The 144,179-nt window shown below is 47.4% G+C and overlaps 1 protein-coding gene across 2 annotated transcripts; it reads right to left on the bottom strand.

Moving 5' to 3' along the window:
• Positions 1–68,840: 68,840 nt before the first annotated feature.
• Positions 68,841–143,761, bottom strand: CCNT1 (cyclin T1). 2 transcript variants are annotated; one of them, XM_086963750.1, is made up of 10 exons: positions 143,573–143,761; positions 133,814–133,895; positions 132,378–132,506; positions 126,334–126,394; positions 123,845–123,907; positions 117,615–117,665; positions 107,845–107,890; positions 104,499–104,662; positions 82,953–83,023; positions 68,841–70,162 (listed from the first exon to the last, which is right to left on the bottom strand). In XM_086963750.1, exons 1-10 carry the CDS (start codon positions 143,713–143,715, stop codon positions 68,858–68,860), a joined length of 2,115 nt encoding a protein of 704 aa, XP_086819876.1. In that variant the 5' UTR covers positions 143,716–143,761; the 3' UTR covers positions 68,841–68,857. The 2 variants fall into 2 exon arrangements, with proteins under 2 accessions (XP_086819876.1, XP_086819878.1); XM_086963752.1 differs by lacking the exon at positions 117,615–117,665.
• Positions 143,762–144,179: the final 418 nt, after the last annotated feature.

Below are 144,179 nucleotides of genomic sequence, written 5' to 3'. Positions count from 1 at the left end.
CCGGTCCAGGGAAGACATGGCTTGGCAGTTCGGGCTGGACTGTTCCCATGAGGCACAGGGTCAGACTGATTTGCATATAGCCATGTCTGAACTGGGGTGGCAGAGTGGGCTAAAGAACGGTGATGGATTAAACTCAGATCTTTTGACTGGGTGTGAGTGTTTGATGGATTCAGATGCTCCTTCTATCACCACCCCCTTTTGTACCGTTTTTGACCACCATAAGTGTGGCAGTGTATGCTCAGACGTGAGTCCCTTGCTCACTTTGCCACTGGATTCAAGCAAGCCGGGCTGAAGTCGGCTGGAATGCCAGAAACCGGCCCTCGGAAGCTTGTTTCCGGTCCAGGGAAGACATGGCTTGGCAGTTCGGGCTGGACTGTTCCCATGAGGCACAGGGTCAGACTGATTTGCATATAGCCATGTCTCAACTGGGGTGGCAGAGTGGGCTAAAGAACGGTGATGGATTAAACCCAGATCTTTTGACTGGGTGTGAGTGTTTGATTGATTCAGATGCTCCGTCCATCACCATCCCCTTTTGTACCGCTTTTGGCCGCCATAAGTGTGGCAGGGTACGCTCGGACGTGAGTCCCTTGCTCACTTTGCCACTGGATTCAAGCACGCCGGGCTGAAGACAGCTGGAATGCCAGAAACCGGTCCTCGGAAGCTTGTTTCCGGTCCAGGGAAGACATGGCTTGGCAGTTCGGGCTGGACTGTTCCCATTAGGCACAGGGTCAGACTGATTTGCATTTAGCCATGTCTGAACTGGGGTGGCAGAGTGGGCTAAAGAACGGTGATGGATTAAACCCAGATCTTTTGACTGGGTGTGAGTGTTTGATTGATTCAGATGCTCTGTCCATCACCACCCCCTTTTGTACCGCTTTTGGCCGCCATAAGTGTGGCAGGGTATGCTCGGACGGGAGTCCCTTGCTCACTTTGCCACTGGATTCAAGCAAGCTGGGCTGAAGACGGCTGGAATGCCAGAAACCGGTCCTCGGAAGCTTGTTTCCGGTCCAGGGAAGACATGGCTTGGCAGTTCGGGCTGGACTGTTCACATGAGGCACAGGGTCAGACTGATTTGCATATAGCCATGTCTGAACTGGGGTGGCAGAGTGGGCTAAAGAACGGTGATGGATTAAACCCAGATCTTTTGACTGGGTGTGAGTGTTTGATTGATTCAGATGCTCCGTCCATCACCACCCCCATTTGTACCGTTTTGACCGCCATAAGTGTGGCAGGGTATGCTCAGACGTGAGTCCCTTGCTCACTTTGCCACTGGATTCAAGCAAGCCGGGCTGAAGACGGCGGGAATGCCAGAAACCGGTCCTTGGAAGCTTGTTTCCGGTCCAGGGAAGACATGGCTTGGCAGTTCGGGCTGGACTGTTCCCATGAGGCACAGGGTCAGACTGATTTGCATATAGCCATGTCTGAACTGGGGTGGCAGAGTGGGCTAAAGAACGGTGATGGATTAAACCCAGATCTTTTGACTGGGTGTGAGTGTTTGATTGATTCAGATGCTCCGTCCATCACCACCCTCTTTTGTACCGCTTTTGGCCGCCATAAGTGTGGCAGGGTATGCTCAGACGTGAGTCCCTTGCTCACTTTGCCACTGGATTCAAGCAAGCCGGGCTGATTACGGCTGGAATGCCAGAAACCGGTCCTCGGAAGCTTGTTTCCGGTCCAGGGAAGACATGGCTTAGCAGTTCGGGCTGGACTGTTCCCATGAGGCCCAGGGTCAGACTGATTTGCATATAGCCATGGATCATGGAGCCGTGGGTCAGTATCCCCACCTGTTGACGGCGCTCGACCCCGAGATAATCCGCCCCCACCTCTGCAGCAACATACTCCTCCTCCCGTTCCAACCCTTCCGCCCATTCCTCCACTCCTTCCTGCACCTATTCTCCCTACCTTACACCCAACAAATCCTTTTGGACCTGGCACCTCAGCAGGTGGCACAGGAGGTTTTCAAACCCCACCACCAACAAATCGATTGACTTTTAGGGATTTAGCACACCAACGTACACCCCAAACAGCGAATTACGACATACTTAATGAGCCTCTTACAGACTGTAGATATGATCCAGTACCCGGTAAAGACGACAGAATGATGCTATCATCAGTACGCCTACGACGAGTTGCGAACTATTTAATGATACTACCAAGAATGACTGATCATCTAGACAAAATATATCACTTTGTCCAAACAGGGCAAGGTCCTGAAAGCATTGGCGAGGCCATGGCATACCAGAAAGTTGACACTCAAAAACTATTGTTACGTTTCTTTATAAACTGCTTGATAAGAAACAGAGATAGGCCTGGTGCAGACCAGGAAGAAATGAAAGCACTTAACAAATGGGGTCAGAATATAGCAGACGGAAAACATGATAAACAGAGTAGTATAGAAAATATGTACCGAAGGATCCGAAAAGTAGTAGAAGAGATACATGAAAGAGAACAGCCTGAAAGAGAAAGAGATGCAGATAAGACTGAATCCTCGGAGGAGGAGGAACAACAAGAAACGACAACAGGACAATTACAATTACCAGCTAGAGAAACGATAGCTTATGTAGGTAAGGGAAGACCCTTTAATAATTCAATGCGTCCGATACGTCCAGAAAGTAAGAGACTCTTTCAAGCTGCCATGTCAAATCCAAAGACGCCTGAACACTTATTTCAGGCTACTGATAAAATACTTCGAGAACGAATGGGGTACTATGTACTCGATTCTATGGATGAACAAGAATTAGCCAGGTCAGCAGTGCAATGGGCTGACAGTTCTGATAAATATAGTGATGATGCGTTAGCACACACGTTTTTAAATCTTTCACCAGACGAACAGTGTTTAGCTGGTATGTACATGATACAACATCTCCTTATATTATATAAAAGCCAACGCTCTGATCCAGGTCCCCTACCTGATATATTGATAGAATTACTCATGAATAAATGGAGAAGTCTAGGTACCGACTTAATAAAAATAATTCTAGAACATCGGCACAGATATAGTGCCTTCCTGTGTCCACAGCTTGATCTAGCTCCCACCATGGAAAGAAAAATGTATTACATAGACAGACAGAATCCCTTATGAGAAGTGCATCCAGTCAAGAATGATGATGATACTTTCAGACGCATGTTTGTGTACACGCCCATAACTAAAATAGAACTATTGGAAATGAAAAAGTTAGTGCCCAGCCATGACAAAGATCCAGCAGGTTTCCACCGTGAAATAAAAGACATGTTACTCATGGGTGATTATACCTATCCTGACATTATGAAAATATTAAAAGTATTATTGCCTGCCGGTATTTACGAGAAACTCAAGGAAAAAGAATGGGAGGTGGGAGAGCAAAAGATTGATTGGGCTGCCTTAGAAAATGAAGAAAATACCCGAACTCCAGGCCTAGGGCTTGGGGACAAAACTAAAGCATTACCAGGATTGTTAGTGCAAGTATTGCCACAATTATTGTCAACTAAAAAGGAAGACTGGGGTGCAATCTCAGCCTGCAAACAGAAACCCGATGAAGACACTAGTGATTTTTATTCCCGATTTGAAAAATGTTTTGGTATTAATAGTGGCCTGAAAGCAAGTAGCGAGTCGTATCCACATCTTTTTGTAACAAAATTAGTCGAGAATTCCCTACCCCAAGTTAAGAATCGTGTTCTGAAAGTTGAGAGCACTTGGCAAGCTAATACCCCTTCACAAATGTTACAAATGTTACAGTACCACCAGAATAGAATCAGAGAAGAACAAGAACACGAACAAAGACGTATGAAAGACACGAAAATGAAAATGTTAGTTGCTCAGTCAGTTCCAGCTGACGGTCATAAAAAGGGTACGACACAGTCTAGTAATTCGACGGCTCCTGTTAAAGGGACATGCAACTATTGTAAACAGCCAGGTCATTATATAAACGATTGTGCAGTTCTGAAACACAATATCTCCACGGGTAAAACCAAAGAGAGACCGCGGCCGCCCAGACAAGATCAGGTCCAACAACAAGTACCCCAGAATGTACAGCCTATGCAAGCCTCACAACAGTCGGTGCAGACCGTAGCAGTACCACAGCCACAGCCTATTGCCGCAACACAAAACACAACACAACAGATGTACCAGTATGCACAAAATGACTACCCCGACTATCAACGTTACACATGAAACAGCCTAGAGAGGGAGGTTGGCTTGCCTCTTATTGAGGGTCCTGTAGATCAAGAGGGTCCTTATGTACATAGTCAAGTATTAGGGAAAGACAGAAAGTTTTTAATTGATACAGGGGCAAGCAGAACAACTATAAGTCACAATGAGGTTCCAGGGGCACCCCTCTCAGGCTCACAGAATGTTTCCCTTGGATTTTCAGGAAAGCCTATTATTAACGAAGTATCACAACCGCTTCCTCTTGCAGTTGGTCCATTGACACGTACTACAGATTTATTGTTAACAAAATCGTGCCCAGAAAACCTGTTAGGTATAAAGACACTGAAAGCTCTAGGAGCTGTAATATGCTGTTCTCCGGAAGGAGTACGACTATTTTTGCGTGACTTTAAAGGTCACTATGTATTGAGAGATATGGATCACCGGTTACAGAATGTCCCTGCACATTTATGGGCACAGGGCCCCACTGATGTAGGTTGTATGCACATTACACCGTATCGAGTCACACTCAAAGCAGGAGTGGTATTACCACGAATTCGACAATACAAGTTACCCCCAGATGCTGTAGTGGCTTTACTGCAAATCATTGACGAGCTCATTGCACAAGGAGTGGTCGTGGAAACCGACTCCAATGTATGTAATTCTCCTATCATTCCAATTCTTAAACGTACTGATCCAAATGCACCTCCAGTTTATCGATTAGTTATTGATCTGCGCGAATTGAATAAATGCATTGTGCCACAGTATCCCGTGGTTCCAGATATCTCTTCATTGTTGACAGCTATTGATTCAGAAGCAACGTTCTTTACTGTAATTGACCTCAAGAACGCCTTCTTTAGTGTCCCAATCGATCCGGAAAGCCAATACCTTTTCGGATTCTGTTTAAATGGACGAAGCTTCAAATTTGCACGCGCACCTCAAGGATTCACAGAAAGCCCCAGCATCTATAGCCAAGCACTGAAAAGACAACTTGACAGTATTCACATGCCTGATAACACTGCCCTGCTTCAGTATGTCGATGATCTGTTGATCACCGCCCGAAGCGAACCCGAATGTGAAAAAGCATCACTGACGGTTTTACATTTTCTGGCCGACAAGGGGCACAAGGTGTCCCCTTCGAAGCTGCAATTCTGTGTTCAGCAAGTTGTTTACCTTGGGCACTTGCTGTCCAAAGGGGGGAGACAGCTCACACCTGATCGCATCCAGTTAATTGTAAAAATGTCACGACCCAAGACACAAAAGGAGGTGCGGGCCTTCATAGGCCTCACTTCGTACTGCAGACAATGGATTCCCCAATATGCATTTCTAGCGAAGCCACTCATTCAGTTGACAACCCAGGAGGCAGCGTCTTCGACTGTCCTTCCTTGGACTCAGGAACATACACAAGCCTTTGAAGACTTAAAGAAAGCTTTATGTCAAGCACCAGTTCTAGCAACACCATGTTACAGTAAGTCTTTTACACTTTTTGTCACAGAACGCGAAGGTACTGCCTTGTCAGTACTCACTCAGGAACAAGCAGGTTCACACAAACCGTGTGCTTACTTTTCTAGCACATTAGATCCAGTAGCCCAGGCTCTGCCTGCGTGCTTGAAATCAGTTGCAGCGACAGCTCCAGCAATCAGACAAAGTGATTCTATAGTGTTAGGACATCAATTGACAGTGCAAGTTCCACATTCCGTGGAAGTTCTTTTAAACCGTACACAGACCCAGCACTTGACTATAGCATGACTGACAGGTTATGAATTGACATTGTTTCAGCCACACATAGAAATCAGACGCTGTAGTACATTAAATCCTGCCACACTTTTGCCATTAAGTGGAACAGACCCATTGGCACATGATTGTATTGAAGTCATTACTATTACGACGAAGCCTAGACAAGACTTGACAGACACTCCATTACCAGATCCAGACCTGACACTTTATGTGGATGGTTCATGCATGAGAACAAGTACAGGAGAGTTAGTGGCCGCCTACGCAGTCACGACAGATACCGAAGTTATTGAAACAAATTGTATCGACACCTTGTCAGCTCAAGCGGCAGAGCTCATCGCTCTGACACAAGCCTGTATTCAAGCCAAAAATAAGAGAGTTAACATATACACAGATTCACGTTATGCATTCGGAGTCGTACACGAGTTCGGAGTCCTCTGGCGAGAGAGAGGTTATTTAACTTCTCACGGTGCCAACATTCAACACGGTCCCCTCATTCAAGCTCTGTTAGATGCAATACATCTGCCTACTGCTATATCCATCATGAAGTGCAAGGCACATACAAAAGTCACCGATATTGTTTCCCAGGGTAACGACCTGGCAGATCGAACAGCTAAACAAACAGCCCAGAATCAGACTCATGCAACTGACTTGACAAAGACAATAGTTCCGACACCGACACACTGCATGACAGTTAGGGATCCCGCCCATGATGTAATTGACATACACAATAAACCAAAGGAGAGAGTGAGGGAATTTGTTCACAAAGGTGAACGGAGAGTACTCCTGATCCCCTAGGTATCAATAATAAACAAAACAAGAGAGGAGTACCATCAGAAGTAGCTTAGTTAAAGCGCTCTGAATGGAATGAATGGGATGAAAAAAGAAGAGAGTCCTTCCTTTCTAAGAAACCCCTCACTCACCGACCTGGTCGGTGACATGCTTCATCATCGGGGTCCACCCTGACAGCCGAATGCCATCAGGGTGTGCTGCGACACCTGGACTACAGTGGAGCGGGTATTTTGTGTGTGAAGTGAAAAAAATGTTAAAAATTGTCCTGGTATACTTGTGTAGAGAGTTTTTATTATCAAGAACTGGACAATATTAAAATATGTGTGTGGATACGTTTAGGTGTTATGACCGTGTGTATCTCTTATGTGTGAGGTCTACATGTTTCAACCCGTACGTTGGAAAAGTTCCGGGTTTTCGTCAGGACCAAAAGGGGAAATGGGTGGTCAGGACACACTAACGCCCTGCCGGTCCCTATTTCCCTGTGCACAACTGACAAAATTAGGTCAGAGTGAAAAGCTCTTAAACAACAATGGTTGAGCTGAAAAGCAAAAAGACTCCTATTTAGGATCTTTTAGGCATCACGGGGTGGAGGGAAGGTAAAACCATGCTGCCATATTAGTTCAGCTGGTCACAAAGTTCTAGGTACCTACTCGCCTCTCCGTGCCTCCCAGAGGCACGGAGAGGCGAGTAGGTACCTAGAACTTTGTGACCAGCTGAACTAATATGGCAGCATGGTTTTACCTTCCCTCCACCCCGTGATGCCTAAAAGATCCTAAATAGGAGTCTTTTTGCTTTTCAGCTCAACCATTGTTGTTTAAGAGCTTTTCACTCTGACCTAATTTTGTCAGTTGTGCACAGGGAAATAGGGACCGGCAGGGCGTTAGTGTGTCCTGACCACCCATTTCCCCTTTTGGTCCTGACGAAAACCCGGAACTTTTCCAACGTACGGGTTGAAACATGTAGACCTCAAACATAAGAGATACACACGGTCATAACACCTAAACGTATCCACACACATATTTTAATATTGTCCAGTTCTTGATAATAAAAACTCTCTACACAAGTATACCAGGACAATTTTTAACATTTTTTTCACTTCACACACAAAATACCCGCTCCACTGTAGTCCAGGTGTCGCAGCACACCCTGATGGCATTCGGCTGTCAGGGTGGACCCCGATGATGAAGCATGTCACCGACCAGGTCGGTGAGTGAGGGGTTTCTTAGAAAGGAAGGACTCTCTTCTTTTTTCATCCCATTCATTCCATTCAGAGCGCTTTAACTAAGCTACTTCTGATGGTACTCCTCTCTTGTTTTGTTTGTAATTGACATACAGACACATGCTACACCAGATGAAATCAAGAAATGGACTGAACTAGGAGGGATCCAAACAGATCAGGGATGGATGACGAAGGGAAAATCTACATGGTTTCTCCCCGACTCTATGGTTCAAGTTATCATTAACACAATACATAGTCCAGCGCATCTAGGAGAGAAAGCTATGCTAGACAGTATTCAAAACATATGGTTCAATAAACACTTACGAGCAGCAGCCAAACAGAAAAGTGCGTACTTGCATGATTTGTTGTCAGTTCAACCCAGGTAAAAGCATTCCTGTAGAGCAAGGTGGATTTCAACCTCCCGATCACCCTTTTGAAGTCCTCCAGATGGATTATATTCAGATGGAACGTTGTCGAGGATTCAAATATGTCCTCGTAGTTGTATGCGCACTTTCCCGATGGACAGAAACATATCCAGTCCCAGATTACACTGCTCCGACCACTGCCAAGCAGCTGGTTCGCAAATTCTTCCCACGGTATGGTTTGCCCCGTATTGTGTACTCAGATAACGGTCAACCGTTCTCATCCGAGCTTGTGAAACACATTACACTCCTGTTAGGCTATCAGTCGAAATTCCACTGTGTCCGGCATCCCGAGGCAGCAGGTCTCGTGGAGCGCCATAATTAGACTCTGAAAATTCGACTTTCTAAAATCTGTAGAGAGAAATGCGTTGACTGGATAGTAGCCTTACCAGTTGCGCTCTTCTACATGAGAATGATAGCGCATTCTAGAACAGGGCTATCCCCGTATGAGGTGGTCTTCGGTAGGCCACCAAATATGTGGGGGACGCCTATACCTCGTAAAATAACTGATGTTGACTGTAATATGCTGACAGATTACCTTGCCTCCTTGATGTCTGCACTACAATCTTGTCGTTCACAGGTAGCTGCAGCCTTTCCCAACAACACCGAGGTGAAGCCCCATGAAGTGGTTCCTGGTGATTATGTGTTTGTAAGAAATTTCGACAGGAGGAGCCCGCTGGAGCCCCGCTGGCAAACACCGAAATTAGTGCTTCTGACTACGAGGACAGCAGTGAAGATTGAGGGCCGAAAGGGGTGGCTGCACTCGAGCCACATCAAGAAATTTCACGGACTGCCTTCTGATTTGAACTCTCAGCCCTGCCCTCCTCCACAGACTGACTCAAAACTCCCCCTGGTCGAGAAAACCGCTTCCCAAGAATACAAACTGAAACTAAGGTCTAGCAAGTCAGACAGTTTAATTGTTTAAGTCCTCCCCTAGGTGAATCGGTTAAATTAGTTTCTGACATGTATCCCCTAGACCGAAATAGAGAGAGAGATAGACAGAAACAGCTCAAGAAACGTGCATATTGTAAATCACTTCGTAGTCACTGTATAGTGACATTATTGATTATGTTTTTTCTAAGTCTACTGATTATTGCTGCGAGTATACTATTGCACATCTACTACCCTATTTTCAAGCATGTACATTCTGCTTTCAACGTCACTGCCAAACACTCTTTTAGTGAATTACCTCCGCATGAGTTGTCCTACAGACTTGCGCTGCGCAACAACACATTCATTAGTATGTTACATCACTCCCATCAGACCAACAACGCTACAAATTGTTGGATATGTGGCCGACTCCCTCCCTACCAGAAATACAAGGGAGTTCTGCCCCTCTTTCCGTACCCGTTCACACACAATGGTTCCTGTGGCGCATGGTTTAGTTTGATTAATTCTTTAGATTCAGATACCGTAGTTTACCAGGGCAACTGGGTATGAGGAAACCTGAACACAGTTCTGCATAAGGTATGCTTTCCTGACAAGGAGGGTTTACCGAAAAGGACAGGAACTGATCTAGAAAATGAAGTATATGGTTTAGGTAATTTTACACTTAACCTCATGATTCTGAATGTTGAATCCGAAGCTGCACCAGTCTTGCCTGCTATGTCCGTATTACCAGTAAAAGGTGAATTATGTGTTAGAAAGAATGGTTCAGTACACCTGGGTCATAGTAAATGTACTACTGTGATCGAATTCAGTGATCAAGGCAAGTCTACATTTAGAGATTCCTACTTCATTTGTGGTCATACCGCATATATCCGTTTACCTCTAGATTGGGATGGTACCTGTTACATTGCATTCCTTCTGCCACCTGTTTTCCTAGCCCCTCCTGATTATCATAGGAATACCCATCTAGTACACAATAGACTCCAGAGAGATCTCCCGATTGTCGACTACACTGAAACGGCATGGGAACAATACACAGACTTTAATAAAGGTTTCTTTCCCTACTTAGGTGCTGTTTTTAATAGTAAACTAATACGCAAGTTAACCAGAACCCTCGAGGCTGTAGTGAATGAAACTACTTCTGCCCTAGGCAACTTAACAGAGGAGCAGTCTGCTATGCGGATTGTTGTTCTTCAAAACCGTCTTGTCCTTGACGTCATCCTGGCCGATAGGGGCGGAGCCTGTAGAGTCATCGGATCGAGCTGCTGTGTTTTCATTCCAGAAAACGCGCCATCAGTATATAGAGCCATAACCCGTCTTCATAAGATTGCAAGTTTGATACATCAGAATCCAGGCACCTGGACTTGGTCCGGTTGGTTCTGGACCATGTTGACAGCCTGGGGATGGAAGGTCCTATCCTTCCTAGGTATTGCCCTTCTCATAGTATTCAGTTGCTGCCTATGTTTACAATGTGGGCCAGCGATATGTGGCTTGTGCGCTACATCACGTATTCCTCATTCAAGTTCTCATTCAAAACGCCATAAGAAGAAAGAAGAGCAAATGATGTTACGTGAACAGATCGATAGATTCATGAGGATCGATATATCATGAAGGGTCCGTAGGGGACAAGGAGGGAATGAGGAAATATGAATTTTTATGATCAATTGTGTCCCCTATCTTAGACCCCAACGACTCCATGTACGTGCTACAAGTACATGTATGTTCCCTCCACTTCCAGCTATGAAGACGCAAATACATTAGCGTCCAACGTTAACATGTCCTCTTTCAGATCCACCATGAATGGGTCAGATATTCCGTTCCTAAGTGTGCCTTGCCAACGTCTTTACATGGTGCACTTTCATGTATTTCTAGCTCTGGCGAGTTAGGCCCTGAATTCTGCCATCGAGCCTTTTCCTGCCTTCTGCCTCTGAATGCTCCAGCCTAGCCCTGCATCTGTATCCATGACCTTTGTCTTACTCCCTGCGCGGCTAACGGTGCTTGGCTCGGCCTGTTGCCTGCCAAGACTGTATTCAGCCTTCAAGTTATCTGCTCTGCTCCTCGAAAAATACATTCCTGTCTAGTAGTTTAGGTAAACATCCTTCCAGCTGCAGAGCAAAGGGCCCGGCCTCACTGTCTCCATGCAAGTAATTCATAGCTCCTGTTACCATGGTAGGCCCATGGCCCCTCGCATCTCATGCAGACACGTAGACGCTTATACACGCACTAGCAGTCAGTATAGAATAGCCTCTGCCCGAGAGACCTTTTCTTCCAGATAAAACAGTTCCTTAAACACAAGATATTAGATACGATTTGGGATTAGGTTGTTCTGACATCCCAGATTTCTGTCTCCTCATGTAGGGCTAAATGTCAAGTCCCCTTCACCCTCCAGTCACACGTCAATCACACGTCATGCTGCTGCGCGCGCATCTCTGCCATGTATTTCTGCTGACACTGCAGGATTCTCTTATGGATCCACCCACCTGTGACATCCTCATAATGACGTTTCTAGTACATGCCCTCATGCACGCCTGTTGTAACGCCTTTTTCATTACGTATGTGTACTCTTATCTCTCCTCTCAGCTGTTACGCCTTCTGCATCTGCCTTTACTGTAGTGCATTGACTATATATATGATAATCTGTCAATAAAGTATTGTCTATCCCTTCCCGAACCTTCGTGGTGACGGAATGCGATCTGCCTGGTTCGAACCAATTCCTTTTTTTAAGGAATAAATACCCCTTTTAAAACCTCGAATACCACGGATTCTGCCTCTTATTTTTGACTGAGTTATTCCTATTGAACTTTACCGCATAAATTAAGTATAGGTAATTTAAATTTACCACACATGTCTGAACTGGGGTGGCAGAGTTGGCTAAAGAACGGTGATGGATTAAACCCAGATCTTTTGACTGGGTGTGAGTGTTTGATTGATTCAGATGCTCTGTCCATCACCACCCCCTTTTGTACCGCTTTTGGCCGCCATAAGTGTGGCAGGGTATGCTCGGACGGGAGTCCCTTGCTCACTTTGCCACTGGATTCAAGCAAGCTGGGCTGAAGACGGCTGGAATGCCAGAAACCGGTCCTCGGAAGCTTGTTTCCGGTCCAGGGAAGACATGGCTTGGCAGATCGGGCTGGACTGTTCACATGAGGCACAGGGTCAGACTGATTTGCATATAGCCATGTCTGAACTGGGGTGGCAGAGTGGGCTAAAGAACGGTGATGGATTAAACCCAGATCTTTTGACTGGGTGTGAGTGTTTGATTGATTCAGATGCTCCGTCCATCACCACCCCCATTTGTACCGTTTTGACCGCCATAAGTGTGGCAGGGTATGCTCAGACGTGAGTCCCTTGCTCACTTTGCCACTGGATTCAAGCAAGCCGGGCTGAAGACGGCGGGAATGCCAGAAACCGGTCCTTGGAAGCTTGTTTCCGGTCCAGGGAAGACATGGCTTGGCAGTTCGGGCTGGACTGTTCCCATGAGGCACAGGGTCAGACTGATTTGCATATAGCCATGTCTGAACTGGGGTGGCAGAGTGGGCTAAAGAACGGTGATGGATTAAACACAGATCTTTTGACTGGGTGTGAGTGTTTGATTGATTCAGATGCTCCGTCCATCACCACCCTCTTTTGTACCGCTTTTGGCCGCCATAAGTGTGGCAGGGTATGCTCAGACGTGAGTCCCTTGCTCACTTTGCCACTGGATTCAAGCAAGCCGGGCTGATTACGGCTGGAATGCCAGAAACCGGTCCTCGGAAGCTTGTTTCCGGTCCAGGGAAGACATGGCTTGGCAGTTCGGGCTGGACTGTTCCCATGAGGCCCAGGGTCAGACTGATTTGCATATAGCCATGTCTGAACTGGGGTGGCAGAGTGGGCTAAAGAACGGTGATGGATTAAACCCAGATCTTTTGACTGGGTGTGAGTGTTTTATTGATTCAGATGCTCCGTCCATCACCACCCCCTTTTGTACCGCTTTTGGCCACCATAAGTTTGGCAGGGTATGCTCAGACGTGAGTCCCTTGCTCACTTTGCCACTGAATTCAAGCAAGCCGGGCTGAAGACAGCTGGAATGCCAGAAACCGGTCCTCGGAAGCTTGTTTCCGGTCCAGGAAAGACATGGCTTGGCAGTTCGGGCTGGACTGTTCCCATGAGGCACAGGGTCATACTGATTTGCACATAGCCATGCCTCAACTGGGGTGGCAGAGTGGGCTAAAGAACGGTGATGTATTAAACCCAGATCTTTTGACTGGGTGTGAGTGTTTGATTGATTCAGATGCTCCGTCCATCACCACCCTCTTTTGTACCGCTTTTGGCCGCCATAAGTGTGGCAGGGTATGCTCAGACGTGAGTCCCTTGCTCACTTTGCCACTGGATTCAAGCAAGCCGGGCTGATTACGGCTGGAATGCCAGAAACCGGTCCTCGGAAGCTTGTTTCCGGTCCAGGGAAGACATGGCTTGGCAGTTCGGGCTGGACTGTTCCCATGAGGCCCAGGGTCAGACTGATTTGCATATAGCCATGTCTGAACTGGGGTGGCAGAGTGGGCTAAAGAACGGTGATGGATTAAACCCAGATCTTTTGACTGGGTGTGAGTGTTTTATTGATTCAGAAGCTCCGTCCATCACCACCCCCTTTTGTACCGCTTTTGGCCACCATAAGTTTGGCAGGGTATGCTCAGACGTGAGTCCCTTGCTCACTTTGCCACTGAATTCAAGCAAGCTCGGCTGAAGACAGCTGGAATGCCAGAAAACGGTCCTCGGAAGCTTGTTTCCGGTCCAGGAAAGACATGGCTTGGCAGTTCGGGCTGGACTGTTCCCATGAGGCACAGGGTCATACTGATTTGCATATAGCCATGCCTCAACTGGGGTGGCAGAGTGGGCTAAAGAACGGTGATGTATTAAACCCAGATCTTTTGACTGGGTGTGAGTGTTTGATTGATTCAGATGCTCTGTCCATCACCACCCCCTTTTGTACCGCTTTTGGCCGCCATAAGTGTGGCAGGGTATGCTCGGACGTGAGTCCCTTGCTCACTTTGCCACTGGATTCAAGCACGCCGGGCTGAAGACAGCTGGAATGCCAGAAACCGGTCTTCGGAAGCTTGTTTCCGGTCCAGGGAAGACATGGCTTGGCAGTTCGGGCTGGACTGTTCCCATGAGGCACAGTGTCAGACTGATTTGCATTTAGCCATGTCTGAACTGGAGTGGCAGAGTGGGCTAAAGAACGGTGATGGATTAAACCCAGATCTTTTGACTGGGTGTGAGTGTTTGATTGATTCAGATGCTCTGTCCATCACCACCCCCTTTTTTACCGCTTTTGGCCGCCATAAGTGTGGCAGGGTATGCTCGGACGGGAGTCCCTTGCTCACTTTGCCACTGGATTCAAGCAAGCTGGGCTGAAGACGGCTGGAATGCCAGAAACCGATCCTCGGAAGCTTGTTTCCGGTCCAGGGAAGACATGGCTTGGCAGTTCGGGCTGGACTGTTCACATGAGGCACAGGGTCAGACTGATTTGCATATAGCCATGTCTGAACTGGGGTGGCAGAGTGGGCTAAAGAACGGTGATGGATTAAACCCAGATCTTTTGACTGGGTGTGAGTGTTTGATTGATTCAGATGCTCCGTCCATCACCACCCCCATTTGTACCGTTTTGACCGCCATAAGTGTGGCAGGGTATGCTCAGAAGTGAGTCCCTTGCTCACTTTGCCACTGGATTCAAGCAAGCCGGGCTGAAGACGGCGGGAATGCCAGAAACCGGTCCTTGGAAGCTTGTTTCCGGTCCAGGGAAGACATGGCTTGGCAGTTCGGGCTGGACTGTTCCCATGAGGCACAGGGTCAGACTGATTTGCATATAGCCATGTCTGAACTGGGGTGGCAGAGTGGGCTAAAGAACGGTGATGGATTAAACCCAGATCTTTTGACTGGGTGTGAGTGTTTGATTGATTCAGATGCTCCGTCCATCACCACCCTCTTTTGTACCGCTTTTGGCCGCCATAAGTGTGGCAGGGTATGCTCAGACGTGAGTCCCTTGCTCACTTTGCCACTGGATTCAAGCAAGCCGGGCTGATTACGGCTGGAATGCCAGAAACCGGTCCTCGGAAGCTTGTTTCCGGTCCAGGGAAGACATGGCTTGGCAGTTCGGGCTGGACTGTTCCCATGAGGCACAGGGTCAGACTGATTTGCATATAGCCATGTCTGAACTGGGGTGGCAGAGTGGGCTAAAGAACGGTGATGGATTAAACCCAGATCTTTTGACTGGGTGTGAGTGTTTTATTGATTCAGATGCTCCGTCCATCACCACCCCCTTTTGTACCGCTTTTGGCCACCATAAGTTTGGCAGGGTATGCTCAGACGGGAGTCCCTTGCTCACTTTGCCACTGAATTCAAGCAAGCCGGGCTGAAGACAGCTGGAATGCCAGAAACCGGTCCTCGGAAGCTTGTTTCCGGTCCAGGAAAGACATGGCTTGGCAGTTCGGGCTGGACTGTTCCCATGAGGCACAGGGTCATACTGATTTGCACATAGCCATGCCTCAACTGGGGTGGCAGAGTGGGCTAAAGAACGGTGATGTATTAAACCCAGATCTTTTGACTGGGTGTGAGTGTTTGATTGATTCAGATGCTCCGTCCATCACCACCCCCTTTTGTACCTCTTTTGTCCGCAATAAGTGTGGCAGGGTATGCTCAGACGTGAGTCCCTTTCTCACTTTGCCACTGGATTCAAGCAAGCCGGGCTGAAGACGGCTGGAATGCCAGAAACCGGTCCTCGGAAGCTTGTTTCCGGTCCAGGGAAGACATGGCTTGGCAGTTCGGGCTGGACTGTTCCCATGAGGCACAGGGTCAGACTGATTTGCATATAGCCATGTCTGAACTGGGGTGGCAGAGTGGGCTAAGGAACGGTGATGGATTAAACCCAGATCTTTTGACTGGGTGTGAGTGTTTGATTGATTCAGATGCTCCGTCCATCACCACCCCCTTTTGTACCGCTTTTGGCCACCATAAGTGTGGCAGGGTATGCTCAGACGTGAGTCCCTTGCTCACTTTGCCACTGGATTCAAGCAAGCCGGGCTGAAGACGGCGGGAATGCCAGAAACCGGTCCTTGGAAGCTTGTTTCCGGTCCAGGGAAGACATGGCTTGGCAGTTCGGGCTGGACTGTTCCCATGAGGCACAGGGTCAGACTGATTTGCATATAGCCATGTCTGAACTGGGGTGGCAGAGTGGGCTAAAGAACGGTGATGTATTAAACCCAGATCTTTTGACTGGGTGTGAGTGTTTGATTAATTCAGATGGTCCGTCCATCACCACCCTCTTTTGTACCGCTTTTGGCCGCCATAAGTGTGGCAGGGTATGCTCAGACGTGAGTCCCTTTCTCACTTTGCCACTGGATTCAAGCAAGCCGGGCTGAAGACGGCTGGAATGCCAGAAACCGGTCCTCGGAAGCTTGTTTCCGGTCCAGGGAAGACATGGCTTGGCAGTTCGGGCTGAACTGTTCCCATGAGGCACAGGGTCAGACTGATTTGCATATAGCCATGTCTGAACTGGGGTGGCAGAGTGGGCTAAGGAACGGTGATGGATTAAACCCAGATCTTTTGACTGGGTGTGAGTGTTTGATTGATTCAGATGCTCTGTCCATCACCACCCCCTTTTGTACCGCTTTTGGCTGCCATAAGTGTGGCAGGGTATGCTCGGACGGGAGTCCCTTGCTCACTTTGCCACTGGATTCAAGCAAGCTGGGCTGAAGACGGCTGGAATGCCAGAAACCGGTCCTCGGAAGCTTGTTTCCGGTCCAGGGAAGACATGGCTTGGCAGTTCGGGCTGGACTGTTCCCATGAGGCACAGGGTCAGACTGATTTGCATATAGCCATGTCTGAACTGGGGTGGCAGAGTGGGCTAAAGAACGGTGATGGATTAAACCCAGATCTTTTGACTGGGTGTGAGTGTTTTTTTTTTTTTAAATTTTTTTAAAACCTTTATTGTATCAAAGCACACAGCTATTCAGCCTAACATCCCGGAGGCAAGGCAGCATGGTATCAGGAGGAGTAGAGTGCAAAACGATTCATATCAGGACAATGCAGGTTGTTTTTTATTTTATATAGGAACAAGAACCAATACAGAGGCGCCAAAGGGCGCAAAAGAGAGGCAATGGAAGAAAAGAAATGCGTATGAGTCAGTAGGAGGTGTCAGAGGCCAGGTAAAAATTTAGAGAAGAACGTAAGTAGGATGTAAGAAGGGGGGAGAGGAAGGAACAGGAGAATTACAACATGAGTAATATAGCTGGTGTCGTCGGCTACGGCGACAGGTGTTCATCACGGGGAATAGGCTCCGGAGGTAGGCACAGGTCACCCCTGTAAGCATTCCATGCCCCCCACACCTTATTCTATGTCTGAGGCCTCCCCCTGGCAACGTACACCGTCTTCTCCCGTAGCATACACCAATCCATATTGGCCTTCCATTGCACCACCAGGGGGGCCGTGTTAGCGCCCCATTTCTGCGCTATATCCCTCTTAGCAACCATGTTGCCCAGTGTAGCCCAACGAGTCTGCGCCGTGTTGTAGTCGTTCGGCTCCCAGACATTGAGGAGGCACCTACGCGCCTCCGCTGCCAACTCGACTCCAGTCACCTCCCTCATCACTCTGTGTACTCTCTCCCAGTAAGGGGCAATAACGGGGCACTCCCACAAGATATGCATGAAAGTAGCTAGGGCTCCGCAGCCACGACGGCAAAAGCCATTAGGCGAGAAGCCCATGCGTACAAGCCGGGGGCCGGTAACATACACCCGGTGGAGGATTTTAAACTGTACCAGCCGCAGACGCGAGGAAATGGCGACCTCCTTAGGGGAAGACACAGCACTCTGCCAGTCCTCGTCGTCCAGTTCCAGGCCGTCGGCTACCCACTGTTCTCGCAGGCGCTGGAGGAGGTCGACTCTAACATTGATCAGCTTCTTGTAGGACAGAGAAATGGCGCTATCAGGCATATGTCCGTCCAAAATTCTGTCCTCCAAGGGGGAGCTCTCGGGGATTTCGCCCTCCTCTGGCCTAGCGGCAGTTAGCGCGTGCTTCAGTTGGGCATAACGGAAGAACTCCGATCCACCCAGGTGGTATTCAGCCTGTAGTTGTGGAAATGACTTGACCTCCCCCTTAACTAACATGTCTTCCACCCTAGAGATACCTATAAGGTCCCATTTGTCAAAACCCTTGGTGTGCCAGAGCTTGCCTAGGATATCGGAATCATACAGAGGGGTAAGTCTCGTCAGTCTGCCCTGCCAGCCCTGTATCTTGGTGATCGTCCGCCACGTGTGGACCGCCGCCTTGGTCGGGCCTGTGAGGTACCGATCGAAGGATCTGGAATACAGGGCGCGGTAATAGTTGCCTCCTTGCAAAAGGCACCTATCCATAGCGTAGCCCGGGCTGTCCACAGGGCCATACAGGCCGTGGTTAATAGCAGTAAGTTGAGAGGCCCAGTAGTACCTCCGCACATCTGGTAGCGCGATGCCCCCGTCATACCACGGCAATGTAAGCTTCTGGACAGCGACGCGGGGCCGACCCTCCCAAAGCAGGGCACGCTGCAGGCTCTCGATCTCTCTAAAATAGCGAGCCGGAACTAGGTCCTGGGTATTCTGCAAGGCATACAAGAACCTGGGCAGAGACATCATTTTGAACAATGCCGCCCGGCCCAGAAGGGAGAGCGGAAGCTTGCGCCAACTATCCACATCCCTCCGCAGTCGTTGGAGAGGCGGGAGTAAGTTGCAGTCATACCTCGCCTTAGGATTACTCGATATATAGATTCCTAGGTACTTGAAACCTTGTCCGGCCAGCTGTATATTGCAGCCCCTAGGGAGGCGCGGCGTGTCACCCTTAAGAATGTAAAGGGAGGATTTGGCCCAGTTGATAACCAGGCCAGAGTAGCGCCCGAACAGCCGGAGCACGTCGCACGCCACAATGAGCGACTTACAGGGAGAGGTAAGGTAGAGCAGGATGTCGTCCGCATACAGGGAGACCCTATCCTCAAAGCCCGGGGACCAGGTGATTCCATGCAAGTCAGGGTGTGAGCGTAACATAGCCGCAAGTGGCGCCAGAGCCAGGGCAAACAGGAGCGGAGACAAGGGGCAACCCTGTCTAGTACCACGGTGAAGCGCAAAAGAAGCAGACATGCGACCGTTAACCGTGACAGCAGCCAGTGGGCATGCATAAAGAAGTTGCACCCAGCCCAGGAAGCTCGGTCCAAACCCAAGCTTTGCTAGTACTGCCCATAAATAGCTCCACTCCAGGGAATCAAAGGCCATCGTGGCATCAAGGGAAGCAAGTACCGCCGGTTCCTTCAGAGCGTAAGCCCTGGCCATGACCCCATGCAATCGTCTCAGGTTGAGGGCAGTGTTGCGGCGGGGAATAAAACCTGATTGGTCCGGGTGTACCAGGTCACTGATAACACCGACCAGCCGATTAGCAAGTAGCTTAGCCAGGATCTTGGGCTCCGCGTTGAGGAGAGAAATGGGGCGGTAGGATCTGCAAACGTCCCGCGGCTTGCCGTCCTTGTGAATGACCACTATGGTGGCCAGTCGCTGATCTAAGGGAAGGACTCCCTCTTCACGGGCCTGGAGGAACATATCTCTCAGATAAGGAGAGATCACATCCGGCCGGATCTTGTATAACTCAACCGGTATGCCATTGGGGCCAGTAGCTTTACCCGACCGCAAGGCGCGGATCGCCAAAGCAATCTCGTCCGCGGTTATATCTCGATCCATATCGGCACGGTCCCCTTCAGAAAGACAGGGGAGGTCAATCGCTGAGAGGAACTCAGCTGAATCGGTCTCGGAGCGGTCTGAACTGGCTGTATAGACACCCCGGAAATAGTCCGCAAAAGACTCGGCAATAGCGCTCGGGTCTGTGACCGCCACTCCGTCCTCACCCAGGATTTCCGGAACCACCCGGCTTGCCATCTCCCGCCTGTCCAACCAGGCCAGCAACTTGCCGGCCTTGTCACCGACGTCATAAATGCGGCCCTGCTGCTCCTTGGCCAAAACCAGGGCAGCATTCTGAGCGAGATCATGGTACTCCGACTGTTTCAGGGAGAGTTCGTGTAGGAGAGAAGGGTCCGGCTCAGGCCCCAAACGGGACTCGAGATCCAAGACTTCTTCTTCCACATGCAGAAGGTTGTCATCACGAGCTCGCTTAGCCTCCGCGATGAGAGCTAGGGCTTCACCCCGCAATACAGTCTTGAAAGCCTCCCACAAGGTGACCGCCGAGCCAACGGAGCCCGCATTTTCAGTGAAATATAAGGCGATGGCCTTAGTCAGGAGCGCACGTGTCTTATGGTTGCGGAAATACCAGGGGTTCACCGCCACCAGACGGCTGGACAGGACAATACCAAAATCGAATGAGACCCACAACGGAGAGTGATCAGAGACGCCCCTTGCCAGATAGCGGGCCTCGAACACGGCAGGTGAATGCGCCGCCAGGGTGAGAACATAATCTATACGGGACAGGCTCCCATGGGCACCGGAAAGGAACGAAAATTGGCGGAGCGCAGGATGCAGTAGCCGCCAGGAATCCACTAGACCCATGGAGTCAAGGAAGGACGGCAGCCACTTTTGGGAACCCCGAAGGTCCCTCGGCGGCTGGCGATCAAGGGTGCCAGAGCAGACGGAGTTGAGATCGCCCCCTAGGATCAGCAAGCCCGAAGGCAGGGACAAGATGGCGCCACCAAGGTCTTGAAAGGTGCTAGATTGGAGGCCTGGGGGAACATAAACCGAAAGCAGCGCTAAAGATCGCCCCTCCCATCTTCCTGCCACAGCTGCGTAGCGTCCCCTCTCATCAAGCAACGTGACGTCTATTTCAAGGGGAAGGGACGCACGCACAAGGATGCCCGCCCCCCGGGAACCCGAGGAGAACCCAGAGTGGGCAACCATTTTGTAACCCTTACGATTCAGGGCCCTACAGGAGTTCCCCACCAAGTGCGTCTCTTGCAGAAGCACAACATCAGGCATGTGCCTCTTTATCAGTTGAATTACCACCCCTCTCTTAACTCGGTCACCTAGTCCATTGACATTCCAGCTAAGCACTTTTAATTTCCTACCGCCCATCATCCAACAGCCCGCCCCACCCGACTCCAACCAACTCAATCATAAAGGTTACAGTAAAAAACACATTCCATTGCCTTAAGAAAGAGAAAGAGAAAGAACAAACGAACAATGAAACTTGCATAGTTGCACCCCCCACCCTGCACCCCTGCATATGACTAAAAAGCCCCCCCAACCAGCAGTGTGCCTGTCGCCCCATAACTACTCTACAAGAAGACACCCAGAGGAGTGAGGAATCTCCGCGAACACCCCCCGCCACCCTCCATGTACAGACAGGAAAGTTAATACGGTATCATAAAGCAACATCCGATAGTCGTGTGAGGTAAAAATAACAGTCGATGAATCACCCACTATAGAGCCAAGTCTCATAGGTCCGGGCCACCAGCAGCACCACCTTCATGTTCATCCTGAGCGTCTCGGCGCGGTGATAAAGTGTCCAGCCAGTCACTTACATTTTCAGCAAAGTCAAAGAAGAGGGCACGGCCCTCGTGTTCGATCCGGAGCTTGGCGGGGAATATCATGGAATATTTGAGACCCAGGTCCCGTAGTCTTCGCTTCACCCCGGCGTAGCTCTGGCGCTGTCTCTGCACCGTCCTGGTAAAGTCCGGATAGAAATGGACGTCGGCATTCTGGAACTTAAGCGGTCCCTGCCGTCTGGAAGCCTGCAGGACCGCGTCTCTGTCTCGGAAATTGAGCAGCCGGGCTACGATGGGTCTGGGTGCCACGCCCGACTTCGGCGGGCCACCCGGCACTCGGTGGGCTCGCTCCACCGAGAAAAAGTTGCTAAGGCCAGGCGGTGCCAGATGGGTCTTGATCAGGTCTTCCACGAGGAGGTCCGTCGCCGCCTCCTCTGACCCCTCCGGTACTCCGACAATGCGAACGTTCTGCCGCCTGGCATGGCTCTCAAAGTCCTCCAGCCGCCTTGCGAATTGCTCCGCAGTCCTCTGTAGGTTCCGGACCTCCGTTTGTAGGTCCGAGACGTCTCCCGTCAGACTGGATGTCTTGATGTCCAAATTCTTGACTCTATCATTAGTTTTTCCCAAGTCGGCTCTAATGAGAGTCAGGTCGACGGCCATAGTGTCCACTTTATGCGTAAGGACCTCATGCTGTTGCTGCATGTCCGCCCTGAAACTTGTGATGGCTCCCATAATATCGCTCAGGGTGGGCTCAGAGCCGTCCGGCGAGCCCGAGTGCGGGATGTTCCTGGCAGAGGGACCAGTAACAGGCGGCGTCTTCAGTTGGGTATAGCGATCAATCCTGTTCTGTTGTTGCTGTGTTTTGCCGCGGACGCCTCTGTTCGATGTCTTATCGGGGTCCCCTTTGCCCGCCATGTTAGGTCCGAGAGAACAAAGGGTTATGCCAGGCAAGCCCGAGCCCAATGAGCCGGAGATTTGTACGGGCTGGACCGTAGGAGGCCGTCTCAGGAACGCTCCGCTATCCAAAACACCTCGTCGTTGGTGAAGGCAGGCAGGCACTCCGCGGAGCGGCAGTGTGTAGTGGCGGAGTCCGGAGAGACAATGGCACTGCACTGGCACGGAGTCCCACTCGACGTAGCTCAGCGTAGGAAACACCGATTCGTGATCTGAAAACGGTTCTCGCCTCAGTGGACCATCAGCAACAAGCATCCACCCTCGTGGATCAGGATTGCAGGCAGGATGATTGCGGAGGATCGGAAGGTCCGCGGAGCTCCGAGCTTACGCGGCCATCTTGGTTGCCCGCGAAGCTCCTCCCCCTGGGTGTGAGTGTTTGATTGATTCAGATGCTCCGTCCATCACCACCCCCTTTTGTACCGCTTTTGGCCGCCATAAGTGTGGCAGGGTATGCTCGGACGTGAGTCCCTTGCTCACTTTGCCACTGGATTCAAGCACGCCGGGCTGAAGACAGCTGGAATGCCAGAAACCGGTCCTCGGAAGCTTGTTTCCGGTCCAGGGAAGACATGGCTTGGCAGTTCGGGCTGGACTGTTCCCATGAGGCACAGGGTCAGACTGATTTGCATTTAGCCATGTCTGAACTGGGGTGGCAGAGTGGGCTAAAGAACGGTGATGGATTAAACCCAGATCTTTTGACTGGGTGTGAGTGTTTGATTGATTCAGATGCTCTGTCCATCACCACCCCCTTTTGTACCGCTTTTGGCCGCCATAAGTGTGGCAGGGTATGCTCGGACGGGAGTCCCTTGCTCACTTTGCCACTGGATTCAAGCAAGCTGGGCTGAAGACGGCTGGAATGCCAGAAACCGTTTCGGTCCAGGGAAGACATGGCTTGGCAGTTCGGGCTGGACTGTTCACATGAGGCACAGGGTCAGACTGATTTGCATATAGCCATGTCTGAACTGGGGTGGCAGAGTGGGCTAAAGAACGGTGATGGATTAAACCCAGATCTTTTGACTGGGTGTGAGTGTTTGATTGATTCAGATGCTCCGTCCATCACCACCCCCATTTGTACCGTTTTGACCGCCATAAGTGTGGCAGGGTATGCTCAGACGTGAGTCCCTTGCTCACTTTGCCACTGGATTCAAGCAAGCCGGGCTGAAGACGGCGGGAATGCCAGAAACCGGTCCTTGGAAGCTTGTTTCCGGTCCAGGGAAGACATGGCTTGGCAGTTCGGGCTGGACTGTTCCCATGAGGCACAGGGTCAGACTGATTTGCATATAGCCATGTCTGAACTGGGGTAGCAGAGTGGGCTAAAGAACGGTGATGGATTAAACCCAGATCTTTTGACTGGGTGTGAGTGTTTGATTGATTCAGATGCTCCGTCCATCACCACCCTCTTTTGTACCGCTTTTGGCCGCCATAAGTGTGGCAGGGTATGCTCAGACGTGAGTCCCTTGCTCACTTTGCCACTGGATTCAAGCAAGCCGGGCTGATTACGGCTGGAATGCCAGAAACCGGTCCTCGGAAGCTTGTTTCCGGTCCAGGGAAGACATGGCTTGGGAGTTCGGGCTGGACTGTTCCCATGAGGCACAGGGTCAGACTGATTTGCATATAGCCATGTCTGAACTGGGGTGGCAGAGTGGGCTAAAGAACGGTGATGGATTAAACCCAGATCTTTTGACTGGGTGTGAGTGTTTTATTGATTCAGATGCTCCGTCCATCACCACCCCCCTTTGTACCGCTTTTGGCCACCATAAGTTTGGCAGGGTATGCTCAGACGTGAGTCCCTTGCTCACTTTGCCACTGAATTCAAGCAAGCCGGGCTGAAGACAGCTGGAATGCCAGAAACCGGTCCTCGGAAGCTTGTTTCCGGTCCAGGAAAGACATGGCTTGGCAGTTCGGGCTGGACTGTTCCCATGAGGCACAGGGTCATACTGATTTGCATATAGCCATGCCTCAACTGGGGTGGCAGAGTGGGCTAAAGAACGGTGATGTATTAAACCCAGATCTTTTGACTGGGTGTGAGTGTTTGATTGATTCAGATGCTCCGTCCATCACCACCCCCTTTTGTACCGCTTTTGTCCGCCATAAGTGTGGCAGGGTATGCTCAGACGTGAGTCCCTTTCTCACTTTGCCACTGGATTCAAGCAAGCCGGGCTGAAGACGGCTGGAATGCCAGAAACCGGTCCTCGGAAGCTTGTTTCCGGTCCAGGGAAGACATGGCTTGGCAGTTCGGGCTGGACTGTTCCCATGAGGCACAGGGTCAGACTGATTTGCATATAGCCATGTCTGAACTGGGGTGGTAGAGTGGGCTAAGGAACGGTGATGGATTAAACCCAGATCTTTTGACTGGGTGTGAGTGTTTGATTGATTCAGATGCTCCGTCCATCACCACCCCCTTTTGTACCGCTTTTGGCCGCCATAAGTGTGGCAGGGTATGCTCAGACGTGAGTACCTTGCTCACTTTGCCACTGGATTCAAGCAAGCCGGGCTGAAGACGGCTGGAATGCCAGAAACCGGTCCTCAAAAGCTTGTTTCCGGTCCAGGGAAGACATGGCTTGGCAGTTCGGACTGGACTGTTCCCATGAGGCACAGGGTCAGACTGATTTGCATATAGCCATGTCTGAACTGGGGTGGCAGAGTGGGCTAAAGAACGGTGATGGATTAAACCCAGATCTTTTGACTGGGTGTGAGTGTTTGATTGATTCAGATGCTCTGTCCATCACCACCCCCTTTTGTACCGCTTTTGTCCGCCATAAGTTTGGCAGGGTATGCTCAGACGTGAGTCCCTTGCTCACTTTGCCACTGGATTCAGGCAAGCCGGGCTGAAGACGGCTGGAATGCCAGAAACCGGTCCTCGGAAGCTTGTTTCCGGTCCAGGGAAGACATGGCTTGGCAGTTCGGGCTGGACTGTTCCCATGAGGCACAGGGTCAGACTGATTTGCATATAGCCATGTCTGAACTGGGGTGGCAGAGTGGGCTAAAGAACGGTGATGGATTAAACCCAGATGTTTTGACTGGGTGTGAGTGTTTGATTGATTCAGATGCTCCGTCCATCACCACCCCTTTTGTACCGCTCTAATCATTGAGCCACACTTCTCCACCAGCGAAGCACCACATCCATGTACGTAGTGAGGTCACAGGCTGAACGTTGGCATGATGTTAGGCAGGAAGTGCTAGAGATCTGCTTCTGCTGAAGAACTTGAGCAATGGTCTAAAGAGGGAACGTTGGATGATGAGGGCACATGTTGGAACTTCCTCGATAATGAAATTGCTCACGCAAGTTTGAGAGCATCCAGAATTTGCCGGCACAGGTAAAAAGACAGTACAGTCTTGCTTGATTTGTCTCCAGTACAATCCTGGTAAAGGGACACAAACTCCTACAGGGGGGTTTGCTATACCAACTACACCTTCTGAAGTTTTGAAAATAGACTGCATTCAGCATGAACGATGCAATATTCTGAAGTATGTTCTAGTACTGGTATGTGCCTACGAAGGATAATACAGCTCTTACTACAGCAAAGGTGCTTCTGAAAGAATTCTTTCCCAGATTTGGTGTTTGCAAACTTTTATGGAGTGATAACGGACCCCATTTTATTGGGCAAGTTGTTGAATATGTCCTGAAAGGATTAGGGATTAAGCAGAAGTTTCATGCTGCCTTCCGTCCACAATTAGCAGGGCTAGTGGAGAGATACAATGCTACTCTCAAGCTGAAGCTAGCTAAAATTCAGGCTTCCACATCCTTGAAATGGCCTGATGCACTACCTTTGGCCTTGTTGTCCATTAGATCAGTGCCACAATCACGATCTGGTCTTATACCATATGAGGTGGTATTTGGAAGGCCTATGAATATTTGGGGAATTCCTAAGCCACGCCCCATACATGATGTACCATGTGTTTTGATGAGTGACTACCTATCACAGTTAACTGACAGTCTGATTTCTATTCATCAACAGGTTCAAGAAGCTCTTCCTGACAGGTCTGTAGGTGAGAGCCATGGACTCCGGCCTGGGGACCATGTAATGGTCTGAACCTTCCAGAGGTCGAGCAGATTGGAGCCCAAGTGGCGCAGCTCAGAGCAAGTACTCCTCGCAACAAGAACTGCAGTTCGAGTGACGAACAGGAGGAACTGGGTGCATTCTACTCACTGCAAGAAGGTGCCGTCTACCCTGGTGGAACCTGCTGCCCTGATCGACCATTGAGACATCTTGGATACGGAGAAAGGCCAAGTCATATCACCTGGGGAAGTCTTCCCGGACCACACGATTCCTGGTGTATCCCGATACTAACTGCTATCCCGGAAAGAAACTTAATTGTCGAAAAAGACTGGTTGAGAAACCGTCCTGGGTTAGTGAGAGACTGAGCTGCAAGGGGGGGGGGGGTATTTTGGGGTAGTGACACACATCTTAACCCTCAGTGAAGAAACCAACGGCTGCCCAGGACTTTAGAGCTCCAACGATTTCTTGTTACTTCGACAATGAGATGAATATGCCTAAGGAGAAAACAACAACTGTTGCAAGAATCTATGATAAGAAGAGAATGTGCATTGTAGGGTTTATTGTCACTGTGGTTGCTATAGCAGTGATAACTTGGGTTGTAGAGGAAGTGGCTCTTGCTCGACAAGTTCTGACTACCACTAATTCAGCACCCATTGAACACCACTATTTTACTCTCCCTTATCATGAGCAGAAGCATAGACAATCTTATCTGAACAACACGTTCATCCAGATGTTGCACCACACGCACAATGCTACGAACATTACTGACTGTTGGGTGTGTGGAATTATGCCAGCTCCTCAGAAAAAGGGAGGACCACCTTTCATTCCTCTTTCCTTTTCCCATAATGGTTCTTGTCAAGCCTGGTTTGCACACCTATTTGCTTCTCCAAATATTACTGATATGGCTGTTGGGAGACTAAACTATTATCTTAATAAAGCATGTTATCCTGATGAAGAAGGTGATCCGCAAGCTAATGGGACTAAGTGGGAGATGGAGGAGTACCGACGAGGAAATGCTTCTACACATTATGTTTATCCAAATACACGAATGGACCATTTTTTATACCTGACATCATAGAGCCCAAGCAGATTTGTGTGTGAGCAGTGTTGGTAAAATTCCAGTAGAAAGAAGAGAATGTACTCAGATTTTGACCATTGAGGGTAGTAACAAAAGCAGCTTTACCTCGTTCCATAATACCTTTTTTATATGTGGGAACAAGGTATACTACCAGCTACCTGTTGGATTGTCTGGAGTCTGCTATGTGTCCTTTTTGTTACCTCCTGTGTTTTTGGCACCTGCATCATACCATAAGGACTATCGATTGTTTAATGACATTTCTAAGAACAGATACAAAAGAACTAGAAGTAATGGTTAGGTGGACCAGACTGACACTGCACTACAGCAATACGTTGATTTTAATTTGGGACTGTTCTTCTTTGTTGGTGCTGCCTTGAACAGTAGGAAAATCAGACGTTTGACTTGTGTCGTAGAAGCTATAACCAACCAGACAGCTATGGCACTTGGAAACATCACAGAGGAACTGCAAATTGCAGGGATTGTGGCGCTCCAAAATCGTATGGTTCTAGATGTGGTTTTGGCTGATCGAGGTGGTGCATGTCGCATCATCAGAAGCAGCTGCTGTATATACATTCCATATCGTGCCCCTTCAGTTTTTGATGTGATCTCCAAACTCTACAAAATTGCTGCTGAGATCCATCCTAATACTGGCACACAGACTTTTGCCAGCTGGTTTTGGACACTGCTTGTTACCTGGTGATGGAAACTGTTGACAGTCCTGTGTGTACTGTTTCCAATTCTGCTGACATGCTGCATATATATATATACAATGTGGTCAAATGCTTTGCTCCATCTGTATTACTGCCTGTACACCTGCTAAACATAATGTTGCACAAATGAATGCCCAGCACATATTAGACAGAGAAATTGATCAATTGATGCAAATCGATGTACACAATATATATTTAGACTCCTCTAGAGTATGAATGTCTTCAGCTAATGCTAAAAGGGTCGTCTGTGGAAATTTGGCAGAGATTGATGTTAGCATTTATCTTGTTTCCGGCAGTCATTTTGTCTGCTATGTGCTCGCATGTGCTCTTTCCTTCTTTTCTGTCGTTTGCCCTTGTGCCTTGCTCAAATAACTGGCTATACTTAGCCTCTGCTACTCTGCACATGTACAGAGAAGTCTGTAGCTGCCCATGCACCTGTTTAGGTTTGTTACTGTCAGGATGTTTCTACTAAAGTCAGCAATTGTTAGCTCCTCCTTCTCTGTTGACTGTGCATTTCTGTATGACCATTTATGTATGTAACTCTCCTATTGTGCTAGTACCGCCTTCTTTTGAGCCCCTGTGTGGGTATAAAAGACCCATGGTTCTTCTACTCCTTGTGCTACTTCATACTCTACCGAAGGGTGTTGTGTGAATGTAGTTCCACCTCATGAGGTTTAATAAATATCTCTTTTGACATTTCAGTTTCCGTGCCAACTTCTATTTACTGGTCTGAGGACTTGTGTGCAGAGAAGGGCGAAACCCTAGCACTGGTAGGCCTGGCTGAGGCCCACCTCTACACCTCTGCCTTTTCTTCCTCCAGAAAGCAGTCTATCACACCAACAGCAGGAATGACTCCAGATCAGATAGCCCACACAGCACAGGCCATGAGGTCACACCTGGATGTCAGCCACAGTGGTAAGTGTAGCAAAAAGTTTGCCCAGGGCCCCAGCCCTACTCTTTATAATTCTCTTATCAGCCCCATCTCCTTCCTGAGATGTGCCCAGGCCCCTCCTTATGCTCTCTCTCTAAATCAAAGAGCACCCTTTGAACTGTAACGGGGAAGCCTGTCTCTCTCTTCTCCAGCGTGTCTCGCGCAGCATACAGGAATGCATGAAAACACAAATCTGTGAGGGGGGATTCCTCTACCTCATCTCCTCATGTTTCACCATGCAGCCTGGGTCTCCCAAAATGGAGGCCACTGTCTGCCATATATTGTACTTTTCACAGGCACACATACACCCAGTACATGCACAACGCATATTCTCACTGCACAGCATTAGCTTCTTTATGTATTTTACCACTCACAGGCACAAATACACCCAGCACATGCATTTAATATGCATGCACTGCACAAAATTACATCCATCATGTACTGTACCACTGACAGGCACACATATACCCAGGTCATGCATTTAACATGCATACAATTTAGAGTACTGCACCTTTCACATACTGTACCACCCACACCCCCCCAGGACATGCATTCAACATGCACACACTTCCCAGTACTACATTATCACAGTATTGTACCGTTCCCAGGCACACATATACTGGGCACAGATACACCAATTATGAGCTGCTGTCAGAACGTACCTTCTCCATTGGTCTTGCTCAGGAACAGAAGATGATAATTCCCATCACCCCCTACAGGGTTCCACAGAGCCTGTTTTAAAACTTGACTCCAGAAAACCCCACAGGGGGAAAGGGAAGTGGATAAAATAATAAAGAAGAATGCACAGAAGAGACTGCACTGGAACTGTTCTACTGCACCTCTTGTTAAGCCTGCCTGCAGACCATATTCTGAGGAACCTATTATGCCCACAAGGAACTAGGGAACATTATCACATTACCTAGCTACTCTATCTTCTAACTATGACCTTGGGTTTGTTATTTCTTTACCTATTCTTCCAGTGATCGTGCTTCTCTTCCTTTGTCGCTATTGGGTCTTTATTTCTTTACCTGAAGAGTACCTAAGAAAACAAGCTCTTTACTATTGGTTTATCTTTTTAGTTCTGCATGTAGCTTTTATTTACTTTCTAAGGGTCTTACCTAATTTAGACACCTGGTACGCTGTTTATTTTCGTTCTTCTCTGTAATGCCAAGTCCTAATTTTCACTTCCTCACCTAGCTACCTTCTACACTACCTATAAGAGCTCTTAACTACATAAATGCTGTATAACTAGTGTTAATTAATTCTCTGGCTTCTTCTCTCCTCTAGGTTTCAGCGTGGAAAACTGCTCATCTGGTTCTGTGGTCAGTTCATTAGTATTTCACAACATTTGATGTACTGCATCAATAAATATTCATACTTCAAGTCAAAACATTGCCTGCTCTTATTTGTCACTTATCTCTTCCCTTGTGCTTGCAGGAGAATCACCAATACTGCTGACTGGAATGTAGCTTCTACGAAGGGTACGTCTTCCACTACAGCTCTGCTAATTCTTGAATTGAGTCTCTACACGCGCATTAATTCATACACGGTAGCGCTGTGGTAAAAATGACAGAAAAAGGCTTTACACGCGTTCCTCTCCTTACGCAATATGCCGCTCCGGATACATCAAAGAAAGGCTCCACACACGTATTTACTTCATATGCTGTGGAAAGCTGCTACCTTTATCTCACTGACTCACTAACTCTGGTAAACACGTCCGGTCAGGGATTCGACTTCAGTGAAGTGCGCAGATAATTTCGCCTGCGCGATTCACGTGAATACAGAACACCTGTGAACAGTTTGAAGACTAGAACGCGTCCTCTTGCACCGCAACGGCGGCCATGCTGGAATACCGTTCTTTTAGCAGCACAGTCCACTCATTGCTCTTTGGGCATCTCTTAAAGCAGGACAAGGTTTTTCTGCTAACACAAGCGGCAATGTTATTTTTAAAGTGCAAAGGAGTTCTGACAGCTGCGCAGCACTTCATATCAATCTGATGTTGGCCAAGGGGTGAGTTAAGCACACAGCAGCAGAACTTTGAATAAGTGAGCCAGTAGGCCCCACTCCAGGACACAGGTAAAAGAGGACCTGTTCACTCCCACTGGTCACTACACGGTATGCTGCTATCACTGCAGTCGTTCTGCTTAACGCCTGGTAAAGTCAGTAGCCTTTCACCGTTATGAGGGTAGCGCTTTGGGCGCCCCTTCAGTTCCAACAAGGCTGCAATCTGTGACACTAAAAGCATGGGGATTGCCGAGTAAATTACTGGACGCAATAATTGCCTTACACAGTGAAACCTGGGCAAGAGTGAAATTGGACGATGGGTGCAGTGCAACCTCGAGCATTCACACACAGCAAGGCCTAAAACAAGACAGCGTCCTGGCGCCAAGCCTATTTGACTTGTTTCTCTCTGATATTAGTAAATACATGCAAGCAGCTGATTGTCACCCACCAAACTTGGCCAATGAGCCAATTTCCTTTTTACAGTACGCAGATGACATTGTGGTGTTGAGCCAAAGTCTGTTTAGATTACAAAGAGCGCGAAATAACCTAGCAACCTATTTGGCCAGGAAAACTTGGAACTAAACAAAGAGAAAAACAAAGTTGGTCGCCTAGTGGACACTAAACAAATTAAGTTTAAATGGCTTGTAAAAGGGGCTACGGTGGAAGAGCAAGTGCCCTACAAATACCTTGGCATAAAAGTAGGGCGGGGTACAACACATAAGGAGCACAAATTGGTCCTAAAAGCCAAAGGGCAGTCGTTAAGCTTTGCTTATAGATTACTGTATAAAAAACTAGACTGCCTGAACCATAACCACCTCTTAAAAGTGATGGCAGCGCAAATCCCGCCCACACTGTCATACGGTCTAGTTACTTGGTGCAGCAAGGAGGCTGATTTATTAAACAAACTTCAGACGAAAGTTTATAAGTCAGTTTTCAGTTTGCCTTCCCAGCTCAGGTTCGGCTGGAATTTGGCCTCCAGAATCTGAAATTCCAGGGTATGAGCGGCTTTGTGAAGCTATGTCATAAATTCCGCCCCTCCGACCTAGGCACAGTGAATAGTTTATGTTGGGAAGAAATTAAGTTTCAGATGGATCAAGAAACACCAAATTCATGGGGAAGTTACTTGAGAACATCACTGGCTGAGCTGGAAACACAAATAGCATGGGATAACACGGCAGACGGAGCAAGCATTAGTAAATCAGTCTTCATCTTCTTCAATCCAATTTATTCGATTATTTAAAATCATAAAAGTACAATATGCAAAATTAAAAAAACACATTGCAAAAAAGCATTTGAGCGATATATATAATACAATAGCTTGTTTCTATTTAAAAGGAACCAAATATCTCAAGGTTTAAAAATAAATTCCATGGAATAATAACAATAAAATATATACACTGTTTAACCGAAGGCATCTGTTTTTCTTGATTCGTACAGCAGCAACAAGAAAACAAGCAATATTAAAAATATCCCAGGGGTTACTCAACATTTGGAGATAAAGTAACACAGGTCTAACTTGTGGAAAGCCCTTTCCAATCAATAAAGGGATTAAAAACTTCCTGCGGATATCATTATAAAAATCACAGAACATCATAAAATGTTAAGTGTCCTGTGCAGAATAATTATCGCATTGGCATGGATCCGCATCCTCTGGTTTACACCACCCCGGAAGATCACCCAATGAGAAGTGAATCAGATTAAAACGGAACCTAGTCAGGAGCCAGCGATGGAAAGGCTAGGTCAATTTTCAGGTAGGGTTCAATTAACAAAGTAGTTTTAGTCAGGAAATGAACCCTAACTGAAGGTTTCTGTGGCTCCAGCTCTTCCCGTTCCATCATCAATGTGTTCATAAAATTAGTTTTGACCCACTTCACGTCTTCCTTACAGATCCTTTCCGGGGTTTCAAATAATTCTGGCCGCCCTATTTTAAAAAGCATATGCTTGACATACGACAAACACTTGATTTTACTAGCTTTGTCCAGTTTGACACAATCCCGAAGGATCTGATGGTTCAATGTCAATTCTGGATTAAGCCAGGTTTTAAGCCAACACAATAGCTGGGCTGCGCTCAAAATATCCGTGACGTAACCCTGCCCCAATTCCTGATGAATGGCAAAGGTAGATGTTGATTGAGGTACAGACAGAAGACTGCGTAAAAATCAATTTTCAGCTATCTGCACCCCCAGCTCCTGTTTAAATTCCCATATAGAAGAGTCATATGCCGCAATAGCCAGGCATTTCGATCTATATATCTTAAGAATGGCCTCTACAGGCCTAGCCCCCAGGCCCTGGGCAAACCCTAATAAAGCTGTTGTGGATCTAGTGACTGCATTTTTTTACATTTTATCTTGGGGGACTCATGAGCCTCTATCATCAAATAGTACCCCATGGTATGTAAAAGAGGTAACCCATGTCACTTCCACCCCATTACAGTAAAACGATTTCGCTTTTTGATTTCTTTTACCAGTTGTCATAATATGCGACTTCCCAGTGTTAACAACCAGGGTCAGAGACTGCTTGTAGACTCCAAAGGCATCCAATAGCCTCTGGAGACCTACTGCAGTACGAGCTAAAAGGACAGCATCATCCATGTATAGGAGGACTGGTATTAGGCAATCTCCTACACGCGGGATATCCGGGCTCGCCTCCACTAAAGATTTGTCCAGGCTGTTAATATAAAGTGTAAAAAGCAAAGGCGCCAATATACACCTTTGACGAATGCCCGTTCTGATTTAAAAGACTTAGTACATTTGCCATCCTGGGAAATCCTAACTGATGCTAAAAGGTCCCGATGGAGGTCAGCCAGAAAATAAACTAAACACGGCTCAATGCCCATTTCCAACAGGATACTCCACAGCTTAGACCTGTAAACCAGATCGAACGCTGGGGATAAATCCATAAAAGCCATCTGCAGGGAACCTTCTTTAGCCATAGTATATTTGCTAATTAGTCAATATAAATTAAGGCACTGCTTCATGGTACTTCTACCTTGCCTAAATCCGTACTGTAGATTTGATAAAATCTTATTATCAGTAGCCCAGTCTGTAACTTTAGCTAAGACCACCTTGCTTAGTATTTTTACCGCCGAATCAATCAGTGATATAGTGACATAGGTCTATAGCACCGCGTGTCCCCTCTGTGGTCTTTTTAAAATACTTGGATGATAATTGAATGGCTCCAAGATACCGGAAACACTTGCATTCCAGATGCATTAAAAACATTTGCTAATATTTTTGCCCAGAATTTAGGATTACATTTGTATAGATCTGCGGGGACACCGTCAGGTCCAGGAGCTTTATTACTAGAGGTCTCCTTTATTGCTCTCTCAATATCCACCTCGTTAAAGACAAATGGGGCTATTTCCTGCCAGGGTAGTAAACTGGAGGTGGAAGGCAGTGTCACAATGGAGGCATAAATTGCCTCAAAATGGGACAACCACTGTGCCTCTGTGATATTGCTTTCCTGGGTGTCATTCTCTAGCACGGAAAAAAGGGAGTATTAACAATAGCCCAGAATCTAGAGCTGTCCTTTAAAACCTCTACAGATAAAAGAGCATTCCAGGCCTCCAACTTGATGTTTAATTTCCGCATATAAACTGCTATCTTGTACTGCTTCCGTAGGCTCGCTATCAGTACCCGATCTCGGGGTGAACTTTCCAGAGCTGAAACTAGGGAACGGTGGGCTTGTTAGCACTTTTCATCAAAGCACCTTTCTCCATGAGTGCTTCTGGATTTGGTATTAATGGTCAGATCTGCTACAATCTGTCTGAATATACCATCAAAGGCTATGAGTACCACATCCTTGGGGTTTGAAGAATCAGCGCATATTGCAAGGTTCCCTTCAGCCTTCAAACAAAAATCCTTAAAAAAGGAATCAGGCTTTAGACCACTTAAGCCTCCTCCCCTGATCATGCGTTACCATATAGTTAACTCCCTGGTCCCCCCCGCACCCAAGATGCCACAACCAGTATCCAATACTAATAGAACAGGGTTGTGGTCACTGTAAGAAGACAACCTAGCATTATAAAATACTACTTTATCTAGCAACAGGGGAGACAAAAATATGTAATCAATGATAGTGCCTCTACTCTTAGATTTAAACGTGGAGCACCGATCAGATTGGTTAAAAGAAACAGATTAAAAAAGATCAGCTTTAGACAAAAGAGCCTCTAAAGCCTCCCCCCAAGGTGAGTGCTCAAAGTGAGGAATCACCGAGTGACTGTGCCCTAGATAATCATCAATAAAACAATTCAAACCACACAGATGTATATTGAAATCGCCCATGAGTAATATATAATAAGAAGTGGATTGCTTCAACCTATATTCTTCTAAAAACTATTTCAAGAAACACAAATGTTGATTCCTAAAATCGGATTACCCGGAGTTATAAAAATTTACAAGTAGTAACTTGGGTTGATTGGAGGAAGTTACTTCTACTATCAGGCAATTTGAATAATCTACTCTATCCTTTTTGAAGAACCCTTTAATTTAACGGACAGGAGAAGCACTAAGCCACCTATTGCTCTACCTGCCGGGGCAGGACGAGCAGGTTGGAAGTAGGATCTGAACCCATCCAGCCAGAAGTTGTCCTCCATATCCCATGTTTCCTGTAACACTATTATATCATATGATTTAATACATTCCAACCAGATCGGGTCATCTCTTTTCGACCTAAGGCCCGCAATATTCCAGCTAATTATACTACAGTTTGGGGGAATTTCTCCTCCTATGTCACCTATGGCAGAACTATTAGGGCATGGTGCAGAAATACAATCCTCATTCCCCACCAGTCAATCATTCCCATCCAATTGAGTTAGAGGCGAAAATCTATTTGAAAGGGGTAAGCCTCCCTCAACAGGCCTGGGCAACTGAGGTACCAAATTTAAAGGTGTTACTCCACCCCCACTAATTTTATCAGTGCAAGATACAGAACTTTTACTGCGTGGAGGGCACTTCAAGGGTCGGTTCAGCCGCCCTTGCTCCTTCACAGACTCGTGGAGTACTTACTGGGGGATATAAAAAAAAACATAATGGTAACGCCCTGTCGCCCCGTGTAATGTGGAGGCATCCCAAAACAGCCTGTCGACTATATCCCGTTTGTTAAAATTAACTATGATGCAGTTGCCAGGTACCTGTTTGGGGCCATTACCCACCCAGGCCACCCATCTAGCCATTATAATGTGGGCAGAAATCTCAAATTGGCCAATACAATAATGGTAACACCAATGTTTTGTCTTACGTATCAGTCAGGCCGCCGTTGATTTACTATCAGGGACACTAAGCGGGGGAATCCCTACAAGAACAGCAGCCAAAGGGGTGGCTTCTGGTGGGAGATCAGCTCTACAGCCATTATGACTTATATTTTTCTCTTGAGGGGCACAGTTCTCACTAATTGTCAGAGATGGCCATTAGATTGCAAATTGGCTGGGCTTGTGTCACCTTGGAAGGATTTCCCCCCTACTGTGCCTAAACCTAGATTGGCCACCGTTCTACCAACGGAATTAGATTTTACCCCTCCCCCTGAAAGTTGAAATGATTGAATGCCGAAATCTTTCCCTTGGGGATTAGACCTACTCTCTATAGGTGGAATAGGTAACAATCCTGCGTTTGAAATAACTTGCGGGGTATAATTTATGTCCCTCAAGAAAGAGTCCAGCCTCTCACATGTTTTCTTAAGATCCACAATACAGAAGTTCAGGGTGTCAATAACATCTTGAGCAATGCCAGTTAATATAGATTCGAACTACGCACTGAAAATGTCCTCTATCAAATTCCGTAATGTCAATTGGGAATTTTCATCCACCTTAGACGACATCTTAGGGGTCCTTTTTTGTGCACCTTTATGCCGCTTGCTGGCTTTTCTATTAATACCTTTTCCCTCTGCAGACTGCCCCTTTACGCCCCTTGTTGTTCTTTCCTTATCCAAAGTAGGAGCTTTGGGAGTTAAAACTTCTATCGCTACAGTCCCATCATTCTGGGCATGACTCCTAGTTTTTGGGGCACTAATCAGTATCACCGGTTCTAGTGGTACGGGAAAATGTGACAGATGATCAATTGCCACAGTCTCTTCTCTGGAAATTTGGCTTGTACCCAGACCCAGCTCCTTTTCTGCATTGGCTATCTCTTTATTCAGGGCTCCCACAGCCAAAGTCAAGTAGTGTGGCTCACTGGTTAGAGGCGGCAGACCCGAGAGCAGAGGACGGCCCGGGACCAGGGTTCGATTCCCGACGCGGCAGGTTTCTGGACCAGGGTCAGCGGACTCGATAATTCTCTCGCCTCGGTGCCCACTCTGATCAGTGATCACACTCGGCAACTCTGGGCATTAGCTTGCCTCATCTTCACTAACGGCCCCACCAGACCGCCGGGGATGCCTGGTCTCACCCTGGAGATACCCATTAAGGGACCATCTCTCAGGGAAGCCAGGAAGGGTTTCGCAGCGGTCGAAGCGCGGAGATACTCCTCCGGGAGTCGATCCTAGCGCTATATAAACCTGCAATTAATTAATTAAGTATGATATTATAGATTGACTCTTTTTGGGATTTTAGCTTTTAAACCCCTCTGTTCCTGGTTGCCCAAATATTTACGCTTACCCATGGATGGACGTTGGAGGGGTGGCACAGTCCAGCCTCTTCTAGGCTCTGACAGGCGTGGACCCGGCCCACCCGCGTGCAAAGTGGCATGGAGGCAGGTCAACATGCCGTTCGCCTCACGGCTATGAAAAAGACAAGACGGTGAGGAGGGTGTAAACAGCCGTTCCCCTCACGGCGTAAGTGTTTGAATTTTGCGCGCCCCGCGCTGTGGGAGGGCTGCATTGGATTTACGGCCTTCTGGCGCCCTGTGATGACGCCCTCCGCAGGAGCCAGGCAATGTCTGCTGGGAGCTGTATTTCTCTCCTGGCCGTTCCCCTCACGTCTAGAGCCGATGGCAAAGTGGCGTGGAGGCAGGTCACCGTGCCGTTCACCTCACGGCTCTGAAAAAGACAAGGTGAGGCGAGTGTAAACAGCCGTTCCCCTCACGGCGTGTTTGAATTTTGCGCATCCCCATCAGTAAATCAGTCAACGACGCAGCAAAGAATAAATCTTTTCTGGAAGACAAAAAAGCAATTCCCAAACGTCGGCACGGGTGGACCGTGATCAATTCTTACAAATCTTTAAAGCCTCAAGCTTACCTAACAGCTCATTTTAGCATGCAGTTAAAAAAGAGCTTCCCAACCCCCAACACCATTTGTAGGGTTCTCATCGGGCCGTGAATGGGTGTAATCTAAAGAAACGAAAAAAAATTATAAAATGAATTGGAGCTAGCCCTCCCCAATTTTTAATGAGTGTTTTGGGCATGACTCCTAGTTTTTGGGGCACTAATCAGTACCACTGGTTCTAGTGGTACGGGAAAATGTGAAAGATGATCAATTGCCACAGTCCCTTCTCCGGAAATTTGGCTTGTACCCAGACCCAGCTCCTTTTCTGCACTGGCTATCTCTTTATTCAGGGCTCCCACAGCCGAAGTCAAGTATGATATTATAGATTGACTCTTTCTGGGATTTTAGCTTTTAAACCCCCCTGTTCCTGGTTGCCCAAATATTTACGCTTACCCATGGATGGACGTTGGAGAGGTGGCACAGTCCAGCCTCTTCTAGGCTCTGACGGGCGTGGACGAAAAAAAAATAATAAAATGAATTGGAGCTAGCCCTCCCCAATTTTTAATGAGTCTTTTTACGCCAGCCATATGATTTGCACCTGTGGTCAGTAATTCAAAGGAGCCGGTGTTGAAATTTCTGTAAACACGGCTTGAAATGTCCAGTCCAGACCATAGTATTGTTTCATGGTTTGCTGCTTAAACAATGTAGGAGATAAATGTGATGACTAGATTATCTTGTTATGTCAAATGTTTCAGGCATTATTTCTGTAATTTGGTTCTTTTCTAGCAGCACATATCCTACTGATTGCAGGCAGCCTGTGGTTAAAAAGTCTTGAAGTTTGTCTAATGTAAAAAATTGTAAAAAGTGCGTTCAATTTCGTTCCACTCCATGGCTGGTTAGAACGCAGGCTCCTATTAGCCAACAGCATGAAGCTTGTGAAATAATATGTGCATTATGTATCCATTTGTCACCACTGAAGTTACTTTTGAATAATTATATTTATATTTATTTATACAAAAGGAAAACAGTAAATAGTTTTTTTTGCTATCATTTGATTTCATTTATTATAACATTTGTATATTTGACTACCTTTCTGCATGCTCTAGCACAGAAGCCTGAGTGGGAGTTAAATCATTGGCCCAGTGCATTAATGGGCCAGGAATATATTTGCATCGCTATATAGCACCAGCTCTAGAATAAATGCTGGCCTTGAAGTGGTTAATTTGTAAGAAACATAAGTACAGGGACCTAAAAAACAAGTTACTTAACTTCAGTAATGAAATATCTGTCAGAGACAGATTAGTTATGGATTCCTCACCTTACAATCACCCCCCAGACGTCAGACTGGATCCGCAGAATTTTTTCTTCAGCAGTACCTCTGCGCGCAAATAGGTGGTGTCGGTCGACTTCGCCTTCGTTGTGGTCACCGGAATGACGTTGCGGTATCTACTTAGACGCCGCACTGACGGCAGTTGTATACACAACATTCCACGCCAGAAGCGCAGAGCCATGCAAGACACTGACCACGGGTGCACGAAAACTAGGGCCCTGAAAGTGAGTCCTTTACCCTAGAAATAAGTTTGCCAAACGGGGAGGAAGGGTGCGGCGGTGAGAAGTCCATAACTAATCTATGTCACTTACGGATATATTGTTACCAAAGGTAAGTAACTTGTTCATCTGAAAGAGACAATTAGTTATGAATTCCTCACCTTAGAATAGATAACCCAGCAATACCAACCCCAGTGGTGGGTCTGCGTTTCAAGTTGTGGATGTTTAGAAATGGATCTGTACACTAGAGTGGTGAAACAAGGTCTTTTATTTATAGGTACTCCGTGACTTGACAGTGTTTAAATAATGCTGAAAGTCTCTTTCACTCTTATCAGAGATAGAGAACGGCCAAACTTGAGGTCCTCCTTTTCTTACTCCTGCTTTAATGCCTTCAGTTTTGAGGTCCGGTCGGCGGAGGGTTGTACATGGCTCGTAAAATAAAGAAGAGAAAAGAAAACAAAACGAGTGTTACCATACACTCTGGTTCTGCCAACAGTGTTCAGGGAAAGGAGTGTGGGGAAAACACCACGACCGCCACCATGTGAGCTTAACACCACTTGAGAGCCTTGGAACGAGTCAGTTAACCCCTACGATCCTCCCTACATGTGCAAAGCAGTTTGCTTTTCACTGCGTCCCCTTATTAAAGCCACCCACGTATGCGGGCACGTACCTCTGTGGCTGGTTTCTCCGCGGTGCTGGATGGGGTCCGGCTCCCTTGTAGGCACATCGGGAGTCCTCTGGGGCTTGTCTGTCCATGCCTTCCTCTCTATCATTCCAGAGTCTTTCACTGGTAGAGGCAAGTTTCTCTATGGAAGAAACTGGCAGGCTGTGTTGTGTGTGGTTTTGTTTGGTGGAATTTCTAGTTGAAGTACTGGAGAGTGTAGCCTGTGAATATAGGCTGCATTATTTGTCTTTAAATTCTCTCTTAAGTGTCTTTGCAGTTTCTGCATGATTTGACAACTTAAGAGATTATTTTTGATTTCCGGGGTCCACGCACATGGGCGGGACTATTCACTAGATTATGACTATACACAGAGATCCCCTACTACAGAATAGCAGATTTTGTTGCAAAGAATGACATATCGGGAGATGGTTCCTTTTTGCACGGCCCAACCTTTCTTGGCACTCATAAAGAGCTGGTCATCCATCTGGAATTGTTTTGTGCGATCCAGATAGAACAAAAGCATTTGTTTTGGATCCAGACGGTGGAGCCTTTCTTCCCCTTTAGAAGGATGCAGAGGTGGAAAGAAGGTGGGCAAATTGATGGTCTGTCCTATATGAAAAGAGGTAACCACTTAGGAAAGGAAAGAAGGCCTAGTGCGGAGGACGACTTTGTCCGGATGAACAGCCAGGAAAGGAGGCTTAGAAGAAAGGGCTTGTAGCTCACTCACCCTGTGAGCAGAGGTGAGGGCAACCAGAAAGGTAGTTTTAAGGGTTGAGTCTGAGAGGACAGTTATGTAACAGCGCGAAAGTGCAGCACAGCAGATAATTAAGAACCACATTCAAGTCCCACTAGGGCATCACGAAAAGAGTTGGAGGGAACAAATGAGTGATGCCCTTAAGGAAGCGATTTACAATAGGGGCCTTGAAAAGAGAAGACTGGTCAGGCAGCCGAAGGAAGGCCTGATTGGTCGAAAGATAGCCTTTGAGAGGGCCCAGAGAAGAGCCCTGCTGGGCCAAAAAAGAATGGAGAGTAGAACCTCTGAAAGGGGTGCAGAAAGGGGTACCACAGCCTTTGCTGCGCACCATGCCGCAAATTTGTTCCATCTACAGGCGTATACCGTTTTGGTGGAGGGACGCCTGGCTGCCAAGATAACATTACAGACTACTGGAGGAAGGTCGAAAGCAGTCAACTGTTGCCGCTCAATCTCCATGCAAGGAGGTGGAGGCTGGACAGGCTCGGGTGGAGGACCGTCCCCTGCTGCTGAGACAGAAGATCCTACTGAAGAGGCAGTCTGATCGGTGGATTGATGGCCATGTGCAATAGCTAGGGATACCAGACTCTTCGTACCCAATCTTTAGCCACAAGGATGACTTGGGCCCAGTCATGCTTGACCTTCAGCACTCTGGGCAGAAGTGGTATAGGCAGAAAGGCGTATAGAAGACCCCAACTCCACTCCCGACAAAAAGCATCGCCTAGCGAGTGCCGCCTTGAAAATTCCAATGCGCAGAACTGCTGACATTGCAGCTTCTATTCGGTGGCAAATCGATCTAACCCATGCTCTCCCCACTGCTAAAAGAGACCTTGCACCACCTCAGAGTGAAGACACCATTTGTGATCCATCATGCACCTGGGGTTGAGTTAATCCGCCCTGGCGTTCAGAGAACCTGCAGGTGTTGAAGCACCAGGGATATGCCCCGATGTTCCAGCCATGTCCAAAGGCGGAGAACCTCTTGACATAGGGTCCATGACCCCACCGTGCCCAGTTTGTTGCAGTACCACATGGCGGTGGTGTTGTCCGTGAACACCTGTACTACTCTTCCCCTGACAGGACCCGCAGGCAACAGAAAGTAGTGGTAATAACAACCACAACCTACTTCTGGGGCAGGAACGTGCTCAATGGCTCCCTTGGCCAAGAGAGCCGTAGCCTCCTGTTGGAGAAGGGTCACGTGATCCTTCGACTTGCGATGGAATTGAGGTGGCATGGATGGAGGGGTGGTCTCAAAGGGGAAGGAGTAGCCCCTTCGGACTATCGGCAAAACCCACCTGTCCGACGTGACGTTGAGCCAGTGGGGGAGGTGATGGCGAATTATGCCGCCCACTGGCGATTGGTTTGGAGGCTGCTGCAGAGGGGGCGCTGGTGGACTGGCCCTTCGACCCATGGCAGTGGGATTCACGTACCCGGCCGTGCAAAGGCTGGACAGCTTGCGCAGGCCTGTGGCTCTGGGTGGAACTCGGCGGGGCACCCCTTAAGTAGTCTCGAAAGGGGCTGGGGTGGAAGCGAGTCCTAAGGATCTGGCTGTAGCCCTAGAATCCTTAAAGCGCTCAAGCGCGTTGTCTGCCTGGTCGCCAAACAGACGACGGCCATCAAAGGGCATGTCCAAAAGCATTGCTTGGACATCACCCGAAAAGCCAGTGGACCTCAACCAGGCGTAGCGTCTCAGTGCTACTGTCGTGGAAATCGTCCTGCCCAGTGAGTCAGGGGTGTCCAGCCCACACCAGATGGTTAACTTTGCTGGGTCTCTCCCTTCGGCAACAGCACAGGAGAGCACGGCCCAGGCCTCCTCCGCCCACTGTGGCAGCACCTGTGCAACCGTGTCCCACACCGAGTGGGAGTAACAGCCCAATAGACATGCAGTGATCACCGACCGCAGTCCCAAGCTAGAGGAAGAAAACCTCTTCTTCCCAAGGTGGTTCAGCTTCTTGGATTCCCTATCAGGTGGTGTGTTAGGGAATGTGCCTTTGGGCGTTGAGGCTTGGACTACCCAGCTCTCAGGGGTAGAATGGAAAGAGAGGAAAATGGGGTTGCCCGGGCGGTGGCGTCAGGCAATCATCCTGTCCACATGAGCCTCTGTGCTGGCTTGGACCAAGTGCCCAAAAGGATGTCCGTAAGGGCCTCATTGAATGGCAGCAAGGGCTCAGAAGAGGCCGCTGCTGGCTGAAGCACCTCGGTCAGGAGGTTAGTCCTGACCATCAATGTAGGAAGCTCGAGGTTTAAGGCCTTGGCTGCCATACGCATTACCACTGCGTAAGATGCACCCTCCTCCGTAGCCACGGTAGGGGGAGAAAGCATGCCAAGGTCTGGGGAGGAGTCCAGACCACTGATGTCACCTAACTCCTCTCCAGTCCGGTTCCTTTAACTGGTCAGTCAGAGGGTCCACAGACCCCTCCCAGTCCTCCTTACCCTCTCCTTGTAGCCACTCAGGGCGGTAGGAAACATCAGGGGAGAACGGGGGTACAAAAGTATCGGTCGGCGCCGGTCCAGACATCGGGCGACATCGGTCCGGCTCCGTGTCCTCATCAAGGGGGAGGCCGGGCTAACACCAGCTGGGGATACAACCGGCGTCAAGAGGCGGCGGGGTCTCGTCACTGGATTCAGTGCCGGAGGTGTCACATGGTTGACCGGCGCTGATCAGGATCCAGGCATGGATCCTTGAGGGCCCTGCAGCGCCGGAGCCGAGGCTGCCGACATCCAAGGCCTAGAGCCCCCAACTGAGTCTGCTGGGCCCGAGGGTGCGCCGGCGTAGTTGAGCTGCCCAAATATTGAATGCAAGTCTTTGTAAAAGATTCGAAGCCGGGCAGGGGTCGCTCCGGCTCCCGGAAAAGGAGGAAAGACCGGAGTCGACCCAAAATGCTCCGCGGGCGGAGCCAGACGACTACCTTCCGCTTCCCGCATTGCATCGATCGGAGGGAACGTGAAGAGCGATGATGCTTCTTCTCCGCCTTCTTGTGCTTCGACTTACACAAAGACTTCGATGAGGAGTGGTGGCTCCACAACCGGTCCCGCGACCTACCTCTCGACCGGGACCTCGAACGGCACAGAGCAGATTGCCAGGCCTCGAAAAGCTTTCAGGACCGCTCCCGCAAAGACTTTGGGTTCGTGGCTCGGCAGTAGGATCACGACTTCGGGTCATGGTCCCGCTCAAGGCACCAAAGGCACACGAGGTGCGAGTCCGTGGCCGACATCAATTTGCGACAGGAGTCCCGAAAGAAACATTTATGTGTCTTAGTTCACTTTCCCTGGTTTCGAGAAGCCTGAATTAGAAGCATGTATGTCATGCATATCAAACAATTAGATATGGGGAGCATGCACACATTGTTTAACTGTCTGTCTATTTTAGTTAAATCCTAGATGGGGCATTTTTGTATGTTTTAGTACATATTTGTGCAGTGGTGGGCGTAATTTGCAGCACTGGGTGTTGTCTGAGGCAGTGTCAGTGACCGGCACATCATGGTTATAGTACATTGTTTCCTTTTCACACGGCAAACGTGTATTCCTAAATCAGACTGCATGACCCAGTGTGTAGTAATTGTACAGATCTTCAATCCCTGGAGGCACAGCACTCAGGAAAATGTGCTGCCTGGCTGCAGACTTATAAGTCCAAAAAGGGCGGCCTACTGGCTATGCCAATGCTTGTTAAATGCCTGGTGTGCCAACTGAACTGACATTAATTCCTGAGTTTTGATTTGCTGCCTCTGTTGCTGAAGAGACCATTGGCTCTGAATTGTGAGATGGCCCAAATTAACTCCCAGTCCCAAAAGGGAGGTGCCTGTGTTGAAGGTCACTTGTGGTGGGAGGTCAAGGAATGACCTGTGCAGTAACAAGTTATTCTTGTTCCACCACTGCAGTTTGTGTTTAACTCTGTGCTCCACTAACACTAGATCCTCCAACTTACCAGTCACTTGTGACCACTGGCCACACACTCAAGTAGAGGAAGCATATGCAAGGGAGCTTGTGAGAGCATTGGAATACCAGACGTCATCAGTTTCAAGAACATTAGGCATGAGGCAAATGGGAAGCAGTCTTTTAAGTGCTGTCATTGTATTCAGTATGGCTCCCAAGAAATGTTGAGTTTGTTGCGGAGAGAGGAGACAATGTTTGGCATCTACCGTAAAGCCCAAGATGTTGAAGGAACACACTGCATATCAAGTGTGAGTGAGGCATTGCTCTCAGCTGTTGCTCTTTGCCAGCCAGTCGTCTAAGTAACAAAAACATGTATAGCATTGTGGCACAGGTGCGCTGCAATTATAGGCAAAATATTGTGAACTTCCAGGAGGTTGTTATGAACCCAAACAATAGCACCTTGAAATGATAACGGTTTCCACTTACCATGAAACCTGAGGTACTGTGGTGTGCTGGGTGGAAGGCAATCTGTTAAGTAGATAGCAATTTAATTGAGACTCGTCATGAAGTCCCCAAGGCAGAGCAGTAAAACTACCCTTTGTTGTGAGAGGTGTCATTTTGAAGTGCTCTTAGAGAATGTAATGGTAATCAAGTATCAGCCTTAAGTATCATAAGGGTTCCAATATTTCTTGGGGCCTAGATAATATAGAGAATAAACTCCTTGTCCCCGCTGGTGTGGTGGGACTGGTTCTTTCACTCTCTTCTGAAATAACGTCTGCACTTCCTCTTGCATCAGAGTTTGGAGGTCTTGGCCGGTTACGTGGCTGTGTGGTGGAATGCTGGATGGTGTGGTACGAAACTCCAGGTAATGTCTGTTGACAATTGAAAGAGCTCGCTTGTCCAAGGTGTTATCTCATGGGGAAGATATAACCATATTCTTCTCCCAACAGGTTGTGTGCAGGGGGGGGGGGGGGAATGGAAGATGAACAATTGTTACTTACCTGTAAACAGGTGGTTCTCCAGTATTGGTGTCTTTCATAGATTCACATGCTTGAATATCCCCCGTCGTCGGAGTGGGAGTCCCACGGTAAATAAAATAGCAATAATATACTATATATATATGTAACAACATAAAACCTGAAATATGTAATAGAAAAAAGGCATAACAAGCCTACACATATTTCTACATAGGAATGCATGGAAAAGGAAAAAACCATTTGCAGTCTATCATTGTCATTATGTTGGTCCAAACCACAGCCAATCAGGCGCCAGCAACCCTCTAGAACCTTCTCCTCAGAGCTCAGCACCTCAGATTTTCGTAGCACAAGAGTGACCACAGAGTCTATGAGGAGAAAAGAGCCTCTGAGGGGAGGAGGGTGGGTCGCATGTGAATCTATGAAAGACACCAATACTGGAGAACCACCTGTTTATAGGTAACAATTGTTCTTCTCCAGTATTAGGGTGTCTTTCATAGATTCACATGCTTGAATATAGAATAGAAAGCAGTACAGTAACAAGGTAAACCATAATGGAGGAGGGAAGACAGAGGCTCACCTTATTGAAAAAGATAGCGAAGCCTAGCCTGTCCCACTGCAGTGTCTGCTTTGTTAATGGCACACAGGCAGTAGTATTTCGTAAACGTGTGCCTGCATGACCACATGGCTGCTCTGCAGATCTGATGCAGCTGCACACCGGCAAAAAGGGCAGTTGAAGACGATATCGCCCTGGTAGGATGGGTCCTCACTGAAGACTGTAGAGGCTTGCCTGCCTGTTGATGGCAGAAAGCAATGGCCGAGGAAACCCCACGAGCAATAGTAGGATTGGGAACTGGACGCCCTTAGTGGAAACGTCCATAAGCTATGAAGATGGCAAATGTCAGCAGCTGCATAAATCCATCTAGCTATGGTGCCTTTAGACTCTGCTTGTCTTTGCCGTATATATCCATAGGCAATAAACAGTCAATCGGATTAAAGAGAATGACAGAGGTCCTTTGCAAATAGAATCTTAAAACATCTTCTGATGCCAAGGGTAAGTAATGCCCTCTCCGCAGGGGATTGGGGATTAGGAAAAAACTTCTTTAAGATAACTAGTTCATTCAGGTGAAAATCCAAAGGCACCTTAGGCATAAACCTTGGGTTTGTACGTAGCACCACAGAATTGGACGTGAATTGTAAGAAAGGTGAATTGACAGTGAGAGCTTGAACATCACAGACTCTTCAGATGAAGTTAATGCTAGCAAAGAGAAAAAACGTTGCATGTTATGAAACTGAAATACATCCTGATAATTGGCTCAAATGGGTGACGCATGAGCTGCGCTAATACTACATTAAAATGCCATGATGGAGGCGGACGACGTACAGGAGGAAACATTCTTAGTTCCTTAAAGAACTGTTGTAGTCTTGAAGAATAAAGAGAGATGGACCCATCCTGATGTTACCTTGAAATGGCTGCCAAAAAGACCTTCAACCTTGTATGAGATAAGCCTGGTGCAAGAAAAAAGGTAATATCTAGTCCGGCGTTGCATGAAATGGGTGAACCCCAGCAGATTAACTCCAAATTTTGATTTTTTTTTCTTTTTTAAGACTGTATGTCTTTATTTTAGTAGGTGCTCTCGTGTAAGCCAGTACCTCCTTACAATCCACCGAGATAGTCAGATAAGCTAAGTCAAGGAGCTTCAGGAGCCAAGCTGCTAATTTTAGAGAAGCCTGATCGGATGGCAAATTTGACCATACTGAATGGAGAGGAGATTTGGTATTGGTCGAAACTGTATTGGATCGTACTCTGAGAGGACAAGAAGTTCGGTGAACCAGTATTGGCGAGGCCACCTGTGGGCGATGAGAATCAAACAACACGGCTTTTTTTTTTTTAATCTTCCGGAGAACTCTCGGAACCAAAGATATCGGAGGAAAAGGCGTAAGCATATAATTGAGACCAGTTTATCGAAAAACGCCTTCCCCTGCGAGTCCTTGTGGGGATGCCAGCTTGCAAAGAAACAGGCATTTGCTGTTCTTTTTTGTCGCAAAGAGGTCTAGATCGGGATGACCACACAGCTGGAAGATTCGATCCGCCGTTGGCTGATGCAGTTCCTATTCGTGGTTGGACACCTGTTGACCTGTTGAGGGTGTCCGCCAGCACATTTGCAACTCCCGGAACATGAACAGCCAAGAGTTTGATCCTGTGTCATATTGCCCAAGCCCATATCTCCTGGGCGATCTGAGATAGAAGAACCGACCTCGTTCTTCCCTGTTTGTTTAAGTAATGCATACTTGAAGTATTGTCTGTGCGAACCAATACTATGGCCCCTTGAATGATAACACGAAAGGATTTGAGGGCTAAGAAGATGGCACCTAGCTCTAGCAGATTGATGTGCCAAGCCTTTTGTTGAGGGTTCTATTCCCTGCTGACCTTCAGCCCTTGAAGATATGCTCCCCAACCCTCGAGGGATGAGTCTGTGGTGATAGTGTAATTTGGCGCTTTTTGAAGGAAAAAACGCACACACCTTCTACAAATTTCTTTCTTGGACCCACCAAACAAAAAGGCCTCTTGCATCCGAGGATTGATTTGAATGAGATCTTCGAATGAACTGGAGACCTGCAACCAACGTAGAAGAACCACCAAGTGGGAGATGCAGGCCAGTCGTTCGTGTGAGACAAACACCTTTGCTAGGTTTGTATTGATTGATGCTCCGAGAAACGTTGATATCGGAGCTAGTACTAGATGGGACTTGTCATGATTTATTCAATATCAGGTCTTGAAACAGTGAATGATAAGTCTGGGTGTGCTGGACTGCTTGTAAATAAGAGCGAGCCCTTATTATACAGTTGTCTCAGTAATGATAAATTTAAATGCCTTGCAGACGTAGATAGGCTGCCACTGGTGCCAGCATCTACGTAAAGACACGTGAAACGGACCTAAATCCAAGAGGTAGGACTTTAATTCAATAAGTTCTGTACCTATTGTAAAGCGTAGCCACTTCCTGTGCTTAAGAAGGATTGGCACATGAAAATAGACATCCTGGAGGTTGAGAGTAGTTATAGTCGTTCTGGCATAAGAACTTTAGGACTGTCTTGAGGGACCACATTTGTAAAGTTTGCACAAAGATCAAAATCATGCGCTACTTCCCTCATTTGCTTGTTGATCAGGAACTGAGAGTAAACCCCAACGCTGTTGGAGATTCGGAACCACTCCGACGGTCCCGGATTGTATCCATATAGACACTTGCGCAAACGACACCCGTAGAAGAGAAGGTGGAGGTCCCTTTGGAGGTGTAGAAAGAGGGAAATTTGACTAATTGGAATAAAAGTTAGATATTAGACCTCTGACGTTTTTGGAAGGAATAAAGGATTGTCTATGTAGGACCTGTTGGTACTGTGCCTATATGACTGCGTTTGATTTGCGTAACGCAGTTGGTTCTGATTGCAGGAGCCAATACTGGATAGAACTCCCTTGAAACAAAGGACGTGGAGCTACGTTCTCGGCACTACGAAAAGGCTGCGATTCTATACCCCAAAGGTGCGGGCAGTATCTGTGTCCTTTAAGATGGTCTGCTGTGCCTCATCAACATGCTGGCCAGAAGGGATCCTCAATCAATAGAACAAGTGAAGTATTGAAGTCTGAAAACTCCGTGCGAAAGGCGTAGCATTGAAGCAAAATTGTCTTTGCCAGACTGCCCCTACAGCGAGCTGTGGAAAAACCTGTACACGCAATGTCCGCTTCACAGTGTGTCATTTCTGATGCACCTCTCTCTCTCTCTCTCCCTCCCTCCCTCCCTCCTGCAGGATCTTCAAAGTGTGAGGCTTGAAGGATTCTGGAATAAGTTCTACTAGCGTCAACATGTCAGAGCACATCTGGCGGCATACCTGCCCAACTGGCTTGCAAGATATGTGTTCCAGGTAATCCATTGTTTCTAGAAGAGTTGCCTCAGCTGTACGATGATCGCTGTGCTGCCTGAGTAATGACTAAGTCAGGGTAGGCTGAATAGTGGGGATCTTCACATTTCTTGTAGAGGCGTGGAAAACAAACTGTCGGCACAGAGTTTGGCCTCTGTATGAGTCTAACACCTTCTTGCTAAATACAGTCTATGATAGGAACTGAACTAACTTGTTTCTGTAGTTACCCCAGGACGAGGGAAAAAAGGGAAAACGATTCGTCGCTCTCTTCATAAGGAGGGGAAACCTCCAATATTCACCAGAGGTGAATGCAATAGATCTCCAGTTATAAGAGAAGACGTAATCCCGCCATGGTACAGGCCGTGGCAGCCTTGCTGTCAGAAATACATATTTCTGATCTGAAGAAAAAACATGCTCATACGGCTATGTGCTGCCCAAGAATAATAATGGCAGGAGTAAAAAGCCATCATGCCATCACGTGGATGTAGCAGAAAGCTGCAGTCGACGAGAAATCGTCTACCGAAAAACATTGTGCATAAAAGCCAACAGTGTGCGAAACCAACTGTCAACGGACTCAACCGTCGACGAATCCAACAGTTGACAGGGTCATCCGTCAACGAAGCCAACTGGCGTCGAAGCTGAATGTTGACGAAGCTCACCGTCTACAGAGCTCGCCGTCTACAGAGCTCGCCGTCTACAGAGCTCGCCGTCTACAGAGCTCGCCGTCTACAGAGCTCGCCGTCTACGGAGCTCGCCGTCTACGGAGCTCGCCGTCTACGGAGCTCGCCGTCTACGGAGCTCGCCGTCTACGGAGCTCACCGTCTACGGAGCCCACCGTCTACGGAGCCCACCGTCTACGGAGCCCACCGTCTACGGAGCCCACAGTCTACGGAGCCCACCGTCTACGGAGCCTACCGTCTACGGAGCCTACCGTCTACGGAGCCCACCGTCTACGGAGCCCACCGTCTACGGAGCTCATCGTCTACGGAGCTCATCGTCTACGGAGCTCACCGTCGTCGAGCTCACCGTCTACGGAGCTCACCGTCGACGAGCCTACCGTCGACGAGCCTACCGTCGACGGGCCTACCGTCGACGGGCCTACCGTCGACGAGGCCAACTGTCGAAGAAAATTTACCATCAACCAAACACTCCCAGTGGTCTATGAGCCTGTAGACACAAGAGGGCACTGTCATCATTGTCGTCGACGCATGCCTGGAGGCGTTGTCAGAGGGTACATTGACCGTATCGTCGACAAGCTGGTACATTTTCACGTAGAAAAATGCGCAGAGTGAGTCTAGACGCCTGAGAGTAAATCTCGTGGGCGTAGACTCAAAGAAGGCCAGAGACCCCTTAATTGTGATGTTACTTCAGCTGGTGAAGTAGAGGAGAAGAAAACAAGTTACTTACCTGTAACTTCAGTTATCCAGTATTGGTATCTTTCATAGATTCACATGCCTGAATCATTCCCCGTCGTCGAGGCGGGAGTCCCACGGTAAATAAAAAAGCAGTGCCAAAAGCACTTTGCAGTAGTAGGCCCTAGAAAAAGGCCAGAGGCCTATATTATAGTAGCCTATCTACCTCCTTATGCTAAAAGACCCAAAGTATTTGCTCCAACCAATCAGCTCACAGCACCCTCTAGAACCTTCCCTGCAGAGCCAGCTCTCCTCAGATTTTCGAAGCACAAGTGGGAACAAGTATCCCAAACTTAGAGAACTGACTCTCCGGGGAGGAGGGTGGGTTGCATGTGAATCTATGAAAGATACCAATACTGGAAAACTGAAGTTACAGGTAAGTAACTTGTTTTCTTATCCAGTATTGGGGTATCTTTCATAGATTCACATGCCTGAATCAGAATAGCAAGCAGTAAGCCAGGCAAAGTCGGTTGCGGATGGTGGGAGACTTATTGCAGTGCACCCCCATGAATGTATCGTCAACAACCAACAAACGCTTAGAGATTGAACTATTAATAAATCATGCTCAAGTTCAACATTGAAATTCCGCATTTTCTTTCTGGAAAGAAATCTTAGGCATCATACAACAAAACACAACATGTTAACATGTTTCTGTATATATAAACACAATCTATTAAATTGCATGTACTTTATATGAAATAAGTGAACATCAGTACCTGAACATACTCCTTATGGAAACAGGTGACGTAAAACAGCTTGGCCCACTGCCGCATCATCCTGATTTGCTGATTGTAGGCAGTAGTGTCTTGTAAACGTGTGGACATTCTTCCATGTCGCAGCACGGCAAATGTTCTCAAGCGTCACTCCTGCAAACAAAGCCGCAGACGCTGCTACAGCTCTTGTGGAGTGAGATCGAACAGACCTTGTCAATGGTCGATTAGCCTTGACGTGGCAGAATTGAATCGCGGATGCGATCCATCTTGAAATTGTGGCTTTAGTGACCGCTTTCCCCAAAGTATTTTGACCATAAGCTACAAACAGTTGATCTGATTTTCTCAAAGTCTTGGTTCTCTGAAGATAGAATTTTAAGCATTGTTTGATGTCTAAAGAATGCAATGTCTTTTCAGCCGGGGTTGACGGGTTTGGAAACAACACTTTCAGCTTGACAGGTTCATTTAAATGAAACTGGGAAGGCACTTTCGGTATGAACGTTGGATATCTTCGTAAAGTGACATAGTCCTGGGAGAAATGTAAAAAGGGCTCCTTTATAGTGAAAGCTTGAATTTCTCCCACTCTTCTTGCGGAAGTTAGCGCCAATAATAAAGCAATCTTCCATGTTAAGAACTTTAGGTCGGCTCTATGGATAGGCTCGAACGGATGCTTCATCAGTTGTGATAGAACCGTGTTGAGCTCCCATTCCGGTGGTGAAGGCTTGACTGGGGGATAAGCCCGGAACAGACCCCTCATAAATTGCTTGATTAGCGATGAAGAGCAGAGTGACTGAGAGTTGGTCCTCTTTCTGTACCTGGATAAGGCCGCTAAGTGGACCTTTATTGATGAAAAAGAAAGGCCAGATTGCGCTAAATGTAACAAATAGGGCAATATCTTTTCTGCCGGTGCCTCTATAGGGTGCAAAGCACTAGAGATGCACCATGCGCAAAAACGCTTCCACTTGAGACGATAAGTCTTTAATGTACTCTGGGCTCTTGCCTTCTCCAAAATGTCCCGGCATTCCTGAGGAATTTGAAGATGCTCGAATTCTAAGAAGTTAGGAGCCATGCGTGCAATTTCAGTGATTGAGGATCTGGGTGAAGTACTTGACCCTCGTTGCGTGACAGTAGCTTCGGAATTACCCACAGCTTGATCGGTGGCTCCTGAGAAAGTAGCATGAGTTCTTGAAACCAATACTGGTGAGGCCACTTGGGAGCAATGAGGAGAAGGCGACAACTCTCCACTTTCATTTTGCGCACCACTCGTGGAATCAGAGGGATCGGAGGAAAAGCGTATGCATAAGTCCCTGACCATCGCATCGAAAGGGCATTCCCCCTTGACCCCTGTTGAGGATATCTGCTGGCGTAGTACCGGCATTTCTTGTTCTGTTGGGTCGCAAATAGGTCCAACCTGGGTTTGCCCCATTTCTGAAACACATAGTTCAACTGGCCGTTGTCCAGTTCCCACTCGTGGCAATCTGACAATGCTCTGCTCAGTTTGTCTGCCAAAGTGTTGTAGAGGCCTCTGACATGCTCCACTTTGAGGGTTATGTTGTGAATTGTTAACCATTTCCATAACTCTTGGGCTTGTTTGGATAGCGTTGCCGATCTCGTTCCCCCCTGCTTGTTGATATAAAACATGCTTGTGGTGTTGTCCGTTCTGACTAGAACCGAGGATCCCACTATCCTGGGGAGGAACGCTTGAAGAGACAGACAAATGGCTTTCAACTCTAGGCTGTTGATGTGGCATCTCTTGTCTTGCTGAGACCATCTTCCCTGCACTTGCAGTTCCTGGAGGTGACCACCCCAACCCTCCATGGACGCATCCGTTGTCAGAATAAAATCCGGAGGATTCTGCAAGAACGAAAGCCCCTGTTCCAGATTGCTGATCTGAGACCACCATTGGAGTGCGTGCACCATCCTGTTGGTGATTGTGATGGTGTCCTCGAATGAACCTGTCGCTTGATGCCATTGACGGTTTAGCTCCTCTTGCAGTGGTCGCATCTTTAGACGCACCAATGGAATGAGGTTGATGGCTGAAGAACACATCCCCAGAAGTGATGCAAATAGGCGAACTGAAAGTGACTTTCTTCTTGCCAGTTTTCTGGCCAACGCTTGCAGACGGAGTTGTCTCTCTCGAGACAAGGATGCCTTGCATTCCACCGTGTCCAAGCAAGCCCCTAGGAACAACAGGCTTTGCTTTGGATGCATCTGTGATTTGGTCTCGTTGATTGTGAGGCCTAGCGAAGCGAAGAGATTGCGGCATGCCGTAATGTCGGCTCTCACTTTGTCTTCTGATGGACCTTTGACTAGCCAGTCGTCCAAATACGGGAAAACCTGCATTTTTGCTGCCCGGAGAGCTGCTGCCACTTCGTGAAAATTCTTGGGGCCGACTTGAGGCCAAATGGGAGAACTTTGAATTGATAATGGGCGCCGGCCACAGTGAAACGGAGATACCTCCGATGGTTTGGGTGGATTGGGATGTGGAAGTATGCGTCTTCCATGTCCAAGGAAGCCATGTAATCTCCCTCGTTGAGGCAACTGAGAATGTCCGAGAGGGTGACCATTCGAAATCCCTGCTTCTTGAGATATTTGTTCAGATTGCGCAGGTCTAGGATCGGTCGCCATTCCCCTGTTTTCTTCTTTATGAGGAAAAAACTGGAATAGAAACCTGTCCCTCTCTGATGGAATGGAACCTTCTCTACTGCGTTCTTGAGTAGCATAGCTTGCACCTCCTTGAACAATAAGTGAAGACGAGGGGGACCCCTGGGCGGAGTTGGTGGAGGTTTGGCGATGAACTCTAGGGTGTGACCATGATGGATCAAGTCTAGCACCCACCGATCCGATGTTATATTCTGCCATTGCTGTTGGAAAGCAGATATTTTCGCGCCCACGGGAAGGTGAGGGATTGGAGGTGGCGCCCAATTGCTCTCACTGTTTCTTGTGACTGTCTCGTCCTTGGTTGCTTGCGCGCCTTCTTCCTCCTTGACGAGAGAAACCAGCCGATCCATATTGTCTGTAAGAGGACTGGTAGTTTTGACGGTATTGTGGTTGATACTGTCTGCCTTGCTGGTAATAACTTCCTCTGGAAGAATAACCTCGTCCTCTAGCTCCTCTGAAGAACCTCTTTTATATTGCAAGGATCCTAGAGACTTTGCAGTATCTGTGTCAGTTTTAATCGTCTGGAGAGCCTCATCGACATGTTTTCCAAAGAGGGACTCTCCGTCATAAGCCATGTCTAGTATTTTCAACTGAACCTCCGGACGAAACGTAGTGGCTTTTAACCACCCCTGACGTCTCAGGACAGCTGCCCCAGCCAACTGCCTGAAATTCGTATTCGCCATATCTAGAGCGCAGTCGATGGATTCTTCCGCTGCCCTCTCTCCTTCCATTAAAACTTTCCTGGCTTCTTGTCTTGAGTCCTCTGGCAACAGCTCTATGAATCTAGCCATCTCCGACCACATCTGGCGATCGTAGCGTCCAATAATCGCCATTGAATTTGCTATCCTGATGGATGCTGCAGCCATAGTGGAAAACTTCTTCCCAATAAGGTCTAATCGTCGCCCCTCTTTATCTGGTGGAGTAGAAATAGGGGTAGCTGGGTTCTTTGACCTTTGCTGCGCCGCCTGAGAGATTACCGAATCCGGGCGTGGATGACCAATAAGGCACGCCGGACTAGAGAGCGGAGCACGATATCTCTTTTCTATTCTGGGTAACACAGCAGGCACGGATGCAGGGTTTTTCATTATCTTTATGCCTTCCTTCCAAATAAAATCAATCATGGGAATGGCTCTAGATATCTTCCTTGTTTCCTCTTTAAAGTCATGGAGAAAACACTCCGTTTGCTCCACTGTAACCGGGAGCTTAAACCTGGTTGATGCCCTCTGCATCAAGTTGTGAAAACCACCTACATCTTCAGGCGGTGAATCTGAAGGTTGTGGAGTTGGAGGGGACGGCATGGGTATAACATACTCATCCCATGGGTCCGATGAAGGTATATTAGGCAACTCTCCATCCTCTACCTCCTCTTCTGATGATGTATCCGGAGTTTGTGGAGGCAAGACCGGTTGCGGAGTTTCCACAACTGGAGAGACCGGTGGCTGCCGAGGAGGAGCTACCGTATCAGATTGAGGTACTTGCGGAGGGAAACGCTGCTTGTAGTCCGCCAGCATAGCCTGTAAATCCTGTATCAGATTAGGCGGCAACGAGTGACTTCCGGGACTCTAGGCCTTCTTTGATGTTCCAATGAATGAGGCACTATGATATCCTCTTGGTAGTAGTGTTCCGCGTATGAATCTTCTTCATCATCATCTTGGCACTTGATGACAAGTTCGGATGGGTGACGTGCCACACCAAAAGCACCCTCATCGTCATCATCTTCATAGTCATCTTCTTCATCATCGGCAAAAGTTTCTAGAAGATGAGAAGGCATAAGCGGAGATATATATGCACCCTGTTGTCTCTTATAAGACACTAGCTGAAAATTCTTTGTCGCTATTGGCGTACAAAAGGCCTGATTCCCAGTGGCAGGTCTTAGTAAAGCTGATCCCATCGACCTTGATGATCCAGGAGACCAAGGTGCATCTATTTGCTGAAAAGATGCCGTCGTCGACGGAATTATCGTCGACGAGATCGACGACGAGGGCATCGTCGACGATAGACTTGCCGTCGACGGGACTGTGGTCGACGGGCTCGAAGTCGACGGGACAGTCGTCGACGGACTCGTCGTCGACGGAGCCACCGTCGACGGGACTGTCGTCGACGGGGTAACCAAGGACGGGCTCGTCGTCGACGGGATAGACATCGATGCATTCTTCGTCGACGAGGCAGTCGTCGACGGCGGCGTCGACGACTTCGTCGACGGGCTCTTCTTAGACGACGAAATCTTTGATGATGACGGCGTCTTCGTCGACGAGTCGTCCACGAGAGTTTTCTTTGTCACAATACTAATTTTAGTCGACACAATCGGAGTAGTAATAGATGTAGTGGATATCATATTCAAAGAAGAAGAGGTCGAAGTAGAGACAGTAGTCACTGGAGAGGAGACAGTAGAAGTCTTACTCACAGTTTTCTTTGCCGGATCGTTGGTGGCTGAGGCTCCAGAGACAGAATGTTTGGATCTCTGAGAAGAGCCTGAAGTAGAGTGGGAGGTCTTAATATGCTTTCTCCCCTCACTTATCTTATCCTCGTGGGACCTTGCCCTCTTGCTAGAGGTAGAGGCTCTGTCATCATCATCCTTGGAAGAGGATTTAAGCCACAAAAGGACTCTGGCCTCCCTATCCCTTAAGGTCTTGGCAGGGAAGGTAGTGCAGATCTTACAGGTTTTTGCCTCATGCTTGGGATACAGGCAATAAATACAGTCCTTGTGTAAGTCATCCACATGGACCCTCTTCTTTTCGCATGTTCTGCAGGGTCTGAACAAGGCCTTCTTGTCAGACATCGTGAAGCTCTTGAAGAAAAAACTGAGTCAAGACTCGGGGAGACTCCCTTCCACACGACGTGCGGTGAAAATCTGAGGAGAGCTGGCTCTGCAGGGAAGGTTCTAGAGGGTGCTGTGAGCTGATTGGTTGGAGCAAAGACTTTGGGTCTTTTAGCATAAGGAGGTAGATAGGCTACTATAATATAGGCCTCAGGCCTTTTTCTAGGGCCTACTACTGCAAAGTGCTTTTGGCACTGCTTTTTTATTTACCGTGGGACTCCCGCCTCGACGACGGGGAATGATTCAGGCATGTGAATCTATGAAAGATACCCCAATACTGGATAAGCATCACTAACATCTTAATGTGCAGGACACCCAAAAAAATCCTCCCACATCAGAAGGGGGGGTACAGTCTAAGCACAAGAACAACCCCTTCTTCCCTTACCATGTCAGAGACCAGCAAAGTGTTGTCCATATACTCTTCATGAGGGTTCACAGGAAAAGGTCTCAGCTTCCCACAAGTGACACAGGGTCTGAAGGAAGACTTCATGTAAGAAGACATTACAAAACTGTGATATTAAGAAGAAAAAATTGAAGAAAATTTGAAGAAAATTGAAGAAAACTGAGCAGAGCTCAGGGAGACTCCCTTCACATGACGTGCGGTAGAAAATCTGAGGTGCTGAGCTCTGAGGAGAAGGTTCTAGAGGGTTGCTGGCGCCTGATTGGCTGTGGTTTGGACCAACATAATGACAATGATAGACTGCAAATGGTTTTTTCCTGTTCCATGCATTCCTATGTAGAAATATGTGTAGGCTTGTTATGCCTTTTTTCTATTACATATTTCAGGTTTTATGTTGTTACATATATATATATATATAGTATATTATTGCTATTTTATTTACCATGGGACTCCCACTCCGACGACGGGGGATATTCAAGCATGTGAATCTATGAAAGACACCCTAATACTGGAGAAAATTGCTTTGAGGTAGGAGTGCCTGTGAGCTTATTGCAGCTGTTTCCCTGGGGGTCTCCCCTGTAAAAGGTCTTAGGAGTTTGTCCGTTCTGGAGGGACTAATGCAATTGGTATAAAGGGTGTGGTGAGTGGCCTCTGACTTAGCCCTCTCACCTGTTGTTGTCAAAACCCTCCCCTGCCTTTCTGGGTGTGGCTTTAATTGACCTTTTCCAGCACAGAGTGCAGATGAGGCCCAAAAAAGGTATTCCCCATAACGAACACTAGTAAGGTGCTGCTGGACTTTGGGTTGGATCCAGAGGCTCTGTCAAGCATGTCTGAAAGAGAATGCTTGTGTTTGTTTCTCTGGAGTCAGATCAATCTAGGGCGCCCCTAAGGTTGATGTTAGAGATAAACTTCCCTCATGAAAGAGCTCTCATTCTGTAGCTTCTTTTTTTAAGTTTTATATAGCGCAAACTTGACCCGAAGATATCAGAGTGCTTTACATGAGCACCAGTTTCGTTTCAGACGGACACATTCATTTTTGTTAGGAGTGGGGAGATTAAGTGATTTGTCCAGAATCACAGGATGTTGAGCGTCCAGGCCGAGACACAAACCCAGTTCCCCAGCTTCAAGGTCAACCGCTCTAGCCGTAAGGCTACATCCTCTCCCTCTACATCGCTTCTGTCATACGTTTTACAAAGCTGCTCCATCTCTTCAGTGGTAACTGTTGCACTAAGACATTAGCCCCATCGAATTAGCCATGGTCCATTGAGTGGCAGCCAGCACAGCTACCCTCTTGCTAACAGTGCCATATCTCCTGTCCTCACAGTATGAACCACAAATAATCAGATGACGCATGTCTACTGATGTATATGGGGCACTCTGGCGCGGACTTGTTTTTGTTCCTTCACCCATGGCGTTATCACCCTGTTCTTAGAAAGGCAGCAAAAGTTTCTTACAAAGCATCCGAGTATGCTCTTTAGCATCAGCATGTACTGCACAGCGTGCTCTGTTTTGGAGAGAGCTTTCATATGGACTTCCTCCTCTTACTTCCCCAAATGGAGTTTCATTTTATGGTGGCTGGCAGGATGCTGGATGACTGTGATATGAGGTGGCTTCCTCCAGTGTAGATGGCTTGACTGGGTGGGGACACAGAGATGTCTTCCTGTGGCTCTACACTATAGTCATGCCACTAGAGGTCTCTGTTGAGACTGGCTCCTTGTAAGGGTCTGGAAGGTCTAGAGTGGACTCTGGGTAAATGTAAGCAGAGTACGATGGTGAGTGTAACTGTGCAGTTGACTGCTGGTGGTGGGCTACACACTTTAGGCCTATGTTATTTTAGGAAATGTCCTATGCTCATTTGAGGTTTCCTCCTCAAAGTGCGTCTCTTCTTTTTAGTATGGGATTGACCAAGTGGTGTGGGGGCATGCTAAAATTTCTCCCATAACGGAGTCAGTGTAGATTCTCCTCCACCTCACACCAGGCTGCTCTCTTTGTTCTGATGGGGGGGAGGGAGGGGAGGGGGGGGGGGAAGAGAGCTTGCACCGTCCCTATATTGATTAAATGCTATGATGGATACCATCAGTCAAACACAATAAATTAGTTCAAAATTGTTTGGCTAGAAAAGACACAAAAAAGAATGCATCACATACTGAACAGATAACAGGACAAGGCATGAGGTATTGTTTCACCTTTAATGCATATTCAGTACGATGATAAATACAGATAGAAACATTCTTAGTAGCAAGATATCAAACATCCAAAATCCAGAATATAAAATTATACATCTTTCATGACACAGAGCAAAGAGCCCTTGCTAGAACGTATAACACTGATGCCTCGGGCCTGAAAGGATGCTAGGAGAAGGGGAGTGTACACTGCATTAACCGGGCCTACTTTCCAGTGGCTCCCACCCCAAATAAACATTCCAGGCACCACAAGGGTCCCTTATCACTGCAAGGAAATCCCTGAGAGAGGGTCCGTGCGGCCCAAACATTGCTCTCTTTGGTTACACAACTACAAATACATTTTATTATTTTTAGTTCATGGCAACTTTTCAGTACAGGACACAAATTGCAGTATGACCAGTTGTTAAAAAGAAACAGGCACAATCCTTGCTGCCCAAAGGTTTGATGTCAATTGCTTGAACTACATGAATTCCCACAGATTTCCCCATTAAATCGAGGTAAAATGTGGAATGCGGCCACCCGGCAGACCCACATACTGGACAGGCAGGCATAAAAAGAAGCCCATAATATGGTCAAGTTATGGGCAATAGTTTTTTTATTTTTCTTTGACATGAGCATGGCCCTCAATGGTCAAGACAGTGAGTGTGCCAATAGCGCACCCCTTTGTTCTACAATTGTGGAGTATAGGATGATTTTTGGGACAGCAATCACAAAACATTATTACATTTAATGCAAACATTAAGCATGTCCATTGTAGTCACTTGCTCATCATTTCCTAATTGAAATCCCAAAAACGATTTGGACCAAGCCCTTTCTCTGACGACTGTTAAATAACTCCGCTTTTCTTTCTGAAATGCATGCAAAGTGCCTCCTAGGTATTACAAACAAGCTTAAAGAATACAGTCCTTTATTTCCTTGCTTGAGCCAATGATTGAAACTGTGTACTGTGTAACTGATTACTTTTTGGTCTAACAGCCAAGAATTGATCATTTATTGCCTTTAAGAAGCAATATCCATCCCATGGTCCTATTCGGTCAGCACACCCCAAGACCGCTGGGTGAATGAAAAGCAGCCACGCCGTGTCTTTCTTATTGACAAATAGGGCCCAAGAATGACCCTACCCAATGTCAGTAAAAAATGGCTCCTAGGTCCTAAAGAAATGAAGGGAAGGTTGTAGCGGTTTGCATTAGAAGTCACCTAACAGAGAGAGCAAGATGCAATTGGACATCCCTCCCCCACAGCAACGTTTTTCAGTAGGGCGATGAAAAGGAAGACCTGGAAGTGTGTCTTATCTGTAGCCACACCTATATTGAGTTACATTTAAAAGAAATATACTGGCACATAGAATAAACGCACAGTTTGCTTAACACTGAACACAGGTTGTCGTAACCATGGTGGTTAGCATGCTTGCCTACACAGTTCACTACTCCTTGCAACTTTCTGCCAGCACTACCCTTGACTGTAGATATGACAAGCATGATTAGCTGTTGCAAAGAAGGGTGGGAAAAAAGATCAGCTTTAAACACATTTTATAGAAGATTCATAGCCCAAATTCGAAGTGCTGCAGAGTTACACTGAACTGAGTTCGAATAAAAACGGTCAGGATCAAACAAAAAAGCAATGAGGCCTACTGCATTTATTTCTGCTTACGTGTAATGAGCCACAAGTCGCCTGGTCAATAGTAGCATTGTTATTCCAGGCTGGTTGGGCCTTCCATTCAAGTATCCATTTTGTAGTAAGAACAAGTAGGAATAAAGACCGTTTGAGCCATGTATTCAGGATTTCTTTTAACCTCCCTTCAATGTTATTGTTCCAGAAGGAAGATGCTCTATTGATTCAGGCGCTTAGCAGCAGAAGCCAAAGAGTGGGAAGCTCTGCCTACTTCCACACACTCCCCCCTTTTCACCAAAACAAGTTCCTCTTCTATTATTTAAAAGGCGACCTTAAGTTTTTACAATAAATCTAGGATCTTTCACTTTTCACATCAAATACATTTACTTGTAAAAAGGCTTCTGACCATTATGCTTTACATTTGATATGCTTGGGAGTTTCACATACAGCAGTATAAGCAGTAACACATTTGTTTCCGTGGGGTAATTTATTTGGGGTGGATGCCCCAGAAGAAAAATGTGTTCAAGTGGGAATAAAAACAGAGGAGAAGTGATGTTTTTCGTTCACATCTGTCAGTTACCAGATTCTTTATTTTCTGATTGTGTTATCAAGAACAGGTCAATAGTACCACAACATAGAGTGTTGCTACAGGGGAAAACATGTCTGCTAGTACTCTAGGCCATTTGAGAGATCTCCCTTGACATACTAGCTTCAATTGGAATCTATCTGTGAGAACAAACAGTATGTTGCTGGTATGCTTTCTCTTAAATTGTGTTTTTAGTGAGGAGACTGATCAGGAAGACATTTTCAATAGAACTGTCCCTCCATTCGATTTCAGCAGTAGTGTTATGGCTAATGGAAGCCTCACACACACTGCTGACAGATTGGAGCCAGGCCTTCCTGAGCCACTGTCTAGTCAATCAACCTGCATCCAACTGATGTTCTGTCAGATATTAAGGCGCTATATTCTTGAAGGCTGCCGAGCTCTCAACTTTGACTCTTTCTGTCTTGGTACTAAGAATTTTGTGAACTGATGTGGTACCATGCTGTTAACTAAAAGGCAGTTAAGGTCGCTTCATGAACTGGGTTTCCACTGCAGGGTACTGACTTACTTAGTACTTGAGATTTCTAAACTGATATATATTTTAAAGAACATCCACAAGGGGTATTAAAAACAAGCATACTGAAGCGTTTGCTTTGTTTAACACAGATGAATAATCACGATTCCAAATTAAACCCTGTCAATCCACGATCGTATCCTTAATAATGCACCTCCACTACATTAACTTTCTCCAAACAACTTTTAAAATCTTTCCATATCTGTTTTTCAAAACATTGTTTTTGTTGCAGCTTCTAGAGGACATGGGTCTAAAGCAAATTCCAGCGGTCTCCATTCCCACAGAACTGAATTCCAATGCACATGCAGCACAAAGGATTGTATTCAACATTAACATCAGTTGACTCGAATAGCTGCAAAAGAGATAACAACATCTGTCTATACAGAACCTTTAATCTGCTGAATGTGCTTCTGTGGCGACAAAGAAGTTGCTCTGCAACAACCTAGCAATAGTCCCTTCCAAACCTAATGTATAATGTGGTATAGAAGAAAGAGTTTTCTAATGTGTTTTAAAAGGTTCTGGAATTAAATAAGATTAAAACACAATCGAGTGAACAATTCGTTGTTACTTTAAGTGCTTCAGGGCTATAATTTATGGTGACAGTGCTAGGGAAAAGAAATCTCGGTGGCCAGGGAAGTACCACCACCTGATAAAAAAGGAAGATTATGAATGCAGCGAGGGAAAGATTTTAGTCTTTCACTCTACCACTGCATGAAACAAATTTCTAGTTCTTTGTGGCCTGGTAATAACTTGTTTTTATATAGCCCTTCATCGTGGTATTGCTGCTTCTCCCACTGTAAATAACATGTGTTGCTATTACCTGGTTACGCTTATTCAGTTCATGAGCCTTGAAAAATTGAAAGGCTGGGGTGGACGAGTGGTATTTGAGCCCACGAGCTTCAGGCCATACCAATTGTCAATAGTACGTGCTTAACTTTCTAAGCTTTCCTGCTCTTTACAGATTTAGAAAGACATTTAAAAGATGTCAAAACATTGAAGCAGTTCAAAAATGACTATCCACTTTTGCTAAAAAATCTTTGCAGTGTGGCTAATAGATTAGCATAACTTTGAGCACCGTGTGATCAATCAAGCAGCAGGAGTGGAGGACTTATGGGGCTTCCTTAGGGAGGTAAAGCGGACTTATTTTTGTACTGCATTAAATAAATGTTTAAGTCAGAGTCTTACACGTTCACTTTCAAAGGACAGTACATTTACACCCAACCAAAGAATTCTTGTGACCGTAAAATTGAGTCAAACACTGATTTTGACATGGCCCCATCATAAACATGCTATGCTTACCTCAAGCTCTAGCATATTCTTCTGAGAAGTACAGAGAAGCTCACTTATCAGAGACAACCCCGGTTTAGTATTTAAGGTGCTGCAGTATGAAGGAAAGCACAAGAAAAAGCTTCCTCTACATTGTATTTTCAGGTGCAAACTGGGACCCCAACGAGCAAAAGTGACCATCTGACTTTTTGTAGTAGCCACTAATCTTAAAGCGAGTGAAAGTACCATCTCTAAAGTAATTTGCAGAAAAAAGAATATGATTTTATTTAAAAAACTAGGGGGGAAATGAATAACTGGCCATGAATAACTTGGTTTGTTATATTATTACCTTTCCATTGTGTGCAAAAAAATATAAATAGAATAGGTAAAAGTAGATTAAAAAAGTAGAGATAAAAAGTAAAAAAAGATATGCTGCCTCTAACATGTCTACTGAAAATTCAGAAATATAGCGGTAAACAAGTTGAATTTATAAAAGTATATCTGTGAATTGAACATCTAAGCTTGGACCCTTAAACCCTCGTTGTTATTTCCTCCTTATTCCCTAACCTATTTTTCCTCTTTTACCAATTCTCTCTGATATTTTGCAGGCAGATACCCCAGACAAGGAATTCCAGGACATCTTAATATTATCCATTATACCCTCAAAATCCTCTAACCCAGCCCCTAAATAAAACCTAACGTTAACTCCATACCTAACACAAATCGTAACATTCCCCTTACTACACTCATAACACTTTTCCTCAAAAAATCCCTTCTTCTTTACCTCTAACTTTAACCCAACCCTAACCTAACCCTAACACTTGCATCAACCCTAAAATTAACCCTTTCACCTTCCCAGAAACATATTTAAGACACTTTACAACACCCTTCACATCGTAACCTATGCTAGTGAAATTTTCTACTTTTTGTCTCTACTTTTTTTGTTACTCAACTTTTTCAATGCTATTTTCTTATTGCACCCCACCTTTCAGAACAAACATCCCAAGACTCCGGTAGGGTCCACAATTCCAATGTATTTACACAAGTGGAGAAAGAGATTGTGAAATCTGGGGGTTACACCTGTGGTGAGAGAAAGATTCAGTTTTGCCCTTCACAACAAGAAGTATATTCAGAAATTCTGACCCCAGAGGTACAGAGGAACTATTGAATGTAATATAACATTCCAAGATAATGCATGAAAACAAGGTTTTAGTCTAGATCCTTTGCTGTGGATAAGAAAACTTGCATCTCAGCTCTGGAGCTCTACAAATTCAGGCAATTTGTCTCCGTCAAGCACTTCATGCTTAGGGAATCTTCTCAGTGGTAGGATTGAGTGCACTGGGATGCAAGAATTAGTACAATATACTTGCTTCTTGTTGCTTCACTATTCTTACTGCTTCGGCCCCATCAGATTTATGACTATCCCCTCCTCCACTCATCTCTACCGTAGCAACCCAATACACCACCATTCTGGGGAGGGGGGGGAGGGCATAAACCAACAAAAAACCCTGTGCTAAATTGCAGGGGTTAAGCTGCGTGACGAGGAGGCAAAGCCTTGGAGTAAAAGGAGTCTTCAACTTTCGGGCATCAGCAGTTTATCTTTCTAAGCTCTTCAACTAAGGACCTGCTCTTGTACTGCTGGCTGGATTTAGAATTCCTGTATGACAGCCTACACAGAATGTACAAGCTGGTTGGGCGCTTAATTGCCCTGTATTTGTACAGAACACCACTCAAGATACATCAGGGCAGAAGCTCTTGATTTTGCCTTCTCATGGTAGCATGCAAGTTCTGGTGGAAAGGAGACAGGAATATTTTTGATTCCTCACAAAAAAACGCGTACAACTTTTGGGGCAGTCACTTTACATGGAAACAGAGTGTACATTTTAAGACTGAACTAAACTAAAATCATTTTTAAAAATCCCATTTTCAATTTGCATCACTGGGAGGTGGCAAAAGACAACATTGAGATGGAAAGCTTCCTACATCTTTGAGACAGTGCTGGTGAAATTCACCATTTAAATGTGATTACTATACAGAAGAGAATCTGAGCAAAGAAGGCTTGAACGGAGGCAGACAAGTCAACATTGGATCTGGAACCAACATGTTCCTGGCGGACCATGTTGTTCCTTCAGAATACATGCAGGACAGAGTATGCCATTTCAGCAAACACTTTTTGTGCAGTTCAGTTGTGTAACAGAATAACACAAGGTGAGGAATGTTAAGGAAACCTATGGACCCAGAGTTCACGTTGGGGGGATTCTCACCCAGCTAGCACCAGGAAAATTGCTTGATTCTGCTTCTCCTTAAAATTGTGTAGCACCATTAAACACAAGCACCAAAGGCTCCCTACTTCGCAGAGAGAGAATGTGTAGGAAAACAGGCAGGATAGTAAACCAAGGCAATTCCACTGAAATAGAATCAAATGTTAGCAATTTTGTAAGGTTATTCCCAAGAACACACTCTCCACCGTCCCTCTCAAAACTCTACATTCTACTATACTATCTGAATTTGTGAGTAATATCTAGTCAGACAAAATGGACTCTGCCCCTCTGTTCAGACTATAATCTGATGAAAAATTAGGAAATGCTAAGAGATTCCTCCACCATACCCTGGATGTGACAAATTCTTCTGTAATTGGACCTTCCCAAATTCAGGCCAGGTGGCTAAATTACGTTGATGGTCTTGAGAGCTCACCCGTTTTCAAGATGCTCCCTACGTGGCCACAGTTGACACAAAACATCCTGCTGAAATATCACAACTCTACAATTTTAAAACACCCCTGATGTCGACCAATGTGTTGTATTTTATTCTTTCATATATTAACACTTTAACGCAAATTTGGTGGTTCTGAAAAAGAATGAGCTTCATTCATTTCTTATTTCCCACGCATCTGTATCACAACGCTACCAAAATATATTTTAGGCCACCACTGGAGTGTACAGCTGGCATCACTGGGGCATCCAGCAGAGATGCTAGCAAGCGCTTCTGGGTCTGTGAAATACAGGGCACTGCCCTCAACAAAAAGCCCTACCGGTCATCCCTGAGTCGAAGGAATGCTCAAGTTCACAACACTTCACACTTCACACAGGCACTCCAGCTGTCCCCTCTTTAGCACCTCTTGAGGCATAAGTTGTGGCACACTGACTGAAAGGTGCAGATCTTTCCACGCAGTTTAGGGGTGCAGGTAGCAACATCTACGCAGCACTAATGACCAGAAAACTTTCATTTTTCTCAGCATATGCCTATCATAACGGAAATCAGTAGTCGGGTGTCCTGCATATATATATATCACGAGGCCCTCAAAGGAGATGGACGCGATATGGCTCCAAGCCAAGAGGTGAGAGAACGGAGTGGGTCCCCTATAAGTCTATTCCTAGATTCCCACAGTGACTGCTCCACATGAAGGGGGCACCACAGGGCCCATGGGTGGGATAATAGAAGGAATTTAAAATGGGTTACTCTCACTCCACACCCCAATTTCCTCGCTCTGTAGGTTGGGGTGTTGGGCCCATTGAAGCACTCATTTTAGACAATAAGCAAAGTTCCCCATAGTCTGTTCTTAAGGGCCCTTCCACGCTGGATGCAGCCTCTCAATCCTGGGTTTGTTGCATAGTTCCAGAATGTGGCACAAAGAGCAGCTCGCCCATACAAGGTCTCTCACAGAGAGGCAGGGATCAGATCTGGCGTCATGTACAGTATTTCTGGGGATGCAAACACATCTTCACCTTTCTAAGAGAACAATGAATGGGTATAACCCTTGTAGACTAAAGAGATTCTTTTTTACATATTTTAAAAATCTTTTAAAGTTTTTTTTTCTGAAAACATTTTAAATATTTAAAAATCCCCACTGACAAATAAAAAAGTATTTCAAGGTGCAGAGTCATGATCTTTCTGATCAAAACAAGTAAAAGAGGATTGAGTGCTCAAGAAACGTTTAGGGCTAAGGGGGAAAGGGTCGAAAGAATGGAGGACAGTAGGGAAAGTTCTGGAATACGAAGGGCGGGGTGAAGAGATTGGGAGCGCTAGTAGATGGATGGGGACAAAAGAGCGAGTGCAATTGGGGAGTGGATTTAAGTCAGGTGGGGCAAGAAGGGAAAATCATTTGAGATAGCGATAGAGAAAGGCAGTTTGCCTTCAGGAGGAAGGAAGAAGCCTCAAACACGGAAGGCAAGGAAGTAGAGGGTCATCAGGAAGTGACATAGGATGAATGCAAGACAGAGAAGCATGGACAGATATAGTGATGGGAAGATAGGCGAAGGAGGACTCACTCTCCTGATCATTCATTTATAGTGAAAGAAAGCATCTGGGGAGAGGGCTAAAGAGGGGTAGTAAGTCAGACAGTGGAACCTGGATGAAGCAGTCTCACCTTTAAACACAATATTAAGTTGCTCCTCTGAGACAGTGGTGATACACTGGGTTGTTTTCCCAGCAAGGATTTTACACTGGTCCAAAAGACCAAACTTGTTAAAACTTAGCGGGAGCGGTGATTTATTTAGGAAGAGGAGGTAGGGGAGGTGGAGGGTCTGCAGGTAGTGGCGGTGGCCGCAGTTTGTCTATGTTTCCAAGTCTGGAGCTTCCAGCGGGACGAGCGCTGCGATGGTCACCCAAGTTAGCAACAAACTGAAAGGCAGGGGGCTGGGTGGGTTGCACCCCCTGAGCACTCAGCAAGGAATGCAGCATATTGACAGTGTCCTGGTAAGCAATAGGTTGACTGGTATTATGCCCATTGGCACCCGGGTGCCCTCGATCTGATCTCCCATGACTGCTCCGGGATTTGTAATTAGCCTGCTGGAAGGTGAGGCTTGCTGAGTCTGTGCTTTGCACAGGAGCTAGGCTTGGGAAGGGATATGCCCCACTGGAAGATTTAGAGCTTTTGCTGGACTTTGAGGGGTGTTCATGCGCCGTTCCATCCTCTGGATGTGGTCTCTTTCTAGAAGAGGATGAGGAGCTGGAGCTCTTGTGGGACGAAGAGCTCGGCTGACTCCCATGCTTGGAGTCACTGCTGTGCTTGCTGCTGCTCCTAGCTGACGAGGAGTGTGTGTGTTTGTGGGAATGGTGGTTGTGGTGATGATGGTGGTGATGATGGTTGGATGAGCTGCTCTTATGCTTGTCTTTGCTCTTGCTCTCATCAGAGGAGCTCTGCCGCTCTGATGAAGGAACCTTGATACGCAGTTTTATCTCCTCCGGCTTGGGCTGGCCTTTCTCACCCCCAGTTCCCGAAGCCGGCAGGCGGACCTTGAGTGCAGATTTGTCTGGGCGCTCGACCGGCACCCGCTCTGGGTTCTCCGCAACAGGGAGCTTGAGGATGATGGGGGACGGCTGAGCTTGGCGGTCTCTCTGCTGCTGTGCTAGCAGGTTCTGTGCCGCATGCGCATACTGCTCCTTCACGCTGGCGCCCATCTTTTCCACCTGGCGCTTCTGTGCTGCCAGCTCCTCAGCATGCTTGGCTCTATACTCCTTCAGGGACACTTTGGAGGAGGGAAGACCCTTGGCGATGTGCTTAAGTGAAGCGCCTGGCACACCGTCTGTCGGCTGTGTCTGGATGGAGGCAGATGAGGAATCCTGTTTGGAAGGCCAAGGTTGCTGCAAGACTGACCCTTCGCTGGAGGTGGTCAGGTTTGAAGCGGGAAATGATGGTTGTAACCCCGCTGGAGCTGCAGACATATTCATGATCCCAGCCATAGTACAATCTGATGAACTGCGAGAAATCATATTGAGGATGGTCTGCTCTGACATGCCACCATCGTCCTCTTCTTCCTCACCAGTCTTTGGCTTCTTTGCTGCTTGGCAGGCCTGGAATGAAGAAGGCAGAGTTAATAATTGCAGTGCGCTCCCTCTGCGTGCAACACTTCCTGGGGGAGGGCAATGTGAAAAGCTTGCACCAGCAGGCAGTCTGTGGAAATGGGAAGAGTGAGCAGTGTGAGGGGCAAGGAGATTAAATGATTTCCCAAGAATTACACAACGTTTGGACAAGTGCCAAAGAACCCAGGTCTATATTTGAGACTTACCAATTAAACTACATCTTTTAATAGACAGTTTAGCCTGGCCATTCACAAAGCCTATAGCAAAACTCTCTACTCATCTTACCCTATTTAATGTCACTTCAATATCTCTTGCCAACGTTCCTCATTTTTAAATCTGAAGAATACAACAGTTATTAGGCTCGTTTTTTAATACACAGATATGACTGTGGCTGTACTTTATCCAGCATTTAAATCATGTACATAAAGATAGCTTGTTAAAATAAATGGCAGTGACATTTCTCCGTTTATCTTTCTTTATATTTCTCAATTCCAGTCAATCTCCCTAGGTTTTCTCATTCTATTCGCACTTACTCTCAATCAATATGCTGTGGCTCATCTACGTCGGTCGCTTTAACTCTCTTTGACCAATCTGATCTTCTATGCGCTCTTTCCGTCTCTATTTTTCCATCTCATATGTACCTTGCACTATTATCGGCGTTTCTTTTCTTACTCCCTTGGTGATGTCTCTCAATGTCTTTGACTTCTCTCTTTCACTCGCTGATGTTCCTTCTGTGGCTTTTCCTTTCTAGGCACTTTGTTTTTATTCCTTAGGCCATTTCTATACTACTCGCTTACCGCATAGTACTAGCTCCCTTTGTGGAGTCTATTATTACTTCTTTCAGTTTTCCCTTGGGTCGGTTTTGCTCCTTGTTCTCTCATTTCGAGTTGTTTTCTGTTTCCTGCCTTGTTCTGCTCCTCCCCTTTCTACCCATTTTCTCTCTCCCCTTTTTATCACCCTCTTATTCCAGTTGTTTGTTTACTTTCACTACCACTGTAACCCTTGCTGTGTCGTTCTTGTTCCATTTTCCTTCTGACTCTCCTGTCCGTCCCGTTTGTTGGTAAACGCTCTCTTTTTATGTTCTCTTGTTAATGGTTTTGTTTCCCCCTTTTGTTCCTAACCCTCTCGCTGTATAAGTCCCCTTCAATCACACAATATTTATGAAAAAACTATGCTCACCTCTCAGATGACATTTCTATTACATCCATGACATTTCATAATACAATTTATTACAATAACACCTTAACATTTTTAAAAACAAAACGTCATTAGATTTGCATCATTTAAATAACTGTACATGGTGGAGAACTGGTGACCGCACTGCAAGGAGTAGTGTGTGTTAAATAATTCTCCCAATTTTTCATTTTCCTTGGTTTTGAGAAAGGGAATGTTTTACTTTGTTATTAATAGGTTAAACAGAAATAAGGCATTTGACCCATGGAAATCTGTTTTTCAGTTACTGTTGTATCACTTGAGTTCATATGTGATCTATTCATTTTGTTGTCACAAAATACAACAAAACTGTATAAGAGAATCCACATAGTGAGATACTCTGGAATGTGTCTTGTAAAGCGCACTGCTACCCGCACCGCAGGCCTCGTAGCGCTATAGACCGCTGGGGAACCCGTCCTGGCTTTCCCTGTGAGATAGTCCCTCCTGGGAGTCTCCAAGGTGAAACCAGGCATCCCCGGCGTTTGTGAGGGGCCGTTGTGGAGATGAGGCAAGCTTAATGCCCAGAGTTGCCGAGTGTGATCCCTGATTAGAGTAGGCACCGAGGCGAGAATTATCAAGTCCGCTGATACTGGTCCAAGACCCTGCCGCGTCGGGAATCGAACCCTGGTCCCAGGCCGTTCTCTGCTCTCGGGTCTGCCGCCTCTAACCTGTGAGCCACACCACTCCAGGAGGAAGCTTGCGCGAGACCAGGCCTATCTGCGCATGAGTCCCATGGTCACTGCTGGTGGCAGGTCAACTGTAGTCTTTGATAGGAGGAAGGATGTTCTGGGAGATGGTTTTGCTACCTGTCCTGTATTGTTGACACTGAAAGGACCCCCCACCCACAGGGGTGGCTGCTGTGTCCATTTTAAGCTTCTCCATAATCAAGTCAACCTGAGGGCCGAGGAGATGTTCGCCATCAAATGCTAGGATGAGCAGATGCTGCGGTACTTACAATTTAAAATCGGAAACACGTAGCAAGGAGGGGCGTCCTTCTAGGATTCTTGTATTAACCCATGCAGCCGCAGTGTCAGCGATATCAGGGCATAGCGGAAGGTGGCGCTGGAGAAGGTTTTCCTTTCAGTCACTAATTTCTCTTCCCTTTGTCTATGCTCCAGCTAACTATAGTGCATCTCATCCAAATGCGTCGCTGTATCAGGAGAGCAGGCTAACAGAGTTGGTCATTCTTTAGTGCTTGGTTGCCTGCACTGCAACTCTCTTCTCCCCGCATCGATTTTCTTGCGCTCCTTACCTAGAAGGGGAGCATCTAGTGTAGCGAGCACTCTTTCAAGCACTTTGGGCCACAAGGGAGTCAGGAGGTATGTGCCCACATATATAGAGTGAGTCTTTGGAAGTGGGCATTTATTTTATGTCCACCTGGGGTGTTACTACCCTTGCTTTTACAGACTCTTTAATGGTGTCGGGGGGGGGGGGAGGGGGGTTCAGCATCTCCTTAAGCACAGGGGGAACTGCATTATGCGTTTGATCTTGGACTACGTCGCCACCACAAAGAAGTTGTTCTCTTGGAGGACGGACAGATCAACCTTGTTATATGTGGCTGCCTTTTTTATAACTTCATCATAGGCTGTATATCATCTGGGAGGATGGCCTGGCAGGGTACAGATCAGGGCCTGCGTCGCTTGGGGGAAATCGACATTATAGTCATTCCACCGGTCATCAGTAGGCACTGGGTCATAAGGTGCATCGTAGGGGTTGACAGGGATAAATGAGCTGCTCCCTCTGGTGAGTACAGAAGAGGGGAATTATGTGGTGGTGGCACAATAGGGAAAGGGCTGGTGCCCTTGTCTTTGTTCCTTTTGTGCTTGAGAGATGGAGGAGTCTATAGACTAGAGAAATGTCCTCCTCGAAGGTGAGCTTCCTTTTTTGTGGTAAAGACTCAGCTGGCTTTGGAGGAAGCTTGCGCGAGACCAGGCCTATCTGCGCATGAATGAACAGGTGTCTGTCACCCAGCCAGCCACTGATGTAGTTGCTGGAGGATAAGTTGTTCTGGCTTTTTTGTCGCCGACTGTGCTCATGAAGCTAAAGGCGTTCTCGACATGAAGACAGATTTCGCCGTCACTATGAGCTTCGGTGCCTGTCCCGAGGGGCCTCTTGTCATCGAAAATCTGCGGCTTGTGTAGTATCTTCAGGGCCAATGGACAAGTTGGAACAGTGCCCGGAGAAGTGAGCGTTATTTACTCCGAAGCTTTCGGTTGGTGTTGACCATGGCCCAAATGCAGTGGTGGTTCTGCTTGATGTTTTTAGGCAACAGGCTCAACTACTGACTTGAAAGGGGTGCGGTGGGAGTGGATGTCCAGTGATCCGCCTCGATTTGAGGCAGTTGTACTGGCTTAATTTGTGTGTTGGTGACAATCACTCTCACTGCTGGAGTCTTCGTCCACTGCTTTGAGGCACTCAGGCCTGTTCTTCCTCCTCAGACCCGTGGGAATCAGAAAATGCCACCTCCAGGCTTAGTGACAACTGGAGGGGCTGTGCCTCAGAAAGGCCAGCCTCTTCTTTGACACTGTGCTCCTCAAAAGGTGTTTGGGGAGTTGCCAGACCCCATCCTCTGAGGTGCCCACCTCCGCTTCATCAGTGCCGAAGAGTCTTCTTCGACCAGAAAGCAAGGCAGACCTCACACGTGGTCCTGCAGTGTTGGAGGGAGAGGCAGAGTTTGCACACCTCGTGGTGGTAGTCCACAGGAATTTGGAGTAGCACAACTAATTCTGCAAGATGAGTGGTGAAGAGCATCGGGAAGGACCTGAGGTCCTGGCAATGAGGCATCAATGGGAGGCCAGTGTCCATGGAACATCTGGCGAATGAAAAAGTGGTTGAAGACGTCTTCAAACAACTTGGAAACGGAGTCCAACACTAGATCGCAGGAGTATGCTGAGAATGTGTATCTACAGCAACACATGTCATGGACCGTTGGAGAAAAGTCTGAGAATTAATGCTTTAGAGAGGAGGTCTTCTTGCAGAGATGGGCTCACAAGGGGAGCTTGTGTGTTGCACAGATAGGCCTCTTCTTGTTCTTGTAAGCATTACTTTATTATTTAGATAGTGGGGAGTGTTCAGTTTCAGTGCTTTGAAAATGTCACCTATTGATCTCAACATGCATTGTGCTAGTTAAGGGAGTCATCTAAGTTGCATCAGAGCAGGTGCAATGTACTCAACTTTCTTAGTACGTATGTTCCTTTTTGCTGCTACAAGGAGGATTGCTTTGAAGTTGGCTTTCCTAATGTCAGGGAAGCCTTGAATAGAGAGACTCCATACTCTATACAGAGGAGATCATTAGAGCTTGAATGACCTGTTTGAGATCCTCCGAGGAAATAAACCTCTTAATATTAGCAGTTTTAGCTATTAAACGGTTGATTTAGCAACTACAATGATGTGGGATTCTAGGTTTAGTATATCATCCAGCAAAAAGTCAAAAGATCTGATGTATCCTTTCCCAATTATACTGTGCATCCCTAGTTCCAAGCTTATAGCCTCCACCGAGAGACTTGTGAAAACACAGAAAACCATTCCAGATTTTCCCTTCATTTTGTGCCCAATACAGATAACTTAGCAAGAGAAAGTCAAGCAAACACAATAGTATAAAATTATTCTTTCTTTGCATACTGATCTTAACGTTTGCATCTGTTGCTTTCCCAATTCCTATTAGAATTCTCCCTTCAACCATGTTAGGCTACTCCAGAGAGTTGTTGTTGGAGCTGGGGGATTTGGCCCCTAGCGCGGGTTGCAAAGATAATCCTCGAGTAGAGGACGGCATCCTTCTGGGGAAATGCCTACAGTGTGGTTGGTCGGTGGCTGAGCAACAGCGAACACCTGGCCCCATACACCCCCGCCCCCCCCACGAATAATCGATTAGGTAAGAAACAGCCCTTTAGGGTAGAGAAGCAGACCAAGGGAGGGCAAGCAGCCCCCTTTCATTGGCTGTATCTTAACGCTAGATCCATTCCAAAGCATGTGGAAGAAAACTAGTATCTGCTAGACGATCTAAAACCAGATATGTCTCTTCACATAGACCTGGTTGCACAATGATGCCACACCGGCACTGGCAATAGCATTCCCCGCTGAATACTCTGTTGTACGTGTGGATAGATCAGACAAGGGGGGCGGAGGTCTAGCAATTGCCACGCGTCCATCTTATTACATAAAGACTTTCGACACGGTCTCTTCCTCCAATATGGAGTTGTTGGATTTCAGGGTGGAGCGGGCTCAGGCGAACGAATGGTCGGGAGCCTTAGTTTATCACCCTCCAGGGGGAAACAAGAAAGAGTTTTGCACTTCACTATAAGAAAGGTTGGCCCCTTACACACTACAAACTGAGACGTTCCTACTGGGAGGGGACTTTAACCACCATTTGGATGCTCTCTCCAACGTAGAGTCTGTTTGCTTAGTTGCAGCTATGGAGTCATTGGACCTTTCCTCCAGAGTACGTAGTCCCAAACATATTGCCGGGCATTTGCTGGACACCAATTTCGCGAATAACCCGGAATTAGTAGTAGAGGCCCCCTGACATTAGGTTGGTCGGACCATTCAGCACTAAGTTTCACTTGGGCATTTACGAAATTGGCCGGCCACCCTCAAGCCTGTAGGAACTTCTGTAGCTCGTGGAAAAAGGTGACATCCTCTGCCTTTTGTCTGGCCCACACCCCCCCTTCACTTACCAACTGCGAAGACAGTGACCCAGCCTTAGAAAGGTTTGAAGCTTCTGTAACCGAAGCCCTAGACTCCGTTGCACCGCTTAAGAGGGTAAAAATCCATAACAGGGCAGCCCCAGCCCCATGGTATTCAGAAACTCTCAAGAGAGATAAGGCCATATGTAGAACTAAGGAAAATGGAGGGAATCAAAATCAGAGAAAGAAAAAGTGCTCAATCGAGTTGCACACAGAATTTATTTAAAAAGCTGCAACTTAGCCAGAGGAGCACATCTTGGTGCCAGAATTACAGAAGCTAAGAACTCTTCCAAGGAGCTCTTTAAGATTCTTAAGGAGTTCTCCAACCCGAAGGCCAATAATCCTCTACCTCCTCCCACACAAGAGTTTTGTGAGGACCTAGCTAGCCATTTTATTCAACAGATTGATACAATCTATAGCTCTTTCGGTCAGGAAGATGCTAATTATGAGGGAACTACCCCCAGGACAACCCTCTTTTCCCGAGCCTAGGATTATTTTCCTGGTATTACTGGTGAGCAAGCAGGCTCCTTACTAGTCCACATGAAATCTGGATCTACACCAGACCCGGTTACGCCTTCCATTGTATCAGACCTCACTCCGGTCCTAGCCGAAGTGCTCACTGAAGCCGGTCATATCTCGTTAAATACAGCCACGTTTCCTTTTAAGTGGGAACACGCACGCATCAAGCCATTGCTGAAAAAGGCGCAAACAGATCCGACTGATCTACAAAATTATAGGCCAATCTCTCTCCTCCCTTATAGCTCAAAGATCTTGGAGACATTAATCAATCGTCATCTCTCTGGTTATTTGGAACAGAATAACCTATTGGAGCCGTCTCAGTCGGGATTCCGGGCTTGTTATAGCACGGAGTCCGCATTGTTGGAAGTCGCCAACTCCATAAGGATGTCACTGGAACCCCTTCGATGCTAGTTCTCCTTGATTTGTCGGCAGCCTTTGACACCATCCGGTCCCCGACCACAGTTCAGCGACACCATCGCCAACTTCATCAGCACCCTCGCCTCCACGGACTACATCCTCCTCGGGGACCTGAACTTCCACCTCGAGAACAACAACAACGCCGCCAACTCCACCGCCCTGATCGACAAACTCGCCAACCTCAGACTCAAACAGCTTGAGACGACACCCACTGGACCCCATCTTCTCCGCAAGTCCCCACGTCTCCTTCAACCACACCACGGAACCCCACTGGACCGACCACAGATGCGTCCACTTCACCTTCAGGAAACCCACCACCGCACCCAATAGTTGCCACGTCGCTGCTGGGGAAAGGTCAGCAAGGACCAACTGACCACCATCCTCGCCCTGGGACCACCCGCCGACACAGACACTGTCGCCATAAACCTCAAACAGTGGATTAACGACTGCGCCGACACCCTTGCCCCACTCAAGACCTCTGCAACCAATCACACCAACAAGAAAGCCGCATGGTTCACCGAAGACCCCCAAGCACACCTGTCGGAAGCTGGAGAAGAACAGGCTCCGCAATCGAACACCAGACAGCTACACAGCCCACAAGGACGCTACCCGCAGACACCACCAACTCATCAGGACCGTCTTCAAGGACCGCCTTGACATCAACTCACACAACAGCAAAGAGCTCTTCGACATCGTGAAAGAACTCTCCAACCCCAGCTCCAACACCAACGACATTCCACCATCACAAGACCTGTGCGACTCACTAGCCACCTTCTTTCACCGCAAGATCACCGACATCCACGACAGCTTCAACACCGACACCCCCACATCCACCGCCGAGACCACCACCACTGCGACCTCCACCCGCACTAATCGCCTGACCGCCTGGTCCAACGTCAGCAACGAAGACACCATCAAGACAATGAACTCCATCCACTCCGGATCCCCATCTGACCCATGCCCTCACCACGTTTTCAACAAAGCCAGCACAGCCATCGCCCCCCATCTCCGGAAAACAATCAACATCTCCTTCGAGACAGCAACCTTTCCGGAGAGCTGGAAGCACGCCGAGATCAAAGCCCTACTGAAGAAACCCAAGGTGGACCCCAAGGACCTCAAGAACTTCCGGCCCATCTTCTTGTTCCATTTCATGGCAAAAGTCACTGAGAAGATCGTCAACTGACAGCTGACCCACTACCTCGAAGACAACAACATCCTGGACCCATCCCAGTCCAGCAACCACAGCACCGAGACCGCCATCATCGCCGCCACCGACATCAGGATCCTTATGGACAAAGGAGAAACAGCCGCCCTCATCCTTCTGGACCTATCAGCAGCCTTCGACACTGTCTGCCACCGCACCCTAACAGCACGCCTCCATGAGGCCAGAATCCAAGAGAAGGCCCTGGCCTGGACCATACCCTTCCTCTCCGGCAGAATCCAGAGCGTCCGCCTCCCACCCTTCCGCTCCAGGACCACCAAGATCATCTGCGGCGTTCCACAGGGATCTTCCCTCAGCCCGACGCTGTTCAATATCTACATGGCACCACTCACCCACATTGCACAACAACATAGCCTCAACATCATCTTCTACGCTGACGACACCCAGCTAATCATATCCCTCACCGAAGACCCCCACACCGCCAAAGCCAACCTCCACAGAGGAATGAAGGCCGTCGCCGATTGGATGAAGGACAGCAGGCTGAAGCTGAACTCAGACAAGACGGAGATCCTCATCCTCGGCCCCACCCCATCAGCCTGGGACGACTCCTGGTGGCCTACATCGCTAGGAACAGCCCCAGAACCCACCAACCACGCACGCAACCTGGGGGTCATCCTCGACTCCACCCTCTCCATGAGCAAGCAAGTCAATGCCGTCTGCGCGTCCTGCTTCAACACCCTCCGAATGCTGCGCAGGATCTTCAAATGGATCCCCTCAGACACAAGAAAAACCGTCACCCAGGCCCTCGTCTCCAACAAACTGGACTACAGGAACGCCCTCTACGCAGGAACAACAACCAAGCACCTGAGACGGCTGCAACGCATCCAGAACGCCTCAGCGAGACTGATCCTCAACGTCCCCCGACGCAGCCACATCACACCCCACTCAAGAGGCCTGCACTGGCTCCCCGTTGACAAGAGGATCACCTTCAAACTCCTCATCTATGCACACAAAGCCCTACACAGCGCCGGACCAGCATACCTCAACGACCAACTCAGCTTCTACACACCCAACCGCAGCCTCTGCTCTGCCAACCTCGCCCTCGCCACAGTTCCACGCATCCGGAAAACCACCGGCGGCGGCAGATCCTTCTTCTACCTCGCTGCCAAGACCTGAAACACTCTCCCCACCGACCTACGACAGACCCAGGACCTGCTGGCCTTCAGAAGACTGCTCAAGACCTGGCTTTTCGATCAGTAGCAGCCCCCCCCCCAGCGCCTTGAGATGCTCACGGGTATATAGCGCGCTTTACAAATGCATAATTGATTGATTGATCTCTCATCACATCCTTCTGGATAAACTATGAGAAATTGGTGTCAGAGGCTTGGCACTTAAATGGATACAAAGTTTTGTGACCGACAGAAAACAATGTGTCTAGCTGGATTCCTGTGTGTCTCAGACCATGCGGATGGATAAGGGGGTCCTGCAGGGATCCATCTTAAGCGCCACCTTGTTTAATATATATGTGGCCCTGCTGGCCGCAATTACTAGAAGCTGCGGGTTCGAGGCTATCTTGTATGCTGATGACACGCAGGGGATAGTCCCCATAGAGTCAGACCCTGCAGTGACCAAAGCCCACTGTTCTGTATGACCCAGAAGCAGTACAAATATGACTCGGCAGAATACTTATTTTCACCTACTCTACACACATTTGGATATAATTAAAAATGCATTGCAATTACAGCCCCTAAAGGCATCACAGATGATCACAGGATTAAGTTGTAAATGCCGTCAGACACCCTAGCAGGAGTGTCTAGCCACTTAAATCCACTTTGCTTGTGACATCACCTTACACCAGTACTTGACATTGAACATCAGTCCCTCTAAAAGAAATAACCATTAATAAATGCATTTCAGTGCAATTATGCCATTTCACCTCCAGGGGATGCCCTTCTCGAGACATCTCCAACTCAGCCCTTCAATCTTTGAGGCACTTCTCAATGAACCCCCAGCTGTAGAAAAAAAGTTCCAGCCTAGGAGGTAATGCAGTCTTCGCTGAGAGTTGAGGGGTTATTCTTTTTAAATCCTCAAGAAACTTAGGGAGGGACTTAGCTTTGTGCTGGGGGCGAGACTGCGCTGCTCCAGCAGCTCCCCCCAGCACATTTTCACACTCAGGGGTGACCCCTCTCCTCTGTGGGCCACCAAAACGCCAAAAACAATCCATTCCTCATGCCTTGCAAGGCATCATGGGGCGCTTCAAGCTCCTGAAGCTTTCTGGGGCCTCGGTGGGGGGCCCGGTCCCACCCAGACCCCCGGGTAAGGGTATGCGACGCGGGGAGCCCACAACTAGCCGCTCCGCGCTTTGGTTGGGGGCCCGGTCCCACCCGGGCCCTAGCTAATCCTTCCTTGTCCGGGGCCCCGGTCCCACCCGGGACCCCCGCAGGCTCTCCACGTTGGAGGGCAGTCCCCGGGACCTGACCCACCCCGGGGGCCTTTTCTGGACTGGCAGCGGAGCCTCACGCGCTTCGCCATCAGGTGGCTATAAGTCATAGGTCGCTCACCTTCTGGGGGCCATATCTCAGCCCATGGAGGTCCGATCTGCCCCATTTTCGAGTCTTCTTGCTCTAGGCGATGCCCCCCAGCCACTGGGAGCATTCTCCTTCACCCTCCGGGTCTCCAAGAGGGTGCATTCTGCAGGGAGCAGTCTGCACTGGCTCCCTGCGCCAGCCTTTCGCCTGGCTCTCAGGGTGTAATTGTGCCTCTTGTAAGACGACAGGTAGGGCAGACCCGGTGCCAAGGTGTAGCCTTGAAGTTAAAAAGGTCGTGAGCAGTCCCCGGCCTCCCAATTGTGCAGAAACACAACATACAAAGTCTGTAACAGGATAAAATACATCTCCGATGGAATAATTCAAACACCACAACATGCCCATTGGCCAGCATGCCTACTGCAGAACTGGCATGTGGGGAGATAATCCATCACTGAGTGTCGCGCAAATTCAAGCCCTGATTCAAGACTTCCAGTCATGTACACTTCCGCAAGGGTTGTGAGTGGGCCACCTGTCACCTGACAATGCGAACAAGACAGGCAAGTGTGTACTTAGATGGAATAGATGCAACCGCCAGGGAACAGTCTCAAATCTACTTGCTGTCTCTATCTGCTCTTTTGTTCCTTGTGCTGCCCTCTCCCTTCGCACTCTGTCTGGCTCACAACTTTTTTAGGACCCCCACATCCTGCTCACTCTGTCGTTCCTTATTCGGTCTGTTCCCAGCCTCTTATTCATTTGTGTTTCTTCCCTTTGTACTGAAGCTCCCTTTGCCTGAGCTTTCCTTCTCCACTGTAATGTACTCTCTCACTGGTGCTATGGTCCTCACACAGTCTCGTGTACAGATGAAGTTTCTCGCTTCTGCACTGCCTTTCGCTTTTGTGCTCTATTCATTTAATCTGCTGCTGCTCCCTAGATTTTTACTGGGCCATACCAGGGTGTTGCACCTTACTGACTCAAACATGTTGCTGTCATCTGTGTTAAGCTTTGTCCTGGGAGAAGAACACAGTGTAAGACCAGTGGCCAACATGGTATATCACCTACAATGTGTGCCTGTCCCAGGCAGAGTCTGCCACACAGGCACTGCGAGTGTGGTATGCGAAGCAAGCCAGACTGTAAAGTGGGAAACAAGGGGGGGGGGGGGGGTTGTCAGCGAGCCAATCAGGTGTCGCGTTGGGTCCCTTTAGAAACGTTCAGCTCTGCTGTGCCTCATCTTCAGTACAGGAGGGGTGGGGTTCTGGGTATTGCTATTTCCGAGAACCAAAACTTCCTGCCGCCTCTCTGCTCTTTATTTTACAGCAGTGCTAAGGTTTGCCCGTTAGCATTAGGATACTCTCGTCTTTATTCCAGAGGTTGTCTCTGTGCTACCCACTGGACTGTCTCCTACATAAAAATACTGAAAATGACTAAATGAATTTTGTTTTGATTTTTACAAGGATGTCAATTATCTTGATAACATCTGAAAGCATCAGACAGGCCCGTCTTTTTAGCCATAAGCATAATTCACTTTACATGAGAAGTTTACTTTTTTACACTGTTATTATGGATGCAACGCAACAAACAGATTTAATTAAAATGTCAGAATTGACTGAAGGTGTCAGAAGACAGTCACCTGGCAGTTTTTTTTTTTAACAATCTACAAAGTAATCTAGTGCTTTTTCAAATGCAAATCCCCAAATTTGCTGATTTGTTGAGGGGCAGCTGTAACCTACTAACTCAGTGTTTTGAAAGAAGCTACTTGCTAAAAATAAGAAGCTCAAGCAGGCACACAAGAGGCAACCTCTTTGAAAAAGATTTTAACGTGCAACCCACAAACTCACTGCAAGCCCAGCCTCAGTGCTTTACCTATTAACACTGTGAAGAGATTACACTACATAAGTATTCACAGCGTGCCAGTGACTGGGCTACGGATGTGGGCATAACTGGACATACCAGACTGGCTGGAAAGTGTATGTTCTTCAAGTGTGTGGCACCCGTTTGGTGAACACATGCATAGTTATCAAATGCAGTCTTTCCTTGCAGATAAGGTCAGACTTGAAGTGGGCGATTCTGTCTGATGCTACAAAGTGTGGATAATCTGGCCTCTTGAGTTCAGCTTAAACTGTGATTGGCAAGAGCATCACATATCCTTTGTTGTGTATGTGAAAATATGTCATCTAGGTGCTTTCCTAAATTCTCAAGATCGCCAAAATGTCCTCCTAGAACCAACTTTAACCCACAAATACCACCAGACAACAAACACTCACCCTCCAGTTCCTAATACGTTTGAGACGGTTTGGTGTTTTCTCTAGGATCTGCAGAAATTCATGGGTTAGCTCTGGAAAAAAAACAGATATAATAAGTGGGTTTCAAATATAAAGGGGAAGACTGGTAAAAGGCAGCATGGGAGTCTGAGGGCAGTGACAATGAACCCATGTTACTTTATCTTCAGAAACACTTTTTCTAGCGGTTACACTCTTCTGGCCGAGCTCTCATCTTTGAAGTTTCCTGGGAGTCAAGTTAGAACTGGAAATTCTTTTACAATATCACTAAGTGGGACAATGAAGGACACTGGCTCTTTATATACTACACCAAAATGAGATATAGTGTGTATAGCAACAAAGTGACCCCAGAGGTAGGCAGAGGTTAAAGCTAGATAGCACCTTGCTCTCAATTTTGGTAGAGTGGTCGAGCAGTAAGGCAGTATCAGAGGACAGTGTTAAGAATGTGATGTACACACTTAGTCAGCAAATAAATTCACACACAAGAACTGAACTCTAGGCCAATTGTTTTTGTATAAAAAATATACTGTGGTTTATTTTTAGAACCAAGCAAGCCTGGCACTGGTAAGCATAAAATACTTTTCAGTATTCAGTTGCTGAATATAGAACAGTTTGAAAATGCAATAGAACTTGTACTTTGTTTGATTTACAGGGGGTGCAGCAGGTTGCAACACTTACCAAATACAGTACATTGGAATTAATAGGCTTTTTCAGTAAATTACAGGTAAGTAACTTTGTATGTTACTTTTTTAACTCAGTGCTGGATACCTAGATTCAGCACTGGGACATTTCCCGTAAACAGGGAAGTAATTACGTTTTGGTTATTCGCATGATTTTTAAAGACTATCTTTAGATTTCAAAACTCCACACTTAGTCGTTTTTGGAAGAAAAACAGTGCACTGAAATGAATAGGCTTTTTCAGTAAATTACAGGTAAGTAACTTTGTACGTTACTTTTCTTACTCAGTGCTAGATACCTGGATTCAGCACTGGGACATTTGCTGTAAATAGGTAAGTAAATAAGTTTTGGTCATTTGTGCGATTTTTAAAGAATATTTTTAGATTTCAAAACTCCACACTTCAATGATATCCTATTGAGGAAAAAAAGGTTATTGGTTCACAGGTAAGTAATCGACTGTGGGAGTTAAGGTTCTGGAGTTAGACTTGTGGGTCCCCCAGGGTCAGTGATGCACTGTTGTTGCACCCTCAGCAGCTCCAGGGCAGCCGGGTGCAGAGTGTTGAGGCCCAATGTTCTCCATTGGGGGATAGGGGGCCTCCGGTTGGTGGCTGCTGGCAAGCAGGCCACTGGTTGTGGGAACAAAGCTCCAAGGGTTACGGTCAGGGCAAATGGGGAAACAAAGTAGCACAAAAGGTGCACCCTCAGCGGCACTGGGGCGGCCGGATGCAGAGTGCTGTTTCGACATCGGGCGCCTTGTTGTTTTCTATGGAGAACTTCCAGTTTGCAAAGGCACTGCAGGCAGGGAGATGAAGGACTTCTGGGTGCAACCATCACTTGGAGAAGTAAGTTGGGAAGTTAAGGGCTGGTTAGGCACCATTGGTTACGGCACACAAGGCTGTGTGGCCTTTTAGGGTTGGATCTTCTTACTAGCTCCTGGTCGCGGTTAGGGGGGCCTTCTGGATTTAGGCTGCAGGCGTCGGTTGGAGGCATATCAGAGGTCGCCGGACCTCAGGTCAGGATCTTCGGGGTGACCTCCGCTTGGTGTTTTTCCACTCGAGCTCAGGCCGGGTTCAGCGGGTGCAGAGTGGGCTGGATTCGCAGTCTCTGGCTGCTGATAGAGGTTTTAGTTGAACAAATCCGGTGTTTACGCGAGAAGCAGTCTTTGGAAGTGAAGGCAGGCAGGTCCTCCGGGTTTCTGAGGTTGATGGCTGCAGGAGACACCAGGATTTCGCAGGAGCAGGTTCGAGGGGAGAAGGGCCGGTAGGTTTTGGTGAAGTACAGAAGACCTGGAACCTGATCCTAGTGTTTACCATGAGCCAGTGAAGCACTTTCAGAGCTGGTCTAATTTGGTCATACTTGCGCAGGTTCATGTACGAGAATAAGAGAAATGGTTTGGAAGATACAGGCACCCTTTCCATAAGTGAGAAGGCTTTTCTTATTGTGATGTCCAAAATTGTCACTACAACCTGGATTCTTCTAGAGGGTATTATCGCTGATTTCTCCTAATTATTCAAGAACATCACCCCCTCCCAAAAAACACAGACAATTGCATATCTTGTAAAGAAGTCTCTTGGGGCGATTTCTGCAGAAGCCAATCATCAAGGTATGGCTAAGTTTTGCTTGCTTATTGTCAAGGAAATGCTCCAACTTCTATCAACACTTTTGTAAAAACTTGCAGTGCCAGTTTCAGCTGCAATGGAAGGAATCCGTCCAAAATAGTCACTACAAACCTGGATTCTTTTAGAGGGTATTATCTCTGATTTCTCCCAATTATTCAAGAACATCACCCCCTCCAAAAAAACACAGACAATTGCATATCTTGTAAATAAGTCTCTTGGGGTGATTTCTGCAGAAGCCAATCATCAAGGTATGGCTAAGTGTCGCCTGCTTATCGTCAAGGAAATGCTCCAACTTCTATCAACACTTTTGTAAAAACTTGCAGTGCCAGTTTCAGCTGCAATGGAAGGAATCCTAAAATAAACATTTTCCTCAACTGCCAAAAAACATAGGTGTCTGGAAAACAGTGTCTTGTAAGTTTACAGACGATAGGAGGAGTAGATTTGCAGCCTGAAGAACTTTTGGGATCCACATATTATGCATCTATTTCTCCATCGAGTGGTTGATTCTGGAATTGTCTCTTGTCCTCGTCCTCTCTTTCCCTTGTCTTTATTTTTTTGGTGCAGGCGTCATCAATCCCCATTTGGTGGTAGGTCCATCCTCTTTGTGACATCCGACTGCGCCCTGAAAGTTTCTGTGCATCGTCATCATCTTCATATGCTTCTTTCCCTTTACATCTTTTCTCTTTGGAACTTCTGTTCTTTTTTGAAGTGTTGTTCACTGCGCCTGTTTGCTTTATCACCATTTTCAGGTAGGTGGGTGGGTCGCATCTGAATCCAGATAATATCTTCAGGTTGCAAAACTACAACTACTGGTAACCATTTTTATTTTGCAGCATGAAACCTTTTCTGGATACACCTGCTGTGCATCACATTACGTAGAGGTGTCTGATTCCATGGGAGGGATGGGTTGGCAAAGTAGTGTTGTAGCACTATGTCCAACTTATGCTTCCTTGTTTATCTGGATGTCCACACAGTAGTGTTTTGTGAAGGTGTGCTGGGATAACCATGTTGCAGCCATATAGATGTTGCTAATGGTTTGAGTGTGCCCTGGGGCATGTGGGTAAATGTGTCCTCCTTTTGTGCAGTATGTTTGAATAGTTTCTACTATTTACTGTGTGATTGTTTCCTTAGTTACCGGCATACCCTTGCTTGCCTTGCTACTCTGAGTTGGTTGCCTTTGCAAATTGCTTTTGTCTCTTGTAGATAGTACATGAGTACACTTTGCACGCCCAGAGTGTGTAGCACCCTTTCGGCCTGTGAATCTGGATCCTGAAAGAAGGCTAGTAGTTGGATGCTTTGGTTGATGTGAAATGTGATACCACCTTTAGTAGGAACTGTGAGTTTGTTCGCAGGAAAACCTTGCCAATTAGGATTTGAAAGAAAGGATCCTGGTTCGTGAGCGCTTATAGCTCTGCTGAGAGTCGAGATTACTATTAGGAATGCTGTCTTTAAGGTTATAAACTTCCACTCGGTCTTGTGCATTGGCTGAAATGGCTGTGTTATCAAATAGCTGAGTGCAGTGTTCAGGTTCACATTGGCGTCTGTGCTGTTCTAGGTGGTACCACCCTCTTTGATCCCTCCAGGAATCTTTTCACTACTGGTAGTGTGAAAAGCTGTTCCCTGTTATTCCTCTGGTGTATGCGGAGATGGCAGCCAGGTGAACCTTTAGTAATGCGAAGATCTGGCCACTATCCAGTAGGTGGGTGAGGTACATTAGCACAGCACCGGGCCCTTGTCTCTAGTTTCTGGTGGCCCACTGCATGTACCTATTCCACTTTGTGGTGTAGCACCTCCTAGTGCTTGTCCTTCTAGCTTCCTAGAGTATTTCCATCGTCCTGGAGGGCAGCTGTAGGTGTCCGAACTCCAGATATTAAGGAGTCACGCTGAGTGTAGCTGGTTCTGAGTGACACACTCCTCCGTTCTGCATAGTAAGCAGGTGCTTTATTGCTTTGATTTATCCTCTGGGCATCTCTGGTAGGTCCAACTAACATGTCTGTCTGGCCCACTGCAGGGCGATGAGTATGAGTGAAGTCCCTGGTTGTCTGGTCTTGTTTAGTGCCCTTGAGATTAGGAGAATCAGTGGAACAGAAGGGTGTAGAAAAATCTCCCTGACTAGTCTATTGACAGGGCATTCCCCTTGAACTGGAGGTGTGGGACCTGGATGCGAAGTGTTGCCATTTTGTGTTTTTTGGACTTGCGAATAGGTCTAAGCTTGGTGTTCCCCAGCATCTTAATATGCCGCACAGTACTTCCTTCTTTATCAACTATTCACAGGAGGTGCTTTCTTGTGTGCTCAGTTAGTCTGCTTCTGTGTTCAGATCCGTGGGGAGGTGAATTTTTACAACAGTTGTGTTCTGTTGGATCGCCCATTTCCATATCTCCTGTGCTAGTTTGGACAGTGGGAATAACTGTGCTCAGTGTAGGGTTGTCTGAGCACTGTCTGTCCTCTCACATGCGCATGGAACACTTTCAGCTCTAGGAAGGCTGTCATTAGTTCTGGATACTTATGTGCATAGGGCTCCAGAAACCACTGACCTTCAGCTCGTCCATGCGTGCTCCCCAGACCTTGTGGGATGCGTCCGTCGATATGGTCACCATGGGAGTTGGTAGTTTGAAAGGTCTCCCCACTCTCATATTTGTCAGGTTTCACCATTCTATTTCCTTCTAAACCACTGCTGTGACAACCACTAGATCTTCCCAGCTCCCCATGGCTTGTGAACATCCATTGCAGAGCCATGCCTTTATGGGTCGTATGTGCAGTCTCCCATGAGGTATGAGGGGGAGACATAATGTTATCATGCCCATAAATTTCATGACAGTTCTCACTGTTCGAGACTGCCCATTCTGGTACAGAAGAGTTTTGTTCTCTTATTAATGTTGCTCTCTTGGGGTATGGGTATTCCTGTTCAGTTCTTGAGTTCAGTGTTGCTCTCAGCAACACCTTTAACTGCTCAAGGAGTGGTGCCTATTTTTCATGGTTTGCGGTGAACCCCAGGTATTGTAGTGTGTTGATGACTGTTTACATTTCTAGGTGGCATTTTAGTTTCGATTTTACATTTACCAGCAAATTATCCAGTTATGGGTGAACGTGTATACCATGTATTTTCAGATGCGCTGCCAACGCCATTAGGCATTCCATGAACACCAGTGTACATGTACAGGTTGTCCGGGGCCTATGGCCTTGAGGGGTAGCTGTTGACACCCTCAGGGGATTTGGCGCCGTGATCCTTCCGTTCAACAGTGAACTGGCCTGACACTCCATCATGATGGGCTCATCCTCCTCATATTCCAAGAGGTCTTCCAGCTCCAGCGTTGTGTTTGCCTCGATGTCCGATAGGTCGTCGCCCAATTCCCTTGACGTGAAGGGCTTTGTATGTTTAACGCCTTCAGGGAGTCGTCAAACTCCTCCTTGCCCTGCAGGAGAGCTGCCATTTTGGTCTCGAGGCGGAGTCATCTTAGCGACCCTCCAGCGAGCTTTCAGCATCAGTTCTTGAGGAGAGTTTCCTCCTTGCTTTTTCCCTTCGCCCCCTCCTTTGTGCCTCCTGGTGTTACGGGTTGGTGCAAATGTTTGCCCCAATTGTTGTCTTTTGGTCAGGACCTTGCAGCTCTTTCTGTTTATGCCGAACTCTCACCGTTGAGGTGACTTTCAGTGTTTTAAGGTCTTTTATTACCTTCTGGCGCCTGGCCTCTTCGGCCTTTGTGGGGGTCTCTGCTCTTTTGACTTTGCTCCCGGCTCGCCTGTGCCGGCTGTGCTTCTTGTCGTCACTGGAGAGGCCCTGGTCCTTCAGGGACTACTGTGGTCTGTGGTATGCCAGCCATTGCTTTATCCTCATCTTGTGAGTATTTAGGACAAATTTGGTACAGGCTTCACAAACTTCGTCTTTATGATCCTTCAGGTGGCACAGGTTACTGGCCTCATGTGGTTCCTTCAGCGCAAAATTGTTGTGGCAGTCAGGGCAGAATTTAAATGGTGTGTTCTTCATGTCCCTTAGGTGCCCATCCCCTCTGTATTCTACGGTCACGTGGTGATCACCGACGGAATACCCCGTCGATAAGGCTTCTCATTGGTCTTCAGTGTTTCTCGTGGCCTACGGTGATTTTTGGTGTATTTAGTCGACCTTTTCCTTCCTTTCTCTGCCAATCTTCCAAGATTCTTCGGAGCTCCTCTGGTGTACCTCCAGACCCAACGGCGGAATTTCTTTTTAAAGATGACAACCATGCGCAGACACATTCGGGGCACTGTCTAACATCTCACAAAGGATGTACTTATCACCAAATAGAGGTCAAAGGCACTTACACCGAAATAAAAAATAAGGAGAAAGAGTTACAGGACATGACACAATTAAGAACCCACGCACTAGAGGTGGAATAGATGCACGTCATGTGAATCCAGAAAAGCATTCATGCTGCAAAACCAGTCATCTAATTTAGGGCATGAAAAATGTGAAAGATTCCGATTTTTGTTTTTCCAGTTAACTTGTTGGGGAATAGCTGATCTAGAACTGGGCTGAGACCTTCATCCTTTTTCATTAAAAGTACACCTCTAAATTACCATTCTCAACCTCTTTCATAGTGAGTCTTTCTATTAAGCATTTTAACTTCATACATCCTTGTAATTGGTACTGCTCGAGGGTAGTCAGGTGGCTACTTAATGGGCAAAGGAAGGGAGCCTGCTTCCATTTCTCATTGAATATTATTTACCTCCCACTAAAAACCGGTGCAGTGATGTTTCCCTGTTTCTATTCTAATGAGGATAAGACTACTGCTTGCTTAGCACTGCAGTGGGATTTCTTGGTCGCGAATACAGCGACTTCCTAAATCCACTCAAGGATTATCTTACTTAGCCAGTAAGCATCCGTTTGTCACACGTAGAGCTAAAAATTCACATGCTTTAAATACTCCTGCCATCTAGTGTTGGGCTTGGCTGTTGCAACATGCTTTTCTTTGACTAAGTCTTTCAAGTCACAAGGCCTCTGTGACTCCTCCTCTGGTAATTAACGTGCATGGGCCCCATTGATCGATAGTTTTCCGCACAGCGGGAGAGAGTAGGTGGTATGGATTCGTAAGTAAGACAGGAAAGTGGCCCTGCGCGTAGTGTAAATATTTATGGAGGTTGAAGATATCTGGAGCAAACACTGGCTTCTGGGAAGGCAGGTGGGCACAAGTGAATCGACAGCACTACATGCGACGATCAGATGCTTACAGTAGACAACAGAATCCGTTCATAGCATATGTGGCTTTAGATGCACATGGTCTGCAGCGACTATAAAGCACTACTTCACTAAGTGGCGGCTTGTCAGTGGACGGTGCAGAGGGCTAAAACAAAGTCCATAGGAGAGTTTTCCTCAAGACTCGATGGTTGCCTTACCACAATGGTCACACAATATTGCTTTGTGAAGGTGTGTGGAGTGGACCACGCAGCAGCTTTATAGATGTCAGTTATGGGTATATTCCCCAGAAAGGCCATAGTGGTGTACTGTTTGTGGGTGGAGTGAGGCCTGGGGAAGGCAGGTAGCGATCTCTTGGCATTGAAGTAATAGGTTTAAATACATTTAACAATCCACCTGACTATACCTGCATTAGATAGTGGATGGCCTTTGTAAGTTTGTTCAAAGACAACAAATATCTACACTTGACATACTGAGACAAGCTGGGGGAAGAAAACCGGTAGCTCAATGGTCTGATTAAGGAACTAGGAGAGACACCACCTTAGACTGGAACTTGGGGTTGGTTCTAAGCCAATCCTGTCATTGGGAATAGGAAAAAATGCTCTTGTAGTTCACAAACACATCGAAGGGACATTATGGCGACTAAAGAAGGTGACCTTCCAGGAGAAAAAAATCTGCAAAGGTGAAGAATGAAGTGGTTCAAAGGGAGGTCCTATGAGTCTAGCAAGGACAATGTTCAGGTTTCAGACTGGTGCAGGTGGCACGCTAGGTGAGAGGACATGTTTAAGGCCCTCCAGGAAGGCGTTGATAACCGGGATCTTGAAGAGTGAGAGGTGTTCCCTGTTCTATATGTATGCAGAAATAGCGGCTAGGTCTAAGTGAATGAAGGCGTAAGCTAGCCCTGATTTTCACAAATGTAAGAGGTAACAGATAACGTCTTGACTTAGAAGTGTAAGGGCACTGATTTGGTTTGGGGTACAGTAGTGAACCAATCTTTTCCACTTAGCAACGCAGCAAGTTTGTGTGGTAGGCCCACTACCTTTTTTCAGCATGTTCATGCACTCTTGCTGTAAGCTAAGATAGCGAAACTGTAGGATCTAATGAGCCAGATCGCTAGACTGAGCTGCATGAGGCCCAGATGTCTGATTCTGGCTTGAGTCTGTGTGAGAGGTTCCGGATTGTTGACTGAGGTGACGTACATCTCTAGAAGGCTTGAGAACCATAGTTATCTGGCCCACATGGGAGTCACCAGGATGAGGGTGAGGGATGTTTGCTGCAGGTTCCTCACCACATACGGTAGAAGTGGGAGAGGGGATAAAAGCATACGCCAAGTTCTTGACCTGTTCATCCACACAGCACTGCCCAAGGGCTGTTGAGAGTGGAAACATGAAGGCGAAGCTTGGGCATTTATTTTAGATTTTCGCATGTGGTGAAGAGGTGTACGTCTGCCACTCCCCGCCCTTCGCTGACCAATGCCGAAAGTAAGGGAGTAGAACTTGTGGATGGAGTTTCCACTCTTGAACCTATTGCTGTGTCCTGCTGAGCTGGTCTGCAAAGTCACTGTTGACCCCTAACAGGTATTCACCAGGAAATGTACTTTGTGGTGGCTCACCCAAGGCCAAATTCTCTGTGCTAGTGCTAGGAGTTGAGGAGAGTGTGTACCACAGTGGCGGCTGGCACGTTTTTGAACCAGTAGGGTGGGCAACTAAGTGGTGGGTGGGCACGTGCAAGCAGGCAAGGCAAGTGGCAAATAATAAAAAGTAAAGTCACTTTCCTTGCCTGCTGCATGCTCAATGTCCTCTTCGATCCCTCCTCCGTTGGCTCCATAGGCTCAAGACTCCAGGAAGTTCCAGTAACCAATCCTGGTGCTACTCTCACCAGCATGAGAGCAGCGCCAGGAATGGATGGAGCGCTCTGGCCGGCCCCTCCTTCAGACCCTTTAGGCCTGAGCTTGTCTCCATCCAGCTGTCTAGGTAGCTGAGTGGAGAGCTTCAAAGGGCGCATGTCACTTTGACTTTGGAGGGTCCATCTTGCGCCTCCAGAACTCCTCTGCTGCCGAAGACTCGCCCCCATTAGTCCCGGCTGCAGGCTACTGCGCTACTAAACGTGAAAAATAAAATGGCAATGAAATAATTTCGTTGCCATTTTACTTTTCACGTTTAGGGCCACAACGGGTGCAGGGGGCGGGGACCATGTCCCCTCGCCCTCACAAACAAACTGCCGCTGGTCGACCACCAGGCCACCTTGTTTTTGCAAGTAAAGCATGGCTGTCAAGTTGTCGGTTCGCACCAGGACCAGCTTGCCCTCTATGTCTGGGAGAAAACCCTTCAAGGCTTGGTGTATGGGAAAGGTTCCAGATGGTTGATGAGGAAAGGCCGTTGATGAGGTGGCAACGGACCCTGGACTATAATGTCAATGAAATGCTCCCCTAACCGGTAAGTGATGAGTCCAAGGTAATGGTTACCTGCAGAATCAGGTCTGTGAAGGGGATGCTGGGTAACAGGTTGCTGCTGTTCAACCACTGGAGAGAGCGATGGGTGCTGAACCTTATCAATATCCTCCCAGTGACCCTTTGCTTGCAACTACGGCACCTGGAGGCACTCCTAGAGCAGACCCACATGAGTCTTGAGTGAGGGACGGCGGCCACACAAGGCCATAATAGTTAGGAGGCGCTTCACTGGTCAAACTGTGAGAGGACTAAGTGGCTAAAAATGAGGCAGTAGCTGCTGGAATGCAGTCATCCCTTTCTCACTTGGGTAGGCTTTGCCGGAGACTGCAGAAGATTAATCCTAGGAATAATTGCACTTGAAGAAGATGCGGGTGAGACTTGGTAGGTTGACTGTAAAGCAGATTTTGTGAAGCAGGGAGATATCAGCTGGGTGTGGCCTAAATTACTTTGCCTGCTTGCACTCTTGATCAACCAGTTGCCAAAGTACAGTATGATCGTATTCCCCACTCCACGGCTAGACATCTTGTGAAGACCATTATGGGCTGTGGTGACTCTGAAGGGCAACACTTTGAACTGGTAGCGCTGGCTATTTACCATGAAGAGCAGGCAGAATCAATAGGCCGGATCGATAGGGATGTGAAAATAGGCCTCCTTCAGGTCTATTGTGGCCATGAAGCCACCTTGCTGCAGCAGGAGATGACATCCTGTAGGGTAACCATGTGAAAATGCTCCGAAAGTATGTATCTGTTGAGAGGCCGGAGGTTAAGTATTGGCCTAAGATAGCTCTTCTTTTTGGGAATGAGGAAGTACACGAAGAAAACACCTTTGCCCCGCATTGGCACCTTTGAAAATGAGTTTCTGGACCTCTTTTTCCAGAAGAGCAAGGTGTTCTGGACTGAGGGTGTGTGTGTGCGGGGTGGAATATTTGGTGGGGTTGAGATGAGCTTGATGTAGTAGCTGTGCTCAATTATGGAAAGAGTCCACTGTACTGTGATCTACTCTCACTATTAAAGAAATCCCTGGAGCCGTTCCCCAACAGGTGTAGTGCGATCGTGGGGGATACAGGGCAAGTCAACACCTGGGAGGTAGAGCGAGTGCCTCTGTCTCAACCTTTGGAGCGGTTATCCCTGAAGGTGCCCATGCATAACCCCTACCTCCCCGTTGGTGGTAATTCTGCTGCTGGCATTGGTGTGAAAGAAGCCCCTGGTTGAAGGAAATTGAAGGGCACTCAGTGTTAGTGTTCTTTATCTTTTCCAACAGCTCATCAAATTGCAGACCAAACAGGTCTTCTCAGTAAAAGGGCAGGTTGATGAGATGTTGTTGGACTTCTGGCTTTAATCCAGAGACAAGATGCCAAGAGAGGTGGTGGAGGATCAGCTGTATCCACAGAAGCTAACGACACTGAATGGTGGCTTTTATTTATTTATGAAGTTTTATATAGCGCAAACTTGATCCCGAAGGATATCAGAGCGCTTTACAATTTGAGGGAAAGGTAACAAATCAAAACATGAGTCTAACATGGGGAATCTAATAGGCATTGAATCAAATAGTGCACATATAACAGTACATTTATAAAACCTGAGTGAACGAGGAATGGACTATCTGCGACACTCCCTCTTTGCCTGTCCCACAGGGGTAACGCATTATTCCAGGATGATTTAAATGGTTTGGTGCCTCAGAACTGTTTCGAGTGTACGGACGTATCTAAAGAAACCCATAGGCATTATTGGCCGTACAATTAGAATCCATACACCAAAGGAGAAAGAAGCCCCATAGCCTGCCTTTAAGGCCCCTTACCAGTCTTGCTGTTTGCAAGTGTTATAAATAACGAAATACTACTACCCAAGTTACAAATGCTCAGTGTACCCACCCAAAGAACATAATGCTTACTCTGATGTGTTGGATTCGAACTTAAGTCTTGAAGGTCGGAACAACAGATACTGTTTTCAGCTCAGTACGTACGCTATCTATTCTAAAGGCAAAGCGCTTACCTGATAAATGTATTTAGGTCACTGTATGAACCTTGGAGGACTTTACTCAACAGCATCCTATTATTGCTTAGTGACATGTGCCTGTCACAGATTCTGGCTTCTCCTCAACAATCACTTCTCTCCTTTTGTGGTATTGGTCAGAGAGCTGCTGGAGTAGGACCTCATTCCTTTGGGCCCTATGGTAGCGGAACAGGACACCCCCTGAAGAACAAGTTACTTACCTTCGGTAACGATATATCTGTAAGAAACATTAGTTAGTGTTAGATTCCTTACCTTAGAATATCCCCAGGCGTCAGTCTGGATCCGGAAACTTTTGCGTAGCAGTACCCCTGCGCGTCGGTAGGCGTCGCCTGCAGGCGTCCCCTGCGGCTCCGCGTCCGTCGTCGGCGTCGTGATGACGTCGCTGGAGTATATAGACGCCGCCTCCGCGTGCTGACGTCAGTTCTTTGTACACAGCTTTTCCGCGCCAGAAAACGCAGAGCCATGAGAGAACCAACACTGGTGCCATTTGAAACTAGGGCCCTGAAAGGGATGTCCTTAACCCTAGGTATCAGTTCACAGAACGGGGAGGATGGGTGGGTTCGGTAAGGAATCTAACACTAACTAATGTTTCTTACAGATATATCGTTACCGAAGGTAAGTAACTTGTTCATCTGAAAGAAACACGTTAGTGTTAGATTCCTTACCTTAGAATAGATACCCCAGCAATACCAACCCCGGTGGTGGGTCTGCGAACCAATACATTCCTACACCAGAAAGTCCTGGAGGACAGAACGGCCAAAGAAGCCATCCCTCCGGACTTGACTGTCCAGGCAGTAGTGCCTCGCAAAGGTGTGCAGCGAGGCCCACGTAGCCGCCTGGCAAATGTCCTGCAAAGGGACTCCCCGGCCCAGGGCAGTAGTAGCCGCCGTGGCCCGAGTGGAATGGGCCCTCAGCCCAACAGGAGGCTCCTTCCGAGCCAAAGAGTAGCACGCTTTGATGCACAGAACGACCCACCGAGAGATGGTTCGTTTACACACCGGCCGTCCCTTCTTCGCACCCACGTAGCCAACAAACAGTTGGTCATCCACCCGGAACTGGCGTGTGCGATCCATATAAAATGAAAGCGCACGTTTTGGGTCCAGACGATGGAGCCGCTCTTCATCCTTTGAGGGATGCGGAGGCGGGAAGAAGGAGGGGAGGGTGATGGACTGCCCGATGTGAAAAGCAGAAACTACTTTGGGCAGGAAAGAAGGTCTAGTCCTGAGAACCACCTTGTCAGGATGTATGGACAGGAAAGGAGGTTGGACAGAAAGAGCCTGGAGCCCACTCACTCTCCTGGCAGAGGTGATGGCAACCAGGAAAGCCGCCTTTAAAGTCAGGAGACGGAGAGGACAAGAATGAAGGGGCTCAAAGGGAGCACACATCAAAAAGGTTAGAACCAGGTTCAAGTCCCACTGAGGCATCACAAACGGAACAGGAGGATACATGTGTGTGATGCCCTTCAAGAATCTCGTTACAATTGGGGACTTGAACAAAGAAGGCTGATCAGGAAGCCTTAGAAAGGCGGAAAGGGCCGAAAGGTAGCCCTTGATAGTGTTATGTTATGTTATATTGATTTATTATGCGCACAGATACCCCAGCCAAGGGGCGTCCCGGCGCAGAGACAAGGTAGAACATAACACAACAGGAAACTAAAAACATGAAAGCAGCTAAAACAGGAAAGTTTTTACAGCCCTCCGGAAAGTCAAGAGGTCCTCCATCAGACGAATTTCAACAGGAAGGGAGTTCCATGCTGACGCGGCCTTTACACTAAACGAGCGGCCACCCATGCGACTAAGCCTAAATCTGGGGACCACCGCAAGGGCCAAACCCTGGGAACGGAGGGTGCGGGTGGGAACATAAAAGGAAAGACAGCTGGATAGGATTTCCGGGCCAATACCTCTCAGAATCTTAAAAGCGAGACACAAGACCTTAAAAAGGATGCGCTTCCTGACAGGGAGCCAATGTAGGGTACGAAGGACAGTTGCCACCGAGCTGAATCTGGGCAGGCCGACAATCGCCCTCGCCGCAGCATTCTGAACCCGCTGCAGACGGGTTAGCTCGGCCTGGTTAGCCCCAGCCAGAAGAGAGCTGGCATAATCCAGGCGGGAGATGATAGTTGCCTGGATCACCAGCTGCCTGGTCGGGGCGTCAAAGAACTTGAGAACAGGTCTCAAGCCCCTTAGGAGACCGAAACAACAGGCCGCAGTTTTTTTAGTATGCCCTACAAAGGAGAGGCCCGCATCCAGCCAGACCCCCAGGTTTTTCACCTCAGATACCGGTGCCCAGAGCAGAGCCCTGCTGGGCAAGAGAAAGAAGAAACAGAAGAACCTCTGAAAGAGGGGCAGAAAGAGGATCCACAGCCTTTGCTGTGCACCATGCCACAAATCTGTTCCACCGGCAGGTGTATACCGGCTTAGTGGAGGGACGCCTGGCTGCCAGAATTACATCACAGACTTCAGGAGGCAAGTCAAATGGCCTCAACTGCCGCCGCTCAATCTCCAAGCATGGAGGTGGAGACTGGACAGGTTCGGGTGGAGGACCGTCCCCTGCTGCTGCGACAGAAGGTCCTCCTGAAGAGGCAGGCGGATCGGGGGACCGACTGACATGCTGAGTAGCTCGGGATACCAGTACCTTCGAGCCCAGTCCGGAGCCACAAGGATAACTTGGGCCCGGTCGCGCCTGATCTTCTTCAGCACTCTGGGCAGAAGTGGTATAGGCGGAAAGGCGTATAACAGACCGCAACTCCACTCGCGCCGAAAGGCGTCGCCGTGCGAGTGCCGTCTTGGAAACTCCAACGCGCAGAACTGATGACATTGCGCGTTCTCTTCTGTGGCGAAGAGATCTAACCAAGGCTCTCCCCATCGCAGAAAGAGGCCTCGCGCCACGTCCGAGTACAGACGCCATTCGTGATCCATCGAGCACCGATGGCTGAGTTCGTCCGCCCTGGCGTTCAGAGAACCTGCCAGGTGTGGAACCGTCAAAGTCACGCCCTGACGTTCCAGCCACTGCCAGAGACGCAGAGCCTCCTGGCAAAGGGTCCACGACCCCACTCCGCCCTGTTTGTTGCAGTACCACATGGCGGTGGTGTTGTCGGTGAACACCTGCACTACACTCCCGTTGACAAAGGGGAGGAATGCCTTCAGTGCTAGACGAATCGCCCGCAGCTCCAACAGGTTGATATGGAGCCGGGACTCCGCCGGAGACCAGATGCCTCTGATCTCTGCCTCTCCCAAGTGGCCACCCCAGCCCTGGAGGGACGCGTCCGTCACGACAACGTGCTCCGGTTGGGGAAGGGAGAGGGATCTGCCTCTGACCCAATCGCGGTCCGTAAGCCACCACTGCAGTTGTCTCGCAGTGCCCTCCGAGATCAAGACGTGGTCGGACAAGTTGCCCTGATGCTGGGCCCACTGAAACTTCAGGTCCCACTGCAGAGCCCGCATCCGCCACCGGGCGTGATGCACCAGAAGGATGCAGGAAGCCATCAGTCCCAGCAGCCGCAGCGTCAACCTGACCGAAACCCGGGATAGCGGCTGAAAGATGGGAATCAAAGCCTGTATATCCCGGACCCGCCGTTCCGGAGGATAAACCCGAAACTGCGCCGAGTCCAGAACTGCTCCGATGAAAAGGAGCTTTTGAGAGGGACACAGGTGTGATTTCGGCACATTGATGGAGAACCCCAGGTCGTGCAAGAGGTCTGCCGTCATCTGAAGGTGGTGAACGACTGTCTGGGGCGAGCCCGCCTTCAACAACCAGTCGTCTAGGTAGGGGAAGACTGAAACCCCTAACCTGCGCAGATGGGCTGCGACCACCGCCATCACCTTTGTAAACACCCGTGGGGCGCTGGTAAGGCCGAAGGGGAGCACGATAAACTGAAAGTGCTCCTGGCCTACCGTGAACTGCAGGTAACGCCGGTGGGCCGGCAGGACGGGGATGTGAAAATACGCATCCTGCAAGTCCAACGCTACCATCCAGTCTTGCGGGTCTAGAGCAGCCAAGACCTGAGCTAACGTCAACATCTTGAACTTCTCCTTCCGGAGGAAGCCGTTGACGTTCCTTAGATCCAAGATAGGACGTAGGCCCCCCTTGTCCTTCTTGGGTACCAGAAAGTAGTGGGAATAGCAACCACGCCCTACTTCTGGCCCAGGAACGCGCTTGATGGCCCCCTTGGCCAAGAGGGCTGTAACTTCCTCCTGCAGAAGTGTCAAGTGGTCCCCCGACACACGGTGGTTCTGCGGTGGCATGGCTGGAGGAGTAGTCTCGAAGGGGAGGGAGTAGCCCCTTCGGACGAGTTGCAGCACCCACCTGTCCGACGTAATCGTGCGCCAGTGAGCGTGGCGATGGCGAACCCTGCCACCCACTGGCGTCACATGGGGCCGAAAGCACGGACTAGGAGGATTTTGAGGCAGATGCTGCGGGGGGAGGTGTGGCCTGACCCCGCTGTTGACCCCGACCGCCGCCACGGCGGTTTCCACGGCCGCCACCGCGTTGAAAGGTTTGTTGCGGCGCGTGGCTGGCAGCACGTGTGGGGACGCCCCTTCCTTGGCCACGAAAGGAGCGAAACGAACCCGTTTGCTGGCGCTGGGTCGAAAGACCCAAGGACTTGGCCGTGACCCTGGAGTCCTTGAAGCGTTCCAGCGCGTGGTCCGCCTTGTCACCAAAGAGGCGACAGCCATCGAACGGCATGTCCATCAAGGCATTTTGGAAGTCTGCCGAAAAGTTGACGGATCTCAGCCAGGCGTGGCGACGAATCGCCACCGTCGTTGACATAGCTCTGCCCAGCGAGTCGGTCGTATCAAGACCACACCGTATGGAATATTTAGCTGCGTCTCGGCCCTCAGCCACAGCCTTGCCGAGCGTCGCCCGCACCTCCATGGGGCATTCTGGCAGCACTTCCGCGACCGTGTCCCACACAGAGTGGGTGTAGCGGCCCAAGAGGCATGCGGTGTTGCAAGACCGCAGTCCCAGACTCAGGGACGAGAAGACCTTCTTACCATACTGGTCATACCTCTTGGATTCCCGATCGGGCGGGGCCGACGGGAATGCGGTCTGGGAGGTAGAGGCCTGGATCACCAGACTCTCGGGGGTGGGATGGGTGGACAGGAATTTGGGGTCGTCCGGACAAGGACGGTGGCGTCTGGCCACGTTCCGATCAACAGGCGAACCTGAAGCGGGCCTGGACCACGTGCCCAACAGAACGTCTGACAAGGCTTCGTTGAACGGCAGCAGTGGCTCCTGTGGGCATGACTGCGGTTTGAAGACCTCAGTGAGGATGTTAGGCCTCACGGCCGCGACGGGGAGCTCAAGGTGTAAGGCCTTGGCAGCCCTCATCAGCACCACTGAATATGCAGCTCCCTCCTCCGACGCCACGGAAGGAGGAGAGACAAAGCCAGGGTTTGGAGAGTCGTCCAGACCACTGGCATCCCCCAAATCACCTGTCCAGACCGGGTCATACTGGCACTCGCGTGACAGAGGGTCCTCAGACCCCTCCCAACCTTCCCCGTACTCTTCATCATCTCCATACTCGGAGTCCACGATGTAAACCGGCTCCTCGGGGTTCACAGGCCCCATCGGCGTCGAGCCCGGCGTCGATCGACGCCGGTCCGACTCCGCGTCCGGATTCGGGGAGGGAATGGGGACGGCGCCGCCCGGAGCCGGCACAGGAGAACCGGCGCCGCGCGGGGGCGGCGTCGGGGGTAACCCCGATGGAATCGGCGCCGGACCAGCCGGGAGGCCAGCCGGCGTCGACCCCGAAGGCCCTTGCGGCGCCGGGGTCGGAGCCGTCGGCGGCATCGGGGCCGGAGCACCCGATGGCGTCGAGTCAGGGACACCCGACCCGCCAGGGCCCCCGGACGGTAGCACTGGGCCCGAAGGCGCCGTAGGCCCCGTCGGAGAACTGAGCGCCCTCATGGCCATGAGGAACGCCTCAATCTCCTCAGGCGTCGCACCGTGCCCAGGGACCGGAGGGTATGGGGCAGGCCGCGCCGGCGACTCTCGCGGAGCTGCGGGGTTGGGGTCACCCGAACCCCCGGCCGCGTCGCGCGAGCGTCGGGGGTACGATGACGACGCCCCGACTTCTTGTGTTTCTTACCTGACGAGCCCGACGAATGGTGACGACTTCCGGAGCGCTCGGCGCGGCTCCGCGACCGCTCCCTCGAACGCTCCCTGGACCTCCTGCCGGACCGAGACCGGTCCCGACGCGGGGCCGACACCCGGAGCTCAAGCAGCTTGCGGGACCGCTCCCGTCTAGCCTTGTTAGTGAGAGCCCGGCAGTCGACGCAGGCGTCCACGTCGTGGTCGGGGCCCAGGCACCGGAGACAGAGTCGGTGATGGTCCGTGACCGACATCGTGCGGTCACACCCGTCACAATTCTTGAAACCGGGCATCCTACCAGGCACCAAAAAAGAGATAGAGTTTAACAAAGTTGGTCAAAAGACCGGAGTACTGCTCTTCGGATCTGCGCTTACTGGCGTGGAAAAAAGAACTGACGTCAGCGCGCGGAGGCGGCGTCTATATACTCCAGCGACGTCATCACGGCGCACAACGCCGACGACGGACGCGGAGCCGCAGGGGACGCCTGCAGACGATGCCTACCGACGCGCAGGGGTACTGCTACGCAAAAGTTTCCGGATCCAGACTGACGCCTGGGGATATTCTAAGGTAAGGAATCTAACACTAACGTGTTTCTTTCAGATCTGGCAATGTGCCAATCTGTGGTGGCACCGACCCCACCCTCTTGACAGTTGTGTCAATGGGCTTATTCTCCTTATCAGAAGGGGGGCACTCCCTGTAACCTGGACAGCTGAGCTCTACCGAGCGATGGACACAGTCATTAAGTCTGGAGGCACATGGCTTCTGATATAGAGGGGATCCAATAGTGCAGGCTTAAACTTCTTTTCAATCCTGGATGATGTCACATGGGATTTCACGGGCTCCTTAAAATTGCCTGGTGCAGAGTTTGTCATGCTCTTAAGCATAGGTAGAAATTGCAGGGAACACTCAGTTCTGCAAAGCGTCTTCATTAGGAATTCATCCTCTGGTGTGATGTACAAGCCCATCTTATGGTTGGCGGCTGCATGTTGGATGATACTGCAGTATGCAGTGGCGTTGTGGGGGTTGGGTGAGGAAAGGCCCTAACAGGGATATGGTCATGGCCAGCAGGGTCCCCAGGCGAGGAGCGCTCCACATCATATTCAGCCCAATGATCCTCTGTAGGATGCTGATAGACTGCTGCACCAAATTCCTCTGTTGGGAAGTAGGGGCTAGATCTACCCGTCTCAGACTAGGAGTACGGTGACCCTTGAGTGGAAGTCGCAGGAGATGGGGAAAGAGAAGGAGAAATCCTTATACTTAGGCCTTCTAGGAGATGCCAGATGCAAAAGAGTATTTAACAACAAGGGGTGGTGATGGACAGAGTTTCTGAATTAAGCCGAATACTCTCACCCAGTCAAGAGATCAGGGCTAGATCCAACACCGTTTTTTAGCTCACTGCACCATCCCAGCTCAGAACCTGGCTATATGCAAATTAGTCTGTTCCTGTCCCAGTGCATGATGGGAACAGGGCAAACCAAACTACCAAGCCAATTCTTACACTGGGAAGGAAACAAGCTTCCGGGGACCGGTTTCTGGCATTTCAGCCGTCGTCGGCCCGGTTTGCTTCAATCCTGATGGTGCAATGAGCAAGGGACTCACATCTGAGTATACCCTTCCACGCTTATGGTGGACAAAATATTTAACAACAAGGGGTGGTGATGGACAGAGTTTCTGAATTAAGCAGAATACTCTCACCCAGTCAAGAGATCAGGGCTAGATCCAACACCGTTTTTTAGCTCACTGCACCATCCCAGCTCAGAACCTGGCTATATGCAAATTAGTCTGTTCCTGTCCCAGTGCATGATGGGAACAGGGCAAACCAAACTATCAAGCCAATTCTTACACTGGGAAGGAAACAAGCTTCCGGGAACCGGTTTCTGGCATTTCAGCCGTCGTCGGCCCGGCTTGCTTGAATCCTGATGGTGCAATGAGCTCACTGCACCATCAGGATTCAAGCAAGCCGGGCCGACGACGGCTGAAATGCAAGAAACCGGTCCTCGGTAGCTTGTCTCCTTTCTGTTGAAGAATTGGCTTGGTAGTTTAGTCTGCCCTGTTCCCATGATGCACTGGGCCAGGGACAGACTGATTTGCATATAGCCAGGTTCTGAGCTGGGATGGTGCAGTGAGCTAAATAACGGTGATGGATCAAGCCCTGATCTTTGGACTGGGTAAGAGTGGTCTGCTTAATTCAGACACTCTGTTCATCACCACCCCCTTTTCTGAATCAGATGCAAAAGAGTGTCCTGTTATGGACCATCCTCAAAGGCAAGTTGTTGCTTTTTGGGCACAGTCTTTGCAGGATTAGTGATCTTGCCTGTGCAGGGGTGAATCACAATACAAAATTCCCAATAATTCAGCTCCTGTTGGACCTTTTCAAGGATAGGTTTCTCTTCGGAGCGGGCTGTCGGCGGCCTTGGTACTGATGCAGACTGTAGCACCAACGACTCTTACAGCTTCAAAGGAAGCACCTACTGTGAGCGTTAGCAGCTGTCGTGTGGTCTCAGATTCGAGGGCCGATGGAGGTCGACAGTCTTTGCTGATTTCCGTTTCGGCCCAGACACCTTCCCTCAGTGCTGGCCAGATGCGTAAGGCAGTGAAGCACTGGGAGGCAGTATTGGCTTATGCACTGGACTCTATTCCCAAAGGGGCGGTGCTTGGCTTCAATGTGCTACCGATTACGCCACATTATAGCAAATAAGGACATGACACCGACATCGGCCTCTTGCACTTGGGACAACATTCGAATCATGGAATTTCATGTTCAGGTGTCAAGTGAATATTCATTTGCTTCCAAGACTCAAAAAACCCACTGCGGAAAAATTAGAAACAGCAAGAAAAAAAGAAACAGGTTCACTGGCAGAGGGGAGGTAATCATGTACCTACAACATCACTTCCACAGTACAGTAAAAATAATGATATGTAGAGGTGGCACCAACAACTATGAGTTGGAAGATAGTGCTGTAAAATATTTTTCAACATTCAGCTGATGCTTGTGGAAACTTTGAAGTTAAGAAATCTACCCAACAAATTAATTGGAGTGGGATGGCAAAGTGCAGTGGTACAAGAGATGTCCAACAAGAGAGGAGCACTTTGAGCAGAGACAGCAACAGTTAGTTGAGGAAACACGAAAGGAAGATATAGGGCAACTAAAAAGGTGGGTAGTAAAAAGAGTTTTAGGGAGAGGCTCGGCTATTCTCTGCCTCTTTCAGAATCCCAGGAATTCTAACGAATGGCTGATACTTTACTTTTATAGTTGCACAACTGCATACTAATTCCACAGCATGTTCATTAACTGGCAATTCAGATGTAGACAGCCAGAAAAAAAGTGTTACTGGAGGGCAGCAAGGAGGAATTGAGGAGACAGGAAAATGGGAGAGGGAGGATGCACACGTTGAAACTCACATGGAGTGGGAGGAACAACTATCCCGAGTGAAAGAGGACATGCAGTGCTGCATGACCATCTTAGACTGAGGATAAGAGAGTAGATGTGAGACATCGTAACAGGCACTCACCATCCAGGAGTTCGAGTGTAACAGTGACATCCACATACTCCCACCAGGGCTTCCCGTCTGTCGACACAGGGATCTCCCAGTTGGACCATTTGCATGCCAGATGAATACAGACACAGGCCACGACAGGAGGAGTGTATTGCAGGCTGAAAGTCGTCAGATGCAAGCTTCTCATTGAATGACAGAAGAAAAAGAATGATATCGTGAGTGCATGCCAAATAATGCGATGGCCAATCCACAAACACTTCTTGAGCCACCCACTTTCATCTTTTCAAAGTTTTTAAGGCCTTCTGCCTCATTTCATTCGCTTTATATCCAGCTGACTTCTAAACACACATTTGCACAAATGTAAACACTCAATGCATAAAACATCCACCATCGCCCTAGTAGGCTTCTCTGTCCTACCAGTACACATACTAACGCCTCTCCCACCCCAGACACAGAGACACACCCGCAAAAAGTCATTCCAAACACTTACACAGACCAGGGCAAATAAAAAACGCAGTCATTCCAGTCCCGTCCTGCTGCCCTCGATACAAAAACATATTCAAACACCCCAACCCCAGGTTTTTTCTGCCTAAGACACACATGCAGGATCCCAAAGTAAAAGACACACAATGGTTGCTACATTATGCACCCCTATCCCAAATGAACGCAAAGATGCAATTGAATGCCAATAGTTGTTTCAATGTCAAAGATAGTTTGGGGTGCGAGTGTGAATTGTACAGGGAGCTTTGAACAGCACCGGAGTATTGTAGCGGATGGCATTATGTAAGGCTTTCAGCATGAATAGTGAAATTCTGATGGGGTACATTTTGGAGACAGCAGCTATGCTTACCCTTTTTACAGTTTTATCACCACAAAGCGGGAATATCTTTTTGGGGACTTGTTGAGCAAGAGGTATGTACTGGAATGTATTATACTGTAAATATTCTTCCGGTATTATAACTGCATTTATATAGCACTATTTACTCCTGATGAGGCGCTGAAGCCCTTTCACAGACTGGTACCGCAGGACTCTGAGGGAGTTAATTACTCCCCTTCACCAAGTAGATCAGAGCCATGTATTTTCATTCTCTTTTGCACTGATATACAACAATAGCTCTGCTTTAGGGACATGGGGGTGGGTGAAGTGCGAGTAGTAGCAAACAAATGTTTCAGCAAATTCTTTCTTGCCTTGATTATATATTTAAACTGTGCACTCTGGAAACAGGTGCACAAAAAACCATGCTGCAGCTTTAAGAATGTCCCAGAGTGATATTTACCAATATATGCCAATGCAGATCCCTTTCCTCTTGTGCAATGTGCCTTGGTCGCACTGTCAATCAAAGCTTACTTACTCAGAGAGTACATACCTGAATTGTCTCTACAATCTATACAGAAATCTTCCCTTTAGGAAACACCTCCCATCAGGTAGAAAGCAGTACAAAGAACTTTGGTACCTTCCTAAACACCTTTGTCCGCTCAACGTAATACCTTAATGCCCTATAACAATCAAATAATTGTGTAGCACTTTTTCTTCTGGTGTTGTAGGGTGTTGGAAACATGGTTTCTAAACGTCTTCATTAATGTGAAAAGCTGCCACTAACTTAGGTGTAAATTTCTGGGTTTCTTCTTATGACCAATGGTAAAATCCTAGAAGGTTATCTGATTATGGCCATAAATTAAAATACAACGACTTATTATACATAGGAGCCTCCAATTCATATTTTAAAGCCTTTTTTATAATTTCCTTATTTATTAAACATCTGCAGAACGGTGACATTTATGGCAACATATTTATTTTTTGCATACAAATTATCACAGGAAAGAAAGACTCTCGGTGCCTTAGTATTCATTCTGAGCTACAACCTTTTTTAATTAAATTGGTATTAAAGAGCTTTCTGGGAAGGGTGATGGTGGAACCATGTATTACAGGGAATAAATTACCTTCTTCCGTCGCTAAAAGGACACGGAGGTCACCTCGGAATTCCACATCCTTATAAAGGAACTAGGCCTTCGCTCTCTATATGGTAATGGATTAATCAGTAACTTGCGCAATCCTTGGAATGTATGGCAAGAGTACCCCCTATCCCATATACAACAAACACTTTTACAAACATGGTGGAATGGAAGGTATGTATGCCTAAGCTGCAAATATATATTAATTGGAAATGTACTAATTTATAGTCACAGAGGGAAAAATTAAGCTTACCCGTTATGCAGTATACGATACTGTATACTGCATTTGTGGAATAAAATGCCCTTTTGGATAGTGTTATGTAGGAGTGACTTGTCATTTTGTTTATTAAATTTTACTCTATTTTTTTTATTTGGTTTGAGATTTTTATTATTTAGTTTTTTACTTTATCACTGTTTTGGTACTGCATAAATACTTTAAACAGTGTCCTAAATTAAGCCTGTCTGCTTTGTGCCATAGCTACCAGGGATTTGAGCTCAGGTTAATGACTTTGTGGGTTCCTCCTTATAATGGTTGTAATTATTCTTTGAGTTGGATAATCACCGACTCCAAATAATAATCCAATTTCTTACAGCAGAATAATGTGCAACATATTACTCAAGAACAATATGCGCTGCAAAAACACCACAGCCATAAGAATTGAAATGCACTACTGAAAAGGTGAATCGCTTAGGTTAATTTGCTCTGGGTTCACGTTTGGTGTATGTTATGGTCTCCACAATTCGTTGTTGCTTTCAACTGTGATCTCCCTCAAAACAAAACACACTTTGCTTCTGCTCCAATAAACACAAATTAATGAGGAATGTGCGCTTCCAGGCCAATAACATCACACGTCATACAGAATGGTTGAAGCACAATTATATTTTTTAAAGAAAATTCCAGACTATGTCAATGGATGGGGGAACAGTGCACTGGACGATAACCTAGAATAGATAAGCAGCAAAACAACAGTGTCTTGTGAATTTGGACATTGCTGAAAATGTCCATTATTTAGATTAATTTAGGTGTACGGGTTGAAAAACACATTAGGTGCCAACAAAGCCCATTTTCAGGATCTAGTAATCCAGTAGACGATGCCATAGGATAGAGGTAAACATCTGGACTTCATTAAAGTCTCGCTTCTCATGAAGCTGGGACTCCTTGCACGAAAGATATCTACTTATACATTGTGCCCCCAGGTGTCAATATATATGGGTGCTTCCTACAACAGAGACATTAAATGCTAAATTAAAACAAAGCTTACACAAAGCATACACTGAAAACACACACACATTTACATTAGTACTATATACGCAGAATCTGTACACATTCACCACTACCACCCAAGTTCTCCAGAAAACCACTACAAAATATCAGGTGCAACATGCTAATAAGTTCTGAAGTAAGAACCTGTTTGTCGCCATGAAGTATGATGTCTGGGCCAAATCTTTGCTCGCTGCAGGGTAAAAAGAGATAGAGTCGTGAGATGCTATCAGAGAAGGAAATCACTGTATCAAATAACAGCACATTGTAAAGCGGTAGTAAAAAAAATAAAAAAATAGATGAGCGGTGTTTTAGTAGAGATAAATTTAGCACCATTACTTCTTCGTGCATTGAATGAAAACCAAATGCCTATCTGATTTGGGATTTAGAACATGAGGTCTGTCGTTTTTTCCCTATTTAAAAAAAGAATACTTTACCTCTAAGGACTATTACAGGTGCCTAGCAGAAATTTATTGCCAAGGATAGGATGTGCGAGTTGTGTAACAACGGTTTTCAAGAGCTTAACCATGTTATTTTTATTTGTTCTGATTGCACTTTATGCGTCATCAGTTTCTGCAACCACTTTTCGTTAGATTTGGTGGACAATCTGTAGAAAAGGCATGTTAGTTTATAAAGTCTCCTTCAAATGAAATTGTCATGGTTAAAAAATTGTAAGCTTTTTCCATTTGTATTGAAATTATATTTTTCTTATCTTGCATAGTTTCAAAAATCGGTAAAAGGTGTAAGGCCCAAGTGGATCTCCGTGAAAACTCCAAATTTCAAACAATAAACAGTTCTACTGCATACTGTAGAAGAACCCCTTGAACAGAAAGCAGGGATGTGGAACAGGAGAATATAATGGAGGGCATGGGAGCAATTCTGTAAAAAAAAGTCTCCCCAGTTCAGAGTATTGATGTTTTCATAATAGAAGTTTTGGACACTGACAAGTGGAAATCATTCTTTTCTGGGAAGAACATCACTTACAGTGTAATGCAGCTTTGTTGAGGGGGATTTCGAACTATCAGGAACACTTTCCAATTAGAAAGAGCCAAGATACACATAACCAGGAAATGACATGCTTGCCTATAATTATACTCCCATAAACTGCCTAATCCACGTAGTGTGAGAACTGATTCTGTCTGAATGTCCACATCCCAGGAGCCAATGGCACCATATCTTTTGTTGCAAACTTTTTTCAGACTTTAGAAACCACTGTAAAGAGTGTGTGAGTGTACATGCACACACTGTAATCTATTAAATAAACACACCTTTTGTTTAGCTTATCTAAATATTTTGTATCACAAAATAATTTGAAAAGCCTTGTTCAGGTTTTTAAGAACCCATAATTCTAGGTCAGGACCGGAGGCAAGGATTATGCTCTACTTTCTTTTATTTGTTTTCCCGAAGTTTTCAATAAATAAAAAAATAAACAAAAATATCTTTCCCATGATGTACAAGGCAAAAGTTAACACAGATTATCCAATAAACAGTTCAGGATATCCACAAAGGTAAGCGTCACATGGATAACTTCCTCTTTCTTTTTCTGCCCCAGCAGTTAAGTCACCTCTTTTGCTTGTTCTCACAGTAAGGTTTAATTGTGGTGTTTTTTTCCTGTATTAATTGCATTATTATTATTGTCGCAGAGTTTAAAGATCGCAGTAGCGTTTTCCATGGCTCCTTTCGCGGTTTCCCTGCAAGTTTCTGGCCACATGAATGCGACAGAAGCTGGAGTCAGCTAGAGAGCGCTTAGTATGCATCTCGTATCTCTGCGCGGGGAACGCTGTCAGTTTAATTAAAGCTGGCAAGCTTTGCACGCGGAGCCTGTACCCAAGCCACCTGGAACCCTTGACACCCGTTGTCAGAAAGTGCCTCTTTCTGCATAGTTAGCCCCAGCTTTTTGCCTGGTTTGGATGTGGAGTCGATTGTAGTGCACAGGGTCCATGCCAACCAGGTCCCCTGTACCCGTGCTTCATCCCTAAAATATACCCACAATTGATACTTCTGCTCACCTATAAGTCCCTAGTAAATGGTACCCTGACTACCTAGAGCGTGAACGGTGAAGAGTCCTATGGGAGCCCTCCACCACCCCCCACCAACTAGGATCCCTTGCAACTTGCATGCCCCTGTGAGGTGAAAAACGACAAAGTCAACATGGCACCCTGACTGGGTGCCACGCCAGTCAGCACTGCCTAAAGGTATCGGTAAGTCACCCCTCTAGCAGGCCTCCCTGCCCTAAGGCAGGGTGCACAAACCCACAGGTGAAGGCATATCTGCTAGAGTAGATATTCCCCTACAATACTTAAGTCAATTCTTAAATATTGTAAGTGCCAGGGAAGCCATTAGGAGTACATGGGCTGGGAACTCGACGACTCAAGCTTCACAACACCGTGATGGCTTTACTGAAACCAGGAGCGTTTGGTACCAAACAGCTACTTTTAATAAATCCACACTGATACCAGTGTGAGATTTATTACACCATGTACTAAAAGGGCACCTCAGAGGTGCCCCCCTAAAAACCTAACGACCCTGGTGTGGGCACTGACTGACTTTAGGCAGCCTGCCACAGATATGTTTTTGAACCAATGGGTGGAGAACTTCTGCTCTCTGGGGCCAGAAACAATGCACATCCTAGGCAGAGGTGCCACACCTCCTCCCCCAGGATGGGCCAGTGTTCGAAGTGAACGCTTTAAAGGCCTTTGTAATGAGGCCCTCAGCCTCTGCAGCCAGCAGCAGATGGCAGCCCACAGTTTACACCCCCAATTTGGGCAGGAAAACAAGTGGGAAAACCTAGAAGAATAGGAGGGGTGGCCATCTCTGCCAACTACACCCCTAAGGTGGTGAAGACTAGGTGAAGCACATATTTGAGTCCCCGCCATCTTGAAGATGGTGAGACCCCTCCAATCAGGGATATGGCTATTCTCACTCCCACAGGAGAGGGGCATAATTGAGGGTGTAGTCACCCCAAGTATGGTGCCCATTGGCCCTACCTGCTACTCCCATAAAAACGGCATTTAAATTAAGTATTTAGGTGCCTCCCGCAGACCTGAAAACTAGATCTGTGACTACCTGGGAAGAAAGAAGACATCCCTGCAGAGAGGACTGAAGACGACGACTACCTTGGCACCAGCCCTACCGGCCTGTCTCCAGCTTCGACGACCCTGCGACCTGTCTTGCAGCCAGTGACCTCTGAAAACCCTGGGAGGACTGCTGCCTTTGATAAAGACTCCAATCTCTTGAGGACAGCTGCCTTGCCCAGGTGAAACAAACTACAAGGACTTCGGATGCCCACTGTGCACCCGATGCCCACAGCCCAAGTGGCTCGCCTGTCCAGTGAAGTCGCCCCACCGATCCCGACCTCAAATCCAGCTTTGGTTGCCCTCCGATGGCCTCCACGACGGAGCCTGTCATGTGAATCTAGAGGCTCCCCCTGACAGTGGCCGGCTTCGAGAAGACTCAGACGTTCGAAAGGCACCACTGCACCCAAAGCCCCTGGGCCTTGGTGATCTGAACAGACGGTGCTCCTACGACCCCCTACATCTCTACATACATCTGCTGTCATTGGTCTGCCTCCTGCAACCTCTGGTGTGGCGCCTCAAGCCTGTTTGCGGAACTAGAATTCTCATTAAAAAGAATTGGGCGCCTGATGCTGAATTTGCACCGTGCACACGGCCAACCATATGCCGCTGGTGGTGTATGTTTGGTGCTGCTTTGTGGACCTGCCCCGTACTGGTCCTATCCCCCAAAGCTTGGCCCCTGCAACCAACTTACCTATCTGCAAGCAGTGTGGCTCAGAGCACCCCCAGTCTCTATTGAAACACATTGGGCCAAACTCCAACTTTGTCCCCGACACCCAGCTGCCCGTTCCGCTGGCGGTGAAATTTTTGTACTCGACTGACCCTTGATACTTGCTTACCTTTGGTCCCAAAGACTGTATTTTTAAGTGTTGTACTTACCTGTTAAACCACATTAAAGTGTTCCTCCACAGGATAACATTGAACTGTTCATAAATGGCAATTTTTTAAAGTGAAAAGAATTTTTTGTTAAAAACTTTCCTTATTGAGAAGATATTGGCCTTAAAATAAAATACAAAAAAGATTATTTTTCTAAAATTGATGCTGATCTCCTTTTTGAGTTGTGTGTCCATTATTGGTCAATGTTGTGCAATATATGTCTTACACTCAAGTCTTATATGTCTTACACTCAAGTCTTAGGCCCAAGGCTGCCCCCCCACACTACCACTAATAGAGCCCTTTGGGTTTTATATTGAGCCGTATACACTTTTTGGGGAAACCCCTAGACTCGGTTTAGCACCTAGTGGCCTACCATAAACTGAGCCAGCTTCCAACACATGTGTTACACGGGTCGGTATCACGGTAAAACAAAGCAGCCTGACGCCTGTGTGTTCAAGCGGGTTTGTATTCCCTGATCAGCGCATCCAATGTGCCTTCACAGGTGCTTGCCAGCACCCTTCGTCCACTCCTCCAGCTGTGTTAGGGGCCAGGGCCAGGTTCTGCGACACCCGGTAAGAATAGGGCGAGTCGGCCCCATGGCAATAGCCCGTGTTTTTCTTGCGCTCAGCGTGCCAAAAATGTACAGACTGTTGCAGTAGCCAAACTACAGTGCCTCAGGCATTCAAAATACCCTACGGAACCATATCTATGCCTGAGGGGCTACATGTAAGTGTGCAGATCCTACTGCCAGAAATATTCTGTTGCTGGGCCTAACTTAGTTGGTACTATGGAGAAGGATTATGCAGATGAGGAGTCCATGCACGTCCTCCCCCTTGACGAGTTCTGTGAGGCAGTGGATGCCTGTATCCATCAGGCGGTTGCGGCAGCCATGGGGCCCTTTAACGCAGCCTCATGGAGATAGCATATGCCTGTTCTGACCCCCAGTCTAATAGGAGGCTTTTCCTTCCCTTAAGTACGTGCCCAAGCATAAAACCGATCCTGGTATCAATTTGTGGGCATTTGAGAGCCTAAAAAAAGACTTTTCTTGTTCGCCCAACCTCAATCACACCTGATACCTTGGCTGACATGGCTAATTTATCGCCCCCTCACGGTCTGGATGCAGAAGAGGATGACTCCCATGGTGAGTCCAATGATGAGGGTGGTCCCTCCCGGCCCTTACCCCAGCTCTCTTGAAGCCATTAATTGACGCAGAGTACTCCTCTGACATTTTGGGCCCTGTGGACCTTTTACACCCCCGCTCGATGGAGTGGGCCACTTCCACTAAGATCTCCAAGTTTGTGGCAGGGTGTTGTTATACACATGGAGGCCAGAGAGAATTCAGGGGTTTAGAGAGGATTTATTGGATACGTTTTTAAACAAGCTAAATTGTGAGAGTCTCTGCTGCTTCGTTTTCAGGGCTCGTGAGGATTCTCAATCTTTCACGCTTGGTGGTTTTTCTACTTTTCATCGGGGAAGTGTACCGAGGTCACAAATCAGGAAGCCAAAGCAAAAATAAAGAAAAGAAAGAGCGTTTTAGGGATTTTTACCGCTCTCTCTATAGCGCTTTATTAGGGAAAGGAGTGAGGGGAGTGCACCCGTACCGTCACCAAGTGGATCTTTAATGTTTTAATCACATTAGAGAAGATTCCTATTAAACATTGGCCCCCTCCCCTGCCCTGAAGGGGACATCTCTAGGAGCGGTATGTCTTTGTAAACGCGGCTGGCCTGCTCGTAGTGCCGGAATGGGTCCAGCTCCCTCTCTGGCGGCAGGTACTCCGGTTCTGTCCTCTGATTCCTCTTGTGTCGGTACCTCCAATTCCGTGGTGTTCCGGCGGGATCCACGGCTTCTGTCTCTGGTGATCCGGCGTATAGACCTAGCTTCGGCAGGAGGTAGGGATGTGGCTCTTCTCCGGTCTCCTCGTTCTCCCCAGGGCGTCCTTTTGCACAGGCTGCGGCGCCTTCTTCAGCTTCCGACCTTGTCTCAAAAATCCCCGCGCTGGAGGACTCCGCCCCCTGGAAAGCATGTAATCTCTCCAAATGTGTCATGACTTCCTCAGGTACACAGTCTCTGTTAAAGGGACCATCTGCTTCCGGGAGCTGGAAATCTATCGGGGACTGTAAGCAAAGAACAGGTGAGACGTAAGGGGGTAATTGTTCTTTTTCCTCCTCACGACAGTGAATTGAAAATGGCAAATCGTGACACAGGGTGACCCAAGAAAGCCCTTGAAAAGGGAAGTCAGGGCGTGCCTTAGGGTGGAATGCTCCTGCCCTTCCCTTTCGGGCAAGGTGGGTTTGACTGAAGAGATCAATATGCGCATGGCCACCTTTTTGCAAAATATACTAGAGACCCAAAAAAGGGAATTGATAGATCATGGAGGCCCTGCCAGGACATATTCTGGACGTTTGTGGCCTAGTCAAAAAATTATTTGACCTGGCAGAGGAGGCCAAGGCCTCCAATTCCTCACTGTCCTCAGAGGCAGACGCAGTAGCATAAGGCGGGCTCTTTGGGGAGCCTTTTATTAAGGAGCTGAGCAACTTAGCTGCTACGGTCACCTCCTTAGACAAGGCACAAGCCTCCATGAAGGAAATCTTTCATCCCTAATTTTTTATCAGGCTAGTCAGGTCAGAGGGCACTCGACCGGCTGCTTTTGCACCCAAGGTCCTCCTAGAGACTTCAAAAAAGAGCAAGATGCACCCAAACATGGAGAATTCTTCAAGACATGGAGTGATCACTGCAGATGTGGTTCCAGGGGTGCTTGCAGAGGGCAGTTCCAGGACTCAACAGGTGAGAGCTTGCCTGTCCCCAACTCAAGGTAGGAGGTTGGTATCGCTATTCGAACACCATTAGGAATGGATTACTTACAATGCATGGGTGCTAGACCACCAGAGGGTGTCACAGAGTTTTACGGGACCCTGGTCCAAGAATTTCACGCTCATTTGCTGGTTTTAGCAGGGGATCAATATGCCCTAATAAACCAGGAGGTTGCGGATCTAATGCAAAAAAGAGCAAATTCACCTCCATCCATAGGGGTTCCTAAACAACATTTTTTCTGGTGGACAAGGCAGACGCACAACACCCTGTAATCAATCTAAAGAAGTTCAACAGGTGGTTAATCTACCAACTTGTCAAGATGGAAGGTATCTGCATGATCTCCTTCGTCCTGGCGACTGGAGGGTATGTTTGGACTTGAGGGACGCGTACCTGGCGGTCCCTATATTCCCCCTCACCGCCATTTCCTCCAGTTTAGGTGGAGAGGGCAGGTATAAGAGTTCACATTGCTCCCTTTCAGACTCTCCTAAGCTCGCTGGTGTTTCACCAAGGTCCTCAAACTGGTAGTGGAATCCCTCAGGGCTCGAGGTTTCTGCCTCATAATTTATCTCAACAACCTCCTTCTCTTGTACAAGTGACCAACATTGGATTTAGTGCTGAGTTCATGGTTTGAGGTCAAAGAGAAAAAGTCTCTTCTGGTCCGGGCCAGACAACCTTCTTTGGGTTTGACATAGATTTGGGGCACAAGACCGTAAGCTTTCCCTCTTGAGAAGTATCCAAGATTCGCAGGGAGTTGAGGTGGACGCTGGCCAGACGCACAACATCTCTCCGGCAAGAACCCAGGGTGGTGGGTCTCCTGCCTTCCTCGATCCAAGCAATCTTCCCATGCCTCCTCCATTACAGCCTCAATGCCTTCCATGTCCGAAAGGGCCTGCAATACTCAGAACGACTCCCGCTTACGGAAGAGGTAAAGGTGGAGATTAGACGGTAGTTGTGCCACTTGAAAGCGTGTAACGGACGGGCCATATCTGGTTTAGATCCTAATATGGTTATAGAATCCAAAGCCAGAAAATCCGGTTGGGGTGTTTGCTGCAGGGCTTCCTTTAAAGGAGCTAAAAGGTCCGCAGACAAACAACAAGTCCACATCAATTGCATGGAGCTAATGGCGGGGTCGCTCACAATAAAGTGCTGGACGAAGGACAAGGCCAACTTGTCCTCCTCAAGATGGACATCGTCTCGGAGGTTCACTACATAAACCATCTCGGGCGTACCAAATCCAAAGTACTGGCAGATCTAGCCAAGGGGTTCTGAAGCTTCTGCCTAGCTCATAACGTCTCAGTGACGGCGGAATACATCCCTGGGGCGTTCAAAGCCAAAGTGGATTGGTGCTCCAGAGTATGGTCGGACATGAGCCTGTGGCAAGTAAATCCATCGATTTTTCAGAGACTGAAAGCTCTTTGGGGTCCACTCTTTGCTTCCCGCCTGGCCCCTCAGCTTCACAAGTTCTTCAGTTGTAAGTTAGACCCCCAACCCCTCCCACCCCTCTGCAACAGATGTTTTCCTCCAGGATTGGTATCAGGAGACAGGTTTCACTCCTCTCAACCCAGGCCCGCAGGCATAAGGCGACAAGTGGTTTTGATCACTTCATATTGGAGGTCTCAAGTATTTTTTCCAGTTTTTCTGGAACTTTCCTGGGATTCTCCAATCTTTCTACCCCCCCAGTTAGGATATCCTTAGGGATCACCACCCATTAGTCCTCCAAGGGTGAATGACACTCGTGACCAGGCGGATTTCAGGCAATGCAGGAGACTCCCTGGCCTTTCACAGGAGGCTTAAAGTATACTGGCAGCAGCCTAGGCAGAAACAAGCGTTACAGGTTGGCATGGGTCAGATGGGTTGGTTGGTGTCTTCAAAACGATTAGGATCCCATGGAGTGCGAAATGGTTCACATCTTGAATTTCTAGGCATCCTTAGCATCCTAGGGATTGGCATATTGTACGATCAACTCTTACAGATCAGCCATTTCGGCACACCACTTTCCCTCTCAAGATGCCCCGGTGGGCAAACATCCGATGGTTTGTAAGCTGATGAGGGATCCGTTTGGCACTCCCTCCAGAACACAGGTATTCCACACTATGGGATGTTAACAAGGTTAATACCGCTTTCGTTCTTGGCAGACGAACAATTATTTGTGGCGCAAGGAATTGTCTGCGAAACTTGCCATGCTGCTATGCCTGTTATTATGTAGGAGAGTGTCTGATGTAAGAGCTTTAGATATCTCTGGATGGGTGTTTACTTTCCATGGGGTCACCTTCCATCTCTCTCGGGCACAAAGTCTAACTCCAAAGTGGTGTCCTAACCTCATTTTGATAAGAATCCTAAGTTCTGTGTGCTTCATTGCTTTAAGGCTTATGAAGGAAAGACGAAGGAATCCCGCCCTCCAGGTGAGCGTTAATAGCGCTTGGGAAACCTTTCAAAGTGGTCACTCCTCCCACCATAGTTCATTGGGTCCAATGGGTCAAGCAGGCATTGACGTCTCACAATTTGGAGCCCATTTAGTTTAGGTGTGATGGCCTCTAAGGCTTTATCCTTAGGGGCTCGCCTTGAAAACATTATTAAAACTGTAGACTGACTTCCAGCTTTATGTTCAAAAGGTTCTATTTTGAGCCAGTTGTTGACTTGGCATCCATCGTTGGTGTTAGCTAAGCTTTGAACTAGCATAATCCTCGCCTCCAGTTCCGACATAGAATGACAAACTTCCTAGTAGACATGAAGGAAAGTTTCAATTCTATTAAGGACACAAGGCGAGGATTATTCCCGCCCAAGGTTCCTGTGACTTTCCCCTTTTTTCCTCACCCGGATGTATGCAAATAAAGGGTCTCCCTGGGCAGCAGGATACCTGTCTGTCGTATGGCATTAAGTATTCATTAATATTTTTTTCTCATTGAAGAATGTGCCCTGTTACACTTGTGCAGGTCATTATGGTATGTTGGGTTGGCATATTTATATCAATTAGTATTTATCTCACGTTTGATTTTCTGTATTTATCAGGTTCATCCTGATCAGGAAGGTTCAGATTCATTCTTCTTGTTCTGGATTCTTTCAGGTTCACAGGGTTCTAAAGTGGATTAATGGAAAAAAAATGGAATGGAGCCTGTCGCAGTCAAGAAAGAGGAAGTTATCCAGGGGACGCTTACCTTTGTGGATATCCTGGACTGTTGATTGGATGATCTGTGTTAACCTTTGCCCTGTGCATCATGGGAAAGATAGGTATTTTTTAGTTATTTTTTAAAACTACTGGAAAGGAAATAAAAGAAAGTAGAGCATAATCCTCGCCTCATTGTGTCCTTAATAGAATTGAAATTTTCCTTCAGGTCTACTAGGAAATTTTTCATTCTGTGCCGCAAATTCACAGCACAAACTGAAGTGATGATGTCTCTGCAGATTTCTAAGTTCAGGACCTAAAGCACTAGGCTCCCAGAGACAAATGTAATCGGAAAAGCATTTCAGCTGCCAAATGTAGGGGAACATAGGTGTTTGGACTTACATTTGATCGGCCTAATGTTGCTGCCACTTTTAAAGTAGGGGTAGGCGTAACTCGCATTATTCTGTGTAGCGTAATTATGTGGAATTACCTGAGGATTCCACAAGATTACATGGAATTCAATGAGAAGAGTAATTCTGTGTTTAGCGCTACTTCTCAGCGAGAAAATTCTTCCTTGCATCCAAAATAGACGCATGGATGCATTTTACACTAAGAAACAGCAATAAATGCAACAGAACACGAATATCGACCGCGAGCAGCTGCTGGCGCTCACTAAATGTGCTCTTTAGGTAGGATTTTCCACCAACTTGCACTTGGCATTCAGTGCTATTTTCTTAATTCACCTTTTCATCCAAAATGGATGCGAGGATGCATTTTGTGTTAAGGAATAGCGTTAAAAGCAGCAGAACACGAAGAGTGTGCGTGAGTTGGTGCTCGCTAAGGGTGCTTTCACTGTAAGATTCTCCCCAAATTACCCTTTAAGTACACAAGCCAGAGTATCCACGTTATTATCAGTAATCCTGCATCAAATAACAGGGAATTAAAAATTACTCCGGCGTAATTGAGATTCTGCCCATGTCTAGTTTAAAGGCATTACACAGAAATTCTCAGTGGCGTTCGAAAGACAGAGGCTATCCCTTCAACAAAGCAGAGGTGTTTGGCAGATAAATACCAAGGGTACTTGTGCACTGCTCAGAGAAATCCTCAAAACCACTTGGGGAATGATATGGCTTGCTGTATTCAAATTCCAAGCAGATAGCTCGGTCCCATAGTTCACCTTTCCTACGAACAGTTCCAAACACAACGCCGTGGGTCGTACAATGTTTACTTACAAGCCCCTGAATTCCTGCCTCGTACATAAAAGTTCCAGCAACCCAAGACACAGGCTATAAAGTAGACCCTTGCCCTACCACTCAAATCCTTGATCTAACAAACATTAATACAGTGATACTCTGGACCTTCCTGTCACTTCCCATTTTCCTTGAAAAATATTCCTAGCACTCAAAGGGCATAGACTATACAATGATATTTTATTTATTTATTTATTTTAGAGGTTTTATATTGCGCTGGCTGGACCCGGGGGCATCAGAGCGCTTTACATTTTGTGAGCCAGACGGTCAAAAAAACAGGGACCCCAAAACATTACATTATAGTATATACACAACATATAAGTCAACATATGGGGGACTTCAGGAAGATAAATATGGGAAGACAAAAAACACCATAATGTGTAGAAAGTGATAATTATAATTACATAAGGCACAAGATTAAGAAGAGCGCTGGGAAAATAGGGCAGTCAGGAAAGGGAAGATAGTGGTCAGTTAGGTTGATAAGGAAAGGGAGGGCAGGGCAGTAAGTGGAGGGGGTTGGAGAGGGATGATGAGGGCTGAGGGTTGACGACGGACGGGGGGGTGCAAGGGAATGCGAGGGAGGTAGACAGGGAGGGGATGTGATGAGAGGAAGGGCGGGTCGGGCTGGTCGCGCGGGGGGAGCATCTACGGTCGGACAGAAGTGGCCGGTGTAGGGGAGCAAATAGGGGTTAGGGTCCCCAGTATTTATTGAGGAGATGTAGTTTGAGTTCTTTTTTGAAGCTAGAATAGGAAGGATTGCATCGAAGGTTATTGGGAAGGGCATTCCATATGCAGGGAGCATTGCCGGAAAAGGATCGAGACTGAGTGGTTTTCTTTTTCAGAAGGGGGGGATAAGAAGGAAGGAGTTCGTGCTTCTCAGGGATCGGGAGCAGCCGGCTTTACTAAGTTTGTTAGTGAGGTAGGATGGTGTGTTCTGATGGAGTCTTGTGTGTAATGCAGGCCGTTTTGTAAGTGGTTCTACCTTCAATGGGGAGCCATTTAAGGGTTTTGAGGGCAGGGGAAATGTGGTCGAATCGTTTGCAGTCTGTGATAAGTCTCGCTGCAAGGTAGAGAACAAATTTTAGAGGTGCTAGGTGGATCTTGGGAATTCCAGTAAGAATGGCATTGCAGTAGTCAATTTGAGAGAGGACAAGGGATTGGACAGCTAGTTTGAAGTCATTTCTTGGGATGAAGGGCTTGATTTTCTTAAGGTGGAGGAGAGTGAAGATGACCCTTTGGCAGAATTTTTGATGTGGACCTTGAGGGTGAGAAGGTTGTCAAGGGAGATCCCTAGTGATTAGACTGAGGCGGACAGGGATAAGGAGCAGTTTGCGGGCATTAAGGTCTGTGATCCAGTTCTGAATGGGGAGCTGGTTGTTTGGGGAAAAAAGAATAATTTCGGTATTTTTGGGGTTAAGTTTGAGGTGGTTCATGTGGAACCAGGCTTGAATCTTGAGGAGGGTGTTGTTGAGGTGAATTATGTCGGCATGAGTTTTAATCTTATAGTAGAGTTGGGTGTCGTCGGCATAGAGATGGTAGTAGATCCCGGCTTGTTTGAGAATGAGTGTAAGGGGTTCCATGAAGAGGTTAAAGAGAGAGGGAGAGAGGATAGATCCTTGGGGAACTCCTAAGGAGGTGGGGGTAGGGTTAGATAGGCAGTTATGGACTTTCATTTGTTGAGTGCGGTGTTGAAGGTAAGAGACAAACCATTTGTGTGTCATACCATTTAGGCTGAATCTATCTCTAAGAACATTAAGTAGAGAAGAGTGATTAACAGTATCAAACGCTGCGGAGAGATCAAGGAGGATCAGAAGGCTAGATTTGCCATTGTCGAGTGAGTGGTGGATGTCTACAATTTTGAGCATGGCGGTTTCCGTACTGCATCCTCTCCTAAAGCCAGATTGGAAGGGGTCAAGTAAGTTAAAGTGTTAAATGTGTCTGTCTAGTTGGAGAAGGACGCATTTTTCCAGGGCTTTAGAGAGAAGGGGAAGGTTGGAGATGGGACGGAGATTGTTGAGGTCATTTGGGTCCGCCAGTGGATTTTTGATAATGGGGGTGATTTGTCCAAGTTGCAAGGAAGAGGGGACACAGCCGGTGGCAAGGGAGGTGTTGATAATAGCGGTCCAGGGAGGGGTGATGATATGTTTGAGGTTTTGGACAAGTTTGGAGGGGAGTGGGTCTTTGGTGTGGGAGGAAGGCTTAAGTTTGGTGATGATGTTGAAGACGTCTCTTTCAGTGACTGACTGGAAATTAAGCCATTCAGCATTATTTTTAGGGAGAGAGTTAGGTAGCTTAGGGTCCAGGAGAATGTGGGGCAAGGAAGGGAGAGGGAGATAAGAGTTACAGTGGGTAGTAGCGGGAGTAAGGGGAGTTATGATGGAGGGGGGGTAATGAGAGATGTCAGGAGTGGTGGTAGGGATCACAGTAGGGAGGAAGGATTGCTCAATCCTTTTAATTTTGTCAGAGAAAAAGAGAGCTATTTCCTCACATCTAGTAGTCGAGGCAGGCGGGACAGGGGGAACAGAAGCAGTTTGATTGCGTACGATGTTGAAAAGTTCTCTAGGCCTGTTCTTAGCTCGATCTAGTTGAGTCCTGAAGAAGGAAGCTTTTTGTCTCCAGATGTGTTTTTTGTATTACGACCTAGCAAGTCTGAGGCGGGCAAGGTTGGAAGGTTAGGGGTGCTGTCGCCATGATCTCTCCGTCTGAGTGTGTGTCTTTCCTTATTTAGCTCTGTGTTAAACCAAGATTTTGAGGGGATATTTGTTTGGTTTTTGAGTTTGAGCGGGGGTAGTATGTCAAGGGTATCAATGACAGCTTTGTTATAATGTTCGGTTAGCTCGTTTGCATTAAGGGAGGGGGGGGGGGGGTGGCGAGAAGTTGGGCATGGAGGTTAGATTCAAGTACGCCGGGAGGAATGTGGCTAAGATTTCTGGTCAGTTTCATGGGTTTAATAGTTTTGGTGGGCGGGGGAAAGGTATGGGTAGTTATGGAGAACAGGATGAGGTGATGGTCGGACCAGTCTATGGGAATGATGTTAGATAGGAGGGCTAGATCCTTGCTGGTAATGATAGAGTCAAGGATGGCTCCTTTGGCATGGGTTGGTGCTTGACAGATTTGTTTGAGTTCACTTATTTCGAGAAGGTTAGAGAGAAGGGAGATTAAGGGATCTTTGTTATCATTCCAGTGGAGGTTAAGATCTCCTAGGAAGATGTTTTTAGAAGTGGAAATTGAAGATTGGGTAAGCAGGTTAGATAGCTCGTCAATGAATGGGTGGGGATTTCCGGGAGGATTATATATATATATATATATATATATTGTGATGACGGATGGGGTTGGAGCCCTGTATTTTCAGTTCAGCTACAAGGTATTCAAAGGAGGAGAGTTTGGCGTTATTGACAAGGGAGAGCTGTAGTTCGTCTTTGAAGATGATAGCTACCCCCCGCCTATCCTGATGGGTCTATCTTTCCTAAGGATGGAGAAACCCGGGGGTACCAGGAGGTCAAGAATGCTTGCAGAGTGGACATTTAGCCAGGTTTCAGTAAGAATTGCGACGTCAATGTGTTCACTAAGGATGGTTTCAGAGATTTCTGTGGCATGTCGGGCCGCGGAGCGACAGTTAACCAGCATGCAGGCGAGGGGTTTGGGAGTAGGTTTGGGAGAGTGGAAGGTGTGGATGGTGGTGAGATGAGGAGGGGGCCTGGGTGAGGCCGGTGAGCGGGGAGTACGACTCATCCCCAGTATAATGGGGATGTTTGCAAAGGGGGGAGGCGTATACACGGTGAATGAGCAGGGAGGATAGGAGTTAAGAAGGTCAGAGACCTCCCATGGGGAGAGGGAGCAAGAGGTGTGGAGTGGTCTACGCGCTCGGCACAGCAGGGGAGTTGTTTTCCACGGTTTGGAGGTGGGAGGGTTTAAACGATCAGTGCTAGCAGCGTTTCTTCAGGCAGGGAGGTCGCTGGATTTAAGGTTGTAGAAATCACTCCTGAATCGAGAGAGATCTCTCGTTAGAGTGGCGAGGTAATGGTCGATGTTGCGAAGGGAGTGTGAGAGAGGAGTGTAGGGGGGGGGGGGAAGTAGGGTGTGGGGGGGGGAGGAGGACAAGGGGAGTTCAGATTTAGCAGTAGAGGGTTGTCTTTCCTGGGGGGGCAGTGAGCAGGTACACGTGGGAGGCCTGTTCTGAGGAGGAGATGAGCGGAGACCGGCAGGAGAGCAGGGAGGGCTGTAGTTGTAGGGGAGGAGGAGTGGCATGGCGGGGTAGGGTGGAGAAGTGAACTCGGGAGATAAGGAGTTTAGAGATAGAGGGGTGGAGCAGTTGCGGTGTAGGAGTGATGGGGGATACTGGGAGCGGAGATGTTCTGAGGAGGAGTGGATGAGTTGGGAGAAGGGGGGAGCGGGGAAGTGTGATTCAGAAGGTGTAAGGATGAGTTGGGAGAGGAGGATTGGGGCACCTCACTGGTCACTGGGTGAGACCTCACATTGAAATGGCAAAAGCGTGCCAGGGATATTCTGTCTTTATCCTTTATTTGCTTCTTCTTACAGACAGGCCAAGCATGCAAAGGGTGCAAGTTTTACAGTGATACGTGGACCTTGAACCTCAATTTCACATCTATGCTAAGTGTTACAGAAACAAATACATCTGCCAGCTACTTCACCCCTTACAGATGGGCCCTGCATCATGGCACAAAAAGCATTCTGCGACAATCTGACCTGCCACTCACCCAACTCGTCTTACTGAGCCCCAGTAACATACAAAACACGGGCTTCGCAGGGACACTGACTCTGGGCCTCACTTCCCATTATCTTACAGACAAGGTGAAAACTCAAAGAGCACTGGCCTCACAGTCATACACTTCTTTGCTCACTGGTTCCCTCTCAAAGGTAGGCCTGGAAACCTTGAGATTAAAAGTCTAATTGTGGCCCTGTCTCCTTGCTCTAACTATCAGACAGATCCAGCACTGGTTGCATCGACAATGAGAATGTATTCCCACACCCACTTTAGACCTCTCGGGAACAGTTCCTAATTTTTCCTTACCTCTTACAAGTTGTGTGCACTTGACCACGTGCGTATGAGGATGATCAATCGTAATCTCGAACCCTGAAAAACAACAACACACACAAAGGTGTGAGATCACCCCAGTTATACAAGAGCTTAACACATCCTCCTGCTCTATTAGGTAAAGCACCCACCTGATAACTGAATCCAGCAACTCCCTTATAAGAGGCTCCATTACCTCAGTCATGAATATGATTAAATGGACTGCATGCTCACTCACATAGGGACCCCAGGTTCATCAAATAATCACTGAACTTTAATGTACTGATTCTCAGGCCTGAGACAGGCCATCACATTGTAATACACTGCAAAATAAACTAGACTTACATACCCATCATGCACCAACGAAAAATGCACTCCAAGACTCAACAGCTCGGAAGTCCCATGACCACTGAATGACTGAAATAAAAGCATGCCACATCTCAACAGACTGAGTCCTTAATCACCACCTGTTTGCAAAGACCTGCACCGCTCACCTCAATGGTTCGTTTCTACACTATTATTTGCCTGTAAGTAACCATACAGGCTTCCTGTGTGTACCTGCCCGCCCCAAGAGACCCTAGGTTATCACTTACCAGCAAATAACTGTCCCACACCACCCTTGAGTGCCTGAATTAGAATGCCTTCAACTATCCCAAGCCTCACGATAAGCACGGATCCCTAAACCACAGAGCCAGAGCACTTATATCTAGACTGTCTGAACAACTTCATCTCGCTAAGCATAGGACCCATGCATAAACTGAAGAGCCTTTTGTTTGGGTTCAGCCCAAGAACTCATTTTAGAGTACCTGGATTTAACCTAGGTGTTTATATTGAGGAATGCACTGCTTGCAAAGCAGCCAGCCAATTAGCACAAGCGAACTGAGGCTTCCAATTAAGACACACACTTTTTTAAGGATGGCACTCTTGTTACAAAAAAGAGGAAGTGGCTCCATAGCCGTGGAAGATCTCCCACAGGCCACTAGATGCCCAAGCAGGGAGAGTCACGGTCTTGCTTTCTACTGGCTGATTTGTGATACTTTCAGGCAGGGAGTGCTCTCCTTCTGTACACATCTTGTAGAAACCTTCAGCAAAGAGGAGCCAGGTATCTTTACACACTTTATTTGGCCACATTGAGAGCTAGATTTAGAAACCCGGAAGACAGGAGCTCTAACCTATCCTAAGCTTTTTTTTTTTTTTACTATAAATGCTAGAACACAAAACCAAAACACGAAGGATAATAACACTGGATAAGCCACGCACACCAGACACAGAAGAAATTTAAATCAATCCATTTTAGTATACATGAGGGAACGGCGCTAATTTTAATCTATTGGCAAAATGTCATGACTATTGTTGAGGATCAAAAGAGTGAGGAACATAAAGGGCCTGACCTAGTAATCGTGTCAGGTAAAGGAAAGGAACAAAAGGGGTGTCCCCAGAGATAGCAGTGGGCAGCATCACATCTTAAGAAAAGCTTTTGTCTTGGGGATTTGGTAGCTTGAATCTCTAATCGTCATGTTTGAGAATAAATGCACCTCACAACAAAACAGCAAAAGAGGCACAAAGCAATCAGCTCTCTGTGAATAAACACATATCCCGCCTTAAAAGCGTGATTCCATAGCCATCTCCTGCGAGTGAACAACGGCCGATGCCATCCGCTCTCATTAAAAACGTGGAACTCATGAACTTGGGTGACTTAAACTGTCACCATTTAGAGAAAAACGCATCTCACACCACAGCAACACAGGAGTCTCGGGCTATCACCTTCACAGCGAATACTTTCATCTCATGCCTTGTTGGCTTAAGACCGTAAACATGAGCTACCAGCAAATAATTGGGTCTCTTTAGTTCAAGGCTCCCTGATGTACGTCTTGCCTGCAAATATGCGCACCTCACATCTCGAAAGCTCACGAATGCTTAAACATCATCTGTCATCACCCGATCCCATCATAAAGAATAGCAAGGTTGTGGAACCCAGGGAGAGGTGCACAGGAGAGTGCACGCTACAATCACAGCGCCATGGTCACAAAATACTATAAAACAAATACAGTTCAATGAAGATATGCTGTGTACTTTCACCCCCTTGCTTGGGCTCCACCCAGATTTGCAATTTATCATTTAAGAAGGACTTGTTTCACCCAGTGTCTGTTTCAAATGCTGGCCTCATCAGATACCCACCCACAACTCTGAAAGGGAAGTCCAAGCAAGGGAACATTTTTGCACATTCCCTGCGATCAGACAAAGCACCTAGCCAGGATATTAAAAAACAAACGTGAAACCTAATAAATGCACATCCAAATATAACTGTTATAGCATCAGTCAATAAACACATGAATTTAAAAAGCGTAAGATCAGTCGTGCTCTTGAAGAAGTGGCGTCTCTGCAGACCTGGCCCCTGGCTGTGGAGAAGAGTGCGTTAGATGCAGAGCACGGCAGACCCTAAGGGGCCACACCCAGAATAGAGCCCATCCGCTTTGAACACTTACCCAGGGTCTGCAGTATAATGCTCTCTAGCATGACCAGGTCTTGGGCTTGGAGCAGGTACGCCTGGGTTGAGAGGACAGGCAACGTTACTCACTGGGAGGTACTCCACGAAAAGCCTGCGCATTCCTCACAAAAGGGGGGAACCTCAATCCTGTACCAAGCACCCAGGAGCTATCCCTTCCCTCCCAGAAATATAAGCAGTCATTTCCTCCCCCCTTACAGAATGTCCACGCCCATTTGTTTTTGTTAGAATCCTCACCAAAATTGCCTTTTTTGGGCAGAGATGTTACTCTTCACATTTGAATTCCAAGGGACACTTTTGCTTCTGGGGGTAAGGATTGCAAGTCCTTTAAGTCTGAGGCGAGACAGGATGAAGTTTCCCCCTTTTGAAAGGGTTTGAATTAGACATGGGGCACAAGGAGGAGAGAAGGTGAAGTCCCGCAGGCGTGGGCCCTCTGGGTGCATTCCTTGACTATGGCTTGGGCTCTGCACCATCTCCCCTCCTTAGAAACCCCTCCACTCTTTCAATCACACCCCATGTTCTTGTCAGAAATGTGACAACCTCCATGCCCGGCACATATGGTAGCACAAGAACAGCACTCATGAAGGCCTCAAGTTCCTCTCACTTTCACAGGTGCTTGTGACACGGAGGCATTTCAAAGTAGCAGTTTACCAAGCCCAATAATACTGAAAGAAGACATCACCAGCAAAGAGATCAGAGGCACACATTGCGCTCATACTAAACATTTTTGGAAAGAGCGCATTTTGTCTGTGTAACAGGCCATTTCTATGTGAACTTCTCCAAGGGAAAGGGTGTGGGAGAGGGGTTGTCTCGGCGTGCTGGGTGGAGCAAATCTTTTGGAAACAGTGGGAACTGGGAATGACACCTGCTTCACGTGACGGACACCAATATTTTTATCCAAAGATCTTTCCTGCGCCTTCCAATTTGGGTCACCATTCTCCAAACCAGGAAGTAGCAGCAATTACGACTCAGAAGAGCCTTGGTACACTAGGGGTAATCTGTCACCTGACAGAAATAACCTTATTATTATAAAGTGTTGTAGGTGTCCACAGTTACAGGGTGGACAAACAGTGTGGGGGTGTTAATGGCTAGTGGGGCCTTGGAGTAAAGAATAAGTACTTACCTATAAGAAAAATATTGCAGTTTGATGACCTAGATGTCTATGCTTTGCAGTATCCTGCCATCTAGTGCGTGGAGCTGGAACTGTCCTTCAGCTTTTAAAGAAAAGAAAAGCTGGTGGGTGTCAACCCAATGGCACAAACCCATGTGTTGATCTGCATAATGCCACTTAATGCAGCACCAACTTTAGCTGTTTTCATGTTTAATCCTCACCTAGCAAACAGATCAGGCTTTGTAATCCGTTGGAAGGAGAGGGGGTTGAGGCAAGGCTCAATACATTTTCAAGAATGGCCTCTCCCATCTGTGCCTCTTGCCTTGCATGTGGATCATCAATGCAGCTTTAGCAGGCAAAAGGCAAAATGCACGTTCTAGGCCCCGAGTGGCTACACTGCATAATTCTTCTAATCATAAACTAACTAAAAATTACTCGAGTGCCTGCTCTCCTCTTTTTTTAATTTGCCTACGGTGTTCAACTGAAATACTTACTCAATAACATATAACAATGTCTAATACACCACACAATTCATCTAACACCCTACCCTGCCTGTAATATTCGGTTTCTGTGCATGTCAGATAACTTATCTCCCTTTATTCACTGTTGAAGTATACTGAAACGTTCTCCTGGCATCTAGAGTACACAGGTTTCTTTCCTCTAGTATTTGTAATTTAGAAAAAAATGCTGTTAAAGCAATTAAACCACTTTGCACTGAAATCTGTTACATCCTTGTATGTGATTTAAAGACTGTTGTAGAGTGTAGTAGATTTGTTAAAAGACATAGTCCACAATCCAACGACCCTCCTTCACATTACAGATATCAAAAAACATTGGTATAGTGGTGCTGTCAAGCACTTCAAAAGTGAAGTAACGCTGTTCTTCTACCAAAGATACATCCACCCTTTGGAGTTATAAATGTTTCCTGTTCAAACTGGTCAATTATGTTTTAAAACAAATTGATTTCCAGTGTTCCAAATTACCTCAAAAATAGGGACATGGTTTCCCGCCTACCGTATTCCTCCCTGGGGCTTTTGGACACTGGAGTGCGAACAGTGGTGGTTGGGTACAATCGGTACAGAAAGCTGGGGAAAACCGGGGCCTTAGACGTCTGCAGCAGCGAAGTTCCCCCTTTTGCGCACTGCAGTCTGCCATCACTGCTGCCTGGCAGCAGTTGTGGCAGACTGACGGCAAAACTGAATGTGGCGACTGGCTGTGAAAACTCAGGGCGGTTAGTCTCCAGTGTGAAAGTATGGATGGTCATAGTTGCTTAGGTTGGAGGGATGAGGCTGAGCATGCACGAAGGAGAACGTCTAGCGGAGAGCTATGGCTTAATCGGGATGTGCCTGGGAGTGAGACGGAGAAACAACTCTGGGGCATTATTGCGTTTTGTGTGACCTGCAGGAGAAATCTGAATGATTTGCTGATTCTGGGCATTGAAGCATTTCAAAATAGGTTACTTTGTGGGTAATTAAGGCCCGGATGCATGTTGCCTGATAAGTATGGACGATAAACATAGGAACAAGGAAGATGTTTAAAAGCACAAGGGGAAAGCACAGCGCAGAGGCAACAACACTTCATCTATGCTGGAGCCAGAGCTCACTCATGGAGAAAAAAAGCAGCTGCGCACTATTAACTCCTTCCACAGAAGTAGCAGAAAAGACAGCAAACAACAGAGAGCAGGTAATGTTGGAGACTGCAACATGGAGGATCTGAGGAACAGGGTAGCAGCCGTGGACAAGAAGCAAAAATCCACAAAGAGGTTGAAAAGCCTGGAAGCAGATGGGTACCTCATCTGAGACTGGGTCTGACCGGCAGATTTTTTAGAAAGAACAGGCTTTGGGACGTAAGCTGTTGGTGTGCATTTGAAATATTTACAATTCGTACAGGTTGGCTTGTTATGTCTGATTGCTGCACATCAACTGCCAGTGTATTCCTACAAACTTAATGTGGTATCCTCAACAAAACCTAATTTTAGAAATAGGCAACATTTACGTTTTTCATTAGGTTTACATCACAACCCAAAGGCATGAAACACCAGAAACTGTTGCTTTCACCGGAGCTAAGGACACTTGGATCCGCGGAGAAACTGAATGTATACTCTGGGGTATCAGTTAAATGTTATAGAAGGGGTGTCATTACATACGTGACTAATGCCAGTGATCATATTAGTCTGTCTTTTGAAATAAAATGTAAGGAGCAAGTCGACACCCAACCACTAAATAGCAGAATAATACAAAACATTTGTGATTTTTTAAACCGATGCCAGTCACAAAAGGGACAGCTGGCAGTTAAGAAGAAACCCATCAGAAAGAAAAGGATCAACTTGTCAGTGTCAGCTTTGTGGGGCTCATGTCAGTTATGGCAGTGCACAAGACCCTATTACAGAAGAAAAGGCGATACTCCCATTGAAGTAGTGTGGCTCACTGGTTAGAGGCGGCAGACCCGAGAGCAGAGGACGGCCCGGGACCAGGGTTCGATTCCCGGCGCGGCAGGTTTCTGGACCAGGGTCAGCGGACTCGATAATTCTCTCGCCTCGGTGCCCACTCTGATCAGCGATCACACTCGGCAACTCTGGGCATTAGCTTGCCTCATCTTCACTAACGGCCCCACCAGACCGCCGGGGATGCCTGGTCTCACCCTGGAGATACCCATTAAGGGACCTTCTCTCAGGGAAGCCAGGAAGGGTTTCGCAGCGGTCGAAGCGCCTTGGGACCCCACGGGTAAGTAGTGCTCTATATAAATGCCTATACATTTACATATACATTTATACATACATTGTGTTAGTGATGTGTGTATGGCAGACAGGGGAGTGTAGCTGCAGGCAGTATACTGCAAACCAAGAATGTCCATTTCTGCTCTTTTAGGGCCAGGGACAACGCAGATTTTGAAGCTGCTCAAGAGATAAAGTTAAAAATATTTAGCATTATGTTACTGGTATTGTGTAGTGAACATGTGGCCTCTTAGTAACTGTGGGCTGTACTGGTGTGCTTTGATGCATTCTTCTGGACTGTTGGAGTGTTCAATATTGCACAAGCTGGGCGGCCTCTCTCATTGGCTCAGGGAAGTGGTAGAGCTCAGATTTGGCATGCAGGTGTGTTCAGGAGCCCTTTATACCGTTAAGAAAGGGGCTGGCTGTACCAACTCTGATACAGTGAGTCAGCTGTGTAAAGCCAAAAATGCCAAAGAAAATTTTGTAACTACTACATATAGCTTTATGGCAATCAATGAAGTTTGTGTTTTAAAAAAAGAAAGAGGCTGGCTGTGGTAGAGTGGCAAGCCTAGAGCAGAGGTGTGGTATTGAGATCAACAGGATTCTAGATTAAGATGATAGCATGGTTTCCATTCTATCAAGCATTCTTCATGGATGAAGGGGTTGAAAGGGGAGTACGAAATGGCATGCTGTGCCTCAAGCAGGCAACTTGAAGGTATGTTGCAAGCTGAGAGGGGGTTGTTAAGGATCATTTGTAGTTGTCAGAAAAGACAGAACATGCAACCAAATACGACGACTAAATGGGTTGAAGTGCGTTCTGAAAAGTAAGTAGAACAGAGTGCAACTATGTGGCACTCAGCAGCAGCGAGGATCAAGCTGTGAAGCAGACAAGAATAAGGAAGAATATAGTGGACACAACCCTGTGGGGGGATGAAACAGTTTGGATGGTTCGATTTCTCAATCTCGTGTAGGGAAGTCGACGTGTTAAGACAGGGTGTTTAACTGTGTTGAAGTCTGGCAAGGATTGTAAGTGATGCAGCTTCCCCAGTGACTTGCATGTATTTTGAGGCTGGACCATTTAGAGGACAGAGCAGCAGCCAAGCCTATTGCTGGTCAAATGTCTATCGAAGCAGAATCAAATAAGTCTGGAGGTTTCAAGGAATTGGAGCTCCAGCCAGTTTAACGCCTAGTGGTCCTCTTTAACACTCTGGCCAGAAAACGGGGTTTGAAGACTGAAAGAATATTGAACAAAAGGAAATGTAAGGCAACATTTCATAATGTACCTTGACAGCATGGGATGAAATGTATAAGAATTCAGGACAAGGGGGAGCACTGAAACACTTTACCAAATAAGTGAGCATTTTGGAGAAATTCAGAATAACAGCCTTAAAGAAACAGGACAGGACTTCCCTGGTAAGAACATGGGGCTAGAGGACAGGGAATACCATGTGGAAAGTCCAAGTAATAGATGCGAGGGAGTCCCATCTCTGGTTAGAGGTAATGAAACCCTGGGAAAGCCAACATCTGGCAGGGGGACAGATCGACGGGGATGCCAGTTAAGGAAGATCAGCACATTATCCCCACCCAACATGGCATGGCCCACTTATAAGACGAGGCAAATGAGCATGGAGAACTTAACTCTGAAGAATCGTTTCTTGTCAGGAAAAAAGAACAGCCAACTCTTAAGTATGAAGAGGGCTTAGTGTCAGATTACTTAAATGTCTCTCTGGTTGCTGACACAAAGAACTTCCCCCGTGAAGATTAAAGAGAATGAACAAAAAGGTGATATTTGGATGTAGCCACCATGATTCAAAAAAGGGAAGAATGTTTTCTTGCAGATGGGGTCTGCAAACCGGATTACTTGTCATTTCAGGAAACGCACAAGAGATTTTCAATACTTTATGAGGATACTGGTTGCCAACAAAAGGAGCAGCTATCATCACAGTGGACTTTGATTTATTGTTAATGGCCAATGTAAAGAGGCATACGAATGGCGGACTATTCACAGAACTCATGCGATGGACATTCACACCCACAGTCTTTGCAGTCATGAGAAATTGAGGGAGGAGGGGTATCAGAACAAATAAGGTACAATAGTGAAAACAATTTAGTAGTCCTCAGGGCAAAAGCGGCACTTCCAGCCAGAGCTGAACCAGAGCGGGGAGGGGGAGAGAGGGGGCAATGCTGAGCCTCTACTTACCTCGCTCCTGGTGTCAGGAGGGGATTCTTGAGGGGTGAGGCACGCGTGTGCAACCTTGATTACATGTTCCAGCTTCCGGGGCTGCTCCTCCACCTTTGCTGCCAGAAAGAGGGCTGCAGGCGCCACGGACTTGGGAAGAAAAATGGTTAAACAAAGAGGTAGATGAGAAAACAGCTTAATTTACAGGTGCTCTGTTTATGAGGGCTGCTAAAGTGGACTGTATTCACGGAGCTGGGCACTGCCAGAGGCAACCCGCCAAATAGGGAGACAGTGGTTGCCAGGGTGAACTCAAAATACAAAAAGCCAGCAGCAAGGGGGCCACTTTCCTTATAGAGACCCAATGTTTTATAGGGAGCAGGTAGCTACCAGATGTGCACTTTTTCTATGGAGCTTGCAGTTGCCCGAAGTTTCATATATGGAAAGCAAAGTGCAACCAAACATTAACTCTTTGCATAAGGAGTTGGCACCAGCCAAAGGTACAAGGGTCTGTAAGATGTACTGTTCATGGCAGCACTATTGTAAGGAACTGGCAGCTACCCAAGGTGATTTATTTATGAGATGCCAGAAACTGCCAGCGGTGAACTCTTTAGATACAGATCTACAACTTACCAGATGTACCGTTTAAAGTGGCTGAGAGAGCTACAGTGCACATTTTAGCATGCCCATGGTGGTCGAAAATGCTACTTTCTTTATAGAGACCAACAGGTTCAGAGACTGGCAAATGTTGTGTTTATAGGAGGCACCGTCCTGCTGAGGTAATCAGTTTATAAAGCGACACCTGTAAAACCTGCAACTGCTAGGATTGCTATTCACAGGCCAGTGGCTGCCAGAAGGGCACTTTTCATTAGAGCCCAGAAACAAACAAGTGCAGCAGAGCTCTTGACACTATTTTCTTCAGACAAACGGGTTAATGCAATAAGACGATACAGACATAAGAACATGCAGAATTAAACAATAATATAATACTTTCATAGAAGGGATATTCTTGAATTCTCTAAACAAAGCATCCACAGGTTGCCGATACTTCTTGCTAAACACATCTATCACGAGTTGAAAGAGGTTCCTTTTCAGCTGTTTATAAACTTTCTTGTCCCTGAGACCAAACTTGCAGGAAAAGTTTGGTAAGTTGGCCAGCACGCAGATACTAAACCAAAGTACACATAAAACCACATCCCTCATGACTCACCCAAAATCACACTCAGGAATGATTAGTCTGATTGTGCCTAATAAAAACAAACAGGAGTCCTTGGCAAGGGCTACATCTACATTTTAGTATAGAATTTCTCAAAACAGCAAATAGGTACTTCTGAGTAAAGGCACACAAACAGTACCTTCTTTTTGCAGCACTCTAGGAGGTGTGTCAAACAAGTGTCCCAACCTAGAACCCCACAGAAGAATGTGCCACACATGAGATAGTACTAAAGAATCAAACTTACATTTCTGTGGAAGCGAGTAAAGGACTGCACCATGAAGAAGCGATGCATGTATACGATGGCAGTGTTGATCGTCAGCTGAGAGCTAGTGGCAACAATTAAGGTTAAATTCAAGGTAAAGAAACCAGCAGAAGAACATGTCAATGGGAAGTAAGATTGAAGCGCAAACACCAGACGTGCAGTGATTGACTAAAGGATCTCACTTTGTGGTTGTCAATAGTGAACCAAAACGGCCACTTTTGGAGTGTGTGCCTGCTGCTCCATGGTGCAATAAATCAAACTTTCAAAACAGAACTGCCTCCCTCTAACTATTGCCTAAGGAGAAAAGTTCGGCAACACGTTTCTGTTTAATAACCTAAAACCTACTACTGACTCAAACAGATGTTCCACTGAGCCTAAAAACTATGTGTACTATTAACATTTCATTGTGATCACCTACACAAGATGTTAGCTAAAAAAATACGTTTAACAATGCAGACACTACCTTCAGCTCTAACAAGCACAAAAAAGCCTTGGCCACCATTTACACTGAGGCTTCCACGAACTGGACTTGACCAAAAGGCAAGATTTTACCAGAAGACAGCTGTAGGTTGACTTTGACACTCAAAAACTACTCTGCACTAGAATACGCTCTGACCACTCCAGTTTGCTTCGAGAAATCCACAAACTCCAAACATAGCTCCGACACTAACCACCTGAAGTGCATCCTGCTCAACACCCGCTCAGTCCACAAACACGCCATTGAACTTTGGAACCTTCTCGACACCACATCACCGGACGTCGCCTTCCTTACAGAAACCTGGATGAATGCATCATCAACTCCCGACATCGCCATAGCCATCCCGGATGGCTACAAGATCATTCGAAAGGACCGCACCATCCAAACAGGAGGAGGCATCACCATCGTACATAAGAATTCCATCTGCATCACGACCAGCTCAGACGATCACCTCGCAGCCGCCGAACACCTTCACTTCCAGATCCACACCGACCCCAAAACCACACTCCGAGGCACCCTCCTCTACAGACCGCCAGGACCCCGCCCTCAATTCAGCGAAGACATCACTGACTTCATCAGCCCACACGCCCTCTCATCTGAGGACTACATTCTACTGGGAGACCTCAACTTCCACCTGGAAAAGAAAAATGACAGCAACACCACCACCCTCCTGGACAACTTGGCCAATCTCGGACTAACACAACTTGTTGACACCCCCACCCACTATGCCGGGCACACGCTCGACCCAATTTTCACCTCCCGCAAGCACATCTCCTTCAACCACACCACAGCTCTCCATTGGACGGATCACAGCTGCGTTCACGTCAACTACAAAAAGACCACGACCCACAACCTCCCACAACCAATTCCCCGAAGAAACTGGAACAAAATTACCACCGACCAGCTCCTCACTTCGCTCCACAAAAACCCTCCTGCCAAATCATCGGACCCAAACCAGGCTGCCACCAAGCTCACACAATGGATCACCCACAGCGCCGACGAACTAGCACCCTTGAAAAACCATCAAATAAGGCAAAGTAACAAAAAAGCCCCCTGGTTCAACAATGACCTTAAGACATCCAAGAAGTTCTGTCGTACCCTCGAGAAAGCCTGGAGAAAAAACCCAACCAATGACAACCTGACCACCTTCAAGAACGCCACCCGCAAACACCACCAACTGATCCGATCCACCAAGAAATCAGCATTCAAAGATCGACTTGACAACAACGCCCACAACAGCAAGGAACTATTCAACATCGTCAAAGAATTTACCAACCCCACCGCCGGTACCAACAACATCACCCCATCCCAAGACCTCTGCGACTCCCTAGCCTCTTTCTTCCACAACAAAATCGCCGACATACATAACAGCTTTGAAAACCAATCAGGAGACCAGTCCACTCCACCCACCCCTGAACCAAATCCCCCCTCTAACAACCTTTGCGCCTGGAACCCAATCACCACTGAAGACACCATCCGCCTGATGAACACCATCCACTCAAGATCGCCTACCGACCCATGTCCCCACCACATTTTCAACAAAGCAAACTCCATCATCGCACCCCATCTCCAAGACGTCATCAACTGCTCCCTCAACTCTGCTACCTTCCCGGAAAGCTGGAAACACGCCGAACTCAGTGCCCTTCTGAAAAAACCCACAGCAGACCCCACTGAACTTAAGAACTACCATCCCATCTCGCTCCTCCCATTCCCTGCCAAAGTCATAGAGAAAGCCGTCAACAATCAGCTAGCCGCCTTCCTCGAATCCAACAAATCCCTCGACCCCTCACACTCCGGCTTCCGAGCCAAACACAGCACCGAAACCGCACTCATCGCAGCAACAGACGACATTCGAACACTTCTGGACAACGGGGAAACAGTTGCCCTCATCCTACTTGACCTCTCCGCAGCCTTCGACACAGTCTGTCATAGCACCCTCATACAACGCCTCAGCAACGTCGGAATACAAGGAAAAGCATTGGACTGGATCATCTCGTTCGTCGCCGGAAGAACACAGAGTCCGCCTCCCCCCTTTTAGATCAGAATCCACCGAAGTCATCTGCGGCGTACCCCAAGGATCATCGCTCAGCCCCACCCTCTTTAACGTATACATGAGTCCCCTCGCATCCATCGCGCGCCAACACAACCTCAACATCATCACCTACGCCGACGACACCCAGCTGATCTTCTCCCTCACCAAAGGCCCAAACACCGCCAAAACCAACTTACACGAAGGAATGAAAGATGTCGCCAAGTGGATGAAGGACAGCCGTCTTAAACTGAACTCGGACAAAACGGAAGTCCTAATCTTAGGCTCATCCCCCTCTGCTTGGGACGACTCATGGTGGCCACCGGCCCTGGGAAACGCACCCAAACCAACGGACCACGCACGTAACCTGGGCTTCATCCTGGACTCCTCCCTCTCGATGACCAGACAAGTCAATGCAGTTTCCTCATCATGCTTCAACATCCTACGCATGCTCAAAAAAATATTCCGCTGGATACCCACCGAAACAAGAAATACGGTCACCCATGCACTAGTCACAAGCCGACTGGATTACGGCAACACCCTTTACGCCGGAACCCCTGCCAAACTACAGAAAAAACTCCAACGCATCCAAAACGCCTCAGCCAGACTCATACTAGACATCCCCCGCTGTTTGACACTGTGTCACATGATATCATGACCTCCAGACTAATTGACATCAGTCTGGGAGGCAAGGCGCTGGCCTGGTTAAGGAGTTTTTTCACCAATCGCACTCAGAGAGTCATACTGGGTCCTTACCAGTCAGAGGAGGTTGAGATCTCAAAGGGGGTGCCACAGGGCTCCTGCTTGAGCCCAACGCTTTTCAACATCTACGTGGCACCCCTAGCTAACATCATGAGATCTCATGGGTTTATCCCTGTATCGTATGCAGACGATACTCAACTCCTCTTTCCGTTTAAAATCATGACTCTTGAGGTACGTAACTCCTTTGCACGGGGAATGAAAGAGGTGGCACATTGGATGGCAGCAAATTTCCTTCAGTGTAACGTCTCTAAGACTGAGGTCATGCTCTTTGGGGAAGCCAAACGATTATGGACTCCTGACTGGTGGCCTCAAGATCTAGGCCCAGTCCCTGTACCCAGTGTGGTAGTGAAAGACCTAGGAGTTAAGCTGGATCAGGAGCTTGCCCTTAAACATCATGCTAATCAAGTAGTAAGCTCCTGTTTCCATGTTATTGGCCTTCTCCGACGGGTATTTCCCCTGTTACCTGATACCACCAGGAAAACACTAATTCAGTCGCTCGTGCTGAGCAGACTGGATTATTGTAACGGTTTGTTGCTAGCCGCCAATGAGGGGGTCATTGCCAGACTACAAGTCGTGCAAAATACAGCTGCACGGCTTGTTTTCAATGCCCCGGCCCGCACTCCCTCAATTCCACTATTAAATAAACTCCACTGGCTTACGGTGAAACAGAGGGTGTTGTTTAAAACGTGCTGTACGATCCATAAATGCCTTACTGGTAAAGGTCCTGACTATCTAACTAAAAAGTTCATTCCCTACACCCCCGGAAGGTCTCTGAGATCTGGAGATCAAGAATTGCTATGTGTCCCTAGGTTTTGGAAGTCCAGACAAGGGGGAAGGGCTTTGTCAGTAGCTGGTCCAAAGCTCTGGAATGATCTCCCCTATGACATCAGAGTTTGTAAGGAACATTTTCCTTTTAGGAAAAAACTAAAAACGTTCCTGTTTAATTACTAATTCTGATAGGGCAATTGTTATACATCAGACAGGGCTTTTGTTCACAGATGTTGCCAAAGGCGCGGAGATACTCCTCAGGGAGTCGAGTTCCTAGCGCGGTATAAGTCTGTAAATAAAATAAATAAATAAATGCTCACATTTCCTGTCACCTGAAAGACCTCCACTGGCTCCCCGTCAACAAGAGGATAACGTTCCGACTCCTCACCCACGCACACAAATCCCTCTACGGCCTAGGACCCGAATGCCTAAAGATGCGCCTGTCCTTTTACTCCCGCCAACTTCGTTCGTCCAATCAGGCCCTCGCTGCTATTCCGCGCATCAACAGATCCACCATGGGGGGAAGATCCTTCTCCTACTTAGCGGCCAAAACCTGGAATTCTCTCCCCACCCACCTTCGCCTTACACAGAACCACCGCTCCTTCAGAAAGCAACTTAAAACTTGGATATTCGATAAATAGTACCCCCCTCCCCTCCCTCAAGCGCCTTGAGACCCTCTGGGTGAGTAGTGCGCTATACAAATCTCTGAACTTGAACTTAAGGTCAAATGAAAACAAAGACCGTAACTATGTAAGAGGGACCATGTCTTTAAGCCAGAAAAAGATGTTCCACTCATGGTCAATTGATGTTCAGATCGAATCAACAGAGATAAAATACTACATCTAAGATTAATCAAAGAAAAAAAGCAGTATCGTTCAACAATTGGAGAAAATGGTCGACCACCAAAGTTAAACTAATAAAAACTCCTTTCAATTAAAATCAACCAGGGTACAAGCCTTTGTCTATGGTTTTTTTTAACTTCATTTTTAGATTTTTAACCCGTTTACAGTGGTGCAAATTCCACTGCGGTGCGGGCGTTCCATTAGGTGGGCGGGCCGCGTCGGCCAATGTGCGCAGCACCAGGGAGGTAGTGCTCGCGTTGGCCGCCGACACGAGCACGGAACAGGTTAAATACAAAAGAAGTGTATATGCATATTTGTTCACTTGTGAATTGTCATGATAAATCAATACCCGCTGCACAAATACTGTCAAGGTCTTATTCGCCAGGTAGGTGAAAACTGCAACATCAGAATAACATTTTTAAACATGAGAGACCCTCACAGACACTCTCCCGCCCGTTCAGAAACCCCAGCAGTAGTGTCATACATTTAATTGCGTGACTTATATCTGGATAGGTCATGTCCACCTGTCATGCAATAAGGCGATAGGCAATGCAAGGATAGGTTTACCCCACTTCCTCCGGAACTATGCCCTGTTCCAGCTGGGAGACGGATGCCTGGCGTATGCTCTTTGTCTATGGTTAACGACTTAAAGAGCCACAAAGCCTGGAACCAAAAAAGAAACGTATAACACTAAACACAGACTAAAATGAAGCGAGAAAGAGACCCCAACCACCAGAGGTCAACTGTGAAAAATAACTGTTGCTAAAAACCTTGAAAAAATGTCATTTTTTAAGCCTCCTCTGCCCACGCCATAAAAAGGCAACTGAGGAAAAGACCAGTCTCAAAGTTTCAACCGAGGAAAAAAGGACTGTGAAACAAGCTCAACTGAAAACAAAGTATCTGTACTTAAGGCCAATTGAAAAAACATAGTTGGGCACAGCTAGCAAAAGCTAGTAAAAACCACAAGTGTGCTTTTAACAATGACTTGCTTCACTCAACAATCTTGCTTTTTAACCAGGATCCAGATTTGATTTGTCGAAGAATTTGTTACACTCTATCAGCTTCACAATGAGCATTCATGTTTCTAACAGCCTCCGGTGGACCACTGAACCAACACTAACAACCAAGTCACTGAATGCAGCATTAGGAGTCTTCTAAGTGGTGTGTATACACCCTAGGTGAAGGAAAACTAGTCACAGGTCAATGATCACGCTGCCATGGTGATCTGTCCTTGGTCACGAACTCACGTCGACCTTTCTCTTACAATGTGCATTGTGGTGCAGCATGCAAGTTAGGTTTTGTACAGTTGGAAGTAGTTGAGTCTACTAAAAGTCAACTCCTGCGACCCGAGACTAATGGCAACTGAGAAAAAATGTCCGCCATGAAAACAAAGCCTTTAGTGAATGGTCAACATGTTAAATATTTTACTACAGGAACAGAAAATATATATATCTCTGGGTGCCAGTGACAAACCAATGCTGAAATGTCTAAATGTAAACCTCATCACCTCCCAGACAGGCCAAACTACACAGAAATGTGTAAGACATGCACTAGGAAAACATGTTTCGGAGTTGCTGAAAATGGTAGTGATTTGTCACCTTGTCATGGAAAAAGAGGGCTCTCTAAATAGTACATGGTAAAGGTTTGAATCAAAGTAAGAAACTTAGGAGGATATTTACAAGGAAGTGGCAGAGAGAGGCGTTAGCACAAGGCAGCACACATGGAACAAGAAAAAATAATGCACTTCTCCTAGTTACACAAGCCCAGGTTTTCCCTGGTCTTAATTTTAGTGCTGTCTTTTATGTATGCCACCCTTGTACATAGGGGGAGGCGTCAAAAAACAATGAGTGTTGCGGTGGAACGTCCACCGCAACACCCACTGCCCACCCCTTTCACACTAACCATAGTGTGAAAGGGGGGGCCTTATTTACAAGTCAGTGTTAAGCCATGTTAAGTGGCTTAACTCTGCCTTGTAAATAAGGCTAAGCCCCTATCGCCACCACAACGTCGGTAAAAGTGACGTTGTGGTGGCGATAGGGGCTTGTACATATGCCCCCTAGTTTGAAGAGTAATGCTGCCCATGCAAATGGCAGTTCGTTTAAAAAGAAAATATTTCAATTTGTTTTCATTTCTCAAATGTTTTACAACTACTTAAGTGTGCTGTGAACTACCCTAGTCATAATCCAGTAAAACAGCTAATCTCATCACTCCCTACATCTTCATTCTGTGCCATAACGCTCAACAATTAATTCAATCGCATAACTTACCCATCCTGCTACGCATCTTCACACTCAAACTGTAATGCTAATCACATCACTTACCATATCCCAACATTGAAAGAGACCCCCATCTACAGCCTCAGATCTTTACTAATCCTTACCTCCAAATCCAACTCTAAACTTTTACCAATGTTAACCCAATTTAGGTTTATATTTTCGAACTTTTGGCTAACACCTGGGGCATCTGTACAAGCCCCTATCGCCATCACAATGTCACTTTCAGTGACATTGTGGTGGCAATAGGGGCCTCGCTCTATTCACAAGGCAGCGTTAAGCCACTTAACGTGGCTTAAAGCTACCCTGTAAATAAGGCCCTCTTTCACACTATGCTCAGCGTGAAACAAGTGGGCAGTGGGTTTTGCGGTGGCGTTCCACAGCAACACCCATTGTTTTTTACGCTGCCCCATTTACAAGGGCAGCGTAAATAGGAGGCAGCGCAAAAATTAAGACCAGGAAAAACCTGGTCTTAAGTTGGCAAAACGAGGAAAATCCTTTATTTCTCATCCGTTATTGCTTTTTCCATTTGTGCTGCCTTGCAGCATGGAAAACGCAAAACGCCTTAGATTGTTTATGTGTTGGCAGGTGACCCATACTGCACATAAACAATCATTTAAAAAAAATTACATTTTGTAACTTCCATGTGTGTTGTATTAAGCTGCCCACAGAAGTGAAAAATGGCATTTCAGGATTGTTTATGTGCAGGAAGGGACACCTTCCTACACAAACAATCCTCCCCCTGCAAGCAGACAACCTTGCACTATAGTGGGATGCCTGTGTTGGCGCTACACCGCTAAGTGTAGCACCAGCGCAGGTGGAAACGTAAGGCTGTACCATATCCTTGTAAATATGGTGCAGCCATGCGTTTCTGAAGTGGCGGAGTGAGCCGTTATGCCACGACGGCTAACGCCTCCCTCCGCCTCTTCCATGTACATATACCCCCTCGTTTTTTCAAATTTGTAAGTACTGACATTCGTTTTTGTAACTAATTTATTCCAACTTTACAGTAAATACCAGTGATGACATGCATGTGACACTCAAATATTATGACCTGAATGTAAACATGTTTTTCTATTTACATTAAGTGGTGTATCCAACCATTCACTGCATTCAAGATATGTACTGCATGCAAAGCACTGTTTATCCGTGCCGCTCTTAATTTAAATACTTATTGCACTGCTCTTCGATACTCACTGAACAAGCCTACACGAAAGGGAAAACCGGCAAAAACTGTGGAGCAGAGTTCTTGCTGATTGGTTTACCCACCACTGAAAACAATATCGAACCAATTCTAAAGATTGCTACCAGCAGAGAAATATCATCTAATTCAAGGTCCCCACTCCCATCCTCTTTTAATTGATGCACCCACCACTGGCGTTCCTATCCCAACCGAAACACCCTCACTGGATACATATTTAACCGCCTCGATTTATGGTACTGAAAAACGATGTTTGTAATGGGGTGTTTCCTTTTACAAATTGATGCATTATGGGAGCTTTAATATTGGTTTGATTACTGTTGGAAAATACAGCAGATGATTACAGAAAAGCACAGGACTCGAAACATAGCCTTCTAATACGAAGCGGGGCGGCAGCCCGATGCAATAAGCATGTCCTACTTTAGACAACAAGTGAACGTTGCTTTATGTGTAAAACACCGACATATTTGGCGTGGTGCCTTTTGCCTCATCGCGTTACATTGCGTGCGACAATGAGCATCAATCCGTTCGCGGCAGAATAAAAACACTGGACACTAGTTGATAAAAAATTGTATTAAGATGAGTGACCATACGCGCTGTATTAAACAAACGGGCTGTTTTATTTTTATTCTTCACTGCATGCACAGTTAGACAGCACAAGGTCCGCTGGGCTCAAGAGAGGGTACGAGGCACCAATGTGTTGATCTTATACATTATGATCGATGATGCGGGTTAAGTGCTACCACAAACTCAACAGCAGTTAGAAAGAGTGATTGAGTGAATAGCTTTACAAGTACTGGGAGAATAGGTAGGGTTTACCTGCAGCCCGGTCCCTGTACTAGTTGTGTCTGCGTCATGATGTGGTTGGGCCGTTTATATAAGAGCCTTAGGAATTTGCCGGTATATAATTTAGTTTAGAAGCATTAGCTAGTACAGATGGCAAGGGTACAGGATATGAAGTGGTAGTTGGGACGCGCCCGGGTGCTGGGCATTAGTCGATGGAGCGGAAAGTTGATCAGAAGTGGTTATGATTGAATGCACAGCAGAAACCCCTAAAGATGGAGGAAGGAGAGTAGACCCTGCTGGTAAAAGATTAGTTTAGGAGGTTGTTCACGATGATAATGGCAGACATGTGGTATTCAACAAAGTACTATCGGATGGGGCGGTTTGTGGCAGCAGCGGAGGAGGAAAGGGCCCACCTGCTGGCGGGCGTGCGAGATGACAAGAAACGATGTTGAGTTGGGGGAACAGTACTAAGAACAGTGGCGTAAACTCTGAATATGTAGTAGCAGGTACGAACAAGTCGTAACAGGGTCATCCATGTGGTGAGAAGACTCGTGGGGTGAATATGGCCCTGGTGCGGGCCCAGTAGGTCCCCTGAAGGATACACGTTGAGCCGCTGGCCCATGTCCTGCAGTAAATTGGCAGCCTGCTGCCGGTAGCCCAGCTCTTTATCAGCGTCGAGCCCTGCTCGGCGGGACGGGCTCTGTTGTAGCTGCTCCCGGCTGTAATACCAACGGCTACCCTCCATCTTGAAACCGGAGCACAGCGCATGCCCACATCGCGCACGCCTGGGCACTTCCGGCTCAGAGCGGAAAGCATCTACTACCGTTTCCGGCCCAAAGAGAACGGCATGCGTGTTTACTTCCGTCTTGGAGGGCCTCTTTGGAGGACCTTTTTGACGGACCTCTTCCGGCGCAGGAACAGATGATGTAAACACCGTTTGAACGCGCACATTAGCGTCTTCTCTGAAGGCCACTTCCTGAAGCCGGTGGTTAGTCCTATTCTCAGTTTTTTTTTTACAAAACGAAAAGACATAGCATTGTAGTGAGGAAGACGCGGAGTCTCTTGAACGGGATCAATAATTTATTTGAGAAGCCGTAATAAACTGCGATCTTCCTCTCGCAAGTCAAGCTCAACTGGCGAGAGTAGAATGAAACATTTTCTAGCTTATGCGTTAATAATTTTCAGTTAAATTAAGGAAATGGAAGCGAG

Source organism: Lissotriton vulgaris, chromosome 1_1 (assembly GCF_964263255.1).
Source record: "Lissotriton vulgaris chromosome 1_1, aLisVul1.2, whole genome shotgun sequence".
Lineage (NCBI taxonomy): Eukaryota > Metazoa > Chordata > Amphibia > Caudata > Salamandridae > Lissotriton > Lissotriton vulgaris.
This window is presented reverse-complemented; position numbering and strand designations above follow the sequence as displayed.

Excerpts from the sequence above, each read along its gene's own strand:
- CCNT1 (XM_086963750.1), bottom strand. The coding sequence starts at position 143,715 with ATGGAGGGTAGCCGTTGGTATTACAGCCGGGAGCAGCTACAACAGAGC. Across the intron at positions 126,395-132,377 it reads CTCCTGACACCAGGAGCGAG|GCGTACCTGCTCCAAGCCCA; the intron begins GTAAGTAGAGGC and ends CTCTCAACCCAG. Across the intron at positions 104,663-107,844 it reads TACTTCATGGCGACAAACAG|CTTGCATCTGACGACTTTCA; the intron begins GTTCTTACTTCA and ends TTCAATGAGAAG.